Below are 117,995 nucleotides of genomic sequence, written 5' to 3'. Positions count from 1 at the left end.
TCAGGGACTTTATAGGCACAGAAATAGATACATTATTCTCTGGGATCTGCAGTGGCTATGAAGAAGACCCTTCAGAAGAGCACAGACCTGTCTGTAACTGGAAAGAAGTAGAGGCTGTTCATTTACAAAGACAGATGCCAATGGTTTCAGAAGTGAGGGACCTGACTACACAAGCTGGTGGCAGAGGAGGAACTTGAGCTAAAGTTTTCTTACTTCTACCTAGTGATTTCTTCATTTTCGTGTGTGTGTGTGTGTGTGTGTTCAAAACTGGGTTTCTTTGTGTAGTCTTGACTGTCTTGGAACCAGTTCAGTAGACCAGTCTGGCCTCGGGCTCAGAGATCTGCCTGTCTCTGTCTCCTGAGTGCTATGATTAAGGAGTGCACCAGCACACACCGCACACCCCCCCCCCCAGCTCCTGACCTAGAAGGTAAAAAGGTATTATGGTACTGTTTCTGTGTTTCCTAGGAAAAAGCTGACTTTGCCAAACTCAGGAGGTATGTTAAGTTCTGAAAGCCAAACACCCTTTTATGCTGTTCTGACACCTGTAGATTTTAGTTTGTACTGCTGTACAATGGTCAGTAGAATGGGTCAGACCCTTTGGGTGGGACTGTGTTGTCTGAGCCCCTGCCAGCAGAGCATTTCTGATCTCAATTTGAGGACCCAGTAGCCGGCCTAGGGACCGTGTCTAAGCAGCCCAGGCTTCTCCCCAGATCTTCTGTCCAGATTGTGGCTGTGAAGAAGTTCGGAACCACGGACAGCTCCACAGTCCTCCCTCTCTGCTTGAGAAGAGAAACCCCTGACTATTCCTGCTCTGGAGACACTGGTGGTTCTGTGTCGGGGAAGGACTCTACATCTGGAAAGATCTATCTTTATGGCTCTGCCAGCTTCTCCCTCTACAGCCAGGGTGCTTCCAAAGATAGCTCCAGGGACACAAAGTCAGGATACGCACCCCTCTGGGGGCTCGAAGCTGCTGGACTCAAAGCTGCCGGTGTCATTGTTTCTACAATCAGTTCATGTTCTTCGCTGACGTCAGTCGGAGCTGTCCTGGTGCTATATAAGGCTGGCGGCGGTCCCGGGACAGACCCCGTGCTCCCCAAGGCGTCTTCAGTCCCCGGGGACAGAGTGGAGCTCCATCTTGCACTGGGCAGACACTCCGATAACCTGTGAGTGGCTTGAAGCAACGATCCAGACTCCCTTACCACCAAGACTCTGCACTCAGCCCACCCACTGTGACCTGCCGGGAGGGAAGGAGGGAGAGAGGGGTGGAACTGGACTGGCACAGCACCTAGGGCTGGTGGGCAGTAATTGGACACCAGGCAAGAGCTGGAGGGTCTCGGCGGGGGCACTGGGCGTGCGCGCCAAGGGGCTCGTGTCACCTGCGGCTGCTCCAAGTGCACCTCACCCTATGCTGCCCCTGTGTGTCCAGGGCAGGCGGCACCATGATACAGAGGGGACGCGCTACGCTCCTGGTGGCGTTGCTGCTCTTGGCACAGCTGCGCCCGGAGAGCAGCCAGTGGAGCCCAGCGGCTGCGGCGGCAACTGGGGTCCAGGATCCGAATCTGCGATGGAGCCCTGGAGTGCGGAATCAGGGCGGCGGCGTCCGCGCGCTCCTCTTGCTGTTAGCGGAGCGCTTCCCGCGCCGTGCAGGATCTGAGCCTGCGGGCGAGCGGCAGAGACGGGACGACCCTCCGCTGTCCATCGACCTCACCTTCCACCTGCTGCGGACCCTGCTGGAGCTAGCTCGGACACAGAGCCAGCGCGAGCGCGCAGAGCAGAACCGCATCATATTCGATTCGGTGGGCAAGTGATCGGCCCCGTATGGGGTCACGAAAGCCTTGACCCTTTCCCTTACCTACCCTGGGGCTGGAACGCGCACAACCGGAGCTGTCTCAGTCCCGCGGTGCAGCGCCGCCCAGAGTCACCCTGAATACTCTGAGTGGTTATTTTTTAATAAAACTGCCCAAGAGCTTAGCCTCTATCTTCTATCATAGGGGTGAGAGGGCACCAGCAACTACAGTTAGGGTAAGAACTTTTGGGTAAGTGGAGCTATCCAGGCCGGTAGGAGAGACAAGCATGCTAAGTGAGATGGGAGAGGAAGCCTATTAAATTCCTGGGAGCCCTTCCCCCAACCTGCCAGATCCCGGAACTCGGAGGTCTGATACCCTTTCAGGGACTCCGGCTTAGGAGGCAACCTCTAGTGTAAAGGGGGTACCCACGAGGGACTATTTCGCCTCCGCCCCTTCAGATGGTCTGGGGTTGAGAAAGGGTAGAGCGATGGCGAGGTTGCTTCTATAGCTGAGCCTAGGAGTGGACAGCAAAAGGAGCCGAGGACGTAGGACACATGAGTCCTTTATTGAGAACCTTCCCGGGGGCGGGAGGCCGAGCTTGGTGGCGCGGTGGTCTCTGCGCAGATCCTCAGCATCCCTTGGCTCCCGCTGCGGGTGTGCGCTCTGGATCAGAGTCGGGTCAGTGCAGGCCTGAGCCGGGGGTGGGGGGGATAACCGCCCGGTGAACGGGTGCTCCAAACGAACAAGCCACTCCCGACACCTCGCTCTCCCAGACAGCGGGGGTTCTATTACATGGGACCCTGCAGGCTCCCCAAAGCCGTGGGGGAAGTGCACTTTTCAGAGCGCTAGGGGGTGCGCTTTGAGGCTCCCAGTGTCTGCCGTGAAGGCAATCACCCAAGGGACCGTGAATTTGGTAACTACTCCTCACCCCCAAACCTTCGTCCAACTCTCACCTTCTGGCACGTCCAGCCGCTCCTCCTCCAGCCCCGCATTGCCCTCCTCCCCATCCAAAGCCACGTCGTCATCCTCTTCATCCCCAGTGGCGCCTAGGTGGAAGGCAGGTCTAGTGAGGTGGAGCCCCTGCTCTTCTGGCCGTAGCACCCACCTCATACCCCTTCAGCAGGTCTAAACAGTCCCTCCCCCGGCTCCCTCACCGGGCTGGAAGTCGATGGTTCGCAACATTTCGGCCACGTGCTCCACGCTCACAGAGAATTGCTCCATGCTCTCGTAGCCTGGCTCCGGCCGTCCTGCCAGCTCCACCTTCGACATTGCCCCGACCCTGTGATGGCCACAAGGGCTCAGCAGGGGGACCCCGCTCCCTCAAGCCCCTCCCAGGTCAGAAGGAAAGAATCCACAGGGTCCCTTCCTTTCCCACCGCGCAGTCCACTCACTTGTTGATCAGCTCCTTTGCCTGCTACAGGGGAGAAAAGGAGGGCGAAGGTGAGCACTGGGCCAGCCCTGGCAAAGCCCCAATTCTGATTCTCACCAATCTTGCGGGGTAGGAAGGGATTTATATCCCAATTCACTGGGGGGGGGGGGGGGGGACCGAGAGAGAGAGAGAGAGAGAGAGAGAGAGAGAGAGAGAGAGCGCACAACTTGGAAGAGTGACTTTTCCTATGTGGTGACTGGTGTTAACAAGAGGTAAAACGCGATCCCCGCGCCCCAGGCCCTGAGTCCCCCCAACCCACCCTGCAGGCCCGCCTCCCTCCCTCTCCGCCAACCTGGAGGTAGAGAGCCATCTGCGGCTCCTCCATGGACTGGATGGCGGACTCCACCAGCTTCGAGGAGCCCTCCAAGTGGTCTCCGTACTGGCGGATGAGGCCCCGCACGCGCTGCAACTTCTCCTCCTGCTCCCGGGCCAGTGCTTGAAGCAGCTCGCCCTTGCGCTCCTCCAAAACCGCGCACAGGGTTTCGAACCTCTGGTTTAACAGTTGCTTCTGTCTGCGGCTGTTGTCCTGAAAGACCACAGCAGTATGATCTCGCCTGCGCACCCCCAGAGCTCGAGAGCAAGAAAGTTTAGTCTTCGCCCCACTTTAAAAAAAGCCAAGCAGGGCGTGGTGGCGCACGCCTTTAATCCCAGCACTCAGGAGGCAGAGGCAGGCGGATTTCTGAGTTCGAGGCCAGCCTGGTCTACAAAGTGAGTGCCAGGACAGCCAGGGCTACACAGAGAAACCCTGTCTCGAAAAACCAAAAAAAAAAAAAAAAAAAAAAAGCCAAGAAGGAAAGTGACCTGGCTAGGGTCACACCCGGAGTAGGGGACACAGAACCCAGCTCAGATGTTTTCAGTTAACAGTGATGACAAGGATGACAAAGAATTTCAAAGTTGTTTCACTGCTGGCCCTGGCTCTGCGTTGCACTAATTCCTACTTCCTTGCTAAGAAAATTAAATCAGTGGCTACTGTGTGACTACCAGCATCACCTTTTTAAAGTTAATTGAGTTTTAGCCGGTGCTCAGATCTCTATGAGTTCGAGGCCAGCCTGGTCTACAGAGGGAGCTCCAGGGCAGCCAAAGCTCCATGGAGAAACTGTCTCAAAAACAAACATTTTAAAAACTAGTAATTTTTTTTTGTCTGATATGAAATTAAGTCTTATTTTAAAACACAGACATTGGCTAGAGAGGTAGAGAGAGAGGGCTTTGCTGTTAGTGCCTCCTGCTCTTGCAGAGGACCTAAGTTTTGTTCCTAGAATTCATGTCAAATGACAACTTCCTGTAACTCCAAAGGACCCAGTAAGCTCCTCTGACCTCCATGGGCAATAACATTCAAGTGCACATGTCCATACACAGACACACAGGAACACATAAATGAAAATAAACAATAAATCTAAATGTCTAGAATTAATTTACTGAAAATATTGCCACACTATTCAAATATATTTAGTTAATATATAATAAGGTATATAATTCTCATCACATAATTTTAAGTAAATGTATTCACTGATAATTTCATATATATATATATATATATATATATATATTCTGATTACTCTCACATCTAGTCTCTTTTCCCTCCCTCCCTTCTCTATAAGCCCCTCCTCCCCATGCCTCCCACATTTATGTCTTTTTACTTTGCTGGTTTATTTACTGCCACAGTTTTATTTGTATTATTTTCATTTGGGTGTATGATGTGCTTGGTGTATGCTACCATGATGATCAGAGGAACTGAATTTCCCTGGAGCTGGGTAGGAGCTACAGGCAGTTTTGAGCCATGCACTGCAGATGCTGGGAACTGAACTCAGCACTCTGCAATAGCAAAGCCTTGTCTCAATCACTGGGCGGTCTCTCCGGTCCCAGGATCAAGTGGGCCTTGAATGAGACATCCCCCTGCCTCAGCCTCCAGAGTGCTGCCATTATAGTTTTGGGCTATCACACCCTGCTCCATTATTTACTTATCTAGTTTATTTAGAAGTAGGATGTCCATAAGTTGCTTAGGCTGGCCTGGAACTTGATACTATCCTACCTCCCTCCCTCTGGTCATCACCATTTTTTTTAAAAAAGGATTTATTTGTTTATTTTATGTATATGAGTACACTGTAGCTGTACAGATGGTTATGAACCTTCATGTGGTTGTTGGGGATTGAATTTTGTAGGACCTTGTTTGCTCCGGCCGGCTCTGCTCCGGCCCAAAGATTTATTTATTGTTATACATAAGTACACTGTAGCTGTCTTTTGACGCACCAGTATGGGTGGTTGAGAGCAACCATGTGGTTGTTGGGATTTGAACTCAGGACCTTCAGAAGAGCAGTCAGAGCTCTTACCTGCTGAACCATCTCCCCAGCCACTGGTCATCACCATTTTATAGTAGTAAAAAAACAAACAAAACCAAAGCATGGAAAGTGTAACTTGAGCTGGGCATAGTGGCGCACGCCTTTAATCCCAGCACTTGGGAGGCAGAGGCAGGTGAATTTCTGAGTTCGAGGCCAGCCTGGTCTACAGAGTGAGTTCCAGGACAGCTAGGACTACACAGAGAAACCCTGTCTCGAAAAACCAAAGGAAAAAAAAAAAGAAAGAAAGAAAGAAAAAGAAAGTGTAACTTGACCGACATTACAGAGTTGCTGTGTGCTGGGAACAAGCTGGCTAAAAACAGCCCACCATGAGCTAGAGTCCAGAAACTTTTTGGCCAGCTTGACCAGAAGTCAAAGAATCTTGGGGTCTCTGTACAGACCGTCTTGTTCCCCTTGTCTCCCCAGCCCGAGCTCACCTCAATGGTCTGGCACACCTCCTCCATCTGCGTGATCACTGCCTGCACTCGGTCATTGCCCGCCACCAGCATCGCGATACCATCGCTCAGCTCACTCTGTCACACACACACAGGCCAGCTTTAGAGTCAGAAGCCCCACCCACAACGGCACCCCTCTCATCCCACCTTGATCATTGGGGACATCTGCAAAGATCTAGAGGGCTGGGGAGGTGACACTCTCTAGACACCCACCATACACCATCCTCTGGCCTGGATGCTTTGTTAGGAGAGCCACGTCTTCCCTTAATTCTGGAAGAGTCTTAGGGCTTCCCACTCAGACAACACTGCTCCTGTCAATTCCTATCCTTCTGGGAGTCCAATAGGACTGTGCCAGCCTTCCCATCCTCCACCTCCCTCTTCCTGGTGCTGCCACATTCTATTTTTTTTTTTTTTTTTTTTTTTTGTTTTCCACTCAGTTCTTTGTCAGATCTATTTTCAGTTTGCTTTGCTTTGGTTTTTCTTTGATCGGTCCTTTTCATATTATCCACACTGGCTTTGAATCTGTTATCCTCTTTCCTTGGCCTCCCTAGTAGCTGAGATTACAGTGTTCGCCACCACAACAGGCCACTGCTGTTACATGGTCATTTTACACTTTTGGTTTTTCTCAGTTCTGGGAATCTATCCAGGGCTTTGTGCTAGGCAAGTGTGCTATATCTCCAATTCTACCTTTTGTTGTTGTTGTTGTTGATGATGTTGTTGTTTTATTTCATCTTTTTTCTATTTTTATTTTTTAAGATTTATTTGTTTTATGTATATGAGTACACTGAAGCTGTCTTCAGACACACCAGAAGAGAGCATCAGATCCCATTACAGATGGTTGTGAGCCACCATGTGGTTGCTGGGATTTGAACTCAGGACCTTCTGAAGAGCAGTCAGATTGTTTCCTTATACAACCCAGGCTGGCTTAGAATTCTTTATGTAGTCTAGGCTGGGCACACAGCATCCAGAGTGCTAAGACTTACAGAGTGCTCAACCATGCCTGACATTATTCTATCTTCTAAAAACATCGTGTGCATTGCAAGTTTCTGTTCTTTAATAATTCCAACATCTCAATTCCCTGAGGGCTAAGGGTTTCTGCTAATTGCACTCACGTGGTCCATCTCTCTGTGTATCTTCCCTTGTGATTGTTGTGTTGGTCTTAATCTAAGGGCCTGCATTGAAGGCATCTTCCTCCAGCTTAACATTTGCATTTGTTTCTGACAAAAACCAGGTGATGTAAACGACTTCTTTGATATCCTGGGACTTCAACACAAGCTGAGGTTTGGGGAATCTTAAATGCACCTCTACCTACACATGTTTTGCAGGTTTTGTGGCATGGCCTCCACCTCTAGCCTGTACTGAGCCAGCATTGGTCATGTGATGAATGTTATCTCTCCTGCCTGCAGGGGCTCTCTGGACCTGCCCTTCCCACCTCCCACCCCCATCCCCCCATCTCCACCTTCCTAGGATGCCCTTCTCCTCTCAGAGGCCAACCGGTGTGATCTTAAAATCTCAGCATATCTAGAAGCTAGCTGTGTAATTTCACACTCTTGAGCATATCTGGTCCTTTGGTGGATACCGTCCTGAAGTGGCTCCCGCTAGATATTAACTAGCTGATGCTGTGGCCATAACCATTGTCTTCACCTTGCCTGACCAGAGAAGGCAGTCAGGGTCAGGCAGGTCAGGTAACTGCCTCAGGGTCGTGTGCAGAGTAGAAAGCAGAGCTGGGGATTTGCCCTGATCAGTTACCCCTTACCTAAGTACAGTGAGAACTGCCCAGTCCTAAACCCTTTTCCCGATCCCTGACTAGATACCTTCTGGCGTTTGTAAATGGTGGGCAGAGGGGCCACCTCACAGTCCTTGTGGGCGCCAAAGACCTTGCAGAGAGAGCAGGTGGGCACCTCGCAGCTCAGGCAGTAGATGTTGATCTTCTCATCCTCGTGCTCCTCACACATGAGGTGCTGTTCAGCCTTGGCATGCAGTGGCCTGAGGATCAAGGGCAAGGCAGCAGCGACTGTCAGGAAGCCAGACTGTGACCAGTGGTCAGCAACTTACACAGCGTTCTCACTTTGGGGAAGAAACGGTGCTCAAAGGAGGCCTGCACCCAGAAAGAGTCTATTCCAGGGGACAAAGATGCCACGCAGGACAGGAAGTCATGGGAGCTGATGAGGTTAAGAACATTGAGGTAGACTTTGGTCCCAGACCAGGAGGAGGGAGTAAGATTGAACAGTGGTTCCAGAGGCAAAGTTGGGCCTCCCTGGAGGCCTCCCCTCCTTCCTAGGTCTTCTCCTTTCCCTTTTGTTCTCCTCCTCCCTCTGCTGGGGGGATGTCAGCTTACACAGACTAAAATCATCTGAGAGGAAGGGACTGTAATCAAAAAAATGTCTCCAAAAGATGGGGTTATAGACAGCCTGTGGGCATTTTCTTATTTAGCCATTGATGGGGGATGTTGATGGGGGAGCCCACTGTGGGTAGGGCCATCCCTGGGCTGGTGGTCCTCGGTTCTATAAGAAAGCAGGCTGAGCAAGCCATGAGGAGCAAGCTAGTAAGCAGCACCCTTCCAGGTCTCTGCATCAGCTCCTGCCTCCAGGTTCCTGCTCTCTTTGAGTTCCTGTCCTGACTTCAGGAATGTCTATGATGTGGAGGTGTGAGGCGAACATAGTGCTCCACAATAGCAATGGAAACCCTAAACAGCCCCTCTATCCCCAAGGGTGCAGGCTCTTCCCTCCAGAGAGGCCAGCAGACAGGCACCTATCTTACCGGGAGGACTCCTGTTTGTAGATGTCAATGATGTTCTCCACTAGCAGGTTCCGCTGCAGGCCATAGACCCCATGCCTGTCCAGGACAACCTCGTGCCTACAAGATGGGCATCGGAAACGTCCTCCTGAAGACACCGTTGTGGAGCCCCGGGATTGCCACAGAGGATTAGAGGCCTGAGAAGACAGGTGACAGGACACTAGAAGTATAGGGAGGTGTGAGGGAAGACAAGTGGTGAGCTGACACGGGAACATTAGGTCTTCTCTGCATTTGGTGTCCCCACACAACACTCTGACAAATGATTTCCTGCCTTGGCCTCATCCCTCAGCTCAGCTCCTTGAGTGTCCCTGCACATAGAGCCTCACTTTGGCCCAGGCCTGATCATTATCTTCAATGGAGTCCAGCATGGGGCTTTGACAGGAATGCTAACTGTAGGCAAGAGACTGGCAGTATAGCCAGTGTCCTCCAGCTTGGACCCTTTTTTTTGTTTTGTTTTGTTTTTCAAGACAGGGTTTCTCTGTGTAGCCCTGGCTGTCCTGGGCTACTCTGTAGACCAGGCTGGCCTCGAACTCAGAAATCCTCCTGCCTCTGCCTTCTGAGTGCTGGCAGCTTGGACCCTTATGAGCACATGTAAGGTGGTGCATATGTATGTGTGCATGTATGTTTGGCAAGATAATATAATCTTATCTCAAACTCCACGTGAATGGAAGATAACCTTGAATTCCTGATCCTTCTACTTTGACCTCCCAAGTATTGAGTTTATGTCTCTCTCTCTCTCTCTCTCTCTCTCTCTCTCTCTCTCTCTCTCTCTCTCTCTCTGAGACAGGGTCTTATGTAGTCCAGGCTGGCCTCAAACACTCTAACTACCTGCCTCTGTCTCCCAAATACTGAACCATAACAGTGCTTCTCTTTAGTCCCGGGAAGAGTCACACAACTCAAGTGCTGAACAGGGACAGAGGAATTGCAGCCAGGCTGGGGATGTGGCTCAAGTGGTAGAGGCTGCCCTAGATTTGATCCCCAGGGGCATAGTGGCGCACTTGGGAGGTAAAAGTAGGAGGGTCTGCTCCATAGGAGGTCTGACATCATCCTCAGCTACACAGGGAGTTTGAGGGCAGTACAGGATGAATGAGACCTGTCTAAAAAAGAAAAGGAGAGAAAAGAAAGGCTGGACATGGTGGCACTGGTGGCTTAGCTGAGGCTCTTACACTGTGTGTCTTAGAGACCAGTCCCAGCTCACTCTGAAGCCACCACCATAGTGTGACCTGAAGCAACCAATCAAAATCCTCTCCTGAATTGAGGCTTAGGATGCAGAAGTCAGGCTGGCTACAGAAAAGGCTCATGGAATTTGACTAAGAGCTGATCTTGTGTTCATCCTGGAAACTGAGAGACAAAAACTATTTACACTGAAGGCTGGTCTACAGAGAGGTGGAAAGAATCACTTGTTGGAACTGGTAAGACGGCTCAGTGATAAAAGACTCTTGCCACCAAACCGGATGCTGTGAGTTGATCCCTAAGACCCACTTTGTAGGAGAGCCCACCGACTCTACACACTCTGTGGCATTCACACACACCCGTAGGTAAATAAATGTAAATAATAATAATAATAATAAATCATTTTTGGCGAGAAGCGGAGATGAAAGACTGCCAGAGATGCCCCCGTTCCTTTCTTTAGTAACAGATTGCCTGAGACGGCAAGATCCTCGGTATAAAGACCATATAGTTAAGCCTGCTTCTGGCTGGGTGTAGCCAGGTGACTGTGTTGTGGATTTGTAGATGCAAAGATTTGGTACAGTTTTAGAGTGTCATGTCTCTAACAGTAGAAGCCATGCCCTCTGTTCCCCATTTTTTCCTTTGCTCCTGTTTGAATGTAGAACGATGCTGAGGGTGGATTCTGAGCCAGGACCCAGCAGACACACATTGAGAGTGACCACGAGCAATTGTCTCAGGAGGGTATCCTTTGGAGAAAAGCGAAATGTCCACCTTGCTAACTGACTGCTCACTTGAGACATGGGAGTGATAGTAGTGGTCTAACCCAGGCTTGTGACTATTAAATATCCCTAAGCTAGATCCCAAGCGCTTAAAGCCAGCTGTTGGAACGTTCTTCTATTTAAGGCAAAACCACAACCTGATCAGCTAGAGCAGTGGTTCTCAACCTGTGGGCTGTGACCCTTGTGGGTTGAATGACCCTTTTGCAAGGTTGCCTAAGAGCATGGAAAACACAGATACCTACATTATGATTCATAACAGTAGCAAAATTAGTTATGAAATAGCAATGGAAATAATTGTATGGTTGGGGGTTGTCGTGACATGAGGAACTGTATTAAAGGGTCACAGCATTGGGAAAGTTGAGAACCACTGGACTAGAGACTCGTGACCTCATAGAAAACAGTGGGAACCGTAGCCACCACTGACTTGGCATGTTTGTGAGTATTTTGTACAGGTGGGCTCCTGGGGACTCGTAATCCATGTGTGCCGACCTGAAGGTGGGATCAGAAGACTCTTAGTGGCTGAGGCCATATTCCATCACACACAGAGCACCAAAGTGCTCCGAGACTCATTCTTTTAGCTGGTGGCCAGGCAGGAAACATGGCCCTACCGAGATGGACAGCTTTGTTTGTGGAGAGCAGAGAGCATTGCTGTAAACACAGTTCTTGGGATTTCTTGAGAGCCATGAAGCTGGAACAGGTGGGGTTGAGATTACTGAAGACTGGGCGGGTAACCTGTCTTTCTTACTTCCCCTTAGGATCCTATGAACACTGGCAAGTTTAGGGAATGTTGAAAGGGTCACACATGTGAACTGAAGTTGGAAGCTGTGGAAAGCCATGTCTTATAACGATTCTACACAGGGGATTAACTGGCTGGGAACTTGCATGAGTGTGGGAGTTAGAATGTTGCAATGTTGCAGACCTGCAACCAAATTATCTTGGTTTTAGTTCTCTTAATAGCCATTCATTGCTCACCTCTATGTTTGGCCTAATATCTATCCCTGTGACTACTAGGCAAATCCCTTCTGTAATGTATAGAATTACCACTAGCTTCCACTACCCCCCATCAAAAATTTAAAAACGTCATTCTATGGTACCCAAAGGCTGTTAACAGAGATTTCAGTGCTTGGCTGTAACCCCCTTACCTGATATTTCCACTAAGATATTTTATTTTTAATCAATTAATTAATTTAGAGACAGTATCTCACGATGCAGCTCTGGCTATACTAGAACTCACTATGTAGTCCAGGCTAGCCTCAAACTCACAGAGATCTGTCTGCCTCTGCCTCCTAAGTGCTGGGATCAAAGTCGTGCACCACTGCTGCCTAGCTCCACTAAGGTACTTTGTAAGTGCCTTGATTTATAACTTTTTGGTTCTGCTACTATAAGTACTTTATAAGAACCAGGGAGAAGGGGTGCCTGATGATCTGAATCCTATCCCCTGGACTAGTATGACGGAAGGAGAACCAACAACTACAAGTTTACCTCTGACCCCCACCCTGAACACACACACACACACACACAATAATGGAAATGTCATCAAGATACTTCTTAAAATCATAAGAGCCTTCACGAAACTCCCACCATGTTGGAACATGTTGGGATAATTTGAATCTGTGTTCCCAAGCCTTGGTCATTCATATTTACTTCCAGGATAAACTCTCTTAACCTTTAGGTGAGAGCCATGCTTTTTTTTTTCCTGCTCAATGCAATAACCTATCAATATTTAGAACCCAAATGGGTGAGGCAAGTGAGCTCTAAGCCTGTGCATCGTGGAGGGAGCTAAGTCACTTGACTAAAGCTGGTATTTGCCGGGCAGTAGTGGCACACGCCTTTAATCCTACACTTGGGAGGCAAAGACAAGCGGATTTCTGAGTTCAAAGTCACCAGCCTGGTCTACAAAGGGAGTTCCAGGACAGCCAGGGCTACACAGAGAAATTCTGTCTTGAAAAACCAAAAAACAACAACAACAACCAAACCAAACCAAAACAAAACAAAAAAAGCTGGCATTCATTTGGATGTTCAGCAAAGGCTTGAAAAGAAGAGAGGGGCCTCCCAGCTCACAGCAAAGGCAAGTGGGCAGCCTCTGTCCCTCCCTTTGTCCTTCATCTTCTTGACCCTCAAACACATACATGGGACTCAGTGTTGGCATTTTACTGGAGTTTTTTTTTTTTTTTTTTTTTTTTTTTTTGGTTTTTCGAGACAGGGTTTCTCTGTGTAGCCCTGGCTGTCCTGGCACTCACTTTGTAGACCAGGCTGGCCTCGAACTCAGAAATCCGCCTGCCTCTGCCTCCCGAGTGCTGGGATTAAAGGCGTGCGCCACCACGCCCGGCTTTTACCAGAGTTTTGAGGGCCTGTTGTGGGTGAGTACAGGAACCGTAGGCTTCTCAGATGTTGTAGAACCTGATCTAGTTCTCAAGAGACTTTGAAAAGACAGTGGAGAAACCTCAGGCAGGTTACTACACACCCAACTTGTGAGGCAGGAAGATCAGGATTTCGAGATCAGCCTGGAGTATACGAGACCTGGTCTACAAAAGGCGTGCTTGAGCTGGGATAGTGGGTTGAAATGCTTGCCTCACAGGATTGAGGGTCTTCGTTCAAAACCCAGAACCCATGGGAAAGCCGGGCATGGTGGCACATGCTTGCAATCCCAGCATTGGTCCCTAGGCAACAGCAATGCAGTCTGGGAAAAAGGTACAGCTCGTCAGACTTCTCTTTCCCCTGCTCCCATTTTACTTTTATCTTTCTTTCTCTCTGAGATTAAAGGTGGGCATTACAGAAACTGGCTTTCCTTTCCTTTTATTCTATTTTATTTTATTTTTTCTTTTTAGACAGAGCAACCCAAGCTGGCCTCAAACTCCAGCTTGTATCTGAAGATGAATTGAATTTACGATTTTCTTGCCTCTACCACCCAAGTGCTGGGATTACAGGTGTGCAACACCACACACAACTTCTACATAATTTCCAAATTTCTTACAGGGACTCTCGAGTTTGAAAAGGCAGATCAAACACAGAACCAAATTAAACCATTAATTTATTCAAAAAACTCAGTGCTCAGACTATGTAGGAACAGCAGTGGGGGGGGGGGAGGCACTAGAGTGCCATAAAAAAAAAAAAGCCAACAAAGTAAGGTTTGGGGTCCCCATAGAGAGCTACTGTTACTTTGCAGGGTCTGATATTGAAGGAGCCACTTGGCATGGGCTTTAAGTCAGGGTAGACAGGTTGCCAAGAAAGAGGGGCTAAAAAGTGCTTAGGAGATGGGAGAGACTACAGGAGCTTGTATTTAAAATTGGGAAATCGCCTGCAGGTGGTAAGTGCTACTGGACGCCTTTAATCCCAGCACTGGATCTGGGAAGAGGCAGAGGCAGGCGGATCTCTGTAAGTTTGATGCCATCCTGGCCGACAGGCAAGGCTATGTGGTGAGACTCTGTCTCAAGACACGAAGCGAAACCACAAGTTGCTTCTTGGCCCTTTGTCTAAAGTCAAGTCTAGCAGGGGTTGTGGGCTTCACACACTGAAAGCTAGGTGGTTCATAGGTCAAAAAAGGAAATTACTCTCTGTCCTGCGTGTAGGTCCCTAAGTTTTCTCATCACAAGTAGAAATTTTAGATTCTAGGTGATTGATGGAAACCTTAAAAAGTCTTTGAAAAGATGACAGACTCCATTCTGGGAAAAGATCTCTCCACCTAATTAATAATCAGTTATCAAGATCTGCTCCCCCATTTCTGTTTATCTTAATTCCTCAAGAAATTGGCTCTGTCATATATGCCACAACTGTTGTCTTCCATGCTCAGAGTCAGCCCCATAAAGTACATTTTCATATACCAACAACATGATGTGTAGAGAAAATTCTATTACCCTAAGAAACGGAACATCTGGATGAATGTCCTACCCTGTCCCTTTGTGTGACTGTGACCAGTATTCAGTGCTCTCCCCTGCGATGAGCATGACAGCACTCTATGGAATCATGTCAGTGAAGGCGCCAACGAAATATAAAACAACACATGAACATAAAGGAAACGCTCACAATCTTAAATCCATCGTAAAATAAATGACCGCAGGGAGCCACGGGGCATGAAATAGCCACATCACCTCTCCCCGTAAAAGTTAAAAGGAAATGATTGGAGTTAGAGATGCGGCTCTGTAGACTGGTGCTTGGCCTGATCCATCCTCAGCACCACGGAAAACAAGAGGGATGAAGAAGATGGTCTGAGGATGAGTCTCAGTTGGCAGTGTTTGCCTAATGTGCACAAGGCCCTGGGTTTGCTCTCCAGCATCGGATGATGTGGGTGGGGTGGCAGGCACACGCCTCTACCAGCACTTGGGACGGGGAGGCAAAAGGAAGAGAAATTCAAGGTCATCCTGAAAAATAGGATGTGTCAAACCAACAAAGAATAGGGTGGTAAAGGGAAGGAATTCTAGCCTTTGTTCAAGGCTTTGGTGCAGCGACCATGATATGAACCTTTCTCTCAAGGGCTGCGTGATGCCTTCTGGTCCCTCTGTGGTCTGTCTCGAGAAGCTCTATAAATGGAGTCGCTCTGGCAAATGTGCACATATCTCACAGTGTTAGCCCTCTTCCTGGCTTCCCAGAGAATGCTAATATGAAACAGGCCTTGGATGCCAGGCACAATGTTGGAGACCTCCACTCCCGACCTGATGGCCTTGTGGCTTTTGTGAGCCTAGGTCACATTGGAAAAAGCACATTGGAAAAACAGAACAGACAGAAGACATCTGGTGAAAGGTAGCCCGGCCATAGGAAATCCAGTTCTTACTTAAAGTTAAAATGGGAAAGGCATATATAGACCTGGGCTGAGAAACAAGGGCCCACTGCTGACACAGGGACTAAGTGGGGGAGGAAAGGGCCAACTGAAGACCCTGGTAGTAGAATAGAAAGGCTTTAAAAGTGACCACCCAGCCTGGCAGTGGTGGCACACGCCTTTAATCCCAGCACTTGGGAGGCAGAGGCAGGCGAATTTCTGAGTTCTAGGCCAGCCTGGTCTACAGAGTGAGTTCCAAGACAGCCAGAGAAACCCTGTCTCAAAAAAACAAAAAAACAAAAACAAAAAAAGTGATCACCCAGAGCAAGCCATGATGGAAGACGTCTGGTGTCAGTCTCTGTCCTTCACATGGGATCAAAACAAAGACATTTAAAAGACAAAAAAATGAAGCAGACTGCTGGGCCTTTCAGTGGAGGCCTGTGATTCCCCATGACCAGCTGAAGCGAGGGCAGAGGAGCTGAGCTCTTCTTTCTTCTTTCCCAGACTCCTCCCTCCCCCTCCCCCTCCCCTCCCCCTCCCCTCCCCTCCCCCTCCCCCTCCCCTCCCCCTCCCCCTCTCCCTCTCCCTCTGCCACACACTGTCTTTAGTAGCTCAGACTGGCCTTGAACTCACTGTGTAGTGCTAAGGATGACTTGTGAAATTTCTGATTTTCTTGCCTCTATCTATCAAATTTTGGGAGCACAGCGTTTACAATCATGGACCACCCTGCCTCATTTCTGCAAGGCTGGGGATCAAAATCAGGGTTTCTGCACACCAGGCAGGCTCATACCCACAGGGCAATGCCGCAGTCCCTCTCTTCTGACAGCTCCCTATGTATGTAAGACTCTCCCTAGCTGGCCTTCCTCCTTCCTGATCCTTCTGGTCTTTTGCTAAATGACAACAGGTTGCTTCTCAGAACCAAGTGCCCACAGCAAAGCGGAGGCAGATACAAAAATACACTGAAGGCTTGCTTTAAAGTAGTTTGGACGTGAATAGAGTTTACAAATACAGAAACACATGGGAAGATGTTTGTGTCAAATTCTCATACCAACAGCTTTGCTCTCGTCAAAATTTTTGGTAGCTGAGTGGGTGCAGGTGTGGAGAGGGAGGGGGAGAAATTAGAGGGGTTAATGTCATATTTTGAAATTTTCTATTTCAGATTAGGGAAAAAAAGAGAGCTACAGTTTTAAATAGAATTATAGCAGCAACCAAATAGAATAGTAGGGAAGGAGGGAATGAAGGCAATCTAGTTTATGAAAACACTGGAGAAACTGAGGCAAGAGACGTGTTAGGCAAAAATGAAGATAATTATGCTAGGTGAGTCAGGGTTAGATTATAGACGTTTTCCTCAAATCTTTAATCTTGATCAATAATTTCCTTTGGGAAAAAACCCAAAACAATGTCTCATGTAGCCCAGGGTCTCAGCCAAATCACTGCATTGCTGAGGGTGGCCTTGAACTTCTGGTTCTCCTGCCTCCACCTCCTGTGTTGGGATTAGAGGTGTGTAGCACACATGATCTATGTGGGGTTGGGGATCAGCCCCAGAGCACTGTGTGTGCTAAGTAAGCACTTTACCAACTGACCTAACCCACAGCTGAACATGGCAGTCAATCTCCTGGCTAACACTAAACATCTTAGCAGGTGACAGTGGATGTCCGCTAACACTAAACATCTTAGCAGGTGGGTTAAATAGACTGTGGCCTGGTCATAACAAAGGGCGCTGTGCTGCTGTATCAAACAGAAAACACAGCCGGCCCAGCAGTGGTGGCCCACACCTTTAATCCCAGCACTCGGGAGGCAGAGGCAGGCGGATTTCTGAGTTCCAGGCCAGCCTGGTCTACAGAGTGAGTGCCAGGACAGTCAGGGCTACATGAGAAACCCTGTCTTGAAAAACAAAAACAAAACAGAAAACACAGCTGGGTGTGGTGGCTCACATATGTAATCAGACACTTGGGAGGTGAGGGTAGAAGGTTAGCCTGGGCTACAGAGTAAGATCTTGTCTCAAAAGACAAAAATAGAGCCAGCAGAACTAAAGGGAAAGACATTTGCCCCACAGCCCTAGTGATTTGAGTTTGATTTCCAGGACCCAGGCAAAGGTAGGAGGAGAGAGCTGACACTATAAAGAATAAAGTGTTCTCTAACTTTTATGCACGTGGCCCGCCAAAAATGATATGTAATAAAAGGTAAAACAACCGTATAATAAACCAAGACAAAAGACATACTGTGGCTTCAATGTATAGATATGGAACAATTTAAAAAAATAAGAAGGCTGAGTTTTCTTCTTTAATTCCAGTACTTGGGAGGCAGAGGCAGGCAGATCTCTGAGTTCAAGGCCAGCCTGATCTACAGAGCAAGTTCCAGGACAGCCAGGGCTACACAGAGAAATCCTGTCTCAAAACACATACAAGGAAGAAGAGGAAGAGGAGGAGGAGGGGGAGAAGGGGGAGAAGGTGAAAAGGAGAGGGAAGAAGGGGAAGAGGAGGAGGAGGAAGAGAAGAGGAGGAGGGGGAGGAAAAAAAGAGGAGGAAGAGGGGGAGGAGGAAAAGAGAAAAAGAAGGGGGAGTTGAACAGAATCTATTGGTTTAGTGTGAGTGTATCTCCATGAGCGAACATGTACCTAAGCATGGAGCTTTCTAGAAAGATTCTCAGAAGTATGAGAATGGTAAGGGTTATTTGTATGTAGTAAAGGGAATTAAAGATCTGAAGTTAGTGGCAGATTCATTTTCTATGCTATAAACTTCCAAGGTGCTTGACAAAAATGTACACATAAAAATTTAAATGTGGTGTCCTGGCATCGTGTTCATAACTGTTAACTTTCTAGGCAATGCTCTGAAGGCTTTTTTCCCTTGGTGGTTTGAAGATGAGGAACTAAAAGTCCTATTCTTGTCACCATACTTAGAAAACAGACAATCTGATTATGCCTAGACTTGTCAAAGTGTGGAGGCAACGTGTGAAAAAGGAAATATGCTCATCTCTCAGACCGAGCTGTGAGGAACAGACAGGGTGCGGCTGGGTAACTGGGTCAGCCTCCCCCAGACCCCCAAATAAAGCACCAAGGACCAAGCTGTCCCCTCGCTCTCTGAGGATGCTCCAGATCTACAGACCATCTCAGAGCCCTGAGGGGCTACAGGGTTTCATGTAGCCCAGGCTGACCTTACCTCCTGAGTATGGGATTACAGGTGGGAGGCAGCACCCTCAGTTTGCTTGGTGCTGGGATTAAACTCAGGTCTCTGTGTATGCTAGGCAAGCCCTCTTTTAACTCCTAACTCCTTGTTCGTTTAAGACAGGATCTCGGTATGTTGCCCAGGTTGGTCTCAAAACTCACAGGCTCAGCCGGGCGAGGTGACACATGTCTTTAATCCCAGCACTCAGGAGGCAGAGGCAGGCGGATTTCTGAGTTCAAGGCCTGGTCTACAAAGTGAGTTCCAGGACAGCCAGGACTATACAGAGAAACCCTGTCTCGAAAAACAAAACAAAACAAAAAAACAAAAACAACAACAACAAAAAATCCCTCACAGGCTCAAGTGACCTTTCTCACCTCAGCTTCCTGGGCCACACCAACAGGTGTGCTACTGCGTCTGCTCTTGCACGGGGTTTGTCCCCAAACCCTCCTAGATCTCCTCTCTGGGCCCAGATATGCATTCTAGAGTTAGTATTCAGCCCTGAAGAAGAAAGGCCACATAATCTATTCATAGTCTCTGAGAATACCTTATGATTCTCAAATCAACATTCTTGAGTTTGTTTGTTTTTTAGACAGGGTCTCACTATAGAGTCTTGACTGGCCTGGAACTCACTGTATAGACCAGGCTGGCCTCAAATTCAGAAAATATCCACCTCACTCTGGCTGTTGAGTGCAGGGGTTGAGGATAATGTGCTGTCGTGCCCAGTTCCTCGGCTACTTTCTACAGAACACTTCTCTTAGTTTTCCAAACTTCTCTTTGACTTCACATATTTTAGGTTCTAGTAACGAGGTGCCTCAGGGCCAGAGAGATGGCTCAGTGGGTAAAGCTGCCTGTCCCCAAGCCTGACAACCCCAGTTCAATCCCCAGATTCTACAGAGTGGAAGGAGAAAGCCTATCCCTCCCTATGTGTGCCATGGCACACGTACCAGGGGGGAGGCTGCATGTGCATGTGCACACACGAGTGGAAGAAAGAAACAGGTGTTTCAGTGTAAATACATGAAAAGGGTGCCCTGTCTAAATATCTTAGCCTAAATTCAAACCAAAAGAAAAACCTTGACTGTAGGCAAGGCATAGCCACTTACACAGAACTAGCTGTGCAGCCCAGGCTGGCCTTGAACTCATGACAATCCTACTGCTTTAGCCTCATGGATACTGGAATTACAGGAGTACACCACCATACCTGGCAAGAATTTTTTTATTTTATTTGTTGGTTTGAGGCAGGGTCAGAACAACATGCAGACTAGGCCCAAGATAAGAAATCCAGGCCTTCGTAGCTAAATAACAGCAGGTTTAGATGCTCGGAATGAAAGCAAACCTGAAGAGGATACAAGGGGACAATGGCAGGAGAAATTCTGGGGTGTTGGCTACTCCGTGAAGGAGCAGAGGACAGACAGGGCGTACAGACATGCCATGATGTCCTAACTTAGCCCATTCATTGCCTTTAAATATGCTGTCCCAAGGAAGCTGGAGGCCTATTCTCAGTGACTAAGATTCACTGTGGCGATCCATTGTGTTGAGGTGGGAGAACCAGCCCAGCAGTTGCCAGCACACGCTGCTCTTTCAGCCGACTAGGGTTTGGTTCCCAGAATTCACACAATGAGCTCACAAACACCTACAACTCCAGCTCCAGGATGTCTGACACCCTCTTCTGGCTTCCATGGGCACCTGCATGCATATGCATGTGCACACACACATATGCACACATTAATAAATATTTTAAAACTAGCCTGTGTGGGCCTGGTGGTGTAGGTCAATGGTAGGATGCATGCCTAACACACACAAGGACCTGGGTTAACCACAGAACCTAAGACAGAAGGGAGGAGGGAGGAGGGAGGAGGGGAGCCTGTGCTTATCTCATTCCCCCATACTGTAATAAGGAGGGAGAATTCTTATTCTTTTAGTTTTTTAAAGATTTATTTTATGTGTACATGTTTTGCCTGCATGCATGGTGCCCAATGGGGTCAGAAGAGAGCCTAGAGCTCTGGGAACTGGACTTACAGATGGTTGTGAGCCACCAAAAGAAAACTGGGAACTGAACTTGAGTTGGTTGGGAGAGCAACAAATGCTCTTGACCACCGAGTCATTTCTCCAGCCCCTGATATTTTTTTTTCCTCTCTTTTGAGACAGGGTTTTGCTATACAGCTATCCTGGCATACTTGCTACATAGCCCAGGCTAGCCTCCAGCTTGTGATGTCCCTTCCTCGCTGGGATCCCAGGCATGTGCCATAGAGCCTGACTCCTGATTTTCCTATCACAGATTGCAACACCAAGAGAGCCAAGTTATATCTGTGAGGTCCCGTGTCTGAGCATGTGAGTTCTGCTCCTTTGTTCTCCCCGACCTCTGATCCAGTCATAACCTACTCAGAGCTCCACCAAAGGCACAGAGCTGGAAAGCAAGCCTGTGAACGTATAAAGGACTCTGGTGTGTGTTTATTTATTTATTTATTTTATTTATTTGGTTGGTTGGTTGGTTAGTTAGCCGGCTAGGCAGGGTCTCCTGCAGCCCAAGCCAGCCTTAAACTCCCAAGGACTGGGTTTGCAGCCATGTACCACTGAGCCCAGATCTTTTGTTTTTATTTTTGAAATGTGTGGACAAAATAGTCCCTGTGACTTCACCTAGTTATGCTTGGCCTCATGACCACAGATACCCAGGCATTTCTGGGAAGTACAATTTTGTTTCTGCCTTCTGTCGGTATGCCTGCCTGCCTGCCTGTCTGTCTGTAAGTTGCCTGAATATCAGCTATCCCCTGAGTGTCCTTACCAGGAGAGGAAGGATCACAGCAGTGAAACTGGGGAGACACCTGCTGCCCTGGCCCAGTGTCTAATCAGACCCTCCTGGACAGAGAGGTTCTGCCTCGAATACACACGGTTCTGCTGGCATTGAAGGGTTTCTCATAGATTTACCGACAATTTTTAATTTTAGATTTTTTAATTTACTTTTTGAAACAGTCTTGTTTTGTAGCCCAAGTTGGTCCAGAATTCATTATGCCATCAAGGTTAACTTTAAAAATGACAATTGATTTCCAGAATGGTGGTGACATCTCTAATCCCGGTACTGGGGAGGCAGAGGCAAGAGGATCTCTGTGGGGCTGGAGAGATGGCTCAGCAGTTAAGAGCAATGACTGCTCTTTCAGAGGTCCTGAGTTCGATTCCCAGCAACCACGTGGTGGCTCACAACCATCTGAAATGGGATCTGATGGCCTCTTCTGGTATGCATGAAGAGAGTTATGGTGTACTCACATATATATTATAAATAAATAATTCTTTAAAAAAAAAAACAGAGGATCTCTGTGCGTTTGAGGTCAGCCTGGTTTGAATGGTGAGCTACAGGACAGCTGGGGTTGCATAGAGAGTCCCTGTCTCAGAAACAAAATCAAAAGATGACAATCCTCCTGCTTTAGCCTCCCAACTGCTGGAATTAGTGTAGCTTGACAAAAGACTCACAAAGACCACAGAGACCTCCATCGTTGCAAAATGCATGAGGATTTTACCTATCCAACATGTTGGGGAACCCCCTCAGAACAAAGAAAGAACACACTTTTTATACCTTTGTAAGGGCCGGATATAGGCACCAGGGTAGTTTGGCTTATTTTAATTGGTGTAGCCAATAACCTTTTTAGACATTGGTTGGTTTGTATAGGGTGACTCTCATTTTGTCTGTCCTTGAGGTTTTTAGTGTGAGGCAAGGCAGGGGAATTGTTAATCTTGTTCTGGAAGCTTAGTAATTTTGACCGTTAAAACTATATTTCTATATTTGTTTAGTCAGCCAGCTTTTTATCTGCCTCTGTACTTGGCCTGCTAGTAGTGTCTGGAAAGTCCTTTTGAAGCGGGGAAGGTATGGGGTAGTCTTGAATTTATATTGAATATTACAGAATTACAGGTATACACTACCATTCCCAGTTATTATTTTAAACTGTGTGCGTGTGTGTCTGCCTGCCTGTGTTCATATAAGTGGAGGTCAGAGGTCAACTTTCAGGAGTCAGTTCTCTCTTTCCATCATTTATGTTTTGGGGATCAAACTCAAGTTGAGGCCTGGTAGCCACACTAGCCAACACACGCACACACACATCTCAATAAATCGTTGATCTCTTCTCCAGAGTTTGTAAAAAAACAAAAAAACAAAAATCAAAGTCTTAAAATGAATGAAATCTAGTCCAAGCTCCTACAAAGCCTATGCAAGACCACTCTCTTCCTTTCCAGTTTCTGCAGGTCCTGGCTGCCATTGACTCAGGTCTGGCTAACCAGCCTCAGGGCAGCTGCTGACTCACGCTGACTCTCGTACCTCTCAGCCCCTCCCTCCCAGCGGGGGCCCCGCTCCATCCCCCTCCGTGACCTAACCCACCCCTCCCTGAGCCCACCTGAAAGACGTCGTTGGCACACTTGCGGCACAGGTTGTGTTGGCAAGGCAAGATCACCACGGGCTTGGAGAACATCTCCAGGCAGATGGGGCAAATGAGCTGCTTCTCCAAGTTGTCCATGTTGTGCGCATCCCCTAGCAGCGGCTTGAAACCCACCGTGAAGTTCATCCCGCGGCGCTCTGGAGCCTGCCTCGCTGTGGCCCTGTCGCTGGCCTTCTCCCCTGCCTGTGCACCCTTCCTCGGTCAGTTTAGGCTGACTGGATTCTTGGGATCCCGGCTATTGCTCCCTCTTGAAAGAGTCCTGTCCCTTCCCCTAACAGCTCCTCTCACCCCGGGCTATTTCCAGATACTCTGTCCACACTCCTTGCTCAGAACCCTCCTCACCAGGCGCTTGTAGCTTTATCTCTCCCTGTGAAATTCTCCTCCTGTCCCCCCAAACCACCCTCTTGGTCACTCTTTGGGCAGCACTGTTTGTCCCTTCCTCCCTAGAGAGATTAACATTACTGTGGGGGTGGGGACACAAGGGGCATCCGTGTGACATTCCAGTTCCCAATTTAGCTCATGTAAGGTGAGCCACAGCTGTCCCGGACTGAGTGGCCCTGACTCATTCAGGAAGGGGTGGCTAGGAATGGTATGGGGCTCACTTGCTGTCACTGGGGAGGCTCCTGTGAACATTGGTCTCCATGTTCTGGCTTGGGACCTTTTTCCAAACAGAAACAAAGTCTAAACTAGCCTGGGAGAGATGGCCCCAGGTGGGGGGCAAGGTCTGGATAGATCTGTAGATCTGGTGTCATCTCTTCCTCCACAGGCTTAGCCAGTGATCTCCTAGAGAGTGCATGATTCAGAAATGGAATGCCAGACCATAGAGAGAGAACTTCTTTCTTTCTTTCTTTCTTTCTTTCTTTCTTTCTTTCTTTCTTTCTTTCTTTCTTTCTTTCTTTCTTTTTTCTTTTTCTTTTTTTTCTTTTTTTTTTTTTTTGAGATGGGGTTTCTCTGTATAGCTTTGGCTGTCCTGGAACTCACTCTGTAGACCAGGCTGGCCTCGAACTCAGACATTCGCCTGTCTCTGCCTCCCAAGTGCTGGGATTAAAGGCATGTGCCACCACCACCACCCGGCCGAGAGAGAACTTTTTGACCCATGTCTGCCCCATATTTGTTCTTGCTCAGCCTTTACAGAGAAACAACCCCACACTTATTTGCTTTGGGGAGTGGTGGGTACAACCTGGAGGTCACAGGACAGTGGACACCCCCACAAGTCAGTTCCTTTTCTGCAGCATGTGGGTCCCAGAAATCGAACTTGAGTCATCAGAATTGATAACAAGTACATTTACCCAATGAGTAATCTCACTATACACTTCCCTCTCCCTTATTAAAGACAGGCTCTTGTGTTGTAAGAGTCTGACAAGCCTTAGCTTACCGGGGGACTCCCAGAGCTGGGGATCGGTGCAAAAGCAAGAAGAATTTATTGTTCCAGCATGCTGAGGTTGTCATCCTGCACCCGAAGGAGAGGTGGCAACCCGGGGCGGCCTGTTCTACAAGTTTTTATATGGTTTCCAGGGGTGGAATAGAGCATCAGCAGCTAGGCACATTATGATTGGTGGGGCAGTGTGCCCTTTAAACTGGCTGGTCTTTAGGGAATGAGGTAGTAGGGGCTTAATTAGCCCCTTCCTTCCAGTCTATGTACTCTCTATCCTGTCTCTTCTAGGAGGGGAGGGATGTGATGGAATTTCTCAACAGCTCTGAGGTGCCCTCTTCAGTGTAGGACAGGCTGGTCTTGAACTCACTGTCAGCATGGATGACCTTGTCTCTACATCCAAAGTGCTGGGATTAGGGGAGAGCACCATCATCTCAGTTTATATGATTCTGGCGGTCAGCTCAGGGTCTCAAGCATGCTGGAGAAGCATTCTGCTAACTGAGCTACATCTCCAGCCCTTGGCTCACCTTTGTTATGTCATCCTAGGAGAGCAGTTCAAAGGCAAGAGACCGCTGCTGTACCAGACCCAGACCTGCCCTATGATTATGACATGAGACTGCGATTCTGGTGCACAACTACATTAGTGAATCCATTGCTAGGATGCTAAATTTGCTTAGAAACTGAGACAAGAATGGACTGCAGATGTCTCAGTGGTTGGGAGAGACTGCTGCTTAGTCATAAGGACAGGAGTTCAAATCCCAGCACTCACACCCATCTATAATCCCAACTCCAAAAGACTCAGCGCCCTCCACAGGCTCACAGACACATGTGCATATACATTTACTCCGACAAATGTGTGCAGATGCACACACAAACACACATAAATAAAAGACAAAAAGAGTTATGAGAAATGGATCTGGTTAGAAAGAGTCTGCATGTTGTAAAGTTATTTGCACCCCTGCAAATGGGTGTGTGGAGAAATCACGGGGCACTGACAAGGCCACCCCCACGGGCTCTGGGGACCGCTGACTCCTAGCTCCACGGTGATGGACACTATGGACCATGCCAGCCTTATCTCAGGTATGAGCGATATCATTGGTCTCTTTTTCTATCCCACACACCACTTGTCTTTTTGGGGGTCCCACACACACTGGAATTGGACAAAGCTCTTTTTTTATTATTGACATTCCTTAGCCTTTTCCCCAGTGAGTACAGAGAGGTTTGATGGTTCCTGGGCCCTGATCCCACATAGTAAGAAAGAAACGATAAAGCAGGATACAGAGAGGATGCTAAGCCAACAGCTTCGAGAGGCTAAATGAGGTCTCCTTCATACAGTCTGTCCCATCACATTTCACGTCTGTGTTAAGAACAAGATCTAAGGGGATCACTCTGTGTGAAGTAACATGAGGGACAGAGGCAGCAAGATTGGAGCATGGACTGCAGCCTGCCCACAGGACCACAGCTAATCATGGGTTTAAGGATGGAGCTGAAGTCCAAGGGTGGCCACAAACACAAGTTTCCCAAGCTGTCTTATGAATGAGGTGTTGGTGCCAGTGGTGTAGGTACCAGAAGATAGTGAGACCAGTCTTCCAAAGGTGTTGCAAAGAAATGAGGCGGGTGCTAAAAGTTCTTGGTACACAGTGTTCCAACGAAGGAGGATTAATTGGTGCAACAGCTCCTGGGATGGGAGCCACCTTGTTTGGTGAACAGGATCCTGGTGAGCTTGTTAGTAAGTGTCAGGGGCCTACTGGACATTGACCCGGGGACCCACTGGAGAAAGCTGTACCCATTCAGCAAACAGCTGCTAACAGGGCTTGAGAGTGCATGTGGATAAAGACAGGAATGGAGTCAGAGCTAAACAGAAAAGCAGCTGGAAGGTTCTATGGGGACAGGCTCTGTGCACTGTGGAGGAGAGAGATGTCCTTAGAGGATGGGTGTCATCATAGCTTCTGAAGCAGCAGGGATTTCTTTTAAGAACAGGAGTCAAATCTGGGTGAGTGTAGAGACAGGGCTACTTTCTTCCCTCTTCAATGTATCCAGTGGGTTGAGTTTCGTGGACTCTTGCTGGGCCAGCACCTAATGGTAGAGACCTTATTAGGAGTAATCATCAATAGCCAAAAGCACATTCCCTCTGTGTAGGCAGCTGGGGTTAATGCTATAAGAATACAGATTTTCCAATAATGACCCATCTGAAGTACTACCTATGCTTTAAATATATATGCACACACATATAACATGTATATATCATATGTATGATATATGTATATTATATGTAATATACATGCATGTGTGTGTGTGTGTGAGTGCACATTCCTGTGTCATAGCATGTGTGCAGAGATCAGAGGACAATCTACAGGAGTCAGTTCTCTGCCTTCATGTGGGTCCCAGAGGTCTAACTCAGATAGGTTCGGTGGCAATCACCTTTACCAGCTGAGCCATCTCACTGGCTTCTCTTATCCTTTATCCATTGCTACTTCTCCATTTACATACCCCATTCCTCTTCACGTTTCCTTAATTATTGTCACGTCTTAATCCTCTGCTTCAATATCTTGTGTTCCTGTGGTGGAATTATAGCACACTTATGTAAATATAACCGTGCACACGTTGGTTTTTTCTTTGTTTTTTGTTTTCAATCTACAAACCCTTACCTTGCAGTTACTCATTAGCACCACCAGATGGCACTAGTGTGACCCTCAGCCAACATAGTCTTTTAAACTTTTAACTATGTGGGGCAGAAACAATCTAAAACAATGCATTCTGTGCCGGGGCGTGTTGGCACACTCCTTTAATCCCAGCACTTGGGAGGCAGACGCAGGCAGATTTCTGAGTTCGAGGCCAGCCTGGTCTACAGAGTGAGTTCCAGGACAGCCAGGGCTACCTAGAGAAACCCTGTCTCAGAAAACAAACAACAACAACAACAAACCAAAAACAAAAAAACAAAAAAATAAAACAATGCATTCTTCCTGCCCGAGTCCCCCACCCCTCAGCCTGCAGGTTGGGGATGAACGCCAGGGCCTTTCACATGCTAGGCAAATGCTCTGCTCCTAGATCATCCTTCTATTTGCAATAAGCTGCACCTGCAAACTTGCCTTCAGCTATTTCCTTTGAAAGACTGGGCTTCCCCAGTTCCTTCATAGGAAAAGCCCTCACTACACTGAAATGTCAGTCTGTAGCATAAGGAACATTGGCTACCTGCTCCATCTCTCTTCACCCCCAATGAAACACTTAAGACACTCACATGCTGGGGTTAAGTGCTCAGTTCACACGGGTCTTTCTCACAGCCCCTCTCTCCACTCTATAGACCTTACCATTCCTTACTGAGACCCGACCCCCAATCCCGGTCTCTGTTCCTCACTTGATCTTGAAGGCTGAGAAGAAACATTCATTTGGCGATTCTCCTCTTCTTCTTCCTCGGCTGATGGATTAAGTCTACCACAGCATAAACAGCAGCAGCAGCAGCAACAACAACCAGTGAGCAAGCAACAAAGGATAACAAGGGTCTACAAGAGAGGAGAGAAACAAAGGAAACAAGTGTCTACAAGAGAGGAGAGAGGCCTTGGTCCCCTGTTCTTTTTGTAGTTCCATGCAGATCCCCCTCTCTCTGTCCTCCTCACATCTAGAAAGGGAGGACAGACACATTTGTCTTGAGAGGAGGGCAGCCTTCCTTCCTTACTCTATAGACACAGACAGTATCTTACTATATAGCCCAGGCTACCCATTGCCTCCCAAGAGCTGGGCTCAGAGGTCTGTGTCACCACAGCTGGGTCGATTTTATTTTATATTCTGCCTACATGTATGTCTGTGCATCATGTGCAAGCCTGATACCTGTAGAAGCCAGAAGGCAGCTCTGGATCCCCTGGGACTGGAGGTATAGACAGTAGTGAGCTGTCATGTGGGTAATGGGGATCAAACCCAGGTAGATCCTCTATGGGAACAGAAGATGCTCCCCACCTGAGTCATCTCTCTAGCCCCTCCAATTCCTTTCTTAATAAGAAGCACAATGTACCTTGAACCAACAACTGTTCACTATAAAATAGAATCGGACACCTTCTTCGCCAAAATGGTCATACAGGTATAATCCTAGTGAGCCGTGCCGGTCATAGATCTTCTTTTTTGTAGGGTCGGTGAGTATGGCATGGGCTGTGTTGATCTCTTTGAAGATTTCTGCTGCTAAAGGGTTATCTGGATTCTTGTCTGGATGGTATTGCAAGGCCAGTTTCCTATCCAGACAATGGTCAAAAGGACAGTGGGGAGGGCTACAGGAAGCAGCGGAGGCAAGAGGATTAGGATGAACTGCAGGTCTGGGTCTTTAGATAATGCAAGGGATACAGGAGATGGGGATACAAGATGCAGGCAAGGTCTACATTTCTTCTCAAGTCACACTGAAGGAGGGGTGGCCTCCTTCGGCCCCAAGATAAAATCGTCTTGGGATTTAAAAAAAGGGGGGGGGGTGCTTGGGGCTGGAGAGATGGCTCAGAGGTTAAGAGCACTGACTGTTCTTCCAGAGGTTCTGAGTTCAATTCCCAACAACCACATGGTGGCTCACAACCATCTGTAATGGGACCCAATACCCTCTTCTGGTGTGTCTGAAGACAATGATGGTATACTCAGATATATAAAATAAATACATAAATCTTTAAAAATAAATAAGGAGGGTTTGAAGATGTTAAAGGTACTGGAGTGGGGGGATAGATACCAGGGGTGAATAAAGGGCATGGAACCTGTAGGCTTTTTTGATGTCTGCAGTTTCAGCACCCTTCTTCAGTTCCAGCACTGCATAGAGGCTTTTCCCAGTCCTGGAGAGGCGCTGGGTTGCCTCATACGTAAGAGGCATGCTCTGAGTCAAAAGGACAAAAACATAAGTCTGTTCTGACTTGAATCACAAGAATGGAGACGAACACAAATGTCAAAACCGTACACATTTCCCATTGTCTGGCATGTACCTCCCAGTAGAGCGGCCTAACAAGGAGAGGTAGGTCTAAAATGAGGAATAGACTGCTTACAGCTCCTGTACCTGAAGTAAGTAGCCCTACACCTGACCATCTGGTGGCTGAGCTTGAAATACCAGGGTAACCCAGCCACTAAATAGGTTGGATCAGAAGTCAAAGTCACCACAGTCACAGAGAGAACTAGCCAGATCAAAGACGGGTTCAGGACCCCAGCAGGGCCTAGACTTGCTTTCCTCTCCGACTCAAGCCCACAGCACTGAGAGCAGGATGGCTCCCTGGACAGAGGGGAGGCACAAGAACTGTCGCGCTGGCACAACCTAGCATCTTCTTTTGACTCCAGACCTAGTTTATTACCTCAGAATTGTTCTATAAAACCAGGTAGGCCTGACACAAGCTTCCTTCTTCCCGGTAGACGTGAACTTTCATATTGCCTCTGGTCTATGGCAACTGCGCTTGCGCACTTTGTAGGGGACGCGAGTTTTTTGGCGCCGCCAGCAGGACCAGAGTCGGGAGCCCATATTGGGCCCGGAACTTTTGTCGCTCCAGAAGCCTGACCCTCAGGCTCAGGGCTGAGCGTTACTTCCAGCCCCCAGGGCCGAGGCACAGCCTTCCACATCATCTCATCTCCATCATCTCATCTCCAGGGAGAGGCCATGACCATCCCCATCACCGTCATGGGTCTTCAACTCACTAATGGAAAAACTATGGGCTTGGTGACCTAGCAGATGAGAGGTAAGGCAGGAATTACCTTTGCAGACGTCCTCAGAGGCTTCACTTAGTCCTTTTTTATTTCCCTTCCATCTAGAAACTTCTCTACAAATGTTGAAACTCACCTCAAATATCAGTGTTCTGGAAAGATCTGACCTTCGCCGGTCAGTTGTCTCCTGTTAAGGCCTTTATGGCATTAGACTGTAACAGTTCATTGGCATGTCTCTTAAAAGTGATATTTTTGATCCTTTCCAAAAGTCACTCTTCACTTCTGTGCTTCCGTAATAAGGAGACAGCATAATGTAATTATATAATCTAGGCTGTATATTGAGTTGTTTATAACTACTTGATAGTACATTAACCCCTTTCATTGAAAAGCTTATAACATCCTTGAACAAATTTCTGATTTCTGTCTAAGGGTTGAGTAGTGGGAAAGGAGTTATTGAGTTAAAAGGAAAGGAAAAATGTATGTGGTGTGTGTGTGTGTGTGTGTGTGTGTGCCTTTGGTGACTTGCATGTGGACATCAGAGATGTGAGAACTGGTTCCCTCCCTCCTTTATGCAGGTCCCAGGGATTGAACTCAGGTGGGCACGCTTCGCGACAGGCACTTTCACCCAAGGACCCATCTAACTGGCCCTGAATATGCATATTTTAAACTTTCCCAACTCAGCTCTTTTCCTTTTCTTTTCTTTTCTTTTCTTTTCTTTTCTTTTCTTTTCTTTTCTTTTCTTTTCTTTTCTCTTCTTTCTTTCTTTTTGTTCTTTCTTTCTTTCTTTTTTCTTTTTTTGTTTTTTTTTCTAGACAGAGTTTCTCTGTATAGCCCTGGCTGTCCTGGAACTCTCTCTGTAGACCAGGCTGACCTCGAACTCAGAAGTCCACCTGCCTCTGCCTCCCAAGTGCTGGGATTAAAGGCGTGGGCCACCACACCCTGCCCAACTCGGTTCTTTTAAGATTTATTTATTTATTGTGCGTGGTGCTTTGCCTGAATGCATGTATACCACGTGTATGCTTGGTGCTTGAAGAAGTCATGAGAGAACATCAGATTCCCTGGAATTGCAGTTATAGGGGGTTGTAAATCTGTGGGTGCTGGGAACTGAACCTGGGTCCTCTTCCAAAGCAACAAGCACAGCTGGGCTTCGTGGTGCATGCCTGTGGTCCCAGCACTTGGGAGGCAGAAGCTGGCATCTATGCGTGTGGCATTAGCCTGGTCTACATAGTGAGTTCCAAGACAGCCAGAGCTACATAGTGAGACCCTGTCTGAGAAAAAAACAAACCACCAAAAACAAGCCAAAAAACAAACAAACAAAAAGAATGGGTAAAGCCAACTCTTAGATGTCAATCTCCTTTCCTCCTTTAGTGAGTTCTGACGATCCAACACAGGCCTTTAGGCTTTCTTTACAGCAGGTGTTTTTACCCACTGTGTTTGTTACCTTGCTGGCCCCAAACTGACTGTTTTTTAAGCTATTGGTCCATATTGTTAACTTTTCTTCTTCTTCTTCTTCTTCTTCTTCTTCTTCTTCTTCTTCTTCTTCTTCTTCTTCTTCTTCTTCTTCTTCTTCTTCTTCTTCTTCTTCTTCGGATTTTTGAGACAGGGTTTCTTGTGTAGCTCTGGCTGTCCTGGAACTCACTCTGTAGACCAGGCTGGCCTCGAACTCAGAAATCCGCCTGCCTCTGCCTCCCAAGTGCTAGGATTAAAGGCGTGTGCCACCACTGCCCAGCTATTGTTAACTTTCTTACTAGAGTGGTTCCGAAGGTACCATTTTATATCCCCACCTGCCAACATGGGAAGGGACACTTGTCTCCACCTGGCCAGACTTCTTGTCATCCCTCACAGGAGACAGTATTTGTAATGCTGCCTTCCTTTGCAGAGGAGGGTTCTCAGTGCTCGCTGGAACATGGAATTGAGCAAGCTTTATTCCTCGTCCCTGCTCATCACCCCTTGCGTAGCTTGTATTCTTCATTACAGCTGTTCTTGCTGTTGACTTTCTCTCCCAGGTTTTAAGTGTTAGGTCGATGCTCCATGGCTGAGATGCCGGTCACCTAGGCAAGCATACTTACCAAATCCATGGGGTTGGGTCAGATGAGTTTTGAGGTTACCCACCCAAGCAGGAAAGGGGAAGCTGTTCATGTACTTGTTTGTGCTGAGTTTGATTTTCTAACCTCGATTTTCAACAACACCATTGCCAATAGAAACAATGAGACATAGCAGCTCCCATGTGACCCGCAGGGAGGGAGAGCAACAGGCAGAGCCATGTGCACTTTGAGTGGATTCCCTCCCTCTGTTTTTCAGGCCGGCGTGGCTCTGCCCTTCCTCTTTCTTCAGGGTCTTGGAGAAGTGTTGTACTGTTTTCTCTGGGGTTTACCTCTCTTCTTTTTTTTTTTTTTATTAGGTATTTTCCTCATTTACATTTCCAATGCTATCCAAAAAGTCCCCAATACACTCCCCCCCCTCACTTCCCTACCTACCCACTCCCACTTTTTGGCCCTGGCGTTCCCCTGTACTGGGGCATATAAAGTTTGCAAGTCCAATGGGCCTCTCTTTCCAGTGATGGCTGACTAGGCCATCTTTTGATACATATGCAGCTGGAGTCAAGAGCTCTGGGGTACTGGTTAGTTCATCATGTTGTTCCCCCTATAGGGTTGCATATCTCTTTAACTCCTTGGGTACTTTCTCTAGCTTCTCCATTGGGGGCCCTGTGATCCATCCAATAGCTGACTGTGAGCATCCACTTCTGTGTTTGCTAGGCCCCGGCATTGTCTCACAAGAGACAGCTATATCTGGGTCCTTTCAGCAAAATCTTGCTAGTGTATGCAATGGTGTCTGCGTTTGGAAGCTGATTATGGGATGGATCCCTGGATATGGCAGTCTTTAGATGGTCCATCCTTTCGTCACAGCTCCAAACTTTATCTCTGTAACTCTTTCCATGGGTGTTTTGTTCCCAGTTCTAAGAAGGGGCACAGTGTCCACACTTTGGTCTTCGTTCTTCTTGAGTTTCATGCATTTAACAAATTGTATCTTATATCTTGGGTATCCTAAGTTTTTGGGCTAATATCCACTTATCAGTGAGTATATATTGTGTGAGTTCCTTTGTGATTGTGTTACCTCACTCAGAATGATGCCCTCCAGGTCCATCCATTTGCCTAGGAATTTCATAAATTCATTCCTTTTAATAGCTGAGTAGTACTCCATTGTGTATCCTGTCACTTCTTTGAGAACTGTGTTTTCACTGACCTTGTCATTTTCTCTGCCTAGAGGGCTCTTTCCTGGATTCTTCCCAAACTTTACATTTCATCCTCATAGGTCTCAGGAGCTTGCTTCCTCAGACAGGGTTGTTTTCAAGGCAGGGTTTCTCTGCGCATCCCTGGCTGTCCTAGAATTCACTCTGTAGACCAAGCTGGCCTTGGACTCACACAGTTGGGACTAAAGGTGTGTGCCACCATGCCTGGCTTTAGACAAGGTTTTAAACGGAGTTCTCCTTCTCCTTATCTACATCACAACCTGACACAGACAGACAGACAGACAGACACACACACACACACATTATTTTCATATTAATTTGTTTAATGTTTGACTTTCTCAATTGACAATGCCCATAAGGGCACGGACCTTGTTGGTTTGTACCTCCAGTACTTACAGCTAGGCCTGGCTCATAGTGAGTGAATTCATGATTTGTTGAATGAGCTAAAACTAAAGGACCTTCCTCCCAATAGAATGTAAGCCTGGAGGTTGGCCAGCAAAAACTGCCTGTGCTAGAAGCTGGAGAAGTGGACAAGATGACAGAGTATCTTTCCCCATACCGTTCTAGAGGTGAAAACCTGGGGGTGGGGCGCGTGACAGATAACATGTCACATGTTCCTGAGCTCCTTAGTTCCTAGTATTCTTCCAGCTCTTCATACAGTTACTGGGATACTGAAGGTGATCAATGAATGCCATTGGTTGAAGGAAAGAGCACCTTTACCCAACCATTTCTGAGCTCCGAGACACGGATACACTTGTACAGACAGCATGACTGCAACCCTGCTGTACCAAGACGGGCCCTGGCAGAGAATCAGTAAACATCCTTCAAGTCTTGCCGGAAGCTGCAGAATGTGATTTCTTTTTATGCACACCCTCTGGCATCCTAATCCATCCCAGTCTGTGGCCCTCGAAAGAGCCTTTAGTTCTTGTGATGCCCTGCTCCGAATAAAAAAATAGGGCAGCCTGGCAGCCGCCGAGTGTTGGGACAGAGTAGGCAAGAGAGCCTGGCGTGCTGTGACCCGAGGCTTCTATGCACTGCTTTCCAGACAGCACAGCGCTTTTGATGGCTTCTCAGGAGCCTGCAAGTCAGGTGCTAGATCCCTCTTCTGGCTCTGGTTCTAACAAGCCATGTGATCTCAAACGGATCCCTGCACCTCTGAACCTTCTCTTCTTCTATGAAATCACTTGCTACTCCCACTTGACCCCAAAACTTAGATTTGCTTGCAAAAATAATAGGAAAAGAAACAACAAAATCAACTCGTCAAGAGATGACCACAGGTTCCGTTTTCCAGAATTTTTTGTCTTCCTGTCACACACCTTGAGTCAGTGAGCTTACCCGACAGCCCACTCAAGCAGCCATTTGGTCCTGTTTGAAGAAACAGTGAAGCATCCCTTGTTTATCCACAAACAAAAAAACACTGTAGTCACATAGCTAGAATACACACATATACAAGACAGCAGACACTGGCATATTTATATATATATATATATATATATATATATATATATATATATATGAACATATGTAATTGGAGAGAAAGAGAGCGATCATAATCTGTCACATCCAACAAGCCAGTTCTAGAATTACAGGTTCTGAGCTGAAGAGATTTCATTGCAACCGTGGTCCCTTTATTTCCTAACTGAAGCACATATTTTCCAAAGAGAAGGACCAAAAACAAAAACAAACAAACAAACAAACAAACAAACAAAAAGCAGGGCGTGGTAGCACACGCCTTTAATCCCAGCACTTGGGAGGCAGAGGCAGGCAGATTTCTGAGTTCGAGGCCAGCCTGGTCTACAAAGTGAGTTCCAGGACAGCCAGAGCTACACAGAGAAACCCTGTCTCGGAACACAAAAACAAAGAGAAGGACCGAGCTACTGAGAGTCACCCGGTGGTGTCCAAACTCAGTCTCCTGACTCCAACTTAGGGTCTGTGCAATGACTGCCCACTGTGGTTTCTGTCCTGTATTAGTCAGGGTGAAGTTTCTAAAGCAACACTTCTCAACCTGAGGGTCGAAACTCCGTTGGGGGTTGTATGATCCCTTCACAGGGGTCGCCTAAGACCATCGGAAATATCAGGTATTTACATTACGATTCCCAACAGCAGCAAAGTTACAGTTATGAAGTAGCAATGAAATAATTTTACGGCAGGGGTCACCACAACATGAGGAACTGTATTAAAGGATCGCAGCATTAGGAGGGTTGAAAACCACTGGTCTAGAGTGACAGAACTGATAGAAAAAAAATATGATACAATGTATATATTCATATAGGACATATATAAAGGATAATGTTAGGAATATCAATAATATATGATGTATATTACATTAGGTTTATATATAATATATATGATTAATATATATTAGGTTAGAATATTATTCTCATATATACATGAGATTTATTAGAGTGGTTTACAGGTTTTGGTCCCACTGTTAGGGGAAGGTTTCTGAAATAAGCCCTCCAATGTGAATGCAAGAAGAAAGACGCCAGCAGTAGACATAAGCTAAGATAGCTACTGAAAGTCTTTGGTCCTGGATGCAGTTTGTGTTCTCATTTTATATTCCACATTTATAAAGCACAAGGTGGGGCAGCCAAGCAACCAAGATTTTACAGAATAGCAGTCATCAGGTTGTCAGGGACCCACGGTCTGAGCTGGTTTTCCAGGTCATTCTGCTTTTGGTAGCGAGTGAAGTCATGCTTCGTAGGTAGGCAGTCCAAGTAGAGCTTTAAGCAGACCACTAGTAAATCAGCATCTAATAATTGGTCTTTTCTACCTTATTCTGCTTCACAACTATTCTAACAATGGCAGTGTCAAGACTGAATGCCTAAGGATCCAGGAGCTGCTCAGGAGGTTCCTTATCTCAGCTGCTCTTCAGTAGACACCGGAATTTAAAAAAAAAAAAAAAAAAAAGTAGGCTCTAATGCCAGTGTAGGAATGAACTTTCCAGAGAGCAAGGGGAAGCAGGAGAGAGCAAAGGCTTCCTTCTTCCTTGCCCTTTGTATAGGCTGCCAGCAGAAGGTCTGGTCTAGGTTTAAAGTAGATCTTCCCATCTCAGAAGATCCAGATTTAGGGTGGGTCTTTCCCACTTCAAATGATTCAATCATGGAAAATTTCTTGGCTGGAGAGATAGCTCTGCAGTTAAGAGCACTGGCTGTTCTTCCAGATGTCCTGAGTTCAATTCCCAGCAACCACATGGAAGCTTACAACCGTCTATAACCAGTATTCCCATGGGAATGCCCTCTTCTGGTGTGCAGATATACGTGCAGACAAATTCTCATATATGTAAACAGATAAATTCTTAAATAAACAAATGAACAAAACAAGAAAAAAATCAAGAAAAATTCCTCCTTTGTCCAGAAAAAAAAAATAAAAAATTAAACTAAAAGCTAAAAATTAAAAGTTGGGTTTTAGTGGATTCCAATTGTAGTCAAATGGGCAACCAAGGATAGCTATCACATATCCCAATGATAAACTCTCCATCTTGGGGCAGGAGAGACGTCTCAGTGTCTAAGAGTGCTTTCTGCTCTTCCAGAGGTTGAGTTTACTTCCCAGCACTTCTGTAGGGAGATTCATAACCACTTATAACTCTAGCTCCACAGAATCTGACGCCATCTTGTGGCCCTCCATGACCATCTGCACACACACACACAGAGAAAGAGGGAGAGGGAGGAGAGGGGGAGAAGGAGAGGGAGAGGGAGGGGGAGGGAGGAGAGGAAGGAGAGGGAGAGGGAGGAGGAGGGGGAGGAGGAGGAGAGGGAGAGAGGGAGGAGGGGGAGGAGAGGGCGAGGGAAAGTACCTCTAGAGTCTAGAGACAGACCTAACTTGTGAATGGTATTCACGTTCTCTTGTGGGTCATGTCACATGATACTTCTCTTTTCCTGAAGGCCTATGTACAACAGGTGACTGGAAAGCCCTTCAACCCAGTTTTGTCCCTCTGTTCTCCCAAGGACAGATATCTCAGGTGCAGAGATGGAGGGTTTCCAGTTGGAGAGGCTGCTTCAAGTCTCTGCTCTCTGTGACCCAAGCCACGCATGCTTGACTCAAGACAACAGTACACCTGCTTCATACTGAGGGGACAATGGTAACTGTCTCTGTGGGTTGCTGCTTTAATTGAATTTTTTGTTTTGTTTTGTTTTTTGTTTTGTTTTTCGAGACAGGGTTTCTCTGTATAGCCCTGGCTGTCCTGGAACTCATTTTGTAGACCAGGCTGGCCTTGAACTCAGAAATCCACCAGCCTCTGCCTCCCGAGTGCTGGGATTAAAGGCGTGCGCCACCACACCTGGCTTAATTGAATTCTTAACCTGAATGGTTTTTGGCACATGTGTGGAGGTCAAAGGATAGCTGTGGGAGTTGGTTCTCTTGTCCCATCATGTAGGCCTTGGGAATAGAACTCAGGTCACCAGGCTTGCCAGCTGGTGCCTTTAACAGCTGAGACATCTCTCTGGCCCAAGTGTGCTTTATAATAAATGTTTATTGCCTTTGTGAGACAAGATCTCATATAGCCCAGGCTAGGCTCTAACTCTCTGTATAGTCGAGGATGTCCCTGGACTCCTGGTCCTCCTGCATCTGCCTCCCAGATACTGGGATAACTGTGGCGTACCACCACACCCAGGGCATTTATTCTTTTTTTTTAGTGTAATAATTATTGTTACTATCATTGTAATGATGTCCTGTCCTGTCTCCTCCTGACTTCAAAAACAAAGTTGCTTTTCTCTTGACTCTAAAAATAAAGGAAAAAAATCAAATCAAGAACTCTTCTTTGAGATTTGGTAATTGTTTCTAGTGTCCTTTATTTATTTATTTATATTATTTTAAAAGGTTTATTTTATTTATGTGAGTACACTGTAGCTGTCTTCAGACACACCAGAAGAGGGCATTAGATCCCATTACAGATGGTTGTGAGCCAACATGTGGTTGCTGGGAATTGAACTCAGGATCTCTGGAAGAGCAGTCAGTGCTCTTAACCACTGAGCCATCTCTTCAGCCCAGTTTTTAGTTATTTTTATTTTGTTTGGCTTGGCTTGGTTTTTCAAGACAGAATTTCTCTGTGTAAGTTTGGCTGTCCTGGAACTCTCTTTGTAGACCAGCCTGGCCTTGAACTCACAGAATTTGCCTCTGCTTCCTGAATTCTGGGATCAAAGGCGTGGGGACCACGCTTGGCCCACCCTAGTGTCTTTCTCCGATCCCTTAGTTGTCTTTCTCCCAGGCCTTAGAACCCTGCTTCTTACTCCTCTACCTTTGTTTCACTCTGGTAATGAATTCTGTAACTCAGGACCCACTTACCCTCTGCAAACTCAGGCTCTCTTTCCCTACCTGACCATCCAACTGGTCCCTACTGTGCTCCAGCCATTTCTCTGCTATGTTTGTTGTTCTCAATCTGTGTTTTCCACCTCTTTTTCTTTATCATCAATTAACTTCAAGAAGTATCCACTAAGTACTGCTGATATGCCTAGTAGCTTAGAAACATTGCTAAGTGGCCAAATTTCTTTAAATTTTTAAAAAATATTTATTTATTTTATGTGCGAGTTTTTTGCCCACATTTATGTATGTGTGCCATGTGCATGCTTGGTGCCCATGGAGGTCAAAGAAGGCACTGGATCCCTAGGCTCTGGAGTTGCAGATGGTTATGAACCATCACAAGGGTTCAAACCTGGGTAACAAATGTGCTTAACCACTAAGCCAACTCCAGTCCTCCAGAGTCCTCTGTAATAGATCTTTTTGATCTTAGTGTGTGTGTGCGTGTGTGTGTGTGTGTATGTGTGTGTATACAGGTGTATGAATGGGTGCCTCAGGTGTATGTGTATAGATCCCCAGGAGCAGGAGTCACAGGTGGTTGTGAGCCGCCTGCCATGGGTGCTGGGAATCCAACTCTGGTCTTTTGCAGGAGCAGTAAGTGTTCTAACCTAACACCCATTTCTCCAGCCCCCAAAGTCCTTGTCCCATTGCCTAGTCTCATAACCTACTGAGACACCCACTAGCTCTTTTAACAAACAATTATCGAGTGCTGGTATGGCCATCTGTTGTAGGTGCTGGGTCTCTCAGGGTGGCTCAGTGAGTAAGGTCCATGCTTCTAAGCCTGATGACCAGAGTTCAACTCTGGGTACCACATGGAGGAAGAAAGAACCACTTCCTTCAAGGACTCTGACCTCCACCTGTGCACCGGGACACACATTTATCCACATACATACACACAATCAGCCAATCAATCACATATAGATGCTTCAAAGTTTATGTTTTGTTGGACTGTCTTATTTATTACTTTTTATTTTTAATTTTTATTATGTACTGGGTGGGTATGTGCTCATGAAGGAGTTAGAGATGGCTGCTGCTGCCTGATATAGGTGCTAGGAACTGAACTCAAGTCCTCTGGAATGTTGTGGTAAATCTCCAACCCAAATAAGCCCAGCAATGAAAACACAACTCAGTTAATATGAATACAGGCTGTGCTCCTAGATTGGGCAGATCTACCACTACACTACCATCTTCCCCATGGAAGAGACCCCTTAGAACTTGTGGTTTCTCTGGGCCATGTCTTTTGCTCCTCTTTCCTTCTTCCTCCTCCTCTGTGTCATCTCTCTCATTTTCTCCTTCTTCTATCTCCACCTTCTGCTCCACCTTCCCTTTTTTCTGCCCAATCATCAGCTCTCCTTTATTTTACAAATTAAGGTGGGAAGAAGGTTTATAGGAAATCACCTGAGTGCTGACCCATTCCTTGTTCATAACCCCTCACTAGGAAAAGAGAATTAACATCAAATATAATTAGCCCCAGGGCTATCCACAACACTGGAAGAGCAGCGGTTGAGCCTCTGTTCACCCTCACCTTGTTTTTAGACAGGGTCTCCCTGTGTATCCCAGGCTGGATTTGAACTCATAGAGATCAATCTGCCTCTGTCTCCCTGAGTACTGGGATTAAAGGCGTGTGCCATCACCTCTGTCTAAAAAAACTTTTTTTGCTTTGGTTTCTTGAGCTACTACCCCCCTGCCCCCTTTAACATTACATTGCTTATTTACTTTGTGTGCATGTGTTTACTTGTGTGCCCGCACCATTGTGTTGGTGTGAAAGTCAGAGGACACCTGGCAGTGTTTGCTTTTGTCTCCTTTGACCATGTGGTCAGGGACTGAACTCTTGTTGTCAGGTTTGGCGGGAAGTGCCTCTACAGGCTGTGCAGTCATTCTGGCTCTGTTTTGCTTTAGTTTTAAACGAGACAGGGATCTCTGTCTGCAGCCCAGACTGGCCTCAAACTCTGGATCCTCCTGCCTCAGCCTCCTGAGTGCTGACATTACAAGCAAATGACACCACATCTAGTGTGGAGCTAACATTCTTCTGTTGGACAAAAATGGTAAGAAAAGTAAGTAAAAGGCGAGAGCCGGGTCTGTAGCTCAGGAGTGGTAGGGTACTTCCCTAGCATGCACAGACTCTGAGTTTGAGACCTAATATTGTAATTTAAAAAAGGGTGTGTGTGTGAGGAAATAGGTAACTGGGATACCTGGCAAGAGTCTACTACAGTTAGAAATATGGACAAGTGCCAGTGTCCTGTGGCAGAGGCATGTCTGCTATACCGTAGCACTGTGGGACTCGAAAAAGGTGAGAGTAGCTGGTGAGCGGAAAATGAGGTCAGCATGGGCATGTGGGCTGGCAAAGGGCTTTGACCTGCACTCTATAAGAGAGAAAGCGCTGGGCATGGTGGCCCACGCCTTTAACACTTGGGAGGCAGAGGCAGGCAGATTTCTGAATTCAAGGCCAGCCTGGTCTACAAAGTGAGTTCCAGGACAGCCAGGGCTACAGAGAAACCCTGTCTCGAAAAACAAAAAAAAAAAAAATAAAACAAAACAAAAAACAGAGAGAGAAGAGAGAGAGACAGGGAGAGAGGGAGGGAGGGAGGGAGCGAGGGAGAGAGAGAGAGAGAGAGAGAGAGAGAGAGAGAGAGAGAGAGAGAGAGAACGCGCACGCGTGTGCGCACGCGCAACTAGCTGGGCGGTGGTGATGCACACCCTTAATCCCAGAATTTGGGAGGTAGAGGAGATGCGTCTTAGAGTTTAAAGACAGCCTGGTCTGCAAATCAAGGCTAGCCAGGGCTACACAGAGTGTTTTGGGAAGGAGGATGGGTGGGGGGAGAATTTGAATAAATCTGACCTTTGCTGCCTAGCTACCTGACTGGGAATAAGGGTAAGAAGAGGAGCAGCAATGAGGGGGTCACTGAGAGGTGAAGGCAGCCCCTGGGAGGGCAGGTCAGGCGTGGAGGGAGCAGGCTGTGCTGGCAGGTTAGCTCTGACAGGGTGGCTGCCAGGTTTGTGGTCTGAGTAAATGGAGGATGGTGGTGGTGTAGTCTGCCACTGGGGCACTGCAGGGAGAAGAGAGTTGGGGTTAGGTAGCAATCAGGAGCTCAGATTTTGTCTTAGATAGGGTTTTACTTCTGTGAACAGACACCATGACCAAGGCAACTCTTATAAGGACAACATTTAATTGGGGCTAACTTACAGGTTCAGAGATTCAGTCCATTACCATCAAGGCAGGAGCATGGCAGCATCCAGGCAGGCATGGTGCAGGAGGAGCTGAGAGTTCTACATCTTCATCTGAAAGCTGCTAGCAGAATACTGGCTTCCAGGCAGCTAGGATGAGGGGCTTCAAGCCCACACCCACAGTGACACACCTACTCCAACAGGACCACACTTTCTAATAGTGCCACTTCCTGGGCTGAGCATAAACCAACCATCACAGTTTTTAACTTTATAAAACCCGAGGCACCCCTTGCAAGACACTTGAGACATCAAGATGACACCGGGGAGGGAGTTTGGAGGGAACCATCATCCGTAGATGCCATTTACTTGGATTCATTTAAAATAAATTTCAAACATAAAATAGAATAAGATGATGGTTCCTCAGCATCCCACATCTGGCCTCCATGGCCATGGCTGTCTGTTGTTACTCGGTACTATTTAAAGGCTTAAGGCCACAGGATAGCACCATAGGAGTGATTGCCAAGTTCTGGGCTTATCCATCATTAAAAGATGGAGAAGACAAGGGGCAACAAGGAGAGAAAATAGGCTGGCAGCGAAGTAGGGAAAAAAAAAATCCCTGGAGCCAGGTGAAGAATCAAACAGTTGTTAAATGACAGTTACCGTTCAGGGTGGTGTATGTCCCGACATCAGTAGATACAGGAAGGAGGGTGTTTCATGTGAGACCTGACCTAGTTAAGAGCCAGGGAAGGCTCCCTGGGGCAGGGGAGATTTAAATTGCAGGCTCTTGTCATCCTCTTTATTACCAACTATGAGCCCGCCTCCTCTGTTGCTGCAGCCTCAGCCCACTTCTCCTGTTCGGAATGGCTTAATTGAGGACCATGTGGCAGTCACTAGTGGGGCGCTGGGGCACAGCATGCTTAGATTGCAAATTTTGCCTGAGCCCAGCTTTAATCCTGACTTCAATACTTCCACTCCCGATGGGAGCTGGTCCAGGGTGGACTTTTAACCTGGATACCCTGCAGTTTCTAGTCTGTTCTGACGGAGGCCCTCTGGAATCTGGCCCTGAATTGTCCTCCTGGGGATATCTAGAGCTTCCTGCATCACTCGAGCTTTTGGGACTAAGAAATGAACGAGTCACCTTAGGGAAGATTGCTAGAGAGGGCACAGCAGGGCAGGTAGCTGGACATGTCCGTGAATCAGTATTGCACTGCTTTAACAAACGACCATAGAAGAGAACTCTCTAGAAATTATTAGGAGAGGGAGCATGTCTGCCTCACCCATCAGGTGATTCCCCAGATAGAGTGGCAGTGGACGGGGTAGGTAGGAGGCATGTTGACCAAACTTGACAGTTCCATTAAGGGACACCAGCCTTAGGCTGACCTTCCAACATCATCTCCAAGTACAGCACGATCCCCCATGTCTGTGATCCATACAGACCCTGTGCAAAATTCCGGTAGGGCCTCTTGGTGGCTCCCAGAGAAACAGGCACAAACAAGGGGTTTACTGCCAAGCTTTTCTTAGGTAGCTTCCCAAGCGAAGGCAACTGTAGGTCTTCCCCCGGCTGGCTCTGGAGGCGGTGCATTCGGCAGCCAGATACACAATGAGGCTGTCATCCATCCGCCTCGACGTTCCTTTCATTTCCAGGCCTGCTGGCTTCCCACCCGGTGGCGGGTCCGGCACGTGCCAATATCCGCGCCCCCTCCAGGGCAGTCCGGGATGCTCTGCGCGCGCTACGGGCTGCCCAGGAAGGGAAATCCCCAGAGGAAGCCATTGTTGTCTTGTTCCCTGTTGTCGTCATCGACCGAGGCGTGTCTAAATCGGTTCCCCATTCTGGAGCTCGCCCGGGCCGCTGGGGGCGAGGCTAGTATAGCCATATCTGAAGTGCAGCATCTTGCTCTTTGGCCACTCCAGCACCAGCGCGATTGGAATCAGGGGGGCTCCAGGGCAAGCAGCGAATTTAGAAAACCGACGGCGCTCGGCATGGTGTGCTCGCTGGCTTAGCTGGACAGGGACATAATTTCCACCTTGGCTCTGACGTGAGCCAACAAGGTGACCTTGCTTGGTGGCTCTCCTCAGTTTGTCCTCCTGAGACGCAAGCTGAGGCCCTCAAGACCATTGCAGAGGTTAAAAGGAGAGCGCCCCCATTGGTCCAGACACCGTCGCACAGGGAAGGTGGACAGTGGCCTCAGGCGCGCGTGGGCGTAGGCCCGCGCCTAGGACGTGCAGGCTGGATTTTCTGCTCTGCTTCTCCGCTCAATACCACCATCCCTTTGCGCACGCCGCCCGCAAATCTGGCGCGAACCTAGCCGCACTCTCCCCTGCCGGAACAGCCTGCCCGTTTTAAGCCTCACCTCCTCCGCGAAGCTCTCCCGCCTTAACCCCATCACTTCCAGACACTGTGTGGCGCGCTCGCTGTGTCTTTGACTTTCTCATTTGTGTTTTGTTTGGTTTGCCTTTTGGAAATGCACACACGATCTCCTTGTTTGGAACGACCATGCTGAGGGCAGGTATTCAATCAGGGCCTTAAATTCAGAAGGCTCAGTGTGTTCCAAAGGATGCGGTTGGTGGGTTTTTTGCCTGGGTTCACTACCCCCACCCCCCAAAGCGCTCTTTCCGTCCTTGCTCTCTCCCCTCCTCCCACCGCCCCTCCTCTTCACAGACTGTCACAGCTGAAAGTGTACAATCCAATTCTCCTCTCCTTTCATCCTACAGTGGCGGCAGGTGCGAGGAGTAGAGAGCACTGAGCATTTAAAGTTTCGACTTCAGCCTTGGCCACCGACGGCTTGTAAGTGAGTCCTTTCTCTGGGCCGTTGTCTTTCCCCAAACGAGCACCGCGTTACAGTTAAGTAGGTAAGGAAGGAGTTACCTGCTGACAAATCGAACAAGCAGCGTCCCTCGATAAACAGTGACCGTGGACCCTCGAGAGGTGACAGAGCACCTCCGGCCGCCCGAACCTCCTTATGAGGAGGTTAGGTAACCCAGGCTCTTCAACTGTTAGCCCGGCGCTAATCGGACTCTCAGGTGGGGGAAAGGATGGGGCATCTGCTCCAGGTCACGTGGCATTGTATGCTTCTGGGACTTAGCTTACTCGTCTGGAAAGTAAGGATAATATATGGGTTGAAGGACATCATGAAGGTTTTTGTTACCAAAAGTCCCTGAAAACACATACACACACACACACACACACACACATATGATAATTAGCGGTACAGTGCTTGGCAGCAGATTTTGCTCATGCATTCCTATTCCAGAGCCTCCACAGTGGGATTGCTGGCTGGAGTCCTTAGAGTTGTTTGGGAATATGTCACTGCTCACCCCAGATTCTCTCTGTTTTTCTCCAGATCGATTTGGCACCTGTTTCTACCTCCTTGTGGGGGCCAGAGCAACAGAATGATTGGGCGGTGGGGCAACGTCACTAAGCCGGCATGCATAGGGCAGTGTTCCTTCAAAAAGTTTGATGTCAGAGGGGTCCCTAGGTGTGAAGAGCCAGTCTGGGAACTGGTGGGGGGGGACTTGGGGAGAGGACGCTGTGCCGGTTCACCACCACTATAACCTCCACCCCACCCCATCTCACAATTTGGCGCGGGGTGGGGGGGAATGGACTTTGGATTTGGGGGCGGGTCCTGGAGGCGGGTTTTAGGCGTGGGAGATTGAGACTGGGGAGCCTGGAGGCGGGGTTTGGGGAGCTCGCCCTACTTGGGGCGGGGCTCCCGCGGCCGCGGGCTCTGCAGTTCGGACTCCGAGCGCCACAGTCGCCGCAGTTCCCTCCACACTGGTGGCCCAGCGGGGAGTCCGAGTGGTCCTTGGACCGCTCGGATTTGGCGCAAGGCCTGCCACGCCTCTCCCCCTCTGTGCGGCCTAGACGGTCCGGGCAGTGGGGACATGGAGCCTTCTCCGGCCACCGGAGGCTCGGAGACCACCCGCCTAGTGAGTGCCCGAGACCGCAGCAGCGCCGGCGGCGGCCTGCGATTGAAGAGGTAGGACAGACCTGGGCTGGCCCTCAGCCCGGGGGGCGCCAGACTGATGCCATCGGTCCATTTCGTTGTCTCCCATGGCGCGGGCCCGGCCCGCCTCCCCAGCTCCCCGCGGCCCCCCAACTTCGCGACGCCGATCTGCCGGCCGCAGACAGCCCCACTCCCCACCTCTGCCGCGACACCCCAAGTTCTCCTGGCCCGGCAAAGCAAGTCCCCTGCCGCGGCGCCCTCAGCCTCCTGACCCCTGCGCCGCCTCCGCCGCTCCGTCGGACCGAGCGGGCCAGGTGCGGGGATGTCCGCATTGCTCCGTGCGCCTCGCCTCCGGGCATCGGAATCCCAGCTTTAGGCCCCGGACCCTTCTCTCCGTACCCCGGTTTCAGGGCGCCCCATCCAGCAGCGGCCAGTTGTGGGTTCCGGCCCTGGGGATCCGCCCGGGCTCAGCGGGCAGCCGCAAGGAGCGAGGGGGCGGCGAGGAAGGAGCAGGTGCGGGATGGGCGGCGGGGGGTATTCCCGGCTCCGCACAGACGGGGCCGGGGGCGGCGAGGTGTGAGATGAGGCGCGGAGCGGCCGGGACAGCGGGCCGGGGGCGGCAGCAGAACCTCCCCCGCACCCTGCGGGCCTCCCGCCGCTCGCCGCTCGTCGCTGGCTCCGTCTGCCCTGCCATCTCCGGGTGGCCACCGCGACAGGCCCTCCCTGGCCACCTCCTCTGGCCATTTTGTCTTGAAAGAGACTGTCTGTTTGTCTCTGAGATTTGACAGGGTCTCAGGCTTTTTTTCCCCCCTTCTGTTCTTTCATTCTTTCTATTCTCCCTCCCCAGTCTTCTTTTGTCTCTGATGTGGTCTTCTGTGTCACCAATTCTTTCCTTGGGAGGGGACCTTAAACCTGAGTGGGTGGGGAATGGGGGAGCAGAGAAGGGCTGCAGGCAACTATAGTGGTGGGCAGCTTGTGGGGCTCCAGCTGTGTCCCTGGCATCTATTCCTGTAGCCTTTGACTTGGCATCAACCTCTCTTACTCGCCCAAGGGATACCCGAGGCCTCACTGTTTCCCCCACGCTAGATATCGTTTTCATGTTTGTCGGGGAATTTCAGAAAGCTAGGGAAAGAAACAGCCGCTAGCCCTGGACAAAACGTAGTCACACCTCCACACCCCAGCAGAGAGGCCCTTTAGTGCCCACTTGATGCCGAACAAAAGGAGGCAGCCTGTTGATGGGCAGCTACATTGATGGCTTGCTGCGTTGCACCTTACAAGCCCGAGGAAGGTGACTTACCACAGCCCCCAGACTGCCCAGCATGGTTCCTGACACTGCATCCTGATCTCCTGGGCCATTTCCGCCTTCATATGACCATTAGTCACCAAACCCTGCAGGATTTTCGTAGGCTCGGCCTGTTTACCTGACCCTCCTATGATAGTGCCTGGCAGAGCGGCTTGACACTTCTGTGTCCTCTTTCTCCCAATCCACCATCAAGGTCATTTCAACATGAAGATATTTGCTCTGCCAATGAGGGGTTCTGTTCTTTCCATCCTTTGAGCCCTTTGCTTCAGCCCTTCACCCAGCACCCTGCTTAAACGCCAAGCTGCAAACCTTGACATCACAATCCCACCTGTCAGGAGTGGCTTCTAGGGCTTCTGTCTTCCTTGGATGCCCTCCCTGTTCATCCCCATTATATTAGGTTCCTCCCTCCCCTGTGCCCTACAGTGATTTGTTCAGACCCCCAGCCCCACCCCGCCCCAGCTTCTCCCTGGTAGAAGTCATACAGTTATGTCCCACTAGACTGGGCTCCTTGTTTGCATAGTAGGTGGCATAGCTCATGGAACAGAGATGGGCTCTGAAGCCACTGTGGCCTCCCTGTGTCATCTGGGAGCACCTGAGTCATGTGCACTCACTCTCTGTCTGGGAAAGGGCTTTCCACTGGGGAAGTGAACCTACCTCCCCCCATCTAGAGTATCCCCGATAACCGCTGGATATTCCCAACCTGGGTTCATCCCTTCCACAGCGTTCTCTTCAGCCAGATGGTTCCCAGGGCCCCTTCCCTTTTGCTGTGGGATCTATCTACTCTAGAGCTATCCCTTCCCTCAGGGGTCCTTATTCCTCCTGTCTTTCAGGCCTGTCTTCTGTGCCAAGGACCTTTATTCTTTCTGCTCTTTCCTTGCAGAGGTTCAGGGAGAGAGAACTGGGCTAGAATAAACCCAAACAGTCAGTTTGAGCCCTGCCTGTGACATTCCTGAGTAAGGCCCATCACTATTGTCAAGGGATGTGTGGGCTGACTGGGCCCCAGGTAACCTGGGCAGGACTCTAAATCCAGTGTTCCTTTCAAAGGACCTCACTTGCATCTCCTGTCTTGAGAGGAAGAGACAGACAGTTTGGGGACTGAGGCACTGGAGCAAGACTGCTTGCCTGTGCCCTGTTCTCGTACCAGATTTCTTCCGTGTTTCTCTGGCACTTGGACCCGTCTCTGTCTCAGTCCTCCACATTTCTCCAGGCCCTTCTGTGGTTCCTGCCATCTCCCCACTAGAACTCACTTGAGAATGCCGGAATTCCCCAGGGAGCAACATCTGTCTTATGCAGTGTACCACTGTGTTGAGTCCATGTGTGTCCCACTCACTAAGAACCCTCATCACCCAAGAAGAGCATCCACTCGCTCGCTCACTCGCTCGCTCGCTCTGCAATCCTGAGCCGCCTCTACATAGATGTTTGTCAGTGTCTAGTCTCAGCTCCCTCACCTGCCAGCTGTGTGCCCCTACCACTTCTTTTCCCCAATGAGCCTCACATTTCACCTTCATTTGTTAAAACATTAGACCACACTGCTGTAACATACTTTGCAGATACTGAATTCTGTGGCCTTGTGTGTGGGAGGAGAGAGGCTGGGTCTGGCTGTTCAGTAGAGCTTCGCATGCCTGCAAAGCTTTGGGCATAATGGGTCTAGCAAAGGGGCAGAGATGAGCGCATCTGCTGAGGCAGGCACTGCGAGTGACCAGGTCAGGCTCCCGGGTGAACGTGTTGCCTGCCTCAGTCTTTTCACAGAGCCCTCAGAGCCCCTGCCTGAGGAGCCCAAGCTTGAGGGGATGGCCTTCCACCACTGCCACAAGGACCCCATGCCTCAGTCAGGCCTCTCTCCAGAGAGGGTGCAAGCCCGGAGGCAGCTGTATGCCGCCTGCGCTGTGTGCTTCATCTTCATGGCCGGGGAGGTGGTTGGTAAGTTGGGGGACACCCGTCCAGTCCCATATTCCGTACTTCCTAGGCCACTCTCCACCAAGAACCCTTGGTTTCCTGGATAGAGAAGCAAGGAAGAGAAAGACAGGGAGCATCTAGAAGGGTGGGCACGGCTCCTTCCCGGGAAGGAGCATGTGGCACAGCTCGGCCAAGCCCCATATAAAGTAGCCCTTAATAACCAGCCTCCTGTTATGAAAATCAAGTCTATTGTTATGGAGAGACTAGAAACAATACCTGTGAGAGAACCGTAGCTAGTTTGTGTCCCCTCCTTCTTTTTCATACCTACGCATTCGAACTGCCTGTTTCCTGGAACCAGGCTATACATTTCCCCTTGCAGGTGGGTATTTAGCACACAGCTTGGCCATCATGACTGATGCCGCCCACTTGCTGGCAGACATAGGCAGCATGATGGCCAGCCTCTTTTCCCTCTGGCTTTCCACTCGGCCAGCCACCCGCACCATGACCTTTGGCTGGCACCGCTCAGGTAAGCCCTTGTATGATTTGGTGCCCCTCTGGCTCTGCCAGTGCCTTAGGGCCCTGATCTGATTGCTTGTGTCCTCTGCAGAGACTCTGGGAGCTTTGGCCTCTGTGGTCTCCCTCTGGATAGTCACTGGCATCCTCCTGTACCTGGCCTTCCTCCGCCTGCTTCATAGTGACTATCACATTGAGGCGGGTGCCATGCTCCTGACTGCCAGCATCGCTGTCTGTGCCAATCTGCTGTAGGTCCGAGTGTGGAGAGGGCACCATGTAGGGTCCAGGGTGAGAGGGTCGTCTAATAGGATGGCAGAGCTTGTGTGTGTGTGTGTGTGTGTGTGTGCCCGAGTGTGTTCTGTTGTCGTCATTGGATATGCCTGAAAGGGAGTGGGAGAGAGACAGTTTGGCCAGGAGATGTCTGTTGAGGGCCTCCTGAATGCTAGCCCTGCTCAGGTACTTTTACTAGTATGGTCTTAAACTTAAGTCTCTCAATTCCTGGGTGCTAGTCTCCTAGTACCTGTTAATGTAGAAGATACGACCAGGGAGTCAAGTGACAGTTTAAATAGTAGGGCCAGACATGCATCCCCACCTCTGGCCCTATGTCCAGTATCTTTTATTCCTGACAGCATAACTTTTCTCTGTCAGGTAATGCTATTTTCTTTCTGGGATGGGAAAGAGGTAGAGGTGGGTACTGTATGGGGAGGTGAGTGGGGCCAAGAACAGGCCGTCTGCCTGAACCGCTCTCCTCCTTCAGAATGGCCTTTGTGCTGCACCAGACTGGAGCCCCCCACAGCCATGGATCTACGGGTGCAGAGTATGCACCTCTAGAGGAGGGGCATGGATATCCAATGTCCCTGGGAAACACGAGTGTCCGGGCTGCCTTTGTGCATGTGCTGGGAGATCTCCTTCAGAGCCTTGGGGTCCTGGCTGCCTCGATCCTCATCTACTTCAAGGTACTGTAATGGTGGCATCTCTGTCTCCCTCCCCTATGTGCATCCCCTCCCTCCTGGTACCCCGCTGCCTCCCTTATCCACTTCCAGGGCCTCTCCCAGCTTTGGGGTGTGTCTCCTTTCCCCTCTGCAAGAGTCCCAGGGTGCCTTCAGGTGTGAGCCTCCTCTGAGCCATCACGGCTTCTTTGTCTCTCCAGCCTCAGTACAAGGTAGCTGACCCCATCAGCACCTTCCTCTTCTCCATCTGTGCCCTTGGGTCCACAGCTCCTACGCTTCGAGATGTTCTCCTTGTCCTCATGGAAGGTGAATTCAGCACCGAAGCTTCCCTCCCCGGGTCTCCCTCAGCTCCCACCCCTTCTCTAAAACACTGGGAGGAGGCTGACTCTTGGGACCTATTGCCAGAAAGAAGCCCCAGGCTCACGGGGTGGGTGAGAAAGGGACTGAGGACAGCGGACCCGGTGGAGCTGTTCCTGAACAGGCAGGCCATGGCAGGAACATGGCGGTGTTGCTTGCAGGCGCCCCTCGGAGTGTGGAATTTGAACCCGTAAGGGACACCTTGTTGTCAGTGCCGGGAGTCCGAGCGACCCATGATCTCCATCTGTGGGCCCTGACGCTTACTTACCACGTTGCCTCTGCACACCTGGCTATTGGTGAGTGAGCATTAACCCAGCCAGCACCTTCTCAGAACCAGTCCCTCCGCTTCCACGGCTGGGCAGCCTGGAATACTGAGGTGTTGGTTGGTTGAGTCTGAGTCTAATGTGTGTCCAGGCTGCCCGGGTCCTTGTGCCTCAGCCTCCTGAGTTGCTGGGATTGCACTTGTGACATACTTTGCCTGTTTTGGTTTTCTTGATCTCTCTCTGTCTCTGTCTCTGTCTCTGTCTCTCCCTCTCCTTCTCTCTCTGGCACCTGCATACATACATTCTGAAGACAAGAAGGCTTGGGCATCCAGGCCTCTGAAACAGCATGGGGACAGCACCTCTAAAACCATCACCTCCAGGACCTAGTTTGGTGACTTGTGGCAGCTCTACTCAGTAGGGCTATCACATTGCTGTTTAAAGTGGTGATCATGAAGCCTGTATGGCAGCTACAGGAAATGTTGTGTAGTGTAATGCTTGAGAAAAAAAGCTGAATATAAATGATATCTACATTATGATTCAACTATTAAGACACATACACAGTGACTCACGAGCTGACAAAGGGTTTTTTGAGTTTCTCCCAGATGCAAGAAGCAATCAGAGGCATGCAATTTGGATGCCAAAAATATCATAACTTGTGGGATGTTGGATGGTAACTCAAGAGGGACAGTAAGGCAGAGTACTTGACATTTGTCCTGGGAGGACACTGGCAGGCTGCTGAAATATCTAGCCATCCACCGATGCTCAAAGGCAAAAAGGAAGAGGTGGTAGGGCACAACTGAGTGTGTTAGCATGGCCCATTGGAATGAGTCTCATGTTTTCTTGACAATTTTGTGCTGTTCATATAATGCCATATTCGGGCCTTTGGGGGTTTGCTGTGCTGGGGCCCGGCCCCTTCACTCCTTATTACAGCCCTTGGCTGTGTGGGACTCCCCGAGGACTGAGCTGCCTCTTATCAACCTTCCACAGACTCCACGGCTGACCCTGAAGCTGTCCTGGCTGAAGCCTCATCCAGGCTCTATTCCCGGTTTGGATTCTCCAGCTGCACCCTGCAGGTGGAGCAATACCAGCCTGAGATGGCCCAGTGTCTGCGCTGCCAGGAGCCCTCCCAAGCCTGAGCCTCAGCCGCACCCTCACCCCACTGCCAGGCCCAGGCTCGTGCCTGGACTCTCAGCACCTGCCTCCCAGATCAGAAGGGACCTCTCTCTCTCCATCTTCCACCTGCCAAATGCCCTAGCCCGTGCTCTGGTGGCCAAGACCAAAGTGTATATGAAGGCAATGGGGGGAGGGGAGGCTCAGATTGAATAGCTGTAAGCAGTTCAGGGGTGTGGGGCTTGTGGAAGCCCTGCCATCCGTGCTCCACATGGAGAGTCATGCTTGTCCCTCTATGATTCATATGTCCCTGTGGCTGGCTAGCTGGGGACATCTGCCTGTCTGTATGCTGTTTGTGTGTGCCTGTGCCTGGGGAGGTCATCAGGGGCCCCCCTCCCCATGTGACCCTTGCTCTGTCTATGCAGCGGCCCCAAAGCCTGCACTTTGTTTGTGTGCCCTAGTCCTGTGGTTTTGTCTGTTGTGAATGTGTGTTCTTTGGTGCTGTGGCCTGTGTGTCCCTATGCCTGTGTAGCTGTGCTGGTCTGTGAGGCTGCTCCACCTGTGTGTCCATATGGGATCTGTCTGTCCATCCCTGTGTCGGTGCTGTGTCCTCAGCTTTCCCCAAGGGAGAGGGAGGACTCCACTGCAGCTCCACAAATAAAAACTTGGATCTAACTGTATTTCTGCAGTCCAATTCCTCAGAGGTGGGATCCACAGTGACGCCACAGCCCTTCTGACCCTTTGCCCTTGTCCTCTGTCCCTGTCCACAGATAGATTCAGACAGGGGCTAAAAGCCACCAGCTGTCCCCAGGTTTTCTAGCCGTGGCTCTTGACTCAGAGAAGTCCCTGTGTGAGGAGAGCAGGAGTGCAGGAGGTGATCCAGGAGAGCCATTCCTACTTAAACCCTCCAGCAGGCCAGGGAACATCCCCGTTGGTGGGTACCTGCCCCTCTGGCGAAAGGGGCTACAGGACTGATGTGGGCTTGGTACTTGTACTGTGCCAGCAGGGCCTGGAAAGGCAGCAAGACCTTTGTCCAGGTGTGAGCTGGGCGTGAAGCATGAATATCAGGCTTTTATTTTTAAACATTTATTTTCCTATCTTAAAACATATACTTCATCCGATTCTTCTCCTCTCCTCTCCCTCTCCTCTTCCTCTCCATTTCCTCTCCTCTCTCTCTCCTCTTCTTCTCTTTCAAGTCAGGGCTTCTCTGTAGCCCTGGCTGTCCCAGAATTTGCCTCTGCCTCTTGAGTGCTGGAATTAAAGGCCTGTGGGCCCCCCCCCCTCCTCTCAAAGAGTTATTTATGTGTAAGTACACTGTAGCTGTCTTCAGACACACCAGAAGAGGGCGTCAGATCCCATTACAGATGGTTGTGAGCCACCATGTGGTTGCTGGGATTTGAACTCAAGGACCTTTGGAAGAGCAGTCAGTGCTCTTAACTGCTGAGTCATGCCACCAGCCCCCACCTGTCTCTTTTTAAAAACAGAGTCGCATGTAGACCAGGCTGCATTCAACTTGCTGTGTTGCCCAGGATAATCTTAAACTCTTTGTTTGTTTGTTTGTTTTCCGAGACAGGGTTTCTCTGTGTAGCCCTGGCTGTCCTGGAACTCACTCTGTACACCAGGCTGGCCTCAAACTCAGAGATCCGCCTGCCTCTGCCTCCCAAGTGCTGGGATTAAAGGTGTGTGCCACCACCTGGCAGCTGCTGCTGTTTTTTATGAGGTACAAAGTAGGAATCAAAACCAGGGCTTCCTGTATGTGAGACAAGAATCCTTTAACAACTGAGCTACATCCCCAATGTGCTCTCATGTCTCTCTCTCTGGCTTTCACTTGTGCAGCTAACCTTATACCTTCAACCCTCCTGTCTCTGTTTCCCAAGAGCTCGGCTCTGGCTTTAGGCCTGTGCTTGGAGCAGCAGGAGGTAGCTGGACCTTCCTCCCTGGGCTGATAGAGTTCCAGTACAAAGGCCAGGGCCTGGTCATAGTCATTGGCCCATTCACGGTTCTGCGACCCTTCCTCCCCATAATGGGAATCCTTTATCCTAAAATTACTTTTTAGTCATAAAAGCAATATATCCTGTTGGGGTACAACAAAAGGGAGGTAAGTGTGTTCTGTACTCACGCCCATAAGTAACTGCTGCCCAGCCTCCACTTCCTAAGTGCATGCTAATATCTATATAATGTAAGTGGGCTCTGGGGTGTCAGTGGCTTTGATTACCACGGCGCATCCTGGACACATTCCCCCGTCTTCCCCCCCCACGCCCCCCCACCCCCCAGCAGCACACGATTTCATGACATTCTCAAGATGAGGCTTTTGGACACGTTGACAGTAGGCTCCCTCACTGACATCCAGCTGGGAGCCTGGTCAGGCTAGGCACTTAGCGGATGGCAGCAATGGCTAGGGGGTGAAGGGCTGGGGTCCACCCACTCAGGCAGGCAGCAGGGGCTGCCCCAGCTGCTCGCCATGCTTTGCTACCTCCTGACACTTTCTCATTTTCCGTCTCACTGATTACAGGCCCCAAGTGACAGCATGGGGGTGGGGACGAGTGGGGGAATGGAGAGGAGTGGTGGGCAGGGAGGACGTGGGGATGATCACCCTCTGAATAGCTTTAATCTGCCACCAAGATGCCCGTGTCAGGGGAGGGAGCTGAGTACTTGGGACACAAAGAGACCATGCTTCCAGACTGGCTATCAGCCTATACCCCACAAGATGATCTGAAAGGATTCACTGTGGTCACCTGCCTGTGACCTCTGCCTTTCTGTGACAGGGCAGGAACACAGGCTAGCCCCCCCCCCCCCCCCACCGTCCTACCCCAGACCCTTGAAGCACTCTCTGTTCCAGCATACTGCTGCTTCCAGACCTGGGGCTCTGGGGCCAGCTCTGCAAATTCTGGTCACTGCCTCCCTGGATTTCAACCTACCCAGTGGTGACATAAGGGTTCCCTGACACCATGGGTGCAAGCATGTCTGGTATGTGGAGGGGATGCACAAAAAGGCACTAGCTTTAGGGTAAAGCCCAGGAAGCAGAGAGAGGAGTAAAGTCACCAGGCACTGTGGCAGAGACAGGGACCAACTCAGCAGAGGACTGAAGTGAGAGGGAAACTGAGGCTGAGCTGTCAGAGTTGAGATTTAAAGTTTGTTTTGGCTGCAGGGCGGTAGGGCCCTGTTTCCTCTGCCTTTCTGTCTTCTGTCACAGGCTGTGTCGTAGATAGAGGAGCAGGGCCAGCCCAAGAAGCCAGTGGGAGCATTTTCCACTCCTCATTGGTGCTTCCTCCCAAGGGAGCCGAGAAAGAGAAAGCCCTTATCTGCAGCATAGCCATCAGCCTTCCTATTATCCCCAGCCCATTTGCTTATCTGGAAGTCCCTTCCTCCAGGTACCCTTCTCTGACGATAAAATATGGGGTCGGGGAGAGGTGAATTGAGGGAGCTAAAGTGGGGGTGGGTGGGAAGAGCTGGAAGGAACACAAGGCAGGGGAGGGAGGACCCATCCGTCCATCAAAGGCCTGGCACCTCTAGCGGCTGAGTGACTGGGTGGGGAGGAGGGGGCCTGCTTGCCAGAGAGGGACCAGAAGAACTGAAGCCTAGCAAGGATGAGGAGGGATAGGCAGGGAGTGGGGCTTGTCTTGTGAAAGTGCGGCTGGGATTCTTCAGAAGCGGCTGGAGACCAACGGTAGCTGAGGCTGTTGGGTCTTAGAGGCTTGTGCTAGACAGAGTGGGCCAGAGACACCAGGGCAGAGACCCCTTCTCATCGGGAAGCTGGAGCCTGACTCCATCCGTACGAGAGCCACGGGCCAAGACTCAGCAATGCGGGGCATTCTGTCAGGCTCAGGGGAAAGTGCAGAATGGTCTATTCATAAAGCCGTAGCCACTGGGCTGGAGAAACGGCTCAGCAATGAAAAGGTCCTAAGTTAAATTCTCAGCACACACATGGTGGCTCACAACCATCTATACCTGTAGCAAGTGAGCGAGCGAGCGAGCGAGACAGAGACAGACAGACAGACAGACACAGAGAGAGAGAGAGAGAGAGAAAAGCCGTACCCATTCAGGAATGTGTATTCACTACACACTACGCTGAAGGGAGTGCTGTGGTGCACTGGCATCAGGGAACCAGACTGTCAGAGCAGCGCCTCCTGTGGCTGGTGTCATGACAACAGCTGGGGCTGCCAGAGGGAATCTCAGTTCCAGCCAGACATAGTGTCATACACCTTTAATCAGAAAGCAAAGGCAGGTGGATCTCTGTGAGTTCAAGGCTATCCTGATTTACATAGTGAGTTCCAGGACATGCAGAGCTGTGTACTGAGACCCTGTTTCAAAAACCAAAATCAATAACAAACACACGGGCTCTGGGGATTGAACCTGGGTCCTGTTTGCAAGGCAAGCACTGCTCTGTCTGAGTCACCTGTCCAGTACCCTCTGTGCCATTTCCAACAACAACAAACCACAATTATTTTTATTGGGTGGGGACAGCCATGGGTACTGGGAGCCAAACTCAGACTTTTGGTTGTAAGTCTAGCCTTTAACTGCTGAGCCCACGATTTTATTATTTTTTAATTATGTGGTGGGTGAAGTATGTCACATATGTGTGGGTAACCCTGGACAATCCCTTGAAACTGCAGTTACAGGCTGTTGTGAGTACCCTTAGATGTGGGTGCTGGAAATCAAACTCTGGACCTCAGGAAGACTATTATATGCTCTTAACCAACTAACAGTTTCTCCAGCTCCAAATACTTTGCTTATGCATACTCACATGCATGCTGTGAGATATCCAGCCTAGATGTGGGAGCCAAACGGGATCTCTGTAAGAGTATTAACCACTCAGCCACTCCAGCGCTCCGACTTGTCCATATCTTTAAAAATTACTTTTTTATTTATTATGCCAGGTATGGTAGCACACACCTCTTATCAAAGTACTAGGGAGGCAGGGGCAGGAATTATCTCTGTGACTCCTAGAACTACAATGAGGCCCTGTTGCAAAAAAAAAAAAAAAAAGGGCTGTGTGCGCGTGCGTGCATGTGTTATGTGTGTGGGTATTTTGCCTTCATGTATGACTGTGTACCACATGCCTGCAGTGCCTGTGGAGGCCACAAGAGGTCAGACACCTTCCCGTTCCTCATTAGAGTACAATGATTCAGTCTGCAAGGCTGCCAGTACTTTTGATCCCTAGGCCATCTCCCCGGTCCCTGGGTGGTTTTTAGTGAGACAGGGTCTCACTGGGTAGCCCTGGTTGGCCTCAAACTCCTTATGTCTCAAATTTAGATTTGCCTGCCTATCTCCCAAGTGCTGCAATCAGAGGTATGACGGTCACTTAGCTGCTATAGGTAGAACCAAGGGGGGCCTTGAACTCATGATCCTCCTGCCTCTGCCTCTTCAGCTTACCACACCAGCCCGCAGTACCGCAATCATACACCTCCCCCCTCCCGTCCTGTTTTCCAGGACAAGGTTTCTCTGTGTGGCCCTGGCTGTCCTGAACTTGCTGTGTAGACCAGGCTGGCCATGAAATCAGAGAGCCACCTGCATGCGCCACCACCACCACTAAGCGCCCCTGCCATTTCTTAACCCAGATCATCTTGACTTACTGTCTCAGTGTACTGCAAGCTCCTGACTGATCTCCCTGCTAGTGGGACAGTGCTTCTCCATCTATTCTGGGTGCTGCTTCCAGCCTTCCCCACACGCTCAGCCCATTTGTCTTCATCCTGTTTTGTCTCTCACCAGCCAATATCCCTACCATCTGTGGGATGGTGCTACAGGGTCAGTCTCCTGCCAGCTTTACACGGGAAACTTCAAACTCCACTCTTCACCGCTCTCAGGCCTTGACAGGCCTAGTGGTCAGCTAGGGGTAGGATGCAGAGCTCTGGAGGGCCACTGACTTTCAGGCAATTTTCTATACTTCCTGTAATTTTCTCAATTTTCTATAATCTCGAGGAGCTGGAGGTAAATGACGAGCTGTCTTTCAATGGGTTGGATAGGTTTGAAGGATTCATCTAAAATACCCAAAGGAATATTAGATCTGCAAAGTGCTTAGGTCAGCACCCGACAGAACTGTTAACTGATCCCGAAAAAAATAGGTCAAATGTCTTGAGTATTGAGGTCAGGAAACTGACTTCAGGCAGCTAGTGAGAATCATACAGCACACTCAAGGTGGCTTCTCGGCAGATGGAGCAAAGTCTCAGCCAGACATGGCGATTTAATTAAAATGTTTTCTTTGCTAATAGCTGCTTTCATTTTTATCTCCTTGTATTCTAAGACCTAACTTCTGGCTGTAGGGGAGTTTATTCAATTTAGAGCTGTGTTATGATTAGGAGAGCCAAAGCAAGCAGGGCAGGAACACCTCCCACCACTTAGCAACTAGGGAAAATGTGCATGCCACTTGGCAGCAATGCCGCTTCCACACGGGGAGGGATGGCTCCAAGTTCTGCAGAAATCTGCGGCAGCCTCATGGGCTCCAGTTTTACACTTGTACAGTCTAAGTGGAACAAAGTACCGGTAAGAAATATCCTTCACGTGGTATTGCTTGCAGCCGGTCAGGCTTACCCCTCCGGTCGGGGAATTGGCCGGGAATGAGGAGGTTCAAGACAGGAAGGGACTCATTCACACAATAGCAGGTTTGGCTGTCTCAGCCCTCTTTAGAACATAAAACTGTACCTAGGTCCACTGCTCTTCAACAGCACCCATGTTCCTTTGAGAATCGATACACAAATCTCAGCCTATGGTATCTCAACCCCACCCCCACCAAGCAGGACCCCTTTGCCAAGCCTGGCTCACCTCTGTACAGCAGACCACTTTCATCCTCTGCCAGGCTGTAGTGTACCTGAGATCTTTTTACCCAGCCCTGCACCTGCCCACCCGCCCTTTCTGAGTCATGGTCTCTGCAAACAGGTTCCATTTAGGACACTTCAGTTGCTCTCCCGCTACTTCATCTGTGTAGCCTGTCTCTCCTGGTTTTGGATGTCCTTAAAGCCAGAAATGACCTGTTCCTTTCTAATAGAAAGATGGGTTTGAAGTCAAGCAGGCTGTGGCTATCAGTCTCACAAGCACCCAACTTCTCTGAGCCAGTTTGCACAGCTGAAAAAGTAGCCCAAAGGCTGTTGAGATGAAAGAAAACTATGTGTGAAGTTTCTGTTTGCATCACTTTAAGGGTGGGAGAGTCTCCTCCCACTGATGCAAGGTGCTAACTACTCAGAGGGAAGATGTTTGTTTTCTTGAATTGAGTCTGAGAAGCTTGGACCACTGACTGGGTCCCAATGTCAGGAAGGTATTTAAACTACTGGATGCCTTTCTTATAACCTAAAACTGAAAATCCTCTAAGGACTTGGGAGGGTGAAGGAGGGAAGCTGAGAACCTTGGACAGCTTGAGTTATAAGACATTCCACACATGCCTGCAACATACAGCAAGTCTTTGTTTCGAAAGCCTGAAAACAAACTGCAAAGGTGAGCTAATTGTCTTAATCTCCACTCGCAGTGCACACGGCCCTGAGCACAGGACATGGTCTGTTCAAGTTCATGGACCAGAACAGCTGCTCAACTCTCACCTGCAGCCGCAAGAGTGACACCCCCTTAGCACCTACCCTAGGGGCCCCCAGGGATGGCAGCCGGAGAGCATCATGGTAAGGGTTCGAGGATGTGTTGGCACAGCTCATCAGAAAGGAAGAGGGACAATGAATCTCAGCAGCCCCCACCCAGCGCACGGCCTCCCTTTCACCAGGACCTGGGTGTTCTACCAAGAAGGCCAAGCCCCACTGCTCAGGACATGGACTGCCGCTTCGCCCAGAGCAGCCTGGACATGAGCCAGAGCCTCTAGGAGAGCTTTGATGTCAGAGAAACACATGAAGAGCACCAAGTGTCAGCTGGAACCCTACAGAGACCAATGTGGGGTGTGTGGCTGTGTCTGTCTGTCTGTCTTCCTACCAGAGGCATCCTCTGCTAGCCTATAGTACTCATGACAAGCCAGGAACTGTTTGGCTGTTTATTACAGTCAGTACAAAAGTAACTGTACAGATTTGAGGTGTAAGAATGGAGATGAGGCAGAGGGGCCCCTAGTATCTGAGACTGCATCCCCAAGTCAGAAAAGACTCTCGTCTGGAGCCTAAAGCATGGTCCCAGTTTAGTACATCTATGTGCTTGGGTTATCTGTATGCTCCAGGATGTCTGCTAAGTGTGCTGCCCCCGTGGGGTGGGTGCGGGGGGTGCATCGGGATTCCTTGCCCAGCAGCTGGGCCTGAAGAGACCAGAAAGGAAGCTGGGACCTAGAAACGGCCAAGCACGGTGGCGAGCAGGGCCATGCGGATGTACATGCCGTTCTCAGCTTGGCGGAAGTAGGCTGCCCGGGGGTCTGAGTCCACCTCCACACTGTGAGAGAAGCAAAAGCGTTACCACCCAGCTCCTGGAGAGCCCATCCAGGCAAAGGACCCTTCCCACAGCCAGCCAAGGGTATCCTAGGACAGAGGGGCCGCATCACCTTATCTCATTGACACGAGGCATTGGGTGCATCACCACCATCTTTTTCTTGGCCCGGGTCATGATGTGGGGAGTGAGGATGAACTGACCAAAGCACTGTAAGGTAGGGACTCCATTAGAGACTTCAAAGATGGCCACAGAGAACACAACCGGGGCGCCGCACACTCACACACAGCCCGGCAACCTTGGGACCTGGAACTGTTGCGTTCTAGCCCGTGCCTCTTCCCACCCTCTTCTCCCATGGATGCCCTGCGGTCCAGCCCCAGGCCTTGTGCTCACAGCTTCATATTCCTGGACAGAGCCAAATCGTTCTTTCTGGATCCGAGTCATGTAGAGCACGTCTGTGTCAGGCAGCGCCTCCTCGATGCTTTCAAACTCCTCCTAAGGAGGGAGCTGGGTGAATGCCCTGCACAGCTCTCACCACCCAATCTTGGACTCTCTGGTGTGGACTAAGCCACCAGGATCTCACCTGCTTGGTGCCTCGGGAGGCCACAAAGTCCCGTACACTGGGTGGCATGCGCAGGCTGGGGGGTGCCACGTAGCGTAGGCTCACACGATACTGGGTGAGCAGGCAGGCCAGGGAGTGTACTGTGCGCCCATGCTTCAGGTCACCGACCATAGTGATCTAAAGGAGGCAAGCCAGTCACCAGGTGGGCTTGCAACAGGCACCCCTCCTGCCATTTTAAAGGCTGGAGCCTCCTGGACACGGCACACCCTGCCTAGAGTGCCCCCCACCCCCAACTCCAGACTCCAGTCCTCGTCACCCTCACCGTCATGCCATTGACAGTCCCCAGCTCTTCTCGAATGGTGAAGATGTCCAGCAGGGCCTGCGTGGGGTGCTCCCCAACCCCATCCCCAGCATTGATCACTGGTCTGCGGCAGTGCTTGGCTGCCAGCTGTGAAGACAGGAAACTGTGGGAGAACCACCCGGCCGCCCAATGCAGCTTGGAAGGCTCACTCTCTTGGCCTCCACTCCACGTCTCCTGGGCCCCTTGACCCACCTAGCCCAACCTAAGACTGTGTGTGGGCAGGAAGGGACATTACGTTCCTGGGATCAGCCTCGGCCACCCATCTGGGAGTACTGAGGGGACAGGCTGGCCTCACCTCCACGGCTCCAGGCTGAGGGTGTCGGAGCACAATGACATCAGCATAACAACTCATGGTCTGCACAGAGTCAGCAAGGGACTCGCCCTTTTGGACAGAGGATGTGGCTTCTGAGAAGCTGAGAACAGCGCCCCCGAGCCGGGCCATGGCTGCTGCGAAGGAGCTACTGGTGCGGGTGCTCACCTCGTAGAACATGGAGGCCATGACCTTCCCCTGGGGAAAGGACCAGCAGAAGTGGTATGTGCATGTGTGCTTCAGGAATGCACCCAGGGCAGCACTCACCTCTCACTTACACCAGAGGGTGCAGATAACCTCCCGAGACCTGCCACCGCACGACATTTCCACACTACCGTGACTCAGAGCTAAAGCCATGACTGTGTGTATAACCCCAGATTGCAAATGTCAACGGCTGCCCCGCCGCCCCCCTTCGCCATGACTAACACAATTCAGATCAGATGACCCCATATGTAGGGTCACTGCTGGGAGGAAGCCGAGTGTGCTGGTCAAGATGGCAGCACTAAGCAGGCCCATGGACCGCTGCCCACAGCGCTGACAGGGGCCATAGGAAGCAAAGCTGGCCAGCCACAGCCCTGACCTTCAGGATGTCGAGGCTCCGCTCCTTCTGTACCATCATCCGTAGCGTGTGCGCCACATTGAACAGATGAGACATCTATGAAGGATCTTAAGTCAGTCTCGCAGGTCCTGCCGCCCACACTCCAAACCCTCAAGCTCTGTGTGTCTTGTGACCCTCAGGTACCTGATCCTTAGTGAACTGCTTGACAGACAGGATGTGCTGGCCCACTAGGGAGTGCAGTAGGGGTGACATCTGGGGGTGCAGGCCAGAAGACCCTAGGTTCTGGGGTGATGCCTGTCTAGGTACTGGTGGTGCAGGGTAGCAGGGACCGTCAGGGGTTCCCATCAGCTCTGCTGTGAGAGGTGGTGCAGAAAAGAGGCTGGTCAGAAGGTTCCCCCTACTTGGATCAGACTACAGAGGCCCCCAGGTAAATATGCATCAGTGTGGGCTCACCTGGTTCCACTACCTTCCTGGGTGGCTTCTCTTTAGGTTCCTCAGCTGCAAATGACAACAGGACAGAGGTCACCTGGTGGCTATGGTGCAGTGGGCCCAAATCACAACAACCTCTGCTCCCAGTGCTTGTGTTAAAGCCACCTCAAATCACAGGTGCTACAGCAGGTTAGGGGAGGCAGGAAGGGTGCAGCATCTATGGGGAGGAACCCAGGACTCCCTGTGGTGCTGTGCTGTATGGGCCGAGTGTGCCCTCCCAGGGCCTTCCCAGCTGGCATAAAGGATCTGAGGCAGAGGAATGGCCAAGTTCACACCAACCAGCAAGTGGGATTTACCCCATGCTCTGCTGCCCCATGAGATCCCAGCTCCTGGGCGGAGGTACATAGCTGCCCACAACAGAAAAAGGCCTGTGAGAAGAGGCTACTTCCTGCTGCAGTAACTACTTCAGTAGGGTACAGTGGATCGGACAGGTGCAAGGGCAAGAGGGTGTGGCAAGAAAGGGACTTGAAAGAGAGGCTTGAGAAGAGCCCAAATCAGTTAGTTCTTGGGTAACTGGGCCCCCAACCCTAGCCTATTAAGGACACGATGTAGAACAGATCCCATCCCTCTATCAATCAGGCTATGTGGAACAGCATCTGTCCCTATACAAGTCAGTAGGAAAGAGCCTGCTCCGTGCCACAGCGACCTCTCTTACCTGGCAGACCTGGGTCAGAGGCCCGGTGGATGCGGGGTGGCAGGTGGAAGCGGCCATCAGGAAGGCCCGGGATGACTCGGCGGGGTCGCTCAGGTGTCTGCAATGGATATGGCCCAGCATGAGGAGAAGTTACTGATCCGTGTTGGCCACACACTGTCCCTTGGGAGAAGCCAGAGGTGGTCCACCCCACCCCACCTCTGCACCGTTGCAGCCTCCCCACATGCTGTCACCGCTGGCAGACACACTGGCCTGTTGGAGGTGCATACAATCTAGCAACGAGGCCTGGGCAGACACATGAACACCAGCCTTGTGATTCTCAGAGCTGGCTTCCTACACTGAAAACTAAGTCCACTTGGCAGTGGACAGGGAGGCAGGTATAGTGATTTTAACTATCAAGTGTAGCACTTCCCACCAATGGAACTGCTGCTGGAACTGCCCTAGGCCACACCCCTGGGCTGGTGGCCAGACCCAGCCTAGGGGCAGGGTAGTTACCGTGGTGATTTCGGTGGTGGCGGGAGTTGAAGGAGGGGGCTGGGGAACAACCCCCTGAGGCCACTTCCGTACATCTTGTCCATAGCCCGGGGGTACCAGCACCTGAACACGGAAGGCAAAGAGCATGAAGGAGCAGGGAGTTCACAGAGACTCGTAGAGAAGCAGACACCAGCAAGAAAGTGTCACCTGGGACACAGGGCAGTGGGACTATACTGGACAGGGATTAAGAGGTCACTTCTGAGACCCTTGGGTAGGAACCAAACACATACCTGTCCATCAATATAGGCGACCTCCCCTCGCAAGACCACACGGCGCACTGTGCCCTTCACCTTCTGTCCTTCAAATGGGGTCCAGCGGGCCTTAGAGAAGGGCATGTGGCTGGGGACTGTCCACTCATGCTCCAGATCCACCTGTCAAGGGTCAAGGGTCAAGTCACAGAGTACAGCGGTGAGGGTGGAGCTCTCACCAACCCCAGGCCCTCGACCGCTCACCTCTACATAGGTGTCCTCCTGGAGAGGCAGGTGGAAGATCCGCCGAGGGTTGTGGTGCAATCGCTGCAGCAGGTCATCTAGACTGAGGCGGCCCTCGCTCACGGCTGTCAGCAGCAGCGGCAACATGGTCTCTAGCCCCGGGAAGCCAGGTGGAGGCTTGGGCCCACACTTCTCCTCCAACGTATGGGGAGCTGTGAGAAAAACAGCTATCACTCTGGGAGGCAGGCTCAGCCACCTCATCCCAAGACTTCACTTGGAGCAACGCCATGGTCCTCTCTACCAACCCCGCGGCCTTGTTGTCCCAGCTGTCCTCTGGGGACACAGAGCCTCTCATTCCTTCTTTCCATTGGCATTTGTCAATCCCTGTGCTTAAGGACCTCAGAGCTCCGGCCTGGCTGCCGCTTTCTTCCTAGAGCTGCTGCCCCACAGCTTGAGTTGGGGCACAAGCATACTGAGGCGGGAGATGCGCGCTGGGCCCTCTCACCGTGGTCTGAGGCAAAACAGTCGATGACTGCCATATTCTCCCACAGGGCTTCCATATCCTCTCGGGACCCAAGCTCAGGACGGACCTCTCCCTTCCCAGGTCCCAGGCGTTCCAAGTCTTCCCGGTTTAGGAACAAGTGGTGAGGGGCAACCTCACAGGTCACTGGCAGCCCCTGCGCCTTTGCAGTTTTAATCAACAGGATCTGGGGAGAGAGGGCAATCCACAGGAGGTCCCCGACGTGACACACCCTGCCCTTCCGAGTCTCTATGCTTGGCATTCTTTCTCAGAACAGTGAGGGCCAAATGTGCCAAAGGTACTGCCCTTGGGCTCTCCCACCCCTTCCTGCCTCCAAGGACTTGTCAGTAACCTCTGGTCTTCCTGGGAAAGTGACAGGGGTACCAGGAGCTCTGATGCACTCTCACCTCTTCCTTCCGAGCCACATGACATATGTGCACTGGACGCTGGGTCAGCTGAGCCACCATGAGGACCGCAGCGACACTCTGCCGCTCTGCATGGGCCACAATGGGGAGGTGGGCAGGCCAGGTTTCAAAATGCTGGGGACAGAGAGAATTGATGAGAGAAAGTGCTGAGCCTTTGTCTTGCTGCACTCATCAGAGCCCAGGGTCCTCAGAAACCCCTGAAATCCTCTCTGCTGGCAGCTCAGGTAGATGAGGTCTCAAGCCGAGAGAGCGCATGTGGTGACACCCCGCTTACCTCCATCCACTGGGCCACACTGTCCAGCCGCAGCTCAGAGAAGGTCTCATTGAGGTAGAGCTTCAGGCCTGCTGCAGAGCCGGCCACAGCACCCAGAGTCCCCGAGTTGTCAGATGAGGCTCCAAGGAATAAGGCAAAGTCACAGCGGGCGCCAGCCTCTGCCAGCTAGATAGGGGACATACACACGAGGTCAGGTTTGCTGGCATCTATGCCCAGGTAAGTCAGTAAGGGACCAACACTCTGGGGTGTAGCGGCTCACCTTCTGGGCAAGGGCCAGAGCAGGAGCATCAACGATGGGGGGTCGGGTATTAGGCATAGCACAAACCATGGTGACACCCCCAGCCAAGGCAGCAGCTGTGCCTGAGGCAAAGTCCTCTTTGTGCGTCCCGCCTGGTTCCCGAAGGTGCACATGGACATCAATCAATCCTAGGAGAAAGTTGGGGGCGAGATCAGAGCTGGCGTGGGAGAAAAGCCACAGCCACTGATACACGTTCCCAATGAAGAGCACCATGGAAGAGGGAGCTCACACCAAGAGCGATTCTAGGGCCTGCACAGTTCTGTAACCCCAGGCAGACAGTCCTGCGGCAGTATTTACCACCCCAAAGGCCTCACGCACCGGGCAGGCGCACTAGCTTCTGGGAGGTCATGCAGTCAACGTGCACTTTCAAAGGAGGGGCTGGGCCGATCTGGCCTAGGGCCTGCAAGTGGGAAGCAAATCAGGACAGACTTAAGGGAAGCGTGGGTGACCCTGGGAAGTTAGGACCCATTTCTCCATAACCCACACTCTTGTTCTCCATCCACCTCCCGGCCTCTGGAGTCACCAAGCTTTACTGTGAACGCACGGCCGTCCCCTATCACCCCAGCCGGCACCTGGGGCTGTGTTACCTCCACAAAGAGTTTCGTGCACTTGATGTCGATGATGAGAGGCACAGAGAAATCAGCGGCCAGACGCCGGGTACGGTAGCCCTTGGTAACGAAGGAGGAAAGACGCCGACCCCCAGCCCCACGCATGGACAGGTTAATCACTAGCTCAAAGTGATTTTCAGCCAGCTGATCCAAGATGCTCCGTTGTGGTGGGCACTCACCATCCACAGCCTCTTCAAAGTGCCAGTCCACAGCTGTTACCTGCCAGCCCAGAACAGAGGTCAAGGCTACCATCACCCCCCAAAATGTCACTGTGCGGCCTGGTTCTGTGTGTCAACTTGACACAAGCTGGCGTATCACAGAGAAAGGAGCCTCCCTTGAGGAAATGCCTCCATGAGATCCAGCTGTAAGGAATTTTCTCAATTAGTGATTGTCTTAGTCAGGGTTTCTATTCCTGCACAAACATCATGACCAAGAAGCAAGCTGGGGAGGATTCAGCTTACATTTCCCACACTGCTGTTCATCACCAAAGGAAGTCAGGACTGGAACTCAAGCAGGTCAGGAACCAGGAGCTGATGCAGAGGCCATGGAAGGATGCTGCTTACTGGCTTGCTTCTCCTGGCTTGCTCAGCTTACTTTCTTATAGAACCCAAGACTACCAGCCCAGGGATGGCACCACCCACAAGGGGCCCCCCTGCCTTGCTCACCGAGAAAATGCCTCACAGCTGGATCTCATGGAGGCATTTCCCCAACTGAAGCTCTTTTCTCTGTGATAACTCCAGCTTGTGTCAAGTTGACACAAAACCAGCTAGTACAGTGATCAAGAGTGGGAGGACCCGATGTGGGTGGTGCCATCTCTGGGCTGGTAGTCTTGAGTTTTATAAGAGAGCAGGCTGAGCAAGCCAGGGGAAGCAAGCCAGTAAACAGTGTCTCTCCACAGCCTCTGCATCCACTCCTGCTTCCAAGTCTCTTCCCGAGTGAGTTCCTGACCTGACTTCCTTGGTGATGAACAGCAACATGGAAGGATAAGCTGAATAAACCCTTTCCTCCCAAACTTGCTTCTTGGTCATGTTTGTGCCGGAATAGAAACCCTGACTAAGACAGTCGGGAAGACCTATCTAAGCAGATCTAGCCTGAGTCCATAGGCCTGGGACAAAAGGCTGCCTCTGTTTGCTACTGGCAAGGGATAGTTCTCAACTGAAAAAGCATTTCTCCCTTGTGAGCGGAGTTAGGTCATTAATAGCAGTACGAACCCACACACATGTACACATGCACAAGACTTGGAAAGAAAGCCAAAACAAAACACAAGAACTTTTAACAGTGCAGAAGAGCCTTCGAGAAACACACCCTGTTTATTCTACCCTGGGGCAAAGGGAAAAGGAGAGGCTCCTTTGGGGCCTGCGAGACAGTGGCAAGTGACATACCTTGACCCCGTGCTCAGTGTAGAAGTCTGCCGTACCCAGGCTGGCATAGAGGCTGTAGCCCAGGCTCTCCAGCAACCGCACAGTTGGGAGCAGCTCACTTTTGTTCTGAAACCAAGCAGAGGCAAGTGAGTCCTAGCCTAGACAGCCGAAGCCGTGCGCCATGTGTCTTCCCTCCTTCCCGGGTGGCCTTGGTACCTTGTAGCTGCCAATAGTCAGCAGGATGTTCTTCTCTGGGATCTTAAAGCCAGTGCTGAGCATGGCTTTGAGGTAGGCTTCACAACGGCTCTCTCCAAAGCCGGCCACCTCTCCAGTACTGGTCATCTCTACACCCAGTACCACGTCGGCACCGGCCAAGCGTGAGAAGGAGAACTGAGGTACCTGGGGGAGCAACAGGGTAGAAGAGTCAGGAGTCGGGGCAGAAAAGGAGCCCTGTCCCCATCACACCCACACAGAAGGGCTGGCCTCTACTCTGGCTGTTTTCTGGCCCTGGAACCAGGCCCAAGGAGCTCTGCAAATCCAACAGCCTTACCATTCTTGCGATTCATTTCCAGTACCACCCCGTCTCCCAAAACACACTCTAGAAACAACACCTCCCATCTCCAAACTCCTTGTACATTTGGTTTATAATTCAGTTATGTAGGTGTATCACAGACTGTTCTATAACAAGCTATTTTTGAACCAAACTTCATTTGCCTCCTACAGGGTAAACTCTTAAGGGATGATGACCACCGTATCATCCTATGGTTGGGCAATAATGCCTTGTGTGGGTGTGTCTGTTCATTGAGCTCTCTTCCTTAGCTCAGCAGCAGCACGCTTGCCTGAGGCCATGGGTTTGAGTCTCCAGTAGCTCAAAAATATAAATTAATTAGATAAAGCAGCCACGTGTCCCACACCTTACAGAACCATCTAGTCTTTGACCCGAGCTTGTTATACCAATTAGGGGACCTGTACACCAGGCTCAAGGGCCCATCGCCCAATTTACCTTTACTCCCACGACTCCAGAGCCAGTCATGAGCCCCACGGGCTCTACTTTCTCCCCCATGATGATCCTCGTGGCCAAGGCTACTAGATCAACACCCAGTGTCTTGGACACGAAGGGGAAAGAGCGAGATACACGCACGTTGCATTCAATAACCTTCAGCTGGTCATCCTAGGGAAGGAACTTCAGGTTAGGCCTTGTGAAGCCCAGGTGTGCTGACAACCACCCTAGTGACCTGGGTGTCAGCCTCTCTCTCGACTGAGTAACCGGCCGGATGACTGTGACCAGCTCCGAAACCGCAGTGAGCTCCGGTCCTGACACTGCAGTGGGCTCTAGACATGAGCCCTTCCCAAGCTTTGCTGCCTAAGTGAGTGAGGGTAGGAGACAGTGCAGGGCTTTGTGGCAGCGGGGCCAGCAGAGAACATAGGCTTTTGTCCCTCCCTGTCGACTTATTACCTTGGCAATGAGCTGCAGATTGAAGGGCCCTGTAACCTGTAGCTCCTGGCCCACAGCATGCACAATGGCTTTGATCCGCTCCAGAGTTTTCGGGGTGATGTCTTGTGGGGGGGTCACCAGTGTGGCATCACCTGAATGCACACCTGCATTCTCCACGTGCTCAGAGATGGCAATGGCCGACACGATGCCATCACAGGCCACCGCGTCCACGTCGATCTCCTGGAGGCAGCACAGGCAGCGGGATTGTAGGACAGGGTCATTTTCTCCTCGCCCTTTGCTGAAACAGCGTTGTCAGACACAAGCCATCCCTCCCGGCCACTGTGCCTGTGACCCAGCGAGTGCACAGCCTCCCCTGGGGCTGGTGGGGAGACCCTCACCTTTGCTTCCTGAATGAATTTGGAGATGACCACGGGGTGCTCCTTAGAGACGGCGGCTGCACTGCTCAAGAAACGCTCCAGGTCCCCGTCGGTGTACGCCACATTCATAGCAGCACCACTGAGCACATAGGAGGGGCGCACTACGCAAGGGTACCCAACCGTGTGGCAGAACTGGCGAGCAGACTGCAGGGACAGGAGGGTCAGTGGAGTGCTCACACTCACCCACAAGCGACATCCACCCCACAGCTTCCTGCCAGACCCCAGCCCACCTCGAGGTCACTGAGCTCTCGCCACTGAGGCTGGCTGATACCGATGGTATCTAGGAGCCGGGAGAACTTGAATCGGTTCTCGGCTGAGTCGATGGCTTCGGGGGAGGTGCCCAGCACTCGGCACTGCTGCCGATGCAAAGCCATGGCCATGTTGTTGGGCAGCTGCCCACCCATGGACAGGATCACACCTTCGGGGTTCTCTAACTCATAGATGTCCATCACCACCTGTAGTACAGGAAAGGAACCCAAGGCAACCAAAAGGCTCAAGGAAGCTGTGTGCTTCACTCACCCTCCTTCCCCGCCCCCTGCCAAGCACCAAGGAATCTTTGACTGCCCAGCCTATCCCACTCATTCCCTAAGTACCTTGGTAGCCCTTATCCGTCTCACCTCAAAAGAGATCTCATCAAAGTAGAGTCGGTCACACATATCATAGTCGGTGCTGACTGTCTCTGGGTTGTAGTTCACCATGATGGTCTTATAACCCATCTGCCAGAGGGGGGTGAAATACATTAGGGATTAATAAGAAGCACACAGGGACTGGAGAAATGGCTCAGTGGTTAAGAGCACTGGCTGCTCTTCCAGAGGTCCTGAGTTCAATTCCCAGCAGCCACGTGGTGGCTCACAACCATCTGTAATGAGATCTGATGCCCTTTTCTGGCCTGCAGGATTACATGCAGATAGAGCACTCATACATTAGAGGAAGGACATAGAGAAGCTAAGCCAAAGTCCCCAATGCAGCCCGCCAGCCAGCCAGCCTGTTTCCCGTGAAACAGCTATAAACATAGGTAGATAACATGTTAGGGATGAGATTTTGGCAGAGAGAGAGGTTGTTTATATAGGACTTGTATTAATTCCTAATGAACAGGAAGATCCAGTATCTTTTGTGGGAGGACAGGCAAACACCACAGAGAACAGGAAAACTACCAGAGAAGAGGGCCTCTGACCTTCCGGAGCTGCTGGATGCAACCCACAGCACACCAATCAAACTCAACGCTGGAGCCAATCCGGTAGACACCAGAGCCAAGGACCAGGACGTGAGGTGCCCGAAAGTCGAGGTCATGGGTATTGCCCCAGTATGTCAGGTACAGGTAATTTGTCTGGGCTGGCCACTCAGCTGCAACTGTGTCAATCTGTTTCACCGCTGGGCAGATCCCCAGTTCCTGACGCAGCTTCCGAACAGCCAGCTCTGTGCTAAAGGAAGAGAAAGACCAGATGTGGGAATGGAGTATAGACTGACTTAGGCAAGCGCTAGGGCAGGGTTAGCAAGGAAAAATCCTAAGGGCAGATGAAGATAAGAACTTCCAAGGTTCCCTCCAACAGGCCTCCCGAGGCAAAAGCTCCCTCCCCACACCACCATCTCTGACCTCAGGACTGCGAGGGCAATTTGCTTGTCTGAGAAGCCGAGGCACTTGGCCTGGTGCAACAGGTCTTGGGGTAAAGCTTGTCCACGGTGTTGTTCCAGCAACTGGGCGTGGGTCACAATGCGCTTCATCCGGTGCAGGAACCAGCAATCAATGCGGGTGAGCTCGTAGAGGCGCTCCACAGAGTAGCCAGCCCACAGAGCGGCAGCCACCACAAAGATCCGCTTATCTGTTGGAGTCTCCAGCTCCTGTTGGGGAACAGCACAGACGCAGATGCAGTGCAGGGGTGGAAAAAAATACAGCCAGGGAAATAAGGAATGGCAAATCATGTGAACACTGCTGCCATTACTGTCAACCAGCCAAGGGGTGGTATGGAGCAGGGCCCAAGTCAGGGTGCTTTCGGAGAGGAGAGCTGCTTACCACGTCACTGACTGGCTTCACTGTATGGTCGAAGCCTACGCAGTTCTCATCGACCATGCGCAGGGCCTTTTGGAAGGCCTCCTCAAAGGACCGCCCGATGCCCATGACCTCGCCTGGAAGAATGGGATGGAGGGCAGGTAGATGTGGGGATACCTAACACACTCATGGCTGTCACTTGGATCTTTGAAAGGTTCTCAAGGCCCATGGTGGTGGTGTCTTATGATGCTTGCTTCACCGTTAAGAAACCTAAAAGCAAGCTGGGCATGGTGGTGCATGCCTAGAATCCCAGCACTCGGGAGGCAGAGGTAGGCGGATCTCTGTGAGTCTCAGGCCAGTCTGATCTACAAAGCGAGCTTCAGGACAGCTAGGGCTTGTTACAGAGAATTCCTGGCTCGAGAAACAAACAAAACGAACAAACAAACAAACAAAAAGGAAGAAGAAAGAAGCCTAAACACAATCTCTTTTCCTACCATTTCTCCAGACAGACACAGCCTGTCCTGTGAGTGTGTAAAATGGGACTGTAGATCCTGGAACTTGTTACTTAATAGCAGCAGCCCCAACTACTGATGACTGTCCAGGTGTCTGACTGGCTTTATTCACATCACGATGGTACCATCTGGAATGTTTCATCCTAGCACATTAAAAAGTCGGGATGACCAGAAAATGTACTTCTTTCTCTTTCCTGCTCCTTCATCCCCAAGACACAGTTTCTTTACCTAGCCCTAGCTGTCCTAGAATTCACTCTGTAGACCAGGCTGGCCTCAAACTCAGAAATCCACCTGCCTCTGCCTCTCAAGCGCTGGGATTAAAGGCGTGCACCACCACCAACCAGCTGCCAACTGCATTTAAAAAAAAAAAAAAATTTTAAGGCCCCATGGGTGGTATGCACCTTTGGTCCCAGCACTCAGGAGGCAGAAGCAAATGGATCTCTGTGGAGTTTAAAGCTAGCCTGGTCTACAAAGCAAGTCCCAGGACAGCCAAAGAAAGACCCTGCCTCAAAATGAATGAATGAATGAGTGAAAACAGATTTGAGGATAAGGAGATAGTCAGTGATGTATTGCCTAGAACCTGAGTTCAAGCTCCAAAACGCACACAAAAGATAGGTGTGGTGACAAAGCTTATCATCTTAGAGCTGGAGATGGCAACAAGCAGGTCCTCAGGGCACTGGCCGGCCTGCCAGCCAGCCTATCTTAAAACAGTTTCAGGCCAGGTCTTGAAAGCACTCGGGAGGCAGAGGCAGGCGGATTTCTGAGTTCGAGGCCAGCCTGGTCTACAGAGTAAGTTCGAGGACAGCCAGGGCTACACAGAGAAACCCTGTCTCAAAAAACAAAACAAAACAAAACAAAACCCAAAAAACAAAAACAAAAAAAAAGAAAAAAGAAAAAAAGGGGGGGAAGGGGAGAAAAGGGTAACAGTACCTGGTTCTGTCCTCTGGCCTTACATGCTCCCACATACCACTCCCACCCACACCCACACAGGATGGGGTTTTCTTCCTGGATTCTCCCCCTGTATATGTTTTATAGACAACTGTAGTATACATACCGGTTCTGTGCCCTCCCCCGCCCCCATCAGAAACCCTTCCCCACACGGCTATACAACCTCCTAAGCACTACAACAATTCCTGGTTTACTGCTTTTACAAAGCAAGTTCCAGGCTAGCTATGGCTATATAGTGACAGCTTGTGGGGGTGGGTGGGGGTGGGGGGGTTGCGGTCAAGAGCCTGAAGCAGGAAGACTGTAAGACTTTGGGGACAGTGTATGCAGTGTATGGCTACTTAGTGCACACCAGGCCAAACTCATCTATAAAGTGAATAGCTGGCAACACAGCTAGAGCCTGTCTCAAAAAGACAAAATCAAAATACACAAAGAAAGTTATAAAAGTTAGCAGGGAGAAGATGGCATTTCGAGAAGTCTGGGAGGAGTGAGAGACATTTCAAAGTCTCAGCTGGGAATCAACCAATCTTTCATTATCCTGTTTCCAATCCACTTACTTTAGCCACAACTTAATTATGGCTCCGCTCCCATGTTTATTATCATTTTCATATAACAGAAACTCATCTCCAGAAGGAACATCTTGGCAGTCTTGGAGGACTTCTACTAATTCTGAAACAATATCTGAGCTCAGACTTACTTGTTTAAAAGCCACTTGTGTTCTAAATGGAGACATGGTGACATGCTTATCCAAATTGGCTGGGGGCACCTGTGCCTGCTTCTCTCAGACAAAGCAACTACAGAGACACTGCAGAGCACATCAGCTGGATTCCAGCTTGCTTCACCGCTCACCATCACACAATATTCTAAACAGGCTGTGGGTGTTTTGGTTCTGTTTTTGAGGCAGTGGCTTGTGGTTATTATCTAGGCTACCATAGACTTTACTCAGTTGCCCAGGCTGGCTTTGAATTCACACTCCTGTCTCAGCTCTTTGTTAGGTAACTGTTGCTATCTTGCTCTGATCTTAACTCTGTGTTAAAAGCAAATTCCACTGTAGATACTAGAAGTTGTTGCCAGAGGAGGAGACAGGCTGAGAATGGCTAGCACCATGCTGACTTCTGGTCACTGAAAGGAGCTTGCCCGGTGACCGGAGTTCAGTTCCTAGAACTCACATAAAGGTAGAAAGAACTGACAATTTGTCCTGACTCCCACATCTGCACTGTGGTATGCACACTCCACCCTCACATATACTTTGCACACAAAGAGCAATATATTTTAAGAATTAGGGATTTATAGGGCCAGGCAGTGGCGGTGCACGCCTTTAATTCCAGCACTTGTCTCAAACCAAAACAAAACCAAAACAAATAAAAAACAAAAAATAAAGGATTTATAGGAAAGCATCAGTAACCCTTCCCCTGAAAATATTTAAACAGTGAATAAAATGTCACTGGAATTTATCAACCTAACAATGGCGCTGGAAGTGAGATGCCACGTCATGAGGATGAAGTGTCTCAAGGAAGATGAAAGACATAGTGAATGATGGGTTCACAACCAGCAAGATCTGGCTTTTGCTTTGACCCCTCACTATTCTGTAAGCCAGGTCACTTTCCTCCTGAGCCCCCCTCCCCGAAATTACATGTCTGTTAAATAAGAGAGATCAAATAACCTGATCCCAGGGACTATATTCCAACACCTGCTTCCAGATGACTTTTGTCCCCTGCTCCTAGTGAGGATAACTAACTTGAAACGTACCCATTATCTCTGAGAAAGCTCTCTCTCTCTCTCTCTCTCTCTCTCTCTCTCTCTCTCACACACACACACACACCTGCTTTCCAAGACAGTGTTTCTCTATGTAGCCTTGGCCACCCTGGAAGTGGCTCTACAAACCAGGCTACTCTCAGATTGACAGATCCACCTGCCTCTGCCTTCTGAGTGCTGGAATTCTAGGCACGGGCTGGCATGGACCACCATGTCCAGCTAATGGTCTGTATTAAAGGACCGCAGCATTAGGGAAGCTGAGGACCCCTGCTCTCCTGGTTCTAGCAGGACGCTCACCAACACTCTTCATGCAGCTCCCAATCTTCGTACTGACACGGAGGAACTTGCTGAGGTCCCAGCGAGGAATCTTTACCACGCAGTAGTCCAGGCTGGGCTCAAAGGCCGCTGTTCCTCCCGTTACAGAGTTTCTGAGCATGAACGAGTTGGGTGCCAAAAAGACAGAAGAATATATAGGGTGAGCTTGCAGTCCCTCTCACAGGTCCAGTTTTACGAATAATTTCAACTTTCCCCTCGCCTTAACACCAGGATTCCCCAAGTTATACCTGAGCTCTGGCAGGGGAATGCCCAATGCTAGCTTGGCTGCCACATAGGCTAGTGGATAGCCTGTGGCCTTACTGGCCAGGGCAGAGCTTCGGGAGAGCCTGGCATTCACTTCAATGATGTAATACTGCAAATTGGAGAACAGAGAGAATAAGTCACTGACACCTGGCCTAGAAAAGGGCTCAAAAAGGGGAGGAGAAATGATTGGGCCTCTACTAGGGATGGAGAGAGAAAAGGGCCTCTCCAAGCTCCAACCCAAACCAAACCATGACAATCCTGGCTTCACTCTAGGGTGAGCAGGGCCAAGAAACCTCTTAAGCTTGAGGCCCACAGACCAAGGTATAAAGGCCTCAGTATCAGACTCACCTGCTCAGACTCCGGGTTCAAAGCATACTGTACATTGCACTCCCCAACAATGCCCAGGTGCTGAGTGACCTTGATAGCTGTCCGTCGCAGAAGCTGGTACTCTCTGTCATTCAGTGTCTGGCTCGGAGCCACCACTATGGATTCACCAGTATGGATGCCCAGTGGGTCTAAGTTCTCCATGTTGCATACCTACAAGTGGGGTCACAGAGGTCACCAATAAAGGGGGTCAAAAGGCCCAGGAGGCTACATCCCCAGGCCCTGCTATATCTGAAGAGGGATCTCTGCTTTTCCAAAACTTCAGAACATGCAGACCACCCGTGTTTCGGCACTCACCGTTACGCAGTTGCCATAGGCGTCTCTCACCACCTCATATTCAATCTCCTTCCAGCCCTTCAGAGACTTGTCTATCAGCACCTGACTGGTATGGGCAAAAGCTGGAGCCACAAGAGCTGAGAGTTCCTCTTTGTTGGAAGCAAAGCCAGAACCAAGACCACCCAGGGCAAAGGCTGCTCGCACCAGCACAGGGTAGCCTAGTCGCTCAGCAGCTGCCTGAGCCTGCAGTGAGTGGGAGACATGAACCAACAAGTCATTTCTGGACCCAAAAGAAATAAGATTCAGAGGAAATGACATCATTCCACTTCTACCCAAACACCTAACAAACCTGTTCAAGAGAATTTGCCGCTTCACTGGGGGCGACATGCTCTCCGATCTCAGCCATCCTGGCAGCGAAGGCTCGTCGGTCCTCAGTCAGTTCAATGGTCTCCACGGGTGTACCCAAGACCCGGACCCCATATCGAGCCAGTACCCCAGCTTTGGTCAGCTCCACACCGCAGTTCAGGGCTGTTTGACCCCCAAAAGTCAGTAACACACCATCTGGGCGTTCATTACGAATTACCTGAGGCAGGAGGTAGGAGTCAAAGGCATTAGGGGAGAGTAGATCAAAGCAGCTTATAAGCGCCCAGAGTGACCAGCAAGCCCCCTTGCCCATCAAGAGGTCCCTCCCCCCAGCCCATCCTTATCTGAGCCATACCTGAGTTACGTAGTGAAGTGTTATGGGAAGGAAATAGACCTTGTCTGCCAGTCCCTGAGAGGTCTGCACTGTGGCAATGTTGGGGTTGATTAGTAATGTCTGGATGTTTTCCTCCTTTAGAGCTTTAATTGCCTAACAGGACAAAAATGGCTGGTCAGCCTCTTCTACAAAAGACAGGACTTAGGCACTTCTTCCCCTCTCTGTACTCTGCCCTCAGTAAGTGACCTCTATCCTTCCTGCCCTCAACATCTATATACCCGTAGACCCAATCCATCTCCTCCTCCTGCTCCTCAAGACTCAATGGGTCAGGTCCCAGCGGGAGGCCATTCGCCTTACCTGAGAGCCCGAGTAGTCAAATTCTCCAGCTTGGCCAATGGAGAGGCCCCCTGAGCCTAGGATTAGAACCTTTCGTGGTGGCGGGAGCCCAGAACCAGGAATGGGGAGCTCAGGGGGACAGAGGCGCTGAGCCAAGCGTTCTCTTACTGTGGATGCAAAATCATGGAGTGTCAGGGTGAGCGAATTCCAGAAGTCATCCCCATTAGACCCTCACTTCCAGGAAAGCAGAGAGGGAGAGCGCCCAGATCCCCTAACTCTGGAGTTCCTTTACACAGAAATGGCACAAACTGCCCACAGTTCATTGTCTCTCTTCTTCCCTCACATATCTAGTTTTTCAAGTATGTCTCTCTTAGACTAGTCTTGGGCTAGCCCTGTTCTTAGGTCCACATACTAGTTCTATGAAGTGGCTTACCTGTCTGGCCCCCAATGTTCCCAGCTGCAGCCTCTCTCACAGTTTCTAGAAATACATCGAAGAGCAGTTCCATATCTGAAGGGCCAGCCCGGTGCTCTGGGTGAAACTGGACACTAGAGATTGAATGACAGAACCTTTGACATCACTGCCAGAGCTACCGTTGCCTCAGAGAGGTTCAACGCTGGGCCTTGTTTTCCCATCTTCACGGTCGCTGGTCACCCCCAGCACCCCCCTGCTCACCTGAAGAACGGCATGCTGTCGTGCACTATGCCTTCATTGGAACAGTCATTGGCATTGGTGAACAGAGGAGCCCAGCCTGCTGGCAGCGAATCTGCGTCCACCGCAAACCCATGATTCTGGGACGTCAGAAAGCAGCGCCCAGTGCCCACCAGTAAACAGGGCTGGTTGTGGCCTCGGTTTCCGTATCTGGAGAATGGGGCAGAGTCACAACCCCTCTTGCCAACCTCTCCCCCTGCTACCCAAAACTCAGCTCTTTTAGATCTCATTGCTCCCGATAGCTGGATGACTGTTTCCACACCAATAACCCCTAGCTCTCAAGACACTGTTAAGCGTGGGCTCCTTCTGTTCCCACAAGCCCTACCTCATCTTGTAAGTTTTGGCCCCGATGGCTAAAGCCAACAGCTGGTGTCCAAGGCAGATTCCAAACACAGGTCGGGGATTAGGTTCAGACAAGACTCGATTCAGTGTGGACACCACACCAGGGTAAGAGGCAGGGTCACCAGGTCCATTACTTAGGAAGAGACCATCATATTCTGGAATGGGCAGAAAAGGTTGACACCCAAAGCACCACCTGTGAAGCCTGGCGGCCCGAGTTCCATCCCCAGAATCCATGGTAGGAGAGATCAGACTCCTTAAAGCTGTGCTGGGGCACGCACTTACACCCGCTACTACAATAATTAAACTTGTAAAATAAAAGCACACACCCACCCCAGACCGAGGAAGTGAAATTCCTGGTCTCTGCCTTCCTTCCTGCAACCTATCCTGACTTTTATCAGCTGTCCTGAGGGATAGCTCTTCCGCTCAGACCCAAGCCTCTCATCTGCACAGGTCCCAGATACTCACTCTGACTGTCTAACTCATGGTCCCAGGGTACCACGGTAACTTCAGCCCCAAGCTGGCAGAGACATCGGATCTGATTATACTTGAGGCCACAATCCAGAGCACAGATCCGAGGGGCACCCCCTGCATTGAATACCCGTGGAGTCTGAGGAGACAAGACCAACAGTTGGCAGCTGTGATCAGCACGTCTAACTCATGCTCACACCAAACCCCATCTTTGAAGTCCTTGAGTTTGCCCCAATTGTGGCCAGAAAAGTAACCATTGGTCTTCCACCTGCAAACATGTCCTAGTCTCTTCCTCTGTACCTTAATAGAGACCTCTGGTGCCAGGGGCCTGGCATTGGGGTCCACGAATGGCAGGGCTGACGGCTCTGTCCCTTTCTGGACCAGCTTCCCCAAAAGAGACCCTTGTTCCCGCAACTTCTTCGTCAGCTCCCGAGTGTCCACTCCTGTCAAAACAGCACCGCCTCAGATGATGGACAGTCACCAGTGAGGGTGTCCAGGAACACTCCTCCTCCTCAGACCTGATCAATCGCAACTGTTCTACAGGCAGGCATCAAAATTCTGGACCACTCTGATGAAAGGACACTGCCATGAAGTGGTCTTGCCCTAAATATGACATCCAAACTGAACCACGATCTACATAGCCCCAATTACTGAAAATAACTTCTAGAAGAAGACAAACATGGCAAACAATACTACTATAGGAGTAGGAACATAAGCTGGGCAAGGTAGTGGGAAGGCACTTTGGGAAGCTACAGGAGGCCATCCTTGGCTATTTACACATTGAGTTTGAGGCAAGCTGGGGCTATATGATACACACCCTGTCTTGAAAATCCCAAACCAAAAAAAAAAAAAAAGAGCAGACTACACAAAACTAACAGACCCCAGAAACCTCCCTGATTCTCTCCATCTATGCACTGGGTACTTTACCCAGACACCCCAGTGCTTGCTCTCGTACCTTGCAGGCCGGGGATGCCACGCTGTTGCAGCCACTCATGCAGGGTGCAGCTGGCACTCCAGTGGCTGGGCGTGGGACAGCATTCTCCCACTACAAGTCCTGCCACGTGGATCTCCGAGGATTCAAACCACTACAGAAGAAGAGACCGTGAGGAGTTAGCTCAGAGACAGCTAGCTCTCAAAGGCATGCCCCTCCACTGTCTGGCCACACAGGACAGTGTATCATTCCTACAATATCCTAAGCACTCCCTGCTTTGCAGACAGTCCCTTTACCAACTTTGCATTGTCCCACAAGAAACACTGAACATGGGCCTAGCGTGGCCAGAGAACAGAAAAATGGGGCTTTCCTTTGTTAGCATTGAGCTCCCGAATCCTCTCTCCGAACACCCCCACTTCTACATTATCTACATCATCTCCCTTCCAAGAATGAACCTTTTTCTACTTCACTGCTATGTACAATGTGTCTTGAATATGTTCTTGCACATGACAGACTAAATCCTCAAGCATTTCCTGTGTGCTCACTAGATGCAGGCCTTGTAGCAGACGCCAAGACAAAGGCACTGAACAAAGGCAGTGAGGAAAGGTAAGGTTTGTTGTCCTCACAGTGCAAACTTCCACCTCAGGTAGCCAGAAACTAACAAGGTAATATGAACAAACTCGGTAATAATTATAGGGTGTGATAAAGACAAAGTAATAAGAGATTTGCATAGAACATTAAAATAAACAAAGCCGGAGGAGCATGGTGGTGCTGCACCTTTAATTGGAACTTAGAATTGGAGACCAGTCTGGTCTAGAGAAAGTTCTAAGACAGTCAGGACTACACTGAGAAACTGTCTTGAAAAACAACACACACATATACACACAAAGACACAATAAAAAGAATAAAAAATGTCTATGCCTCAACCCCTCACCTGCAGCCCCAGCACCAGGGAAGGCAGAGGCAGGAGGGTTGAGTTTGAAAGTCTATATAAGCTGCAGCCTTCAGGGATCTGAAGGGTGTTTTGGCTGGCCCTCCCCAGGTGGAGACCCAGGTACACATCTTCAGGCAAAGCAAATGCACTGGGCTGTAGGTCTCATTCACCCTGCATCTATCAGGGGTCTCAATTTTTGACAACTTAACATATTAACCAAATTCTTAAGATATTGCCTTGTAGCCAGGAGGGGGTGGCACATGCCTATTTAATCCCAGTGCTAGGGAGGCAGAGGCAAGAGGATCTCTATTAGTTCAAAGCCAGTGAGGCCAGCCTAGTCTAGAAAATGAGCTCCAGGCAGCCAAAGCTAGACAGAGAAACCCTGTCTTGAAAAAAAAAGAGAGAGGAGCTGAAAGGGTTTGCAGCCCCTTAGGAGGAACAACAACATGAAGGAACCAATACCCCAAAAGCTCCCAGGGACTAAACCACCAATCAAAGAATACACATGGCTCCAGCTGCATAAGTAGCAGAGGATGGTCTAGTCAGTCATCAATGGGAGGAGAGGCCCTTTGTCCTGTGAAGGCTCGATGCCCCAGTGTAGGGGAATGCCAGGGCCAAGGTAGCAGGAGTAAGTGGGTTGGTGAGCAGGGGAAGGGGGGAGGGGGGGACAGGGGGTTTTGGAGGGTAAACTAGGAAAGGGGATAACATTTGAAATGTAAATAACAAAAATATCTAGTAAAAATTTTTTTAAAAAAAGAAAAAAAAAGGCAAAGAAAAAAGATTTATAAAAAAAAAAAAGGGCCGGGCGGTGGTGGTGCACACCTTTAATCCCAGCACTCGGGAGGCAGAGGCAGGTGGATTTCTGAGTTCAAGGCCAGCCTGCTCTACAAAGTGAGTTCCAGGACAGCCAGGGCTATACAGAGAAACCCTGTCTCAAAAAACAAAGCAACAACAAAAAACCAAAACAAAACAAAAACAACAACAAACACCAAAGAATTAAAGGATCTGCTTGGCACATTAACTATTATCACAGCTTGGGAGGCAAAGGCAGGTAGATCTGAGAGTTCCAGGCCAGCCAAGGTTACATAGTGAGACTTCTATAAGCCCACAGTCAGGCTTAAGCACGGTTTGTGGAATACTGCATCTAGGCTATGGTGACTTCTATTATCTTAATGGTTGTGTCGATATTAGCCTTAACTCTCAGAAGCAATAGTTTCCAGATTTCACAGAAGGGGGGCCTTACTGTGTGAGGATATTTGAGTTTATCTAAAGGTAAACACTACTGAGAAGCAAAAAATGAAACTAGGCCAAGTAAGGAGTCCAGATGGTGGCCAACATCACTGCTACAATTGGTCTTAGAAGGGGTATGACCCTTCTAGTTTCCAGTTTCTCACCGATTTATAGCAGCCTGCCTGAAACAGTGTTTCTCAACCTGTAGGTCTCGACCCCCGCCTGCCTCTCTTACAGGGGTTGCCTAAGACCTTGGGAAATAGCAGGTATTTACACTACGATTTACAACAATAGCAAAATTACAGTTATGAAGTAGCAACAATAATTTTCATATGGTTTAACGCAGTGAGTGCCGAGCTAGCCACTGTATTAAAGAATAGCAGAATTTGTAAGGACTGTTTACCCCTAGGACTCTGCTGGTCCTTCCAAGATAACTAGAAATTGCACCCCTTGCAATTTTGATAACTGCTCCCATAAACCCTTTGTCACTTTTCTTGGACCATGCTTTCACTACACACATGGCTTTCAGAGAGGGTACTTCAGCTCTCTGCCTTTCAAGGTACCTAGAAACCCTGTAACCACGGTCGCCTTAGTGTGTATAGCTGCTATCTCCAGGATGTCTAGCAGTGTCAGTGGTCACTTCACCGCTAACTTCTGATCTGAGAAGGGATGTAGTGAAAGCATTGGGTGTGACTACCTTGCTCAGGCCGAACTCGTCCTCTTCATCTGAGGGAATGCCGTAGTTGCCGATGAGAGGATACGTTAGCACTAGGATCTGAGCTTTGTAGGAAGGGTCAGTGAGGGCCTCTGGATAGCCGACCATGCCGGTCTGAAACACTGAAGAAAGACAGGGCTGAGTTCAGGCAAGGGCACCCATCGGAACACTGCCCCAAGAGCAGCAAATCCCGGAGGAGATGACTGCTTCGGTCGTGAGTGGAGAAAGGGAGTTGGGCTGGAGGTATCGACTCGGGGAGAGGAGTGTGCAGGCGGGGTGGACAGGCTAAGTAGAGTGGGATCGGCAGCCCGCCCGGGCTTGCTTACCCACTTCCCCAGCAGTCGACACAGCGGCCCCAAAGGGCCGGCCCTGCAGCACCGACCCGTCCTCCAACACCAGGGCCGCCATCGGGTCGGAGCTGAGACAGGGCAAGCACGCAGACGCGGGAGGCGCGGCGAGCCCCACTGGAACCAAGCGAACACCGCGCGCCGGAGTTGGTCCACGTGGCTCGCTGCGCGGGGCGCTGGAGAGCAGGCGGGAGCCGCAAGCCAGAGCCCTAAGCGTACTGAGCTGAAGCACGACTGCGACGGCGCAAGCAGCCGGCAACGTGAGGGGCGGGGCCGGGCACGTCAGGGGCGGGACCATGGGGTGTTTGCACAGCAGCAAACCTGGAGGCCTGAGTAACCCGACCCTCCCAAACCAGCCGGTCAAGCTAGAAACCCGCACAGGTATGGCAGCATTCTCTAAAACGGGGGAAAAGCTGTTTATTGTAGTCAATAATACAAATTAGTACGAGTCCACTCCTGAACCAAGTGTCCACAAGACCCCCGAGGTGGTGCAATTTGACACCTCTCATAATCAATGGCCGCTTCAGCCTTAAGCAGTTCTGCTCATTGGCCAGTAATTGTCAACGGAGTAAATCTTGGCTGCGACATGGCCAGGACTTGATAGATGAGGGTGCTCAGTCAGGTGAGCTGGAAGTCTTATGTGGCTCATGAAGCCTTGGCTTTCCGGCGCTGGGTTCCCCAAAGTAGAATGGAGATGGCTAGCGTGGTGGATCCCAGAATCCCAAAGAACATAAGCAGTGAAAATGAGCCCTGTGATTAGCAAACAGACAAGTCACAGCTGTGTAGGTACCCAGGGCCTCTTTTAACATCTGTTCTTTCTCAGTCACTCATCCCCTCATTTGGGCACTTCCCCTATTTCCTACCCCCTCCAGCATTGGTTCCTCGTCTTGTATCTCTTTCTGAGAAGTTCTTGCCTAATGCATCCCTTTATTTCTAAAAGGTCCAGTTCCTCACCTGCCTCATACACTTGTATCCATGGAAACCATCAGCACAAACGCACTGCAAAAGACCAGGACCGTCAGATGCACAAGATCCATTCTCAGGACACATTTCTGGGAGCCAGAGAAAAACAGTCACTGGAGTCTAAGGCCATTTACCCTGAATGTATGGCCATTTCCGGCGCCATTTACTTCTTCTTCTTTTTTTTTTTTTTTTTTTTTTTTTGGTTTTTCGAGACAGGGTTTCTCTGTATAGCCCTAGCTGTCCTGGAACTCACTTTGTAGACCAGGCTGGCCTTGAACTCAGAAATCCACCTGCCTCTACCTCCCGAGTGCATGCGCCATCACACCGGGCTTCAGAGCCAAGCTCTTCTGATCTCAGAAGCTAAGCAGGGCCTGATTGGTACTTGTATGGGAGGAGATCACTGGATCTCATTAGGTATTTTTTCAAATCTGCTTAGCTTCTTAATTATTTGTAAATCAAAAGTAGAGGGAAAAGCCAGGCATGGTGGCAAACACCTAAATCACAGCGTTTGGGAGGCAGGGCAGGCAGATCTCTGAGTTCTGCTGTACACAGCAAGTTCTAGATCAGCTAGGAATCCTTATAGAAACTTGTCTCAGAAAGTCAAAACAAAAAGAAACACTAGAAGAAAAGCTCATCAGGAGGTAGTGCAGGCCTTTAATCCCAGCACTGGGAGGAAAAGGCATGCATATCTTTGTGAGTTTAAGGCCAACTCAGACTGCAGAGTGAGTTCCAGGACAGCCAGAGCTGTTATGCAGAGAAAGTTTGTATCAAAACAACAAAAGCCGGGTGTGGTGGCAAGTCTTTAATCCCAGCACTTGGGAGGCAGAGGCAGGTGGATTTCTAAGTTTGAGGCCAGCCTGGTCTACAGAGTGAGTTCCAGGACAGCCAAGGCTACACAGAGAAACCCTGTCTCGAAAAACCAAAAACAACAAAATTAGAAAAATAAATAATAAAAATACAGCAACAATAATAATTAAACCTCGTCAGAGAACACAGGACAAAAAGGCACTTAGCATCTTCACTTTTCTAAAGTAGAGAATAATTGCTCTTTAGAAAGAAGGAAAGCACCCTCCAGTGAGGCGACCATGCTAAAGCATACCTGGGCTTCCAGTGCTATTGCAAAGGTCCCTTTGCCCTTGGCAAATCTGCTTGTCCTTGAAAGAAGTAACATTGTCCCAGGCATTACTACCTCCAGGACAGGGGACATCTTGTGGTAGTATCCTGAAGACAACACACATGATCATGAATGCACACAGTCAAAGAGGTTGGGGTGTAGCTCGGGAGTAGAACGAACAGTTAACGACACACAAAGCCATGGGTCCACTCCCTAACACACATGCACATATGAGCTTACCCAGTCACGCACACATGCACACCCCGCACACAGCATTAGTGGCTCTCATCCTGCTGAGCACTTAGCACATCAGTACTCTCTCCCTTCCTGTATTACTCACAGAGTCTGCAGCTGAGTAAACCCACGGAAGGTGTTGGCCAAATCATCCTTGAGAGGATTTGCCTGAAGGTCTCTGCAAAGTACACACTGTTAGCGCTCTGTTTGCAGAAGTATGCTATTAGCCTTTATACATGCTGTCCTAGGCTAGTAACCCATTCCTTGTCCTCAGTTGTACAAGGTTAGATGCTAATATTAACCTACCTTCTCAAGAGTTATTTCCCATCACCATATTTATCTTTTGGGCAGGCAAATATAAATCCACTTACATGATTATAGCAGTATAAGCCTGTAAAAAGTTTGGACCAGGATCCTTCAGGGAACAGTTCTGAAGATCTAACCTGAAGAAACAAAGAAATCAGTGTCAACTCTGCCTCTTTTTCATCCCCTACTTAAGCTAATATTGATGGAATATCTATCTATGTTCAGAACTGTAAGGTTGAAGCTATGGTAGCAGACATTGTAATCATGTAGTTGCCAATCTAGTTAGCCCTGGCTACATGTAGACATCTTAATTTACCTAAACTCTTCAAACACATATAAAACCGTGGATCCTGTGCTGATTACTACAGATATGCAGCATTTCAATCAGCAACCGGAATTTCTATTGGGTCACACAGTTTCTTGTTTTTAATATTTATTTATTCTATTTATATGAGTACATTGTCACTGTCTTCAGACACACCAGAAGAGGGCAACAGATCCCACCAAAGATGGTTGTGAGCCACCATGTGGTTGCTGGGAATTGAACTCAGTGCTCTTAACTGCTGAGCCGTCTCTCCAGCTCTAGTCAGTAGAGCTATGCATTGTGCAAATACTGGAAGAAGCCTTGTGGGATTTTCCCCCTTCAGGATGACTAGGTTTCACTGACATTCTTACACTCAGAAGTTACTGTTGTCAGGGCCTTGTGCATTTCAGGCAAGTCCTAGCACCAAGCCACAGACAGAGATTTTGTTTTGTTTTGTTGAGACAAGGTTTCTCTGTGTAGCCTTGGCTGTCTTGGAACTCACTTTTTAGACAAGTCTAAGCTCAAATTCAGAGATCTGTCTCCCTCTGCCCCTGAGTACTTTAGTCCTAGCCCTTGGGAGGCAGAGGCAGGCGGATTTCTGAGTTCAAGGCCAGCCTGGTCTACAGAGTGAGTTCCAGGACAGTCAGGGCTATACAGAGAAACCCTGTCTCGAAAAACCGAGAGAGAGAGAGAGAGAGAGAGAGAGAGAGAGAGAGAGAGAGAGAGAGAGTCAGTCTCAACCGAATAACAATCCTCCTGCCTCAGCTTCTCAAATGCTGGATTAGAGACAATGATCAGCATCCCCACAGAGATCATTTTCTTTTGAGACAAGGTCTCAATGTAACCCAAGCTAGCCTCAAATTCACTAAGTAGCTGAGGGTTACCTTGATACTCCTCCCAAGAACTGAAATTAGAAATGCATACCAGGCCCAGCCACAGAGGTTTTAAATGAAAGGAAAAAAAAAAAGCAAATCACTTAAGTTTTTCCCAAATAAGATTTTCTTTTTTTTTTCCCCTGAGACAGGGTTTCTCTGTATGGCCCTGGCTGTCCTGGAACTCACTTTGTAGACCAGGCTGGCCTCAAACTCAGAAATCCGCCTGCCTCTGCCTCCCCAGTGCTGGGATTAAAGGCGTGTGCCACCATGCCTGGCCCAAGTAGATTTTATATCACAGGTAATTGTAAATGCTTGTACATTAAGGATTTAAAGCCTCCAAGCCTTATGGTGGTGCACACCTTTAATTCTGGCACTTGAGAGGCAGAGGCAGGCAGATCTCTGAGTTTGAGACCAGCCTAGTTTATAGAAGGAGCTCCAGGACAGAAAAACTCTATGTTGAAAAACCAACCAAGGGGGCTAGAAAGATGGCTCAGAGGTTAAAAGTTCTTAAGTTGCTCTTCCAAAGGTCCTGAGTTCAATTCCCAGCAACCACATGGTGACTCACAGCCATCAATAATGAGATCTGGTGCCCTCTTCTGGCACATTATACACAATAAATAATATAAATAAATAAATTTTAAAAAAAGAAAAGAAAAACCAACCAAATAAAAAGGACTTCAACAAATTATTTTTCCATTTACTGTGTGCCCACAAACTACAAAAATCATAACATAAAGTATATAACTTAGCATATGGCCTGTTTGCAAGCCTGTAATCCCAGCTACTCAGGAAGCTGAGGCAGGAGGATCACAAGTTCATGTTTAGTGTGGGCAATTAGTGATATCATGTGTCAAAATACTGAAAAGAGCCAGATGTGATGGCTCACCCCTGTAATCCCAGTACTTGGGAAGCTGTAACAGGAATGATATGAGTTTGAGGCCAAAACCTGTGCTACCTAGTACCAGGATAGGCAGGGCTATATAGCAAGATTCTGTCTCAAAGAAAACAAAGGGAAAAGCAAATCCAAAAAAGGTAGCTTGCATAAAGTCCTAGGTTCATTTCCTAGTACCCAGAACAACAATAAGAAGAAGAAAGAAAAAAAAAAAATTAAAGGCTGGAAAGATGGCTTAGCAGTTAAGAGCCAGTAGAAGCCATCTTTTGCTCCTGCAGAAGACCTGAGTCTACTTCCCAGTACCCACACTGCATCTCACAACCGCCTATCATTCCAGCTCCAGGAGGATCCAAGGCCTCTGGATTTTTCCAACACCTGTACTCAAGTGCCTGTACCCAGACAGTCAGACAGACAGACAGACAGACACAATTAAAAACAAAAAAAATGAAGAAAAATTTAAATGTATTTTAGTAAAAATAATACAAAGACTTAATAATAAAACTATTTTAAATGAAACCACAAAAACCTATAAAATGGCAAAAACTATGATTTGTCATCCAGGAAAAAAAATCAAAACATCATTTACTTATCGAAAAATACTACATCAAATTTAAATGTTTAGAATCGAGCATTAAATGTCTCCACTTAGGTACTAATATTTATCCCCAGAGCCTGCTAGGCAAGTCTGTAAACTCCAGTCTGGGAACTCAAAAAAAAGAGTTCAAAAGAATATTTAAGGATGTCTTCTCCTCCCTCACCCCAAGATGGCGCCCTTCTGATTCAGGCAGCATCGGGCCTGCATTAGCTTCGATGTATCCTCACAGTAAGCAGCCACTCTGGATAAATTGTGCATACCTCCCGGACACATGGTGCATATCTGCAGAAGAGAAAGAAACCTGATTAAGACTCCAGAAAGAAAAAAAGAACAAACAAGTCAGTAGCCTTTCCAGAATTCCCATAATGCAAAGCGGAAAGGTGCCTTTTGTAAACAGAACCCATTTTTTCCCTTAAAACCCCGCACCAAATAAGCGCACTGTTCAAGTGCCAAGATCCTCGTGTTTGAGCATCATTACTTGACTATACTGTGTCCTCTCCAGAGACTTCACCTGACAGGCATGGTTTGGTAGGTGTTAAAGGGCTGCAGGTACACAGCGTACTCAAGCATCACTAAGATAAATAGATAGATAGGTAGATAGATAGATAGATAGATAGATAGATAGATAGTCATGCCATGTGCCATTGCACCACGCACAGCATTCGTGCAACGGGAGCTGGCAGAAGAACTATGGGACTCTGTGTGGGAAGCACTATTTAAAGTTATTCAAAAGCAAGGAGATCAAATTTCAAAGGTCTCTGAATGTGGGCAGGGCGAAGGTGTTAGTGGCCAGCACTACGTGAGTACTGGGGAACACCATCCCCGCAGGCACAGGGCTCGGGGAAGCTTCAGGGACAAAAATCTGAGCTTCCGACTGGCCAAAGGGACAGACACCGGCGGGCGAGCTCGATTCCCGGCTGACGGCCAGCAACCTTCTTCAGCCAGATCTCAAACTTTCTTCTGTACCTCAGGTAGAGCCAGGGCCCTTTCCATGCCCAGAACCAGGAGCAGGGCAGCCGCCCGAGAGCCGCCTGACTCCCGAGACGCCATTTCCCACTACTTTCCACCGTCTTGACAGCTCGCGAGAACTGAGCGCGGGGCTCCGCCCCCAGCGTGTCACTCGCCCTGTCACTCTGGGGCGTGGCCTGGTCCGCCCGGGTCGCGAGCCGTGGAGCCCCGAGGCGTAATTTGCCCGCAGGTTCGGGCTGCTCGCGGAATTCTGAGCTCCAGTCCTGCGCTTGCTCGCGGTGGACAGACCCACCTTCTCTCCATTCTTCCTGGAGCGCAGGCCTGTCCAGTTAGCGCGTAGTTGCTTTGAGCTACTGCACGACCCTCAGCCCGGTGCGGACGCCCGGGCAGCTCCATCCGCCCTTAGTAAACATGGCGGCGCGGGGACCCGGGAGGGCGGGGGGGGGGGGGCGGGGTCCGGCTGTCACCAAGTCAGGAGCTGCGGGCCGAGCGGATCCGTGCCAGGCTGGCCTGCGGGCCGGCTGCTCTCATATGGAGATCTCGAAGGTGGGCCGGGCGGGTGTAAGGTGGGCCGGGCGAGGCGGGGATTGGGCAGGGCCAGAGAGACTGAGTTAGTCGCCTCGAGGCGGGAGGGCGGGACTGGGAGGGGCGGGGCGGGGGAGCCTCTTGGTGTGGGCTTTGGGGAAGGTCTTAAATACTAGCGCAAAGTCGTGGGTTCGCCACGTGCGGAGAGAAGGGGAAAACTGAGCCGAGAGAGGGTAAGGGTGATGGAGGAGTGAAGATCGGAGGGCGAAGGGCAAACGCTGGCAAGAGGACACGAGCCTGGGAACCCTTCACCTTAATGTTGCGTAGGGTTCTGCAGCCCGGGCAAGGACGCGAAGCGAGAAAGACTCTTCCTTAACTCATGTTCTTTGCCTTGCCAAGGGGGAAAAACCATTGCTGGTTTCGGAAAGAACGAAGGAACTTTGGTAGCCCTGGCCGAACCACCGACGCAAGGCAAGCAGAGCGGCAGCAGCTCTGACTGGAGGGGCGCTGGGAGAGACCCATCACACCTAAAGGGACAGCTATTGCTCTGAGTGACGACTCCTCAAAAGGTAACTAAAGACAATTAGATCTCGTCTTAATTAATCTGCCAATGTTTAGTTTCCACAGCCTCCAGGTATCTGCCTGGAAACCCTGAATTTACATTTATCAATACATTTAGCTGGTGGGATATCTTGTTTTAGTGAGAAAGGCCATTCAGATCTTGAGGAATTTTAAGCCCTAGATATTGGTGACAGTTGGCCCTGCAGGTGTTCCCTTATATTTCAAAGGGGGAAGAGGGTGAGGACTTAGCTCTGGCTTTCCTAGTTCAGTCTTGTCCCCAGTACTAAAAGAAATAAACCCACAAACTTCAATACCTTTCATTGCAGATAAGTCCCATGCAATGTGAGACCTTTTTTAAAAGACATGTCCACTGGTGTGAATCAGTGGAGTTTGTAGAAAGCCACTGTCCTTTTTCTAGAATTGGATCATATGAAACTAAGTTGTGTTACTACTGGATTGTCCTTTTCCTGTCTGCTTACCTCTTCCTCTACCCTAGAGGCTGTGTGGTTCCTCAACGCAGATAATTAATCAGGAAACTCTAGAAGCAGAGGAACCAAATCGGTACTCAGACCTACCCTACCACTTGGTGTTTTATTTGAGACCGTATAGCTTTGGTTGGCCTGGAACTTATATAGAGATCCACCTGTCTCTGCCCCCTGTGTGCTAGGATTGGCCTAGAAGGGTTTTTCTTTATTTTTTGTTTTGTTTTTTCTTTTTTCTTTTTTTTTTTTGGTTTTTTTTTTTCGAGACAGGGTTTCTCACTGTAGCCCTGGCTGTCTGGCTGTCCTGGGACTCACTCTGTAGACCAGGCTGGCCTCGAACTCAGAAGTTCTGGGATTAAAGACGTGTGCCACCACGCCCGGCTTGTTTTGTTTTTTCAAGACAGTATCTCTGCAGATCTGGCTGTCCTGGTATTCACTTTGTAGACAAGGCAGGCCTTGAACTCTAGAGATTCCTCTCCTTCTGCCTCCAGAAGGATTAAAGGTGTGAGTCACCCGGCTTGTCTATCCTCCTCATCTTCCCATAGCAGTGACAGCTTGCCAAAGAGAGAAAGAAAACTCAAGTATCAAGTAAAGTATCAAGGCCTGGGGCCCCTTTAGGCAAACCAGAGTGCCTCTCAGAATCCTTGACCTAGAGACGGTAGAACATGTGGCCCAAGTTCAGACTTTTTCTTTGTCCTGTGAGGCTTATAGTTCAGGTTTAGTCTGTGAGAACTGCACCCTGCCAACTAGGCAATATGTGCCCAACTGTTTGAATACAGTCAAGAAGATGCGCTGTTTCCTGGAGGGCAGGGTATATTAATCTGTCACTAGAATAGTTGAAATCTATACTGTTCCATGAATGACTGACTACAGTTAGCACTCTGCTCCTTTCTTAGTCTTGGGACTAGTGAGGTTGGAACACTGGTGAATACCTGTGAAAAATTCTTTTTTATTGTGTGTCTGTGTGTGAGTGCTGGTGTGAGGAGGCCTGTAGTGAGGGAGCCACAGGTCGATGGTTTCAAGCTGACTGTAGGTTTTTGGAACCGAACATGTCTTCCCCAGAGCAGCTACAACTCTTTCTTTGAACCCCTGAGCCATCTCTTCAGCCCTTGTAATAGATATTCTTCCTGTGTGTGGTGGTGTGAACCTAGAGTTTAAGGCTAGCATAGTCTACATTATGAGTTCTGAGCCAGCCAAGAATACATGGTAAGATCCTGCCTCTAAAAAACAAAACAGCAAGACTCAAGACTCTTTGCAGGTTCTGTAGAGAGGCTCTGAGACAGATTTCAGGTGAAATACCCTGTACTCTTACACAGGAGGTTGGAATAAAAGATTTTGCAGCAACCGACACACAAACCAAAGGAAGCTGTAGATGTTTATAGATCTTAGAGGGGTGGATGTTTGGGTTTGGAAAGGTAGGGTCTCAAAATGTAGTGATCCATAATAGATAAGATTAAAGGTGGCACGCGCCTTTAATCCCAGCACTCGGGAGGCAGAGGCAGGCGGATTTCTGAGTTCGAGGTCAGCCTGGTCTACAGAGTGAGTTCCAGGACAGCCAGGGCTACACAGAGAAACCCTGTCTCCAAAAACCAAAAAAAAAAAAAAAAAAAAAGATATAGAGGTAAAGTCTATTTAGGAAGATTGTTTTGTACATCCTACCTTAGGCTGCTATAAGCTAGAAATTTAGTGCCTGGGGCGGCGGGGGGGGGGGGGTGGTACTAGATAGGATCTAGGGTGTGGCCGTTATCTCTGAAGGGGAAAATTTGTGAACAAGTGACTGTAAGGCACTTTACTTACTGCTGGCTCACATGGAAGGTATTCAGAGAATATTAACTGTCATCATGTTAGGCTGTCTAAATGCTGCGATTCTCTCCTGTCCCCTTCTTGCCAATCAGTACTTCTAGGGGATGCTTCTTGAGACGGGACCATAGGCTTAGGAGTGTAGATTGGATGAGGAGTGCCCAGGCCTGGGTTTCCATGACCCTTTGAAGGTTCCTTGAGAAGATAGTTCAGTAGGTCAAGAGCTTGTGAAGACCAAGGCATGGAGTTGCCAGTAGATTTCTGTAGGCTTGGGAAGCACTGTCCTGAAAAATGACTAAGGAAGATGCCTAATGGCATCCTATAGCTTACACACACACACACACACACACACACACACACACACACACACACACACACACACGGAAAAGTGATAACTTGAGTGAGCTGGGCCTTTTATGCTTCTATATGAAATGAGAAGGCTATAAGTGATTTAAGAATTGTGGCATATTCTTAGAGTTGTGGTTTTTCTGTGTGTGTAGAGTTAGAAAAGTAGCTTTCAGTCTTCTCTAGGCAACTAACTCCTTTCTAACTCTGTCTAGCACACAGGGTGCTAAGAGCGATTTAGGCTGAAAGCCTAATCCAGCTAGGAATGCTGTCAAGTGTGTTGTCCATTCTGGAACTTGTAGAGTTGAGTTGGGGGACATAGGGTGATACGGGCCACTTGGGGCCCAGCGCTTGGTTCCGTGATGAGCCCAGAACAGACAGCATCCGTGCTTTCCTCTGACTCCCTCTTGATCTCTCTGCAGCTACTCACAGAATCAGTCGGTGCCTCTACCTCTGTCCTGCCCAGGCAGCTCTGCCAAGGAACAGGGATTGCTTCTCCAGGTATGTGTGTCTGATTCCAGCAGGATGGGACAGCTCACTCTCTGCTGCTGGTCACATTGCCACTTTCTCTGACTGTCACTTTTCCAGAGGCCATGGAATCCTAACTTTGAATCTTTTGGCTGCTTCACAGCTCCATCACCTTGTCTGTTGCTATTTTTAAAAGTTGTTTATTTGTGTCTATGGGTGTTTTTTCTGCATGTACATCTGTGCATTGCATGTGTGCCTGATGCCACAGAGGCTATAAGAGGGCATCAGATCCCCTAGAATTGGAGTTCCCGATGATTGTGAGCTGCCATGTGGTTGCTGGGACCAGAACCTGGTCCTCTACAAGAGCAAGTCCTCTGAAGCACTGAACTTCTCTCCAGCCCCTGTCTGTCTCACTTTTGAATCCTACCACACTGACCAGATCAGTTTTTGACTGTTGTGTCTAGCAGGAGCTGAGGTAGTGGTAGGGTTTCTCTGGTGATATTGGGGATATTACCAAAGGGATACAGCGGGGCAGTGGTGGCACATGCCTTTAATCCCAAAAGATAGAGGAGGGCACAGAATGATTGGCCTGCTGATGTTCCGAATGTGGCTTGAGACTGTTAGGGAGGTGAGCTCACTGGTCAGTGCCGACAGGATAACAACACCTCAGGGAGGTGGGACAAAGGCCAAGGAGGATGAGGAAACCTGCCTCCATTAATCTCCATGTCTTCCCTGCTGGGCTACGGCGCCAGGCTGGGCTCTGCTGGCTCAGTACATTGTAGTGGCTGGCTCTGTGCCTGCAGATGGAAGCAGGGGGTTATATGAAGAAAATTAGGCTAGAGTTCATTTTTATTTTACTGCTTGGGTGGAGACCCCATAAAGGTCTAAAATTTCATGACTGCACACCCAAAGGTCCTGGCCAAGTTGCTGTCTGCTATCTGCCTCAGCCCTGCTGCTCCCTCCCTGACATCTAACAAACTATCCTCACACCATCTAGGCCTTCACCACTGTGATGGCTGGATGGTCTGAGTCTGTCCAAAGCCTGTGGGTGGGCAGCCATGAGGGCAGGGTATCCTTGACTGAGAGATAAACTCTTACAGCTGCCCCTGGACCATGTCACTGGGTAGAAGAGAAACGCTGTGAGACTGAGCGAGGAACCAGCTCGTGACAGCTCAGAGCCCAGGAGTACCAAGTCACTGCAAAGCTTCGGCACCGTGAGGATGAGCGTGGCAGGCACTACAGCTCCCTTTCAAACAACCTCAGGCTCCAGCGGGGCTATTTCCACCTTTTCTGTTGTGGACTATGTGGTATTTGGCCTGTTGCTGGTCCTCTCCCTTGTCATTGGGCTCTATCATGCTTGTCGTGGCTGGGGCCACCATACCGTTGGTGAACTGCTGATGGCAGACCGCAAAATGGGTTGTCTTCCTGTGGCACTGTCCTTGCTGGCCACCTTCCAGTCAGCCGTGGCCATCCTGGGAGCACCAGCTGAGATCTACCGATTTGGAACCCAGTATTGGTTCCTGGGGTGCTCCTACTTCCTGGGGCTCCTGATCCCTGCTCACATCTTCATCCCTGTCTTCTACCGTCTGCATCTGACCAGTGCCTATGAGGTGAGCAGAACAGGATGACTTCCCAGCACAGGGATGGAGAAAGGGATAAGGTTCACACGGGAGGGCTGTGACCCTGGACCTTTAGTTATTCACCTAAAGAGTAACTGAGTCTCTCAGTATTTCCCAAGAGGAGTTATGCTGGGGGAGGAGCAGGGGAGCACCATGCCTAGAGGGTCCAGAGTATATGTTTTGTATATCCATTCCCTATGTTAGTAGGCCTCTTGAGGAAAGAGGTTATGTATTGTGAGGGCTAGAATCCAGAAATACCATGCCTTAAAAGATAGATAAATTCTTTGTACTTCTTTCTAGTACCTAGAGCTCCGCTTCAATAAAGCAGTTCGGATCTGTGGGACTGTGACCTTCATCTTTCAGATGGTAAGTAGAATGTTGTGGAAACTGAGCCTAGGGCAGAGGGGGAGCTGAACTCGGGCCTTCAGAAGCAGGTGGAGGTCTCCCTGCTCTCAAACTGACAGGGTTAAAATTTTCTATGAGTGACAATGTGGGGGTTGGGGATTTAGCTCAGTGGTAGATTGCTTGCCTAGCAAATGCAAAGCCCTGGGTTCAGTCCTCAGCTCTGAAGAGGAGAAGAAAAAATAAAAAGACAATATGAGCAAGTCCCTGATGGCATCCTATCCACTGTAGGTATGACTGTGTAAGGCTGTGTTTTGGGAAAGGTGAGGGAAATGAGCCAAGGCGAAGGAAGCCTTGAGGATGCTGTCTTTCCACCTGCATCTCTTCTCTCCCTGACATCCTTTCCCCATCCTACAGGTGATCTACATGGGAGTTGCTCTCTATGCACCATCCTTGGCCCTCAATGCAGGTAAGGATTCCTTGTCCCCGACTTCCACCCTTGGCAGACTGGGAAGATGCCTTTTGGAAGGGCAGACAGGGTAGAGAGCAGCAATCTGACCTTGAGAAAGTTGACCCATTGACTGGGCTCTTGGCTCAGTCTCTAGCAGAGGGAGAGGTAGACTTGGGTCACCTCCATCAAAAGCTGATCAGACATTGCCATGCCACACCTGAGCTGGTTCTCAGTATTTCAGTGGCGCTCTGAGAATGCCTTTCCTTCCGCTGAAGAATGATTTATTTCATCTTTAATGAATATTTGCTTCTTTTATAGGTGAGTGTTTATTTCTTTTTGAGACAAGGTCTCTAGCCCTAGCGGTCCTGGCACCCTGCTATATAGACCAGGCTAGACTCCCAGAGAGCCACATGTCTCTGACCCGCTGAATGCTGGGATTAGAGATGTGTAGCACCATAGCTGCCTGTCTCCAGGAGCTTCCCTTACCAGGGCTTCTCTGGAAGAGCTTGCAGAGATAGGAGTGTGACTTTCTGTTTACAGTGACTGGATTTGATTTATGGCTGTCAGTGCTGGCCCTAGGAATTGTCTGCAACATCTACACTGCACTGGTAATTTCAGTAATTCCTGGGGTGATGGCAGGAAGATGGGAGAAGGAAGAGAAGGGATAGGCTAGACAGATAGGAGATGGGATGGAATTCCAGGGAGGGCAGGGTAGGGTAGGGGTGGGGTGAGGGTGGAGCGTGCACCGTGAAAGTAGACGAGATTCTCGATCCACTATTTCAGGGATGGTTCAGGAGCTTTCGGGGTAGTGTAATGTCCACCCTTCTGGTTGAGTTGACATTTGTGACAGATGTGCTTTTTCACTGCAGGGTGGGCTGAAGGCTGTCATCTGGACAGATGTGTTCCAAACACTGGTCATGTTCCTCGGGCAGCTGGTAGTGATCATTGTAGGAGCAGCCAGAGTGGGTGGCTTGGGCCATGTATGGAATGTGACTTCCCAGCATGGCCTCATCTCTGGGATTAAGTAAGTATGTGCTTCCCCTTTCTGGTGTCTGTGGTACCGAGGGTCTGTAGAGCCTGGGCTCGGGCCTTTTTTAGTAAGTAGAGAGAAACCTGGTAATACCAAATAGGGAGAAAGGTGACGGGTGGGTACCTGGTTGGTGTTTATAGAAAGCCTGGGCATTGCCTGGATGCATACCTGAGATGGGGGAGGGTTGGGAAAATGGAATCTTCTCTCCAACTTCCTGAGCCATCTCTAGTCTCCTGGCTCCTTGCCTTGTGTCATTCTCTGTTCTGTCATTCACTGACCTCTCTTACTAGAAAGATAGGCATCTTGGCTGAGACAGTGACCAGGTAGTATTTGTTGCAGCCTGGATCCTGACCCCTTTGTGCGTCATACTTTCTGGACTTTGGCCTTTGGAGGTGTCTTCATGATGCTCTCCTTGTATGGAGTGAATCAGGCTCAGGTGCAGCGCTACCTCAGTTCCCGCTCGGAGAGAGCTGCTGTGCTGTGAGTGCAGGGGTGGAAGGACTGGAGCAAGGGATGGGAAGGGGCTCCCTAAAGGCAGTGGGGTGGGGATGGGGTTCAGGGTTCTCACCCCCTTACTGGGGACTTTCTGGAGGCTCAGGAGGGCATATAAAAGTATTAATGTTATCTCTGTCTTTTGGCACTGGTCTTTTGCAGCTCCTGCTATGCAGTGTTCCCTTGCCAGCAAGTAGCCCTCTGCATGAGCTGCCTCATTGGTCTGGTCATGTTTGCCTATTATAACATGTATGGCATGAGCCCCCAGCTGGAGCAAGCAGCCCCTGACCAGGTGAGAAGGCCTCTCTTGCTCCTTCCTGTGCTCTTGAGAAGCCAGTCTGGGTCACTAGGCAGAGTATCTGTGTGGCTGAATGGGAAATATAGATGAAGAATTCTTTGCTATCCTGAGGCCTCTGCTGTCTAGCATGTCAGATGAGATCTAGTCCGTGCTCACCTCATTTTGTGGGTGTGGACCACATGATACCAACCCCCACTGTGTACCTCGTGCTCTTTTGGAAACTTGCATGTCTGTTCTCATCTCAGCTTCCCAACAGCCTCACTTTCCAGGAGACAGGCTTGGCGAGGTAGGCAGCGTGCTGAGGCCTCTCTGCTCAACAGAAGTAGTGCTGGATGGGCTGTGTAGTTTGCTCTTCAGAGTCCACTTTCTCCCTGCTTGAGGCAGATGCCTTCGTGTCTGGCTCCCCTTCCTAATGCACCAGGCTTTGGATTGGCAAGGGCATGTCTAGGGGCTTCTCCACACAGAAAGCAGGGGTAGCATCTCTGAGTATGCTCTGCTCTACTTGGCAGTTAGTCCTCTATTTTGTGATGGACCTCCTGAAAGACATGCCAGGGCTGCCTGGGCTCTTCGTTGCCTGTCTCTTCAGTGGATCTCTCAGGTACTCCTTTTCTACAGCTGCTCTAGACTAGACGTGGTCTGCTGCCCCGCTGAGACAGTATGCCCGTCTGTGATCTGCTGCCCTGCTGGGACAGTATGCCCGTCTGTGGTCTGCTGCCCTGCTGGGACAGTATGCCCGTCTGTGGTCTGCTGCCCTGCTGGGACATATGCCCGTCTGTCTTGTATGGCAAGGCAGTTTATCCTCTCCCAAGACTTGCTTTCGTTTGACAATATCAGTCATCTACTTGATCAAATCTATACTTTCATCAGAAAAGGCTTGCCTTCAAACCTCTGGGGTAGCCTGGTAGGGGGAGGGTAGTTTCTTACCTTTATGCCACTGAGCCCTCTGTAGAGTCCTGCCTGTTTTGGTTCTCAAACTTAGCACAACTCATCTCTTTCCTCCCTTTCAGCACCATATCCTCTGCATTCAATTCACTGGCAACTGTCACGATGGAAGATCTGATCCAGCCCTGGTTCCCACAGTTGACTGAAACTCGGGCCATCATGCTTTCTCGAAGCCTTGGTAGGATTACTGCTAAGTCTTGTTCATCCTGAGATCTGTATACACTGTCATCAGTCCTGTGTAGATCATGTTTGTCCTGGACTCAGCACATGCCTCATGTAGCACACAGCCTTCACCCCATGGTGTATTGCTTGCAGGGGCAAGCAGCACACAGGGTCTGGATCTCTGAGACAGGACCCTGGGCTTGAGGCTGGGTTTGATAGACATGTCTCAGGAGTAGTGGTTTGGTTGGAGGGTAGGTAGTCCTCTCCTTGTCTACTCACATCAGTTTATTTCCTCCCCTCTGTTTCTCCCCAGCCTTTGCCTATGGGCTAGTTTGCCTGGGAATGGCCTATATTTCCTCTCATCTGGGATCAGTGCTCCAGGTAATGACTGGAGAAGAGAAAGAAATTCTTGGCAGGGAGTGGGGGGATTTGTATGAGACAAGAAATGAAGACAGCTGTTTTGAGAGGGGTGGAAATTTGCCTTTTGAAAATAATTATTGCATTTAAGCTGGGCATGGTGATGCACACTTTTTGTTTTGTTGTTTTTCGAGATAGGGTTTCTCTGTATAGCCCTGGCTGTCCTGAAACTCACTCTGTAGACCAGGCTGGCCTTGAACTTAGAGATCCATTTGTCTCTGCCTCCCAAGGGCTGGGATTAAAGGCATGTGCCAACACCGCCCGGCCGGTGGTGCACACTTTTAAACCCAGCCCTTGGAAGGCAGAGACAAATGGATCTCTAAGCTCAAGGCCAGCCTGGTCTACAGAGCAAGTTCCAAAATGGCCAGGGCAACAACAACAACAACAAAAAACTGTCTTAAGAAACTAAAGAAAGCACTTGCATCTATTCATTTCTTGTATGTGGATACTTGCATACCAGTACCCGAGTGGAGGAAAGAACAGCTTTGAGAGCTGGGTCTCTCCTTGTACAATGTGGGTCCTGGACATTGAACTCAGGGTCAGCCTTAACAGCAACTACCTTTATCCTTTGAGCTAGCTCACCAGCACCATAAATTCTTAGCTAGATGATATTTAACACTCTCAAGTGACCAAAAGCCCCAGTGTCATTTCTAGGATGCTGTTAGCACAGAGAGACCTAGAGCTCAGTGTTAGAGCCCAAAGTGCATCTTCACAGCCATTCCTGCCCTAGAAGAAAGTCATAGCTGGAGACTGGACTGGAATCTGGAGTCTCTGAGCCTGTGTGTTCTGTTCTTTTTCCATCAACTCCAGGCAGCACTCAGTATCTTCGGCATGGTTGGAGGGCCACTGCTGGGACTCTTCTGCCTTGGAATGTTCTTTCCATGTGCCAACCCTCTTGTGAGTGAGTTATCTGGCTCCCTAGATATGCCTGTGATAGAACTGGGCTGCTGGGACTTTCTGGGGACTGGTGTGAAGGTTTGTGGCTGGCCTGTATGTAGCAGGAGAGTTGACTGTGTCTCTGGGCAGGGTGCCATTGTAGGCCTGTTGACGGGACTCCTCATGGCCTTCTGGATCGGCATTGGAAGCATAGTAAGCAGGATGAGTTCTGCTGTGGCCTCCCCTCCCCTTAATGGATCCAGCTCCTTCCTGCCTGGCAATCTAACTGTCGCCACTGTGACCACCGTGATGCCTTCCACCCTGTCCAAGTGAGGCGGGACTCACTCTCTTCTCCTTGGGTAGTGGCTCAGTTTTGAGGGATTTAATGGGGACCTGACTAAGGGGTGGGCTTCTACAGGCTGTAAGCAGGGTTAGGTTGGGTTCTGAGGCTTTGTGGCTCAAAGTGTCTGAAGAAAACCTGCAAAAGCCCTGCTCACTGCCCTTAACCTCTTGTCCCAGGCCCACAGGACTGCAGCACTTCTATTCCCTGTCCTATTTATGGTACAGCGCGCACAACTCCACCACAGTCATTGTAGTGGGCCTGATTGTCAGTCTGCTAACTGGTGAGGGTATGGGATTGCCACACAGAAAAATGAGGGGCTGAGGGCACTTTGCAGTCTAGGGGAGGTGGGACCCTGCTTGTGGGGACCCTGGGTGTCAGTAGCCCCCAGTCTTCCCTGCTGACATCAGAGTGGGCTAGAGGACTGGGACCTTGGGACAGGGAAGGGTCCTGACGGATTCTGACTAACAAGCACCTTTGCCTTCAGGGGGAATGCGGGGCCGGTCCCTGAACCCCGGCACCATTTACCCTGTGCTGCCAAAGCTCCTAGCACTCCTGCCCCTATCCTGCCAGAAGCGGCTTTGCTGGAGAAGCCACAGCCAGGTGAGACCTGCTGTCTGTCCTGTAGCCGTTGCACTGTTGGTTGTGTCTACTGTGATGACCCTGGCTCCCTGGGAAGGTCTGAAGTGGACTGTCCCACCTTTGCTCCACCTGCCCTTGCCCACCCTCACCTCTGCTCTCTGTGTTCCCCAGGATATCCCTGTGATCTCCAACCTGTTTCCAGAGAAGATGAGGAATGGAGTGCTGCAGGACAGCACAGACAAAGAGAGGATGGCTGAAGATGGCCTTGTCCACCAGCCGTGCAGCCCTACCTACGTTGTCCAGGAGACCTCCCTGTGACCTGGGATGTGAACTCTGCCCTCACTGCAGAGCAGCAGCCGGAGGCTATTTTGTAGTGCAGAGATGACTCACTCCGTGTGTTCTGCAGCACTGAGGTGGATGACCTGGCCTACAGCAAAGGACCTTGAGCTTTAAAGTCTCACCTCCATGGAAGCGGGTGCATGCAAGGGCGAGACAGTTTTTCCTTATCCCTTGCCAAGCTTCTCTTAGGATCAGGGTTTGCAGGGTATAGAATCACATCACACGTGGGAAAATAAATGAATACACTAAGAAAAGGGTGGCATTTGATTAAGTGACCAGGGTTCTTTGGGGTGAATAGGAACAGCATTTCTTACAACTGCCCCAGGATCTGATTTGGCAAGACTGACCAGCTCCAGCATTAAGTCCTTGGCCCTCTGGTGATTCCTTCACTATCATGTCAACCTGGGTTATCATTGTGAGCCCCTGTGGTCTTTTGGGTCCTCTGTAATACTCAAGTCCTCTCTCATTCTTACCTACCTCGATTCTTGAGAGGGAGGCTTTGGTATCCTTGGGTCTCAGCATGGACAGTTATGTATATCTACTTGTATAGAGGGGGGCAGTTTTCCACATCGATCCTTGCCCTCTTCAGGCAGTACTTCAGGGCCCTCACCAGGACCCCATTATGTAGTGTGCTATCCTCTAAACTCCTAAGTCACCCTGGTGTCATTCTGTCATCTGTGCAACTATTATTTCCTTTGGGAGTTTCCTATTCATGCATTTTGTTCCTAGGGAATAAAAATAGCTGTTAGACCTGGTGTCTGGCCTCTGTTCCTTCAAGTAACCACCCTAGAGAAGATAAAATCTCTGTGTGTAGGTGTCTTTCTTTACTGAGGCAGAGTATCCGTGGCCTCCAGTCTCTGCAGGTGGCTGGAGGGGGTGGGGACAGAGTTAGGGCCAGTGCTTCTTGAAGTGTCTCACCCCATCACCCGCCAACCTCAGTTGTCAATACAAGAACTGCGTTGAGATTGTACTGTTGAAGCTAGAGAAAGAATATTAACTTAAGCAATAACACTGGCTTGCCTGGTCAACAGCAATACTACCTGTACCTCCCATACTCAGTCTCTTCCCCTTCTTGGCCCCATCCTGCTATTCAGAGCAGCTGTGCACACATTCTCAGGGTCTCAATATAGACATGGGGCCAGGCAGATCTGAAGGTTCAGCCACAGCCCAAATGCTCTCCCATGTCCCCTGCAGCTCAGAACACATGACATGATCCTCTTGCCTCATCATCCAAGTGACTGGACGAGAGATGTGTAACTTTGTGAGTGTCCCTTCACCCACTTGCTCCTGCTGTCTTGGCCAGCCCTGTGGAAGGAACAAGGCTTATGCCCAGACAGACTACAGTCGCTTCCTTCAGAGGCTGGAGAGGTTGCTCTGGGTAAGAATGCTTATGGTCAGCTGGGTGTGGTGGCGCACGCCTTTAATCCCAGCACTTGGGAGGCAGAGGCAGGCGGATTTCTGAGTTCGTGGTCAGCCTGGTCTACAGAGTGAGTTCCAGGACAGCCAGGGCTACACAGAGAAACCCTGTCTCGAAAAAAAAAAAAAAAGAATGCTTATGGTCTTGCAGAGGATTTGGATTCAGTTGCCAACATCTACAGAATGGCCCACAACCATCTGTAACTCAATTCTTAGGGGTCTGATCCCCTTTTCTGATCTTTGTGGGTATGCAGGAAAACCACACATATACATTAAAAAAAAAAAAAAAAAAAGCCTAAAACAGAAAGAGGCGTGCTTCTTTCTGAGTAAGTCAATGATGGCTAGGCATGGTGGCGCATGCCTTTAATCCCAGCACTTGGGAGGCAGAAGCAGGCAGACTTCTGAGTTTGAGGCCAGCCTGGTCTATAAAGTGAGTTCCAGGACAGCCAGGACTACACGGAGAAACCCTGTCTCAAAAAACCAAAAAAAAAAAAAAAAAAAAGAAAGAAAGAAAAGTGAGTGATGGAGGTCACTAAAGGAAATGTAGAAAGTGGAGAATGGGCTTCAGAAAGGGATGTTCGGAACAGCAGGGCACATGTGGACTGTCCAGAACAGCAGCGCAAGTGTGCTGAGGATTTTGGCTGATATCCAGGAAAGAAGGAAAAAAGGAAAAATTATGGTTTTTGAGTTAGACTTCAGAACAACACGGGGGTTAGTGAAAATCTGTGAGTGCATTAATACCTCATGGAGGGGTGATCCTTCTTTCTTTAACTTGTCCTCAGGTAAATCAGCTCTTCTGAGGGGATCTTCTGGTCAGGTGACAAGACTAGTTAGATTAACTGTTAAGGGAGGGGACAGTAAATAGTATACAGCGTTGTAAACAGGACAAATTAGAATGTTATGTCTCTACTTAAGGATCAGGTTTGCAGGGTACTTCGTTGTAAACTTCATTTTTATTTTATGAGTGTACGGAATACATAACCAGTGCCCAGCAAAGTCAGGCGAGGGTATCAGATGCCCTAGAACTGGAGTTCCAATGGTCCGTGAGCATGAACTCAACCTTGTACGAGGAGCAAGGGCTCTTAACCACTGGGCCGTCTCAGCCCCAGTTCTATCCCAGGAAGAAACAGTTTTCCTTTAGTGGACAGACACCAGAGTAAACCCTGGCACTGGCATTTCCACTCCCTCCTTTTCATACAGAATTTTGATTTTTTTTTTTTTTTTGGCTTTTCGAGACAGGGTTTCTCCTCTGTATAGCCCTGGCTGTCCTGGAACTCACTTTGTAGACCAGGCTGGCCTCTAAATCAGAAATCCGCCTGCCTCTGCCTCCCGAGTGCTGGGATTAAAGGCGTGCGCCACCACTGCCCAGCTCAGAATTTTGAATTTTAAAGAGAGACAAAGCCACTTATGAAGGCAAGGGCTATCTTCAGTGACGTCAAGGCCTCATAAAAAGGTTAAGGGCCGTTTGCAAACTTTCAGGTCTTGGAAGACAGTCAAAGGGACTCAGATAGATGGAGGTAGGTTACCAAGGTAACCATCCAAGGAAGGATGTGTGAAATGATAATGTAACCTGGATCTCACTTTAACCTCTTGGCTCCTAGGTCCTTAGTTTCTATGTTGTTATTTTTGAAGCAGGGTCTCGCGACATAGCTCTGGCTGTCCTGGAACTGGCTCTGTAGACCAGGATGGCCTCAAACTCACAGAGATCTGGCTGCCTCTGCCTCCCGAGTGCCGGATTAAGGCATGCACCACCACTCCTGGCTAGTCCTCAGTTTCTTCTGAGTTTTGAGTCCTGTGTGTTTTTGTTTAATCTTCTAAGCAAATATAGATTAATATATCTGAAAATAAATGGACTAACTGTGAAATGCCAGTAGTTGTACCTGGCATGGGAGTCTGGGACAATGCAGGAGGATCCTTAGTTGTAAAGCTGAGTTGAAGCGTTCATGTAATATGAGTGATTACCACGTCACTGATTACCATTAATGAGGAGAGTTGGTTAGGCCCAGAAGTTTAGCAGCTTGGTGGGGAGAGCAGAGCCTTCACCCCCCCACCCCCACCCCCACCCCCAGCTAGAGGGCTGCCAGGAAGGGAGACTTTGGGGCACAGTCAATTGCCCTCTTCTTTGGTTTACTTATGTATTTATTTTGGTGACCCACTTTCCTGAAAGTCAGGCTGTCTTCAAACAGGCTGAGAATGACCTTGACTTCTTCTTGTTGTTCTAGCTTTGTTTTTCAGGACAGGGTTTCTCTGTGTGGCCCTTGAGCTCCCTCTGTAAATCAGACTGGCCTGGAACTCAGAGATCTGCCTCCCAAGTACTGGGATTAAAGGTGTGTACCACCACTTCCTCAATGCACTCCTAATCTTCTAGAGTGCTGGAACTACTTGTGTGTGCTCACTGAAGCCAACATGGCTTATACCATGCTGGGGCTCAAGCAAGCACTCTCCCACCTGAGCTAAAGCTCCACAGTCACTGTGGTGTTTTCTAGGACCATCCTTGATATTGCTGGAAGGAGGGCATTTCCAGGAAGACTCTAGACTAAGACGGTCCACATAGAGATACTCTGGGGCTCAGCTAGACAAGACCCATCGCTTTTATTTTATTTATTTGTTTGTTTGTTTGTTTGTTTGTTTGTTTTGGTTTTTCTTTTTCTTTTTTTTTTTTTTGGTTTTTCGAGACAGGGTTTCTCTGTATAGCCCTGGCTGTCCTGGAACTCACTTTGTAGACCAGGCTGGCCTCGAACTCAGAAATCTGCCTGCCTCTGCCTCCCGAGTGCTGGGATTAAAGGCGTGTGCCACCCGCCTGGCTTTTTCTTTTCTTTTTCTTTTCTTTTTTTTTTTGAGATAGGATCTCTTTAGGTTGCCCTGGCCATCCTGGAATTTGGTGTGTAGATTAGGCTGCCTTGAATTTGAAGAGATCTGCTCCTCTCTGCCTCCCAAGTCCGGGGATCAAAGGCATGCACGACTAAGTCGCGCCCGGTTTTCAAACAAAACAAAACAAACTTAACTGGGAGGTGGCGCACTGCCTTTAATACCAGCACTGAAGATGCAGAGGCAGGAGGAACTCTGAGTTCGAGGCCAGCCTGGTCTACAGAGCTAGTTCCAGGATAGCCAGAGCTACACAAAGAAACCCTGCCACAAACAAACACACAGCCATAGGTAAACCTATAGGAGCTTTAGTGAAGATTTTTAAGTCACTGCAGAAATGCCTTTAAAGTAAATTGAGGACCCCAGCTTATGCCCTGTTTTGCTTTCTGGCCTCTCGCTCGTTTGTTCCCATGCGAGCCCTGTGTCCTGCAGCTACCTTGCCACAGACAAAGCATCAGGCCTTTCCTCTTATAAAATAAAAGTTGATTTTATTATTATTATTTTATTTTTTTTTTTTTGGCTTGAGTCCACAAGACAAACTAACTCTGCTAGAGCAGCGTTACTGTAGATAACTCATATTTCCAACTGGGTGGGGGACCCAACCCAACTGATTAGTCTCATAAATAACAAGCCAATTGGTGAAGCCCGCTCTCTACCAGACTCTGTCCTCTCAGGAAGTTTATGGACCACAACTGCTTCCTTGATTGACCATGCCGATCTCTCTCAGGGAGATCTGGGGCAAGGACTTAGGGACTCTTGAAGATTTTATTGCCAATCACAAAACAGATTTTTATACAAGTCCCTCTAGATCACAGTGATTTGGAGGAAGTCAGCCTTTCTTGTAAATAGCAAGTTCATGTCATTAGACATCAATGTCAGCCAGGTGGGGATGATGAAGGGTAGGGCAGAGTTGACTGAGATGGGGCCTCACTCGGGGCAGGGGGTGGGGTTCATGTAATCAATGGTTGCTGCTTCCCTTTCTTCTTTTTTTGGGGGGGAGTGGTAAAGTTTAAGACAGAGTTTCTCTGCATAACAGGCCTGGTTGTCCTGGAACTCTCTTTGTAGACCAGACTGTCTTTGAACTCACAGAGATCTGTCTACCTCTGTCTCCAAAGTGCTGGGATTAAAGGCATGTACCACCACTGCCCATCTCTCTCTTTCTTCTTTTTAAGTTGGTTATCTCAAGGATTTTGCTACAGTGATAAATAGCTGAAACTTTCCTTGCTTCTGCCTTTGTTTTTTGTGGGCTTTTGTTATTTGTCTTGTTTTCAAATCAAGGTTTCTCTGCATAGCCCTGACTATCCTAGAACTTTCTCTGTAGACCAGGCTGACCTCGAAATCACAGCAATCTGCCTGCCTCTGCCCCAGAGTGCAGGCATCAAAGGTGTGAGCCACCACTGCTGGACACATGTTACTATAACCAGAATATCACTGGATAGTGCACCACAAGCTTGTAAATACAGCATCGGTATTCTGGCTATATAGCAAGAACCTGTCAAATAAATAAATGAACAAACAAACAGAACCAGAATCTCATTGAAAAAAGTACTCATGGGGACAGTTACTACATTTAGTATATAAAAGTGTTTGGATACAGAGTCTCTGTGTAGCCCAGGCTGGCCTCAAACTTGAGATGCCCCTACTTCAGCCTTCCTGGAACTATAGATGTGCCCGAGCCTGTGAGGTGGTATTTGATATTTTCAGAGCTCCCTGCACCCTTCCTGGTTTCTTAATTTAGTAATAAATCCATTGTGTGGAGCAGAGCAAGGACACTCAGTGCAGTGTCTGTGTGCTGTGGTATAAGGCAGCTCAGATGAGAGGGTAGAGTCAACGTGGGAAGGCACCCTCAGGGACAGACAGACGGAAGGAAGGAAAAGGACATGCTCGCAAAGGAGAGGCTGGAGTCAGCGTGTGCTGAGGAAGACGTCTATATAGGAGGAAGAGAAGGCTGAGCCAGAGTGAGGTTATCCACCACGGAGGTGGCCTGCAGCCCCTGTCAGAGCCCATAGTGAAGGCAGCGCACACGTAGGGGTCACCCATCAAGGTGTCAAGGCCTGAGCCTGAGCACAGACACAGGATACCATGATGGAGGCTCGGCTACAAAGGATGAGTCCAATAAGAAAAGCACAGACCATTTTTTTTTCCTATTGGAGAAAGTTGTTAGATGAATGGAAAAAGAGAAATCAAGGGTGAAACCCAGGGGCTGGGGATGTGGTTTAGCTGGTAGAGGGCTCACCGAGGTAAAAGGCTTGATCCTGGACACCCCCGTAAGCTCAGCACTTGAGAGGAGGAGGCAGGAGGATTAGGAGGAGGTGAAGATGCTCGCTTCCTGGGCTGAAGACAAGCTCAGTGGCTAAAAGCACTTGTTCTGGCAGAACTGGGTTTGATGCTGAGCACTGAGAACCATCTGTAAGTCCAATGACTCGGGATTCGATGCTTTCTTCTAGCTTCTTCCAGCATCAGGCATGCATGTGTAGGCAATACACTCACATACATATACATATACATCATATACATATACACATATACATAATAAAATGCATAACTTTTAAAATAGTCATCAGCTACACGATGAGTTTAAGGCTAGTTGGGCTACCTAAGACACTATCTCATAAATAAATAAATAAACAAATGCAGGCAAGTGTGATGGCAGTGAATTGGAACAGGATATGCTGTTGGGCTGTTGGCATGTGCTATATACATATAGAAATGAACAGAAATATATACATATAGAAATGAATAAGGGGTAAAGGTAGCTGTTGGGAACGCCTCGGAACAGTGGCACTCCACTAACAATAAGCATGTTATGTTCTAGATCTCTGGTTTCTCAACACCACTGATGACTGAAAAACAAACAAACCAACAAAAAAACCCAAAGCCCGACATGTTGGTTTACACTTTTAATTCCAGCACTCAGGAGACAGAAGTTGGTGGTTCTCTAAATTCAGCCTAGTCTACACAGCTAGTTCCAGGACGGCGAGGGTTACACAGAGAGACCCTGTCTCAAAAATAAAAATTTAAAAAAACACACACCAAAACAGTTGCTTGGAGAAATGGATTATTTTAGGGCTGGAGGCAAAGTGCTAGCTGTTTCAGAAATATCTTTATGCAAGACAGCCAAGTGTTTCTCAGCGACTGATAAGGTCATCTCTAAGGGACATAAAAGCCAACTGGCAAAATCTGGGGCAATCTAAGCCTTAAAATGATAGGACTTGGGGCTGGGGGTGTAGCTCAGATGACAGAGTGCCTGCCTGGATTGATTCCCAGCACCACATAAAACCAGGTATGGTGCCGGACATCAATTTTGCATGCCTTTAATCCCAGCACTTGGGAGGAAGAGGCAGGTAGATCTCTGTGAATTCGAGGCCAGCCTGGTCTATGAAGTGAGTTCCAAGACAGCCAGGGCTACACAGAAAAACCCTGAAAAAAAAAAAAAAACAAAATTAACCAAAACAACAGTAACAAACCCCCAGATATGGTGACCCACACTTGTAATAGCAGAGAAATGGCTACGACTGGTTGAATTCTAACTGATTAAATAAACAAATTGTTAATTCTGAGTTCACATTGACAATAGGAAGGAGGGAAATCAGAAATTGATAAAGAACATTATATCTACACCATTTCCACTGCCTTCCTCTGTAGACTGGGAAGATGGCTCAGTCAGTACTTGACTATGGCTGCACAGACATGAGGGCCTGAGCTGTGGGCCCAAGCACCCTTGTAAAAAGCAGAATAGGGCAGTATGCTTCTGTGACCCCACCACCACGGGGGTAGGTGTCACTGACATGTAGATTTCTGGTGACCTTGCTGAATTGATGAAGTGGGGGGAGGGGGAGAGGGAGAGGGGCAGGGGTATTGGAGGGGGAGAGGAAAAGGGAGACAGAGAGGAAGGGGAGAGAGGGAAGAGGAAGAGAGGGAGGGAAAGAGAGGAGAGAGAGAGAGAGAATCCTTCAAAAAACTTAGGTGGCCAGGCTCACACCTTTAATCCCAGCATTCCAAAGAGGCAGAGGCAGGCTGATCTTTGTGAGTTCAGGTTGACTTAGCAAGTTTCAGGCCCCCTGGAGCTACTCCCCCCCCCAAAAAAAAGATAGGGAGCAGTCAAGAAGACACCTGACACATGAACACAAATGAGAATGCATTAAACCTAAATGAACATACCACACACACACACATGCAAACCAAAAACAAAAACATTTCCTTTGTGGGTGGAAAGATGGCTCAGTGGTTAAGAGCACTGACTGCTCTTCCAGAGGTCCTGAGTTCAATTCCCAGCAACCACATGATGGCTCACAACCATCTGTAATGGGATCCGATGCCCTCATCTGGTGAGTCTGAAGACAGCTACAGTATGCTCATATACATAAAATAAATAAATAAGATCTTAAAACAAAACCAAAACTTTTCTTTGCAAAAATAATTATTGGTCACTAAGGAAAAAAAAAAAAACCCACTAACTTCTTAGTAAAGAAGCCTGATCAATTTCATCCTGGTGACTGATTAAAATGAAGGTCATTCATTGGGAGTGGGCAAATCACAGTCAGCCCATTTAATAAGAAGCATCTAGAACGTACACAACCTGTCTCTAATCTTAAGAAAACCTGAAGTAGCCGGGCAGTGGCGGCACATGCCTTTAATCCCAGCACTTGAGAGGCAGAGGCAGGCAGATTTCTGAGTTCGAGACCAGCCTGGTCTACAAAGTGAGTTCCAGAACAGCCAGGGCTACTCAGAGAAACCCTGTCTTGAAAAACCAAAAAAAAAAAAAAAAAAAAAAAAGAAAGAAAGAAAGAAAGAAAGAAAGAAAGAAAGAAAGAAAGAAAGAAAGAAAGAAAGAAAGAAAGAAAACCTGAAGTAAAACAAAAATTTGGGCTGGGCATGGTGGCACATGCCTTTAATCCTAGCACTTGGAACACCCGATCTCTGTGAGTTCAAGGCTGGCTTAGTCTACATAGCGTTCAGGCCAGCCAGGGCTACACAGTGAGACCCTGTCAAAACAGACAAACTACAAAGCCCAAGAGCGGGAGAGGCAGTTTAGCGGTTCAGAGTATTCGGCTGCTCTTCCAGAGGACAGGAGTTTGACTCCCAGCCCCTACATGGCAGCTCACAACTGTCCACAACTCCAGTCTCATGGGTCTGACACCTCTTCTGGCCTCCATGAGCACTGAACACATGAACGTGGCACACAAACACACGTCAGGCAAACCACTCATATACATAAACCAAACAGAAACAGAAATCAACAGCAAAGATTCAAGTCAACAACCACAGGAACAGGAGGATCTGCAGGAAAGCACAGTGCCTGCAGCCAAGACTCAGTGTCTGAGTTTGATTCCCAAGACCTGCGTGGTAGATGAGGGAACCAGCTCATGTAAGATGCTCTCTGGCCTCCACATGTGCCCACACTGCTCACCCCCAGTGAAGAAATGTAAAACAAGAAAACAAACGAAAAACCAAGCTGAGACATTCTTTATCAAGTCTTAAAGACATCTTTATTACTCAAAGCAGGAGTAAAGCTCACAGGAAGCAAAGGCAGATGGGCTCTGTGAGTCCCGTGCCAGCCAGCGAGACTCTAAATGGATAAATAAAGCAGAAAAAGGAAAGACATCTTTTCTGGTTCAAGTTATTGTTAACTCTGGCCTTACCATTTAAAAAAAGTTCTTTCGAATACCTTTGAATCCCAGAACTCAGGAGGCAGAGGCAGGCAGATTCCTGACTCCAAGGCGAGCCTGGTCTATAGTTTGAGTTCCAGGACAGCCAGGAGGACACAGAGAAACAAAACAAAACAAAATAAAACACAAAGTAAGACAAGTCAAAAGTGATTTCATTTTGGTTAAATGGTATCAAAACCCACAGTAATTAGCATCCTACAACTAAAGCCCACATTCCTGCCACACCCCACCCCACCCCTGAATAATGACTGGCCATAAGAAATATTTATCACCTGACATTCTTTTGCTTATTACTTGTGTTGGTTCTGGGAGTCAAGCACAAACCACGGAGACACTGATCTCAAACAGGACCTGTTTATTGAATTCACAATAAACAACTCACTTGAGACTGATTATCAGGGACACAGACTGGAGAACTGAACTTTGACCCCAGCTAGAATCCTATAGAGCTTTTAAGCCTGAAATCCACAAAACATCTGTGCCAGTTATTGGTTATCCCACCCATCAGGATTTAGGGATGGGGGATTCCTTGGGAACAAGTCTTTGTTGCACACTTATCCTGCTCCCATTGGTTGGGGTATTCAACTGTGGAGGGGGACTTGCCTTGCCTAACTGGCCAACCAGAATGTCAGTCACCTGCATATATTGTCACATTGTCTCTTTCTGCCAAGTAGGATGTCAATTCCCAGGTAGGTCTTGGGAACTTAAAACTTTACTAGGCCCCTACTTGTAGGCATAAATTTTTTGCAACCTACTTTTTGTTTGTTTGTTTTGTTGGTTGGTTTTTTTTTCAAGACAGGGTTTCTCTGTGTAGCCCTGGCTGTCCTGGAACTCAGTAGGTAGAGACCAGACTGGCCTTGAACTCAGAAATCCACCTGCCTCTGCCTCCCATGTGCTGGGATTAAAGGCGTGTGCTACCACTGCCTGGCTGCAACCGACTTTTAATAAGGGTTCAACCTCTCCTCTAGCCCAGCACCCAGCATAGGTAGTGGAAGAGAATATTTATTAGGCTTGGGGGGGGGGGTATGTTCAGCAATAGTTTTTTTGGCTGTGAGTTCGATCATTCTCAGCAGTTCAGTCCCACAGCAAACACCAAATACAACTCAGAAGCTGCAGACCCTTCCTCTAGGCAGGCAGACACCACAGAAACAGAGAGTCTCAGTCCAGTCTTCTTGGCAGGCAGACACCAGGCATGAACCAGCAGCTGTAGTTCAATCCTGAAGATACCACAATGCTCACCAACCTGCCTGAGGCTCCAGAAGTAGCAAGAAACCGCAGAATCCTCAGGAGCGGGTTTTTTTCTTTTTTCTTTTTTCTTTTTCGAGACAGGGTTTCTCTTTGTAGCCCTTGGCTGTCCTGGGACTCACTTTGTAGACCAGGCTGGCCTTGAACTCAGAAATCTGCCTGCCTCTGCCTCCCCAGTGCTGGGATTAAAGGCGTGTGCCACCACGCCTGGCTCAGGAGTGGTTCTTGTGCAAGTTTCTCTCTCTCTCTCTCTTTTTTTTTTTTTTTTGATATGAAAATTGCATTCAGTTTATTAATGTTCTATTATTTTTGCTTTGTACCATGGAACAGAAGGAAGGTGATGCAGTCATCTGTTGTACATCACTTGCTTTCTTGCTGCTAAGAGGTCCTTTGCTTTTCTCACCACATGAAGTCTCCTTTACTCTGGCTTCTGTCTTTCAAGTGTCTGCCAATTGCTCAGAGCTAATTACAACCCTGAGATCAGACGTGAATCCTTGTGGTTAATTTCAAGAGCACTTACTGAGTGTGACAGATGGAGGCTGAAATCTATACAACAGGATCCAGAAGTTCTGTTCCAAAGTTTTATTTTTTACAGTTACAAATAGAAAAATAAATGATGACTGGCATGGTTTGAGCTTCTCTTAATGTGAGCGTTACCACAAGTTGGGCTCAATAGTGTCATGTAAGGCGAACCAATACATGTGTGTGGTTATCAAAGAATAGGTAGGTGGAGGAAAAAAAACTAATACTCAGTGCTCATCTCCTGATTTCTGTGGGCCATACTTCTACTTCTTTATCATGGGTTCTTTTACATGTATGCTATAGCAAAACATCCTTTCCCATGTCTACTCCAGCAAAAAAATCCTTTCACCTGTGTGCCCCAGCAAAACATCATTTGACATAACTAAATTTTCAAAGAAACTACAGTTTCTACTTCACCTACTCAAAACAGAAGTCTTATTCCAAATGGCTTCTTATATTGGTTCATGTGTCTCTCGTATGTTGGAGTCCATTCTAGGGCAACTTTTCACCCAGAGATGCAGGAAATGCTGCCAGGCAGTTGGTTGGGGTCCAAGCTTACTGTGGCTAACTACACAAAGCAGTTCTAACTGACCTCTTCAGTGATTGGTTTCCAAGAATACCAAAGCACAGAATGTAACAGAATATGAGATCAACTCAGGTATGAGAAAGTTTCCTAGTAACAGGAGTTAAGCATAGGAGACAAGTTTCCTTGTAGTATTAATAATATTTCAAAATGACTGGCTAGACAGGCATCAGTTTCCCAGGCCTTAACAACTTATCTTCATTTACTCTTTGCAAAGGCCAATCTCAGAAGAAAAAAAAGGAGGGGGGGCTTTTCAACCTTCCTCCCCAAATCTTCTCCCACTTTGTGTGTAACAGGACATCAGACCTTAGTAGACTCCCAGACCTTAGCACAGCTGACTCCATGACAGAGTTACTATTCAGGCTGTAAAACTCAACACATGGACAGCATCTCCAGCCAAAACTAAGAGGCCTAATCTATCAAAGTCCTTATATTGTTGGGAAAATCTCATATGTGCTAACCTTGCTTTTAGGCTTCTCTAGTTCTGCTTCTGGCTAACTGTTCATGTTAACTGAGTTCATGTTAACTGAAGTGTGTCAGCCCAGGACATGGTTTTTGTGCTTAAAAGCTCCCCCTGAGAAAGGCTCATTGGGATCCTGAACACTCAGTGTAGCTGCTTGCTGGCTAATACACACGTATTGTTGGCTTACACCCATGTCTGAGCAGTCTTCTCTGGAGAGTAAGTACTCCATAGATCTGGAGGTCCCGTGGAGATCCTAGAGACCAGACCTTGAGACACTGCAGGTCTTAGAGCCTCTTGGAGTGAGGAAGAGTGTGGTGGTCAGATGACTCCTAGGGGTGCATAACCTCAGATGTTCCAGGCCCCAGAGCTCCCTTTGCTTATTCCCTGCCTAACACTTCAGAGGGGTCTGACACTTCCACTCCCAAAAGAAACATATCAGAAAATCGCCTGTCTGTCAACTCCGGAGGAAGTCTGGTTAAGATGTCTTCTGTTTGGCACATAGGAGTGATCCGATAAGGCTACTCAGTGTCTGGGATCCGTGTGAGAGTCGCTGGATCCTTCTGTCTGTTCAGGTGTATGAACGTGTAGTGGCCATTCCTGATTGTCTCTCTGTGTGTTTGTGTCTCTGTGTGTCTTTCTTTGTATTTCTGTCAGTTCTGTTTCTCTGCATTGACCAGTGGCTTCCTCTGATGTGAGACCCCCTCACCCCCTGTCTTAGCCCTGTTAGGAACCTGAATCCTTTCATCTCTGCCAGGCCACCCAGAGAAACTCAATACCCCTGCACCTGTCCCTCCCTCCCTGGGAAGGGGAGTGCTTGCTCTCTGCTCACAGTCAGGGTTGGTCTGGAGGTGGGGAGGGCAAGGCCTCTCATTGAGGGCCCCCTGCCATCTAAGCAGAATACACAGAGAGAGGGAGATTGCTCCCCTAGGGGGCATTCCTCCACTCCACGCCTGCTCCAAGTAGCCCCAGGGAAAATTCCCCTTGGCTAAGAGGGAAGGGAAAGAGAAGTCCCACCCTTTCTCTTTTAAGATTTATGTTGCCTTTTTAACCAATGATCTGTAAAACCACCATTCTCTGAAGAAAAAATTAAGCAAAGCAAAACAAAACAAACAACCCCCCCCCCCCCATGGGCAGGGCAAGGGGAATCACTGCCAGACAATCAATACAGCCTGGAAGAAATGGATTTTCCCTCTGTCCAACACTGTTTGAGCAAGGGCTTTACACAGTTCTCACTAAATCCTTTTTTTAAAAAATTGATTAATAAATCAATATGATCAATATGTGAGTACACTGTAGCTGTCTTCAGACACTCCAGAAGAGGGCGTCAGATCTCATTACGGATGGTTGTGAGCCACCATGTGGTTGCTGGGATTTGAACTCGGGACTTTTGGAAAAGCAGTCGGTGCTCTTAACCACTGAGCTGTCTCTCCAGCCCTCACTAAATCCTTTTTAAAGGATTAAAGACAGCTGCTAAAAAGATTTCCTTTGTCACCCAGTCAGCCCCAGATATTAGGAAAAAAAGTTAAAAAAAAAAAAAAATGAAAGATCCAAGTGGTCCCAGTTGCTGGAGGAAGTTTAAAGTGTGTTCACCAACAGAGAACTGACTTCACCAAGACCTTTTGCATAGAGAGAGAGCAAGCATTGCCCTCTCTGATGATGGGATGCTGTTAGGCTTACAGACAGACACCCAGCAAAGTGTTGGTGTCTCACCCTGTGGCAGAAGAAACCAACTCCCCAGGACTGGCCCACACTGAGCTCCTATAACTGTTCAATTAACCAGTTCAGCTTCCTCCGTCCAGATTAAACAATACCCAGGGGCCCCGTGAACAAAGGGGGAATCGCAGTCCGTATTGCTTGGGCTTGAAGAGATGCCCTGCCTGTCACCCTGGAATCTATCTCTCCTATCTGTGAAGAAACCTGGGACCCTCCCTGGATTTTTCAGGAGTCTGTTTCTTCCAGAGCAGCCTTGTTGTTTTCCTAACCTCGGATGTTCAGAGGCATCAATATCTGGCTGCACCTGACCCTCGAACCTCAAACTCACAAACTTGTGTTCACTGTCTTGGATCTGAATGCCGTGTTCTGCAGCCTCACATGGGCAGAGGCGAGTCAACCTGGTTTTGCCTTTAAATGAATAGACCCAGTGGGAGGTTACAGCAGGTAACACACCTGGACTAGGTGGCCCCAAGGTATAAAGACACTACATGCAGACTCCTTGCCCTTTTGCCAGAAGTGTCCTGGGAAAATAGATTATAACAGGGCCAGGTGAGGGACTGCTACCAAAGTTACAGCCCTTGAGCCACAGAATGTACATCAGAGGCAACCTATCTTGGCTTCCAGCTGAGGGAGGCAGATGAGCCTGTCTCAGAGTAGGGTTGTTGCCAGCCTTCAGGTCCCACCTCCAAAGACCAAGAGACAAGTTTGTGAGTTTGAGGTTCGAAGGTCAGGCGCAGCTGGACACTGATGCCTCCGAACACCAGAGGTTACGAAAACAACAAGGCCTCTATATAGACACAAGAACAAAGGAGGACAGGTGCTAAGCCCCTAATCTGGACTGAGCCTAAGGAAAAGACAAAAGGGGGTTTAACCTAAATTTGGGGGTTATGGAAATGACCAGTGACATACCTTTTGAAACAGCTGGACCCTGTTGGCACAGGATGGACCCACCTGTCTAAGAGCTGTGGTGTCTACTGCTAATTTAATGACAGAAAACAAGCAAGGTAACTCTGGCTCAAGACCTTACACTCATAACACCACTGTGAGTGTAACCCGTGGCACAGTTGAGACCCTCCTCGGAGCACCAGCACGCTGGCTGTCTACTAACTGTGTGACCCAGTACCAGGCCCAACTCCTGGCCCACCCTTGAGTCCAGTTTGAGATCCTGCCTTGCCTGATGACAACCCACAGACGTTCATCCATGACGGTCAGGAGATGAATGATGAAACCAGGTGTGTGGGAGCTGCAGTATCCTCAACAAAACCTGTTTGGGCCCAAGCTGGGTTCCTCAGCCCAGAGAGCAGAACCGATTGCTCTGATCCAGGTTTGCAGACAGGGGAAAGGAAAGACCCCCACCACATTCACAGACTGTCAGGCCGTATGGTTTTACTACTTGGAATGTCCACAGTATGATCAATAGAGAAAGAAGATTTCTCACTGCTGGAGGAAAAGGTTATTTAAAAAAATTTTTTGAGCCAGGCGTGGTGGTGTATGCCTTTAATCCCAGCACTCGGGAGGCAGAGGCAGGTGCATTTCCGAGTTCAAGGCCAGCCTGGTCTACAGAGTGAGTTCCAGGACAGCCAGGGCAACACAGAGAACCCTGTCTCAAAAAAACCAAAAAAAAAAAAAAGTATTTATTTTATATATATGAGCTACACTGTAGCTGTCTTCAGTCACACTGGAAGAGGGCATCAGACCCCATTACAGATGGTTGTGAGCCACCATGTGGTTGTTGGGAATTAAACTCAGGATATCTGGAAGAGCAGTCAGTGCTCTTAACTACTGAGCCATCTCTCCAGCCCTAATAGCTAAAGCTTTAGACATAGATTAAAACCTTATGATTCACATAGACCTTGGAGTTCTGGCTAGATAAAAGGAATAAAAAAAAACATTTAAAAGAATCTCTATAAAACTTTTATTAGAGTCTACCACGGGATAGATAAACTCCCTTCCTTTGCTTTGCACAGGCCCACTGCACCCCATATGGGGAGGAATTTACCCTCTAAAAGATTATGTTTGAAGGCCCTCCACGACTACTTCCCAGGCTCACAGACCTGTAGTTGGCAGAATTCTCTAACCATTCCTTTCTCAAGTCACTACAGGCCCTCCTGTTCCTCATACAGGTTTCATTGGACTATCCGAGAGACCAGCTATAGGCATAAATTTTTTGCAATCTACTTTAGTAAATGTTCAACCTCTCCTGTAGTCTGTGGCCCAGCAGAGGTAGTGGAAGAGAAAAGTTATTAGGAGATGGGGGAAGTGTTTAGCAATCGTTCTTTGGAGGCGAGCTCAATCTTCTTTGTCTGCA

At 49.2% G+C, this 117,995-nt stretch overlaps 7 protein-coding genes across 16 annotated transcripts; 3 read left to right on the top strand and 4 right to left on the bottom strand.

Annotated features, from left to right (window-relative positions):
* The first annotated feature begins 1,116 nt into the window (after positions 1-1,116).
* Positions 1,117-1,971, top strand: Ucn (urocortin). Its single transcript, XM_021163791.3, has 2 exons — positions 1,117-1,163; positions 1,427-1,971. The coding sequence occupies exon 2, from the start codon at positions 1,440-1,442 to the stop codon at positions 1,806-1,808; it is 369 nt and encodes a 122-aa protein (XP_021019450.1). The 5' UTR covers positions 1,117-1,163; positions 1,427-1,439; the 3' UTR covers positions 1,809-1,971.
* A 349-nt stretch (positions 1,972-2,320) lies between these two features.
* Trim54 (tripartite motif containing 54) lies at positions 2,321-23,530 on the bottom strand. Its single transcript, XM_029477052.2, has 9 exons — positions 23,043-23,530; positions 8,765-8,937; positions 7,819-7,990; positions 5,987-6,082; positions 3,509-3,742; positions 3,179-3,201; positions 2,942-3,066; positions 2,741-2,833; positions 2,321-2,477 (listed from the first exon to the last, which is right to left on the bottom strand). Exons 1-9 carry the CDS (start codon positions 23,208-23,210, stop codon positions 2,467-2,469), a joined length of 1,095 nt encoding a protein of 364 aa, XP_029332912.1. The 5' UTR covers positions 23,211-23,530; the 3' UTR covers positions 2,321-2,466.
* Positions 23,531-26,467: 2,937 nt separating this feature from the next.
* Positions 26,468-29,851, bottom strand: Dnajc5g (DnaJ heat shock protein family (Hsp40) member C5 gamma). Of its 2 annotated transcripts, none has more exons than XM_021163187.2 (6): positions 29,760-29,851; positions 29,178-29,293; positions 28,463-28,712; positions 27,812-27,956; positions 26,947-27,013; positions 26,468-26,532 (listed from the first exon to the last, which is right to left on the bottom strand). In XM_021163187.2, exons 2-5 carry the CDS (start codon positions 29,288-29,290, stop codon positions 26,985-26,987), a joined length of 537 nt encoding a protein of 178 aa, XP_021018846.1. In that variant the 5' UTR covers positions 29,291-29,293; positions 29,760-29,851; the 3' UTR covers positions 26,468-26,532; positions 26,947-26,984. The 2 variants fall into 2 exon arrangements, with proteins under 2 accessions (XP_021018846.1, XP_021018847.1); XM_021163188.2 differs by having other exon boundaries at positions 28,463-28,676.
* Positions 29,852-29,961: 110 nt separating this feature from the next.
* Positions 29,962-52,335, top strand: Slc30a3 (solute carrier family 30 member 3). Of its 3 annotated transcripts, XM_021162719.3 has the most exons (9): positions 29,962-30,137; positions 44,525-44,597; positions 48,798-48,979; positions 49,335-49,481; positions 49,563-49,716; positions 50,226-50,424; positions 50,619-50,724; positions 50,937-51,071; positions 52,026-52,335. In XM_021162719.3, the coding sequence occupies exons 3-9, from the start codon at positions 48,850-48,852 to the stop codon at positions 52,172-52,174; spliced, it is 1,020 nt and encodes a 339-aa protein (XP_021018378.1). In that variant the 5' UTR covers positions 29,962-30,137; positions 44,525-44,597; positions 48,798-48,849; the 3' UTR covers positions 52,175-52,335. The 3 variants fall into 3 exon arrangements, with proteins under 3 accessions (XP_021018378.1, XP_021018380.1, XP_029332847.1); XM_021162721.3 differs by lacking the exon at positions 29,962-30,137 and having other exon boundaries at positions 44,529-44,601; XM_029476987.2 differs by lacking the exons at positions 29,962-30,137; positions 44,525-44,597 and adding an exon at positions 45,509-45,789.
* Positions 52,336-60,094: 7,759 nt separating this feature from the next.
* Cad (carbamoyl-phosphate synthetase 2, aspartate transcarbamylase, and dihydroorotase) lies at positions 60,095-83,223 on the bottom strand. Of its 4 annotated transcripts, none has more exons than XM_021162100.3 (45): positions 82,868-83,223; positions 82,524-82,663; positions 79,687-79,816; positions 79,032-79,174; positions 78,729-78,870; positions 78,247-78,418; positions 77,886-78,071; positions 77,646-77,758; positions 77,234-77,379; positions 76,898-77,029; positions 76,529-76,762; positions 76,201-76,422; positions 75,868-76,056; positions 75,504-75,628; positions 75,238-75,368; positions 71,753-71,865; positions 71,336-71,580; positions 70,916-71,162; positions 70,359-70,457; positions 69,972-70,196; positions 69,703-69,885; positions 69,326-69,544; positions 68,873-69,040; positions 68,086-68,268; positions 67,891-67,995; positions 66,488-66,727; positions 66,219-66,300; positions 65,862-66,028; positions 65,603-65,767; positions 65,311-65,442; positions 64,889-65,090; positions 64,405-64,595; positions 64,183-64,323; positions 63,914-64,015; positions 63,422-63,518; positions 63,063-63,113; positions 62,731-62,775; positions 62,461-62,630; positions 62,299-62,373; positions 61,704-61,916; positions 61,370-61,495; positions 61,069-61,224; positions 60,879-60,980; positions 60,601-60,695; positions 60,095-60,491 (listed from the first exon to the last, which is right to left on the bottom strand). In XM_021162100.3, the coding sequence occupies exons 1-45, from the start codon at positions 83,184-83,186 to the stop codon at positions 60,389-60,391; spliced, it is 6,966 nt and encodes a 2,321-aa protein (XP_021017759.2). In that variant the 5' UTR covers positions 83,187-83,223; the 3' UTR covers positions 60,095-60,388. The 4 variants fall into 4 exon arrangements, with proteins under 4 accessions (XP_021017759.2, XP_029333210.1, XP_021017757.2 ...); XM_029477350.2 differs by having other exon boundaries at positions 62,461-62,627; XM_021162098.3 differs by lacking the exon at positions 63,063-63,113.
* Positions 83,224-83,280: 57 nt separating this feature from the next.
* Positions 83,281-89,545, bottom strand: Atraid (all-trans retinoic acid induced differentiation factor). Of its 2 annotated transcripts, none has more exons than XM_085836571.1 (7): positions 89,433-89,545; positions 88,335-88,453; positions 85,571-85,642; positions 85,306-85,377; positions 84,951-85,072; positions 83,843-83,940; positions 83,281-83,638 (listed from the first exon to the last, which is right to left on the bottom strand). In XM_085836571.1, the coding sequence occupies exons 2-7, from the start codon at positions 88,442-88,444 to the stop codon at positions 83,534-83,536; spliced, it is 579 nt and encodes a 192-aa protein (XP_085692697.1). In that variant the 5' UTR covers positions 88,445-88,453; positions 89,433-89,545; the 3' UTR covers positions 83,281-83,533. The 2 variants fall into 2 exon arrangements, with proteins under 2 accessions (XP_085692697.1, XP_021018389.1); XM_021162730.3 differs by lacking the exon at positions 89,433-89,545 and adding an exon at positions 89,138-89,259.
* Positions 88,965-101,966, top strand: Slc5a6 (solute carrier family 5 member 6). Of its 3 annotated transcripts, none has more exons than XM_029477351.1 (18): positions 88,965-89,142; positions 90,065-90,234; positions 93,276-93,354; positions 94,422-94,931; positions 95,241-95,306; positions 95,700-95,751; positions 96,274-96,341; positions 96,603-96,757; positions 97,103-97,243; positions 97,418-97,547; positions 98,063-98,151; positions 98,561-98,673; positions 98,971-99,038; positions 99,885-99,971; positions 100,101-100,279; positions 100,470-100,573; positions 100,778-100,893; positions 101,044-101,966. In XM_029477351.1, exons 4-18 carry the CDS (start codon positions 94,542-94,544, stop codon positions 101,188-101,190), a joined length of 1,905 nt encoding a protein of 634 aa, XP_029333211.1. In that variant the 5' UTR covers positions 88,965-89,142; positions 90,065-90,234; positions 93,276-93,354; positions 94,422-94,541; the 3' UTR covers positions 101,191-101,966. The 3 variants fall into 3 exon arrangements, with proteins under 3 accessions (XP_029333211.1, XP_021018387.1, XP_021018388.1); XM_021162728.2 differs by lacking the exon at positions 88,965-89,142 and adding an exon at positions 89,607-89,686; XM_021162729.3 differs by lacking the exon at positions 88,965-89,142 and adding an exon at positions 89,815-89,898.
* The last annotated feature ends 16,029 nt before the right edge of the window (positions 101,967-117,995 follow it).

The sequence above is a fragment of the Mus caroli genome, unplaced genomic scaffold, assembly GCF_978045245.1.
Source record: "Mus caroli unplaced genomic scaffold, Mus_caroli_1 scaffold_4, whole genome shotgun sequence".
Classification (NCBI taxonomy): Eukaryota; Metazoa; Chordata; class Mammalia; order Rodentia; family Muridae; genus Mus; species Mus caroli.
Note: the sequence above shows the minus strand (reverse complement) of the source record. Positions and strands in the feature narration are given on the sequence as shown.

Bases quoted from the DNA above. Each gene is read 5' to 3' on its own strand.
- Atraid (XM_021162730.3), bottom strand. From the start codon at position 89,221: ATGGCGTCTCGGGAGTCAGGCGGCTCTCGGGCGGCTGCCCTGCTCCTG. The intron at 88,454-89,137 runs GTACAGAAGAAA...TCTCTTCTGCAG, and splicing joins GGGCCCTGGCTCTACCTGAG to ATATGCACCATGTGTCCGGG. The intron at 85,378-85,570 runs GTAAGTGGATTT...TGTACTTTGCAG, and splicing joins GCTTATACTGCTATAATCAT to AGACCTTCAGGCAAATCCTC.
- Ucn (XM_021163791.3), top strand. From the start codon at position 1,440: ATGATACAGAGGGGACGCGCTACGCTCCTGGTGGCGTTGCTGCTCTTG.
- Slc30a3 (XM_029476987.2), top strand. From the start codon at position 45,695: ATGGAGCCTTCTCCGGCCACCGGAGGCTCGGAGACCACCCGCCTAGTG. The intron at 48,980-49,334 runs GTAAGTTGGGGG...TTCCCCTTGCAG, and splicing joins CATGGCCGGGGAGGTGGTTG to GTGGGTATTTAGCACACAGC. The intron at 49,482-49,562 runs GTAAGCCCTTGT...TGTCCTCTGCAG, and splicing joins CTTTGGCTGGCACCGCTCAG to AGACTCTGGGAGCTTTGGCC.
- Cad (XM_021162100.3), bottom strand. From the start codon at position 83,186: ATGGTCCCGCCCCTGACGTGCCCGGCCCCGCCCCTCACGTTGCCGGCT. The intron at 82,664-82,867 runs GTAAGCAAGCCC...GTCTTTCTTCAG, and splicing joins GTCGACTGCTGGGGAAGTGG to TGTTTCAGACCGGCATGGTC. The intron at 77,030-77,233 runs GTAAGGCGAATG...TTGTCCTGTTAG, and splicing joins TTGACTACTCGGGCTCTCAG to GCAATTAAAGCTCTAAAGGA.
- Slc5a6 (XM_029477351.1), top strand. From the start codon at position 94,542: ATGAGCGTGGCAGGCACTACAGCTCCCTTTCAAACAACCTCAGGCTCC. The intron at 95,307-95,699 runs GTAAGTAGAATG...CCCATCCTACAG, and splicing joins TGACCTTCATCTTTCAGATG to GTGATCTACATGGGAGTTGC. The intron at 100,894-101,043 runs GTGAGACCTGCT...TGTGTTCCCCAG, and splicing joins GCTGGAGAAGCCACAGCCAG to GATATCCCTGTGATCTCCAA.
- Dnajc5g (XM_021163187.2), bottom strand. From the start codon at position 29,290: ATGCCTCTTACGTATGAGGCAACCCAGCGCCTCTCCAGGACTGGGAAA. The intron at 28,713-29,177 runs GTTCCATGCCCT...TGCTTCCTGTAG, and splicing joins GACATCAAAAAAGCCTACAG to CCCTCCCCACTGTCCTTTTG. The intron at 27,014-27,811 runs GTGAGGAACAGA...ATTCCACCACAG, and splicing joins TTCTCAGCCTTCAAGATCAA to GAACACAAGATATTGAAGCA.
- Trim54 (XM_029477052.2), bottom strand. From the start codon at position 23,210: ATGAACTTCACGGTGGGTTTCAAGCCGCTGCTAGGGGATGCGCACAAC. The intron at 7,991-8,764 runs GTAAGATAGGTG...CTTGATCCTCAG, and splicing joins TACAAACAGGAGTCCTCCCG to GCCACTGCATGCCAAGGCTG. The intron at 3,067-3,178 runs GTGAGTGGACTG...TGGCCATCACAG, and splicing joins GCAAAGGAGCTGATCAACAA to GGTCGGGGCAATGTCGAAGG.